The sequence below is a fragment of the Perissodus microlepis genome, chromosome 20 (genome assembly GCF_051167445.1).
Source record: "Perissodus microlepis isolate ML-2025 ecotype Zambia chromosome 20, ASM5116744v1, whole genome shotgun sequence".
NCBI classification, from domain to species: Eukaryota; Metazoa; Chordata; class Actinopteri; order Cichliformes; family Cichlidae; genus Perissodus; species Perissodus microlepis.
Window position 1 is genome coordinate 8,547,727 of NC_140480.1, and position 144,179 is coordinate 8,691,905.

The 144,179-nt window shown below is 40.8% G+C and overlaps 4 protein-coding genes, 1 long non-coding RNA gene and 1 pseudogene across 6 annotated transcripts; 2 read left to right on the forward strand and 4 right to left on the reverse strand.

Annotated features, from left to right (window-relative positions):
* Positions 1-14,699: 14,699 nt before the first annotated feature.
* Positions 14,700-26,528, reverse strand: dalrd3 (DALR anticodon binding domain containing 3). Its single transcript, XM_084916210.1, has 13 exons — positions 26,075-26,528; positions 24,008-24,315; positions 23,395-23,705; positions 22,684-22,742; positions 22,468-22,569; positions 22,321-22,385; positions 21,952-22,010; positions 21,782-21,864; positions 21,570-21,696; positions 20,459-20,517; positions 20,192-20,308; positions 20,042-20,110; positions 14,700-18,214 (listed from the first exon to the last, which is right to left on the reverse strand). Exons 1-13 carry the CDS (start codon positions 26,312-26,314, stop codon positions 18,095-18,097), a joined length of 1,719 nt encoding a protein of 572 aa, XP_084772336.1. The 5' UTR covers positions 26,315-26,528; the 3' UTR covers positions 14,700-18,094.
* On the forward strand, positions 26,248-34,850 carry LOC146364077 (uncharacterized; annotated as a pseudogene). The gene is made up of 4 exons (XR_014798873.1): positions 26,248-26,340; positions 30,094-30,225; positions 30,311-30,533; positions 31,620-34,850. The product of XR_014798873.1 is annotated as an uncharacterized LOC146364077 (transcript).
* Positions 34,851-39,325: 4,475 nt separating this feature from the next.
* On the reverse strand, positions 39,326-59,876 carry impdh2 (IMP (inosine 5'-monophosphate) dehydrogenase 2). Its single transcript, XM_084916211.1, has 14 exons — positions 59,403-59,876; positions 57,686-57,734; positions 54,160-54,261; positions 53,997-54,071; positions 53,520-53,726; positions 53,111-53,198; positions 50,687-50,886; positions 50,229-50,319; positions 49,843-49,938; positions 43,640-43,783; positions 41,554-41,698; positions 40,694-40,837; positions 39,955-40,038; positions 39,326-39,711 (listed from the first exon to the last, which is right to left on the reverse strand). Exons 1-14 carry the CDS (start codon positions 59,498-59,500, stop codon positions 39,690-39,692), a joined length of 1,545 nt encoding a protein of 514 aa, XP_084772337.1. The 5' UTR covers positions 59,501-59,876; the 3' UTR covers positions 39,326-39,689.
* On the forward strand, positions 39,998-56,667 carry LOC146364079 (uncharacterized). Its single transcript, XR_014798848.1, has 3 exons — positions 39,998-40,084; positions 52,851-52,915; positions 55,590-56,667. It is a non-coding gene; the product is annotated as an uncharacterized LOC146364079 (long non-coding RNA).
* Positions 59,877-63,340: 3,464 nt separating the features above from the next.
* On the reverse strand, positions 63,341-80,870 carry arih2 (ariadne homolog 2 (Drosophila)). The gene is made up of 15 exons (XM_084917326.1): positions 80,725-80,870; positions 74,008-74,552; positions 71,732-71,799; positions 71,173-71,245; positions 70,665-70,806; positions 69,257-69,378; positions 68,453-68,562; positions 67,759-67,876; positions 67,504-67,554; positions 67,160-67,181; positions 66,579-66,730; positions 66,108-66,251; positions 65,518-65,586; positions 65,226-65,342; positions 63,341-64,908 (listed from the first exon to the last, which is right to left on the reverse strand). Exons 2-15 carry the CDS (start codon positions 74,269-74,271, stop codon positions 64,837-64,839), a joined length of 1,524 nt encoding a protein of 507 aa, XP_084773452.1. The 5' UTR covers positions 74,272-74,552; positions 80,725-80,870; the 3' UTR covers positions 63,341-64,836.
* Positions 80,871-82,636: 1,766 nt separating this feature from the next.
* On the reverse strand, positions 82,637-93,360 carry xpc (xeroderma pigmentosum, complementation group C). Its single transcript, XM_084917884.1, has 14 exons — positions 93,053-93,360; positions 91,607-91,909; positions 91,391-91,487; positions 90,769-90,853; positions 90,525-90,679; positions 90,220-90,340; positions 90,028-90,117; positions 87,944-88,807; positions 87,490-87,650; positions 87,191-87,272; positions 85,573-85,704; positions 85,283-85,452; positions 84,609-84,702; positions 82,637-84,383 (listed from the first exon to the last, which is right to left on the reverse strand). The coding sequence occupies exons 1-14, from the start codon at positions 93,162-93,164 to the stop codon at positions 84,051-84,053; spliced, it is 2,799 nt and encodes a 932-aa protein (XP_084774010.1). The 5' UTR covers positions 93,165-93,360; the 3' UTR covers positions 82,637-84,050.
* Positions 93,361-144,179: the final 50,819 nt, after the last annotated feature.

A 144,179-nucleotide genomic window follows, 5' to 3' on the forward strand; every position in this document is an offset into this window, starting at 1 on the left:
AGGGAACCACACAATGATGGATAAGATGTGATTTGAATAGAAACTGTATTGAAAGTTGTAAAGTTTACAAACCCTGCCTGTCTAAAGCCGGCTTCCTACAGTGCACAAACGCACATTAAAGGGCTCAAAAATAAAATCAAAACCAAACATCCTCTTTAAGGAAATTCTCCAAAGAGTTTCAATTAAAGAGCTTCCGCTCCTGTTGCTCAGTCCACTTCTCTTTGGAAAGAGAAATTAGAGTTCCTTGTGTGTGTGTGTGTTTCTGTCCACTGGTTCTAACACTACCCGGGTAGATTTTTAAAGTGTTAGTCTTATCTGTGTCAAGGAATGTAGTTATAGTCCTGAGGTTCGCTGAAGATGGATCCCACGGCTGGCCACACCGTACTCTGGTCCGTCTACAGTCACTCTCTTGGGATTGGCTCGCCACTGAACCCACAGGGTTGTAGTTGATACTAGAAAGTAATATTAAATAAATTATAACAACATCTTATCAAGCTTAAACGTGCTGCTGTTGTTTAGCGCGACGATAAACAAACGAGACGGGACTTAGGACAGCAAAGCCGATCAGCTGATCATTGATCAGTTTCACGATTGAAGTAGCAACAGGAGATGGAGGGAGAGAGAATGAGAGAAGAAGAGGCAGCTGCAGCGTAAAGATACAGATTAACTCCAGCTTTGTGTCTTTTTGCTTTTTTTTTTTTTTTTGCTGAAGTTCGGGACAATTCGCGTTTCTTTACACCTAAATACGGAACTTTAAAGTTCGACCTCATCGGCTGTAATTGGTCCTGCCCAGAGTCGATCATGACCAACTGGCCAATCCACCACCTTTCATTGTTTATACCGTTACAAAAAAACAAAAAAACAAAGAAACGTCAGCCCATAAAAACGAAAAATCACCATTGGCCCACCGGGCAAATGCCCGGTATGCCCGATGGCCAGTCCAGCTATGGCTGGCACGTGTTTTAGGAAGGTGATTTGAGGAGGTGCAATGCTCATCTGAACACAGTTGCTGTGCAAGGCAACACCTGTGAGTGCATCTATGTTCACGAATCAGTGAAGGACAGATATCCTTGACATGGGTGATTTCTGTGTGTGTACATGTTTAGACATCTTTGTGACGACAGAAAATTAGCATGCTACTATTTTTTCGGGGACCAACAGTCACTTATGGGGACAAAATGCCCGTCCCCAGGAGTTTGAAAACATTTTGAGACCCAAAATGTGGTTTTGTGTCAGGGTTGTAATTAGGTTATGGTTAGGGTAAGCAGCTAGGGAAAGCATTATGCCAATTACATGTCCTGGCTGAGATATGAAAACAAGTGTGTGTGTGTGTGTGTGTGTGTGTGTGTGTGTGTGTGTGTGTGTGTGTGTGTGTGTGTGTATGTGTATGTGTGTGTGTCACAGAGATTTACCAATGATACAAATGTTAACATTGTTTAAATCATACGGGCTTAACCGATTACTTGTACTATCCTGCTGCTGATTTTTCTATATGGCCTACATACACGTAGCCAGCGGTCAGCTGTCCTATAAATAACTGCAGAAACTAGGTGACTGTAGAGAATCTGCGCGTGTTTTTTCCAGTAAAGAGCCCCGTGTGCCTCACTGCTTGCTATAAGTGGCTGAACATATGACAAAGTGTTTACAGTTTGATTCACACTTAAGAGACAGCTCTGTGTAAATGGCTGCATATGATCTGTGGCAGATGTAATCAGATCCCTGTGCCCCAGTCCAAAAGAGGAAATTACTCTATGCCCTCAATAAATCTTCAGACATTAGTTGGGCTGTAATAGAAGCCAGAGGAAGGTGTGTGGAGACAGTTTTACATGCGTCAATGATAACAGTGTCCATTAGACCTGAAACCTTTTGTTGATTGGTTGATTAGTGAAGCCAGAAATGATTTACACAGTAAAATACAGCAAACGGCGAGCAGCTCCATCTGCAGATTTGCTGTTTTTGTGTTGCGTGTACTGACAAACCATTTTAATCTGTTTTCCTGTGAAGAGGATTTCCAGGACTATCTGATGTTAAACTAAAAAAATATATCACCAGATAATAACAGTGTTTGTATGCTCAAGTGTGTGTGTGAGAGAAAAGAGGGCAGAAGTCCATTAAATAAAAGAAGGCGCGTTCAAGCCGAGTCCATGCTGAACCTGCCAGTCAAATTGTCAGGACATCAAATCTAGCACCAACTTGCCTCCACCCTGCTGTTAGAGTTGCTCTCCTGCTGTTCCTGAGTGATGTGGCCAAGATTTGAGGAAGTCCTGTCCTAACAAAACACAGTACACATTTACAAGAGGTCTCACTGACTCTGTGACTCCGGATCTTCATTTTTCATTCACCTGTCGAAATGATATCTACACCTGATTTGATTTTATTAGGTCACCACAAAGGAAATGGGTTTTTGCTGTTCTGTTGTTATTTATTACTCACACTATTTTCCCCTCTGGTTGCATCTAATAAGAAACGAGAAATGCCGTTTACATGGCAAGTTTGGGGAGAAATTGGGTTCACAGGCATGCGTGCACAAGGTTTCTGGATTGATTGTTTGTGTTCTGATCTCAGGAGTTAGTTTAAATAAATAAAAAATCGATTCTTTGTGGTTAATTGAACTGTAATTATTCAATAGAGCTGATAAAAATGCAAATGAACCAGGGATCTCTTCAACTTCCCTGTTGAAAATCTGGTTTAAACTTTAATGAGATTTTCTTGTACAATTCACTTTCACGGCATCGACAATAAATCTAAACAAGCTGTTGCTATGCTCACACTGGAGAAAACAGTGGTTGAGACCACACTGTGACCAAAATTATTGCAACTATGGGCAATGGTTTCTTCAAAGATGGGGTCTGGTGTCTGCGACGACTCACAGTTGCCACTTTTAAAAGGACTTTGATTTGTTAAGACAGTGATAGCAATATGTAATGGCAATAAGAGGGAAAGGGTCTGCTGTCTCTGTACAGTTCACTTGGGTCAAGTTGGCAATTACATGTAATCTGTTTGTGACAATATAGTGATTAACTGTGATAAACTGCTAATCTGTTGTCATCTCTATACACAGAAACGGATATTAACTACTGACAGTCCGAGTTCATGGCTTTGCAGCAGAAATGCAAAAATTCCACAACAAACTAACACCAAAGTAACGCAGGCACCCTCTGCTTGCTTTGTATAGCAATATAACCAAAGTTCAATACATGATCAGTGCAGACTGACTCTGACTGATTGCAACATGTCTGCACTTATAAATTAATGACATTATTTGTTAAACCTTTAATCAGTCAGTCCACAACGGCAATAAAAATTTCAGTGCAGCCGCTGATTATTTCTCAAGTTACAAAGAGGTTTCTGTTTGATTTTTATACTGACTAATGTGATACAATATTACTATTTTAACCAAAACTGCTATTTAAATTAAATTTTTTACCAAAAATTATTTTTAGCAAACTGAAACTGCACCATAGTACAGCCATAACCTTTAATTACTTAACCTTTGAATCTTTCGCACTCTCAATTAATCCAAATACCCTTAAACACTTCACCAATAACGATAATCATCTTACTCAGTATGTGTGTAAATAAAGTCTACTTTCTTACCTGGCTGGATCTTATTAATTAAGCTGGACACAGTGACTCTGTCCTATTGAGAGCAGTCTGAAAGTGGATACTGGAGTGAAGTCTGTGTGCATGTGTGTGAGTGTGTAGAAGCCTAGTGAGAACTGTTGTATCGAACTGTTTCAGGCCAGTTTCTGAAGCCTTCCATGCATTCACACACGCACACACAAAAACAAACTGCAGAGCACTTTAAGCTCGATGGGACTTCATTACATACTCGTGCACACCCCTCGACTCCCCACTGTTAGTTCCCAAATTGCTAAAGCTGGATATACTCTTTGATAGAGTTAGTGTGCGTGTTGTATGTGAGGGAATAGGAGCTGGAAAACCGTGTTCATTAGCATACATGCGTGCCAGTGAGCACGCGTTAGCTGGCAGGAAGCTTAGATGTTCAGTTCTAGAGACACATCATAATCAAAGGAACTGAAGAGACAAATTGAAGATGAGTTGGGACACTGGGAAAAAAATAGGCTAAATGCAATTTCATAGCTTAATGGCATGTAATTCTAGGCTAAATGGTATTTCAAAGTCAAGGACGTTCAATAAAAGTAGTGAATTTTTTAAAAAGTTGCCCCAAATTTCCCTGAAATGACCTCTTCTGTTTTTTGTTTTTTTCTGAGTCACTGATTTCAGTGATGCTTCTCCCTTGCTGTTTAGAATCAGACTTCATGTTTTCATGTGCCCAGCTTCTCTAAATGAGCTCCTTGGTGTGGAAAACAGATGTCCGTAGTTTTGCATCGGTACTTGGAAGCTTCTGCATCTGCGTGTGTGGAGTAAACTCAGTAGAAATATTAAAAGCATTACTTACAATCCAGACTGCTGTGTAGCTTACTGTGTTTTTCCTTTAGTGAGTTAGTTAGTCTGCTTCTTTCTGACTAACCGCAGATAAGGCTTGAAAAAAAAAAGGGGGGGGGGGGGGGGATGGGGAGGGCTGTTCAGGGTTGTTCATTCTGACAGACTGAGATACAAAGGAAAAACACAGCTTCTTATCTTGGAACAAGTCACAAACTCACTTTTTTTTCTTACCACACACAAAAATAATCGAAACAAATTCAAACCTGTAGTGTTACTGAGCAAAACCTTATTTACTCGTCTTAGCATAGCAGTCAAAAAATGCTATGCTGTTGGATTATCATTATAATCATTATAATCCAACAGCAGTGATAAGTAAAGCTCACTGAGCATGGATAAGCAAAGGTCAAAGGTGCAATCGTCTGAAATTTGTCCTGAAGCAAGACACTGAATCACCTGTAATCCCCATATAGATATTTTATCAGAACATCTGCTAAACTACCACAGAAAAGAAGAAAAAAAACCAATACATGTTCTTGGTGTGTCGTCATGTTTGTGTTTCCTCTTCGTTGGTAAAGAAATGTTTACTGAGGAAGATTCTCAGATGCTGGATTAGAGACTAAGATGGACAATGAATGCTACGTGACCAGTACTCTGACCTAATGTGTGTGTGTATGGGTGCATCCATGTTCGTGTATCTAAACTTTGATGGGTTCGCTTATCTGTCACAGAGAACAGGTCTGGGTACAGAGGGGAGATATTGAGCCATTAAGTGGAGATGAGAGACGAGGAAGAGGGGTAGAGCGAAAGGAAGGGAGGAAGGACAGGCGGGGAGATTGGGTCATAGACAGGTCGGGTCTGGTCTGACAGCTGGTTGTATCAACAGTTTATCAGATTAAATCTGACCATCTCCGCTGTGGGAGGGAGGGACCCAGTTAACTGATGCCCTAAACACACAGACACACACACAGACGCCATGGTCGACACATTTTACGCTTTATACTGTGAGCTGTCCAATTGTTTAAAAAAACAAAGAGAGAGATATTTATCACATGATAAAGAGCTGAAATTACAGAAGAAAATAAGTTCCTGTCCTAGTAAATTAACAGAGGAAAGTGTGTTGCAGTCGCTCCACTGATGGGGTAAATTGTGATAAATTAAAAGGTAAGAACTGCTCAGAATTTTGTGCAGAAGAAGCTAGACGCAGCGGCGACATTAAAACTCTTTGTTGTCTCCGTCCTGCGTGATGAGATTAGTGTAGCACGTAATATCATAGTGTCAGGATATTAAAGTAAGTAAAAACGCAGACAGGTCCACTCAGGTGTACTTTTAAAGTCAAGATAACCTACATTTTGAGCATGTGGTTCTCTCACTGGTTGATTGAACATCGATACACCAACTCAGCATCATTTATTCTGCACACACAACTCCATCTCCATACTAGCACTGATGTGTGCCCTGCATGTTGTGAAGGCTAAAAAGGAGACAAATCTGTCCTGTGCCAAGCATTTCCTATTGAGGATGGCAGCTATGGATGATGATGTCACACAGGTCAGACTCTAACCCAGTTAACAACTTTAGATGGCACAGCTGCTCTATAAACACCCCATTACACCACCACTCTCCTGGTGGTGTAATGGGGTGGGGGATATTTTCTTGGTGCACTTTGGGCCCACTTGTACATTCATTGAAACACCACAGCCTACCTGAATTTTGTTTGCTGATCACGTCCATCTGTTTATGCCCATGGTGGTTGCTTCCAGCAGGATAGCACACCGTGGCACAAAGCTCACACTAGTTTCTTGAACATGAAAATGTTCACTGTACTCAAATGGCCTCCACATTCACTGGATCTCAGCCCAATGGAGCACCTTTGGGATGTGGTGGAACAGGATATTCACATCATGGAAGTGTAGCCAACAAATCTGCAGCAGCTGTGTGATGTTATCAAGTCAAAATGGACCAAAAACTCAGAACAATGTTTTCCAGCAACTTGCTGAAGGCATTAAAAGAGGGTCCAACCCAGTGCTAGCAAGGTGTAGCCAAAATGTGAACGTAGGGTTCTTATAGTATCTTTACTCAAGTTATTTCAGTTCAGCTCAAATTAGCATTATTTAGATCGCACAAATGCACCAGAATCTCTCCAAAATCATTTTATGTGGTAATGCATAAAGACCCTCAGCGGTCTTCTACGACTTATCACTTGGAGAAACTTGGGTGAAAAAACGAAATTTTAATAGGAGCCAATCCAGCAGAATCAGCGAGCTGAGGTGAGGGCAGAAAAAGGAATTTAATTATCATCTATTCATATTTTTAAATGAATCTCTGAGAACATGTTGAATATCAGATATTTGCTTCAGTACAACAAATCGCTCAGTTAAAACTGTTTGAGAGATCTAATACCAAGAATCAGTTTTACATTGCAGGTATTTACTTATGCTACGCAACAGCTCCCAGCATTGTGAAATTAGGATGGATTGAGGTTATTTTGGGATTCTGTCTCAGCAAAAGCTGCACCTCTGTCTTGAGTTTTTATTACTGTTTCATGAATTCTCAGTTTAATTTGGTTCACTTTAAACCAAGAAGGTAAATGCTTCTTTCTGCTACACCTAACTTTTCTGCCCTTTTTTTCCCATTGACCTGTCCCGCTTACTTCTGCTGAACTAAGTTAAACAATTTGCACAAGCATGAGTTATTTCACCAGTTGATTAATTTTCACTTGTTATGTTTAATGAGAAATTAACAGGAATTGTAGAAAAGTCAGGCGACTACTCAAAATGCAACCTGTCCTCCTGCCTTCGTTGGATTCTGGTCTATATTTATGACTATCAAGCGGAAATTGCTTTTATGATGGAGTTCTGCTCCATATGATTGCTGGACATCAGAGCCAAATGGCCTCTCTGGAAAGCCCTCACTGTTTAAATCTGAGGGTCAGACCTTTTTCTTTTACCAAAGTAAAAGTAATATTTCTTTTTCCAAGCACTTTACTCTTATCTGTGTAAATATGACAGCACAGCTCTGTGGGGTATTCTGCAAATCTTATGAAGTGGATTTTTCCGTTGACCCTCTTTAAACCTATAATGAATGCATGACAGGCTATTCCTTTGCCTATTGATGCCTATAATGGAACAAACTACTGCAGAATAATTTCTCCCAAGGGCCAGTCATCGCTACCAGTGCTGGCACCCAGCCCCTGTCATGAGCCATAGCCCTAGGCAAGCAGCCACAGTTCATAGCAATTTGGTGTAGCCAGAATGCTAATTTGTATGATTTAATTTAATTCAATTCTCAATTTATTCAATTACTGAAGAACACAGTCCCTGCCTCTACAACCCTGTCTCCCCTCCTCCATTCTTGACATGACCCCCCACCCCTCCCCACAACAACCACCAATCTCATGCCTGTCGCTCACACCGCTGCTGCTGAACTTGACATGCACATTTGCGACTGTTTTGGAAATTGACTGGAGGGGCCGAGGTTCAGAAAACGCTCCACATGTTGAATCCTGTCGAGTGCTGAGTCTCTGCTGTGGAAAGATTTAGCCACACCAGCACCCACAGGGATCTCTACAGCTTCCCATCAGTCCCTCTGTCATCCTTCTACCAAATCAGTTTAAGTGCAGAGCTGTTTCCGCTGATTCTGTGTGTGCTAGGCCTCAAATTTGTCCTTTTGAAAGGGTTATTAGGGCATGCAGGAGGTCTGTGTGTTACGCAGCACTCCTCGAACTCAGTGCACCAGCGCTTTGCTGCCAGTCTGCAGCAAAATCAAAAACTGCACACATGACAGTACGTCAAATGTATAACAGTTAAATATTTAAAATAGGAACACATTCATACAGATTCATAACTGAGAGAGTTAATTAGGGTGATTATCTTTCTGACACAAATGATTATTTAGAGTGGGCACTTTTTACAATATGGCAGTCAATAATTAACATGTGCTGATCTCTCATCCACTGCCCTTCTGTTGTACTGAACTCATCACCTCACCGAATGTGCACTGCTTCATGGTTTAAATCCCAAAACAAAGGCAGAGTAAATACCTGAAAATCCGTGAGAACTACCCATCAATTTAAAGGTAACACTGCTCCTATAAAACAATCCAAAAGTACAAAAGATCAAGAACCAGTCATAATGTAAACCACTGTAAAAGTTAGGGAGTTCTTTTCACATTAATAATATTTGATGGATGGAAATATAAAAGTACAAGAAAAGAGTTTCATTCTCCTAAATCTTCATTTTGTTCATTTTCATGGTTTTATTCATTTTTGTCTTTGGCTCAAGGTGGAAACAAGAAAATTAGAAGCCATTTATCATGTGAGGTGTGTGGTCCGGCCAAACCCAGTAGCAGTTGACCACCTGCCTGACTGACTGCACCAAGCTACCCACAACCCCCCCTCCCATCTTTCTCTCTAAGCTTTCCTGCTGAGTCAATAAAGAACTCTTTGGCTTACAGAGGATGGAGGAGCTCAAAATAGAGCACCTTAGCTTCTACGCCAAAAAAGATATGAGCTGCGTTCAGTCTCGAGGAGTGCATTAAATCTGTCGACGTGAATGTGTCACGAGCCTTGACGAGGCGGACGGCACACCCAACTGCGTGTCTCCTCGTGGGAGCAGAGGGGAGATAAATCTGCTGCCTGTTGGCTGTTGGTTGAGATCAGAGTGCGTGCACTTTAGTACACGCAGTTCTTTCTTTTATCTTGTGTTTCACTTGCTGCCGTGTGCACAGTACTGGATACACATGCACGGGAAACGGAGGATGTAGTTAAAGCACTTACAGCAGCACGGTTTGATCTCGGGATGGGTTCTGAGAGGTCTGCAGCCAAATTTGCCTTGTGAAATCTGATTATTAAAGCCAGGCTCATCATGAGACGTCATTAACAAGTACTGGTCCTCTAGCCTTCTATATGGAGCGTAGAGAAGAAATGCGATATGCTAAACGCCACGGCAGCATTAAAAGTGAGGGGCAGAGCCCGGCGGTAGGGCCAGAGGGGAATTAGGATTGGACCACGGTCTCCCTCTGTTAATCTACCTGCTGGTTTTCTTCAATACTTCCATCCATTTTCTCTCTCTTTCGTTTTTCCTTCTTCCCAAACTTTTTCCAAACACTTCCCATCATGCCACCCGTCCTCTCTTCTTTCCCTCCTTTTTTGAAATTTGCTCCTGTGTGTATTTGATTATCCACCCACTTACACTTGCTCTCTCACTCTTCCCTTTTTTATCTTCTGCTTCCCTGCCAGCTTTTACATTCTGTCTTGCAACAGAGTTTCTCTCCCCATTTCCATGTTTCCCCCATGTCTTATTCTTATTTAATCCCTCACTCCCGTCACCCTCAGTCCATTTCCAGCTCGTGCATTACCTCTATCCCACCTTCTGTTTATCCCTCTTTTTTTCCCTCCCTCTTTCCCACCTCCAATCTTTTCCCTTCCTCTACCTCTTTATTCTCAGGGGCGTCCCTGACCCCATTCATTCATCTCTCTTCAAGACAGTGGATCCGCTTTCAGCGATTACGCTACATGCCCCACTCTCTCAACCCATCGCTGTGTTTTCCAACCACTTTTCACACACACACACACACACACACACACACACACACACGCACACACGCACACACAATTCCCATTCCCTTTCTCTCTACTTTCTCTTTTGTCTCGCTCCAACCTATTGCCCGAGGGGAGTGATTGACAAGCAAGCGGGGGTCTTGTAAAGGGGAGTTTCTGATTGGTGGCAAGGGAGATGAAAAGGATAAAGCCTCCTGGACCTACACTGCAAAAAACAAAAAAAGTATTAATTGTGACTCATCTTGTGCTCAGTATGAAGGTGTTCCAACAAGCTTCTCTGGCTCACTGGAGTTTTAGCTGTCTTCCCTGTGTTTGTTCAGGGAAGAACCATCCAAAATTTAGATGGAACCAAAAACCCAAAACGATAAAAAAAAATGAGGAAGGCCGGCAAAAGTAAATGTAATATTTAAATGGCTTGGCACTCTCACTCTTACCCAGCGAAGTGTGCGCCAAGCTTGAAAAGATTTGCAACCTGAGTTGCTGTTAGTCATTTTATGCTCTGTATGCCTCCCACCACTTGTTAAATTACACACATTTTAACGCAAGCAGCTCAATTCATGTTGTAGCAGGACTTTTGATTTATACCATCTTCAATGCAACTCGACTGAACTGTGATGCACTCCCATTTGTTAACACGGCCAACAAAAGGAGCTTAAAAAGGAGGGTTGTTTGTGCTCTTGTGACAGATGTAGCTAATTAAAACTAATGATGTAACAGAATAAGGAAATCACCCTAAAACTGGAGGGTTTGTGGGTATACAATAACAGATGTTGAAATCGGAAAGCCAGCAGTTTCTCCTGCCTCGAGAGCTGAGCGCAATAAAACGAACAATGCACATTCAGCTGCTTCTCTGGCTTTTCTTCCCACTACGCTAGAGACACCTCACAAAATGTGTAATTTATGATTTCTCAAAACGAATCAACAGTAGTCCTTTTGACACAAAAAATGTATATGAAGTACATGTTATGCATATTATGCAGTGAAACTATATTCTCTGTTAACACTGATGGAAGTGACCAACATCATCTTCTAGGTTTTTTTTGTGTGTGTATGTCTACCTTGGTTCAGTTAAAACTGTCTGAACATCGCCACCACCTGGTCAAAATGGTGTACGACAGTTTAATTACTTAATCTTCATAACTTAATGCCAGTTTGACCTATGTTGACTGTTAGGGGATATGGGGTGTGTGTGAGGTCGCGACCAAAAACAGAGTGTGCATGCAACATAAACATAGTTTATGGTATATCCATGTATGTATAAAACAAATTTAATGTCTTTAATGCATAATAAGAAATAACATAAGAAATAAAAGAAGAAAAATGCAGTTGAGTGCAGCCATCTTTAATAGAATCAGTGCATAAATATGCAACAAGAGCAAGCAAAGAGGTCTGGAAACAGCTGTGTTGTTGCACTTGCTAAGCACAGAACAGACCTCGGGAGCAGATGATTCTGCTGACGTCTTCATCATATGACTCATACAAGTGCAAATACACACAGCAGCCCTAAACATACTCCCTTTGAGACTTAAACCCACCTGTCCCCCACTGCATGAGCCAGAGAAGTGTGTGTGTGTATGTGTGTGTGTTGGTATATGCATGGATGCAACATAACAGGGAAAATAACAATTGAGCAAAACTATTAAATGTAGTTTAGTACACATTTTTGCATAACTGCAAAGCGTGCAGAATATAAGCATAAAAAAAGTTTTGTATCATTTCTATCATAGATCTATTGGATGGATCAGAAAATCCATTTTCATTTGAGCTGCAAGTCTTGCGGGCTTGAATCCCGATCAGGTTCACACTTTTGGAAATCAAACTCAATTCCAAGTCCTAAATCCACTTTTACTAAATCACACGAGGCTCGCTGAAGAAGTGTCGAATACACTGATAGCGTTTTGTGTTTAAACCAAATTCAACCTAAACTTGAATGTTCATTTTTACGCCTACATTGGAAAAGTTTCATGATTGTAAAATATTTTACACAGCTACATAGGACAAAATGTGTTGTAAGCATGTGGGATGCATGTTAAATGAAAACCAAAGCAGAGCACATCAAATGCTGAATGTGAAATCTTTCATATTCTCATTTTATTTTTGTGGCATCGATCAGTTAAAAAACAAATGATCTGACAGGACTGTCTCAGCCGCTGTGCTGAATCGCCTCCTCGGTTAAAAACAAGAGGTTTCAATTGCATGAATGGCAGCATATTCCTCAAAATCCTGAACATATTATTTGCCATTAACGGTGCCTTCACAGATGTCATATGAGTCAATCTGAGGTCTTTGTAATCAGCCCTGTAGAAAATCTATCTTCCTACATTCACTGGAAACCTGAGTGTGATCCTTACACATTAACAAAATACTTTCAAATTACCAAGAAGACCTTTAAAAAATCGCCCATGCTTTCACCCCATCATGTTTGCATTACTGTAATTCCCTCTACTCCTACAGGTCTCAGCCAAAGTCCATCTCCCTCCTTTGCCTCAAAAATCAGGAACCAGACTTTGATCAAAATCCACTGTGTAGTATTGGGAGGACTTCCACTGGTTACCATTTAGATAGCTAGTTAACTTTAATATATTTATTAACTTATTTTGAGGCTTACATCTTACACCTTATGAGCTGAGCCTCTGCCTGTGAGCAGTTCAGTTTTCTCACACTCAATCATAAGCTTACTCAAAAAATCTGTATGTCTGTTCTTAATGCGTAAAGATCCCAACTGCTCAGTATTAGCGTTCGGCCTTGTCTCGTACTTGTAGCAGTTTTCCTGGACTGTCTAAATTCACACTTTTCTGGGAATTTTCCCAGACAAGTGTAATACAGCGGCTACGTGCTTGCTGCTGACTGTGACTGAACTATGTCATCTATGACAGATAGCGCTGACAGCGGCTCATTACAGGAGTTTACAGACAGTAGGAAGCACATCATTAAATTGCTCCGTTGGCTCGCATTTATTGGCAGGCGCTCATCATTTATGGCTGCAAATATCACGCGTTTATAGCAACTTTTTTGTGGATGAGATCGTGTACTCTGTGAGGCTTTAAATGGCTCAGCACCTCAGAATGATAAACGCTGTGGCTTTTTGTGAAAGTCACTCAGTTGTTTTGTGTTGTGCCTCGACAGGAAGACGTATCGCCACTGCGTGGGCTTTGACCATCACTCGCTGTCCCTATACTGTCTTGGGAGTAATCGTGGAAAAAGCTGACAGTAACAGGAGGTAGAAGATATCTTGTCACTGGAAAAATCCATGAACCAAGTAAATGATTTTTACCTTTAAGAAACAGCGTTCTGCCTGTAAAGCTACTAATAAAAAGATGTGAATATAACCTCGATGCCCGAAAATCAGCTATAAAATGTAAAAAAAAAATGTGAATCCAGAATAATTTGCAGACCATTAATAATAATGATTCAACAAATTACTTGTTTAAGCCGGGAAATTTGTTGTTGTTTTTTTAAATCATTTTTTAAATCATTAACTCGAGTTTGATTCCAGCAATATGTTGCAAATAACACTGGGAACGAAACATATTTATAGCTTCTTTTAACAACATGTTAGCTTTCAACTCAATATCCAAAAGGTTGTAAACTGATGAAATTAATTTTAAGTTTATCTGATCATTCTAATTATTTCGTTAATCTGTTGTTAAGATGAGATGATCAGAAATCCTTTATGTGGTGGAATTTCTGTATTAATGCTCACTTATCTCCATGGAATTTCCCATAATTGACCGCATGGGCTCTTATCTAAGCTACACGCTAATTGCTGACCTTAGCCAATAGTGAAATTCTCCACTAATGGCATTATCATTAATGCGCTAAACCGATTTGTCTGTGCTCCCTCCATTAATTAAAACAAGACCAATTATCCAAGCCATCACCATCACTTCTTTTTACAGATATTTATTTTAATCATGCAGCTATTATATCTACTAACTCACATCCTCTTTGTTTCACTTTGAAAGCATGTTTAAAAAACAAAACAAAAATACAACTGATGCAGTCATTAATAATCTATTGCTCCCACACGTGTAAGCACCACAGCTTTTAAAGTCATGACTACATTTAACAGTGAGAAGGAAAACTAATAGCAAGAGTGTGCAGTGTGCATGCACATGTGTGTGAGTAGACAAACAAATGATTTTGGGTGAGGCATTTCCAGCCAAGCAACTGCACAGAAAATCGGATGTGACCTTCAAATTTCTTAATTCGAGTCCACATAGAGGCCATGTGATGGCCGCTCCTGCAGCCACTAGATAGTCCCTAACCCCGTGTAGTTATTTCAGTTTTCATACATATAGCCTGAGCTGGCGAAAGTACACGCACTCTTTACGTAAGTAGAAGCACAGATACTTGTCTTACAGATGGCGGCATGTTTTAGGTCATTGTCATGCTGGAAGACCCATCCGATCCGTAACCCATCTCCAGTGTTCTGGCTGTGGGAAGGAGGCTCTTGTCCAATGTTTGCCACATGGACACAGAACCAATCTGTGGGAGCCAAAATTCAAGCTGGGTGGGATCTAATACATCTTTTACTCAATGACATTTTTTTCCATGGATTTTTGGTTCATATTCTGTCTCTCTGCATTAAAAATGAAACTACCATAACAATTAGAGTCTGTTTATTTCTTTCAAACTCACACATCCATTGCACATTTCTCCAACTGCATCGTGTTTCATAAAGTCACAATCACACATCTGCATCTGTATAGAATTAAAAATGACTAAATGCTCCAGTTTTCAAACCAGTTTACTGAGCAAAACAAGGATGACAGAGTTGTGTGTCATTTACAGTACACAGGTATACAGCTATACATCGACAGTAGAGATATATAAGAAGGCGCGGGGTTAAAGTCGCAAGGTATCAACAAAGCACAGGGCCTTATAAAATATCAAGATGGTGTCTTATTTTTCCTGGAGCACTGCAGACTCAATAACTATTTCATAAAAGCAAATAAAACCATAAGTTTGGCTTGAGTCAGAGTTAACGAACGCTTTTCTTCTATAAATGAGGAAATAAATGATCAGCAAAAGGGAGAGGGGGTCTACACAAGGGAAAAAGACAAATTACACATGACACTAGCGGGGTTGTATCCTCAGTGAAGGATCACTGTTAGCAGCATACAGTGAAGTGTTCATATCTGTGCAGTGAGCAAGTTATTGTTGAATCCAAGGGCAGCGGGGAGCAGAGCACGAGAGGATTTATGTATAAAACATCAGTATCAGTATCACCATCTGTCAGACACTGAAGCTCGAGACAAACATACAGTGAGAGAGTCTGTCATGCTTATTTTTAAGTCTGCAGAAGGGGAAAAACACACACAAACTGCGGGTGCACAGATGTGTGTAGGCGAGATTTGGCAGTGTTATTTACATTCAGATGGACAAATACACTTACGGGGCAGAGGTGCAGAGATTTTCATTAGAGGGGAATTAGTAGGAGCTCGGCTGTAAATAATGCATGCAGCAAATGCAAAGCAAGGTCTCCAGATGGAATTTCACTTGGTATGATCAAAAGGTTCAACAGATGAAGTTAGTGTTTGACTGCATTCCTGACAATTCTGCAGTCATCTTTATAGCTGTCTGGTTTGCAGTCAACAAGGTTTCGTGTCAATTTTTTTATGGGGAAAAATAATGTGAAAGTCCTTGGACTATTTGTGTGACTACACTGTATAATATAGCCCTGAATAAAATAACAAACAGGGCCTATAAGGAGGGAGTCGGCATAAAAGACGGAGAACAGAATGAAGGATGGGTGACCGAGGTCAGGTGTTGGGGCCTGAGGCAGGAAACATGGCAGCAAGAGAAAAATAAAGCTAATGTAAGTCAGCATAGTTCTGTTTAGACATGGTTGCAGTGCAGTAGAGTGTAAGAGGAAAACATGACAGTCTCTCTGCAGATCCTCTGCTTTAATACTGTGGTAATTACAACAGCAGCTAACAGGCCAGCTACTAAAATAAAAACAACACATTGTAAACATCTCATTCCCTTTTCTAAAGAAAATAAACTAACAGAAAAAAGTTTGCTTTTTTTTAAATCATACATTTACAGGGTCAAACAACATTTCATGCAGTGAAAAGTAAATCTGTCAGATATTTGTGATCAATAACACTGGACTGTACTATCATAGAATTTAAAAAAAAAAAATGCTATGGCACATTTGTTGGTCACAAACAACAAAAACTGAACGATCAATGTTAGATCCTTATCATTTCACTTCCAAAATTTACAAATAGCATTTTTGGCATAAAAGTCATACATATTGTTATCATGCCATTTCATGCATGTCCTAAGATTGTGACACGATGCATTATGTTTGTCCATAACTGTCCGAAACAGCTGTTTCATAGTAACATCTGTGATTTGTCAAGCAGGATAATAATCATGTAAACACAGTGATTAAGACTCAGATGAAGAATATATATTCTGTACATTTCTCTCTATTTTTTATGACAATAAATATTTCTAACTGTTGATAAATACAAGGTGGTAGATTTCCATGAATGGGGACATTTAACATTTGGAGAAGACTCATAAAAGTTGTTTTTCTTCCTTTAGGGAGTGACTAAACAGTTACATGTGTTCTAAAGAGGATTTAACTGTTGTTGGTGACATTGAGTAGATGGGTAATAAGTAATAAGGCAAGTCTTAATACAGATCAGTTGAGACAAACACCTTAATTATAACTTGGCACCAAATATAAATTAAAGCTAGTTCAGATTTGGGGATTATTATGTGAAAAGGACAAATACATTTAATTTATGGTTAGCAGATTCAGAAGGGCATACCAGCTCTGCCAATCTAACCGATTTAGATCCTGACGCCTGCTGTGCTTAAGGGAAAGACATTTTCTCCATCATGTAGTAACAAAACCAAAATTAAAAGAAACATTCTGACATTATGGGAAAATGTGCTTACTTGCTTTCTCATTGAGAGTTAAAATAAACAACAAACAAACAAAAAAAAAAAACCCAAAAGACTGATATCACCAGTAGCTTACTCGTGTCTCCAGGCAACTGGAGGTTTCTAGGAAACCATCCAACCCCTTCCAAATACTGAGTTTAATGCCAAGTTTTTGTACTGAAACAAACAAGTTATAATGTTCCAATTAGCACACTTTAAAAAATCATAGGTGGACTTTGTTATTTTGATTTAGAGCCAGTCTCGCTCTTTTCTCACTCCTTGTGTTAAGATAATTAGCTAACTAACTAGCTGAGGAAAGCTAACTAGCTGTAGTAGCTTCCAATTTCTATACATCCAAAGGGTGCCAAGCAATATGTCTTGCGTAGCATATTATGTATATCATAGTGCAGTATACTATATACCTTAAGTACTTGTTTAGTGTAGTGTAGTGTGTATTGTAAAGTGAATTTAACTGGCTAAGTCTTAAATCAAAAACGGCAAGTTATGCATTTATGTTAAAGAACATGAACTGCTAGCAGCTATATTTTGCAATCTTCTGACCGCACATATATTGCCAAAATTTCTAATAGTAAAAATGACACTGTAACAGGCATATACTCCAAGAAACAGCAAACCGTGTCCATCAGAAGAAAAGCTGCCGCTGCTGGCTAGCTAGCAATTGGCATGCCATCACTGTGAATGACTGCTGGTTAGTGGCATCGCCCCTTTTTCTATGTACAGAAGACTGACACAACTGAAATGCTGACAGGTAATTATGCAGCACTTCTGTAGCTGTATTTGTAAGTGTGTGAAGAGATTCTAAGTACAAAAGCACACAGCTTGAGACAAGGAATAATTTCTCATCAGTCAGTAAGAAAGCAAATAAGCAGCAACCCAAATGTCAAAATATTTCTTTTACAGCAAACAAGCAGCTCAAATTGTCCAAGAAAATCTTTCAGCCCAGAAAAAAAAAACAGAACAGGGTCCACTTTATATATTGTAGTTACACTATTCATTGAAATAACCAGACAGTTAGAATATATCACAATACACTGACAGGGAAATGCAGAAGCGGGACAGTGGGCAAGTGAAATGTCATAATTTGTTTTAATATTGCCAAAAAAGGTGTCAGCTAGACACACACAATACACATGGATATGGTGTGTGCGTAGGGAAGGCAGGGAGGTAGAGCCAACAGTGAAGGGTGGGTGAATTATGTCGGGGCTATAGTTGCCTGATGGGGGGAAGGTTAAGGGTGTCCAGAGCGCTGTGGTAGAGCTCTCTCAATGCTCTCAGCAGATACAAACGACAAAACATTTGGTTGAAGAGATGAGGCAGTGGCTCCTGCAAGCAAGACAGACAAGAAGAAAGACTGAGAATATAGCAAGGGTATGTGAGGGAGTGAAAATACAGAGGAACAAAAATAACAATAAAACAACTGCTGGCTTCAAAATAAACTTCAGTTCTTTTCTGTCTGTTACAGATATGGTCAGAGGTGGCTCATCATGGGCATGAATATCATGGTAATTTCAGGCTTTCTTTGACGTGTTCTTTTTCCAGAGTGTAATGAATGCACAGCATAGATCTTTAATGACTTAAAAGAAAACAGGAACAAAATCCATAAGTTTGAATTTATCTTGGATTTTCTCTAATCCTCCACACAATTAGAGAAAATTAATTATTCCACCCTGGAAAAAGACCAGTTAAAAAAAAAATCATTAAAAGCCTCAAAGTATTAGGATGATCATGCATTAACGCAGTGGTTCCCGAAGTTTTTTTGCTAGGCCCCCCTTTGTTTTACAACAAACATTTTGCCTCAAACATTTAGTAAACAATTAAGCAAATACAAGTAATCTGCAATAAATTACAGGTATTAAGAAAATAAACTACTAACTCTTTTACGCTACGTCCACACCTACACGGGTATTTTTGAAAACGCAGCTGTTTCGTCCACACGTAAACGGCGTTTCGAATCACCGAAAATGGAGATTTTTTAAAACTCCTTTTTTGCGTTTCTGTGTGGACGAGGAATACAGAGTTCGTCACGCAACGTCAAAGGTATGTGGCTTTTTTCACGTCACGCTGTGCGCCATGTTATTGTTTACATGAGATGAATTGCAGAATGGCAGATAGAGACAAAATACTGTTAATCTGACTATCTTCAGGTTTTACACGCTTACATATACACACCCAGTTACTGTCCCTCCGTTTAGAAAGGCAGAGGCATCACGGTGGGATTATTTTACGTGTAGTTGTTTTCTTCCTGTGTAATAATATTCAACATTGCTATCAATACATTTTTCAAAAAATGCCTCTCTGTGCAAAATGGGTTTAAAAACATAAACAACTGTGGGATCCTGTTTGTCCGTGATTTGAACCGGGGGAACAAATTTTGGCAGGATCAGCCTGATATTATTTGTATCCAGCTGTAACTTTACTGTATACAGAGCTAACATCTCCAAAATGTCACCAGTAGTTAGTCATTACAACAAGGGTTTGTGAACTAAAAATCAAGAATGTGGGATACTGTTGTGATTTGAACAGCCCAGCGCTGCTCCCGACGAAGGGAAAACCAATTCTGCAGGGGAGACCTACCTCGGCACTTGTGCAGGTGAAACCAAAGGGAAGATATGCTTCACCATATTTTCTAGTCTTTGGCTTAGAATGAAGTTGGTTTGGAAACATATTCAGCTATTCAGCTTCATCTCCTGCTTTGCGTTTCTGTGGGCGCCCCGTGCTAGCAGTGTCCAAGCGTTTCGTCCCCCCCCCTTTTCATACTGCGCCCCCCGTGCCATGGCTCTGCGCCCCCCTAGGGGGCGGGCCCCACACTTTGGGAAGGTCTGCATTAACGAATGAGTCTATGCAATCTTCTGACCACAACTGTATGTAAATGTAGTGTATAAGAAGAAAGGGAACACACAAACACACAAGAAAAATCACATAAATGCATAAGCAAATAGATTTTGCAGCATTCACACATAATCAGAAAACCCTACTGTAAGCATATTTGCTGTGGTAAGATATAATTCAGAAAATGATTAAGTGTATGTATACAGACCGAGTACAAATATAAAATCTACTTCTTGTGGGACAATATGTATAATATAATCCAGTTAATTTGTACACACTCCCCTCTGTAAGTACACACATACTATATGAGTACATCCTTACCCCCAGCACGTGGACCCGGTTGTAGTAGGAGCTAAAGTCTTTACTGAGCGACACGAGAAATTTACAGATCTGAGGAACACAAACATGTGTATAAGTTATATAAACATCTGCAACAGCGGACGTATCCACCTTTTCTGTTATTGCTCTTACCTGTTCAGTTTTTATGTTCACTCTGGCTCCACCCCCTTCGCTATCCAGAGCCTGTCCCGATTGTTCAAGCAGCTCCGAGAATGGAATGAGGTAATTGAACAGGAGAAGCCATTCACCCTGTCAGTTAAAACACAGTCACATGGTAGCGCTGTAGGATTAACACTGCATTACTAAAATTTAGAAGTTACAGTTTCTAATATAATTAAAATTAAGAAAAATAATCAAATTGTAGAGAACAGCATATCGTAGGAGACACTAAAGTGGCACCTCTTCTTTCAGAGCAGAGAAGTCCAGCTGGGAGTCCTCTGGGATTTCTGGGTAAAGACCTGCAGATAAAGAGTCAGGAAAACTAAATGAAGAAACATTGTGATAGATTTTACATTACATGTTCAACATTATAGACATATTGATTGAACCCAAGAAACCAAGCAATAAGCCAAGTATCCCTTCATTTAGCTGTGGATGAAAGCTTTCATTCTTTTGGACCCTGCATATTAGGACTCTGCACTTATTTAGGTTTATTCTCATCTTTTAGAAATAACTCTCCCAGTCATCACAGGCATTTACTCTTCACAAGGATCAGTTTTAGGCCACATATAAAATTCCTTTTAAAATGATGGCACTCCAAATCATCCAATGTCAGCATCCCTATTCACTGCTAGTTTTTTTTTAACCTTTATTCAACCAGGAAGTGAAACTCTTGAGATGGGCCCAGAACCACTGTGTTGCCAAGGTGTCACCCCTTAGAACAGCTGACCCAGCTTCTTCTTCAGCAAAACACCTGAAAATCATCATTATTGTTCCCTTTTTTCAAACCACATCTTAACATGGAGTTCACCTGCAGAATAGAAACAATTCCGGAACAATTTGATCCAGCTCAAAGCTTAGCCCTACCTAAGCTTTGAGCTGGATTTTCCAGATTTATCAGATGACATCACTCATATCCTGGTTTCTCATGAATTTTAAGATCTGATTGACACACGTGTGTAAAGCACTTTTTTGTCTGACTTGCTTTTTTTTCTTTGCTATTTTTTTTTATGATTGTTTTTGTTCTGGCTTCTTAATATTCATAACAACATTTTGTGTTTTGCATGTCCTTGGATACCACCCTAAAGCAGCTAACCTTGCTTTCTTATAACTGTGACAGAAATAAAATGCTCCACATGCAACATTATCCACCCACTGAGCAATATCGATTTCTGATTTATTTATGTAACAAAACATCACAGTCCCGCTGAACTATAAATAAAGCTCGTTCTGGCTTTTAATAAGTCTCTCTTTCTCTTCAGACTGGGTGAGGTTAAAGGAAGACTGCAATCATTGGCCACAATGATCAGAGTTACGGGAACATTTATTTACAGAAAAGCACAGCTCTCACCTTTCTCCACTCCTCTCTCGTAGCTGTCGAACAGAGTGTGCAATCGGGCGCAGTTATACATCACAAACACTCCTCCTCTGGGCCCCTTGGTCGACACACCGCCTTCCCTCTTGACGTCCAGCGTCACCTAAACATACGGCTGTCAGTCAGTCTGACTTAGCGCATTAGAGCATGGCTGCTTGAAAGGAAACAGTGCTGTACTGATGACTCACAGGACTAGTGTGGACAGTTGACAGCAGCTCGAATCTGACTGTAGCAGAGGTCATGACCTTGATGATGTCATCCCACGTCTGACCTTCAAGAGGAGGAAGCACTTGTCTTCAGTTAATTCAGTTTACTTACAGTCTATATGCACAATGAGAATGCACATAAACACACACACCTTCTACTTGATCTCCATACTTCATCTCAGAGGCCTCTTTCATCTGACCTCTTCTCAACCTGGAGGAGAGAAGGAAGAATTAATACAGGGAACCGAGCTAAAAATACACCACAATTACACGCAGACGAAGAAAAGCATCAACAGCGCCCAACAGCGTCTTATTCATCACATCTGCAACGTTACGGTGCAGGGAAGATGATGGTAAGAGTGTTATTGGTGAAAACAAACACATCTGGTGGGGATCTGGGCAGGGCGTGCGGAGGAGTAACAGAAATGACATGAGTATGTCACAAAAAGGACGAGAGAGGACAAGAGATAAAACAAAAAAAAAGAGGCAGAAGCACAGACAGAGGAATTGATGTGTCTTACTGCAAGTACTGTGCAGCAGTCAGGTGTGAACCAGGAGTCTTCACAGGCCCACAAACAAGATGCCTCTGCAGAAACAGAAAGCAGAACAGGTAAAAATAGGAACCCTTCATCACTGCATAGTGTGTGTGTGTGTGTGTGTGCAGCTACCTGTGTGTGTTTGGCTCCGCTGGCTCTCCACAGCATTGCTATCTGCTGCTGGCGGAACTCATCTTGACAGGAAGTCACATGTAACGCTGTTACCATGGCTGCCTATGAAAGAGGCAGTGACAAAATTAAAATCAGTGCTTTGTCTGCCCGTTTTATTTTGTTTTTTTATTAATAATTTTATATTAAAAACAAAGACATGGAGTGTGTTTGTCTCACTGTGCAGTCAGCTGTGGATAGGTCCAGTTGTGCCAATTGGGAAACGCCGTCTCTGTTAACTAAAACAGGACAACAGTCTGTCAGCTGTTATTATACAATATGAAATATCTGTTATCTCATTCATCTTTTATCTAAGCTAAGCTGCATCAATGCAGTTTTATTACTTTGGGAACTAAGCTTGCTGGCTTTCTTGGAATAAGTAGGTACCCCTCAGACACACACACACACACACACACACACACACAAGAGAATGTTGGCTTAGCTTAACGTAAACATAAAACAGTCTTCTAAGCTCACTAATTAAACGGGAATGTTATAATTATAAGTGCCGCAAGTTATTCTTGGCCAGGTGAGAAGCTTGCTGGAGTCTCCTGGCAACCAATCTGGAAACATGAGGTTTGAGGAGGTCACTGGCTCAGCAAGAAGCAATTCTGGCACAAATCCTCAGATAAAAATAAAACAGAGCTTGATTTATTTGAGTGGACTGCAATTAGCTTCAGTAAAGAGAAAACTGCCAGTTTCATTTTTTTTTTTTTTTTTTGGACAAGCAGGAAGATGAGATATAGAGATTTCTAGACCTTGACACAAAAAGCAACAACTGATGAAAAATATTTGCCCTGGATTTGGATAAACTGATCATTCTTCATGATGAGGTGTAAATGAAGGCCTGTGGTAAGCAAGGGAACAATGGGGGAAAGCACTCAGACTCACCCGTGCAGGTGCCAAGGCTGGGGTCGTATCCCGGCAGCCCCTCCTCTTGAAAAACTTGCTTCAGGTTGATCCTGAGTGCTCCTTCGTTCTCTCCCTCCTCTGCTTTCCTCCCTCCCCCTCCGCTAGCTCTCCTGCCTCTCTCCATTTCCCTCTCTCTGTATTGAGACTTCTCTAACGAGTCCTGAATCTTCTCCTCCCGCTCTTCATTCGTCCAATTACCCGGGGCTGTCGGCCAATCGATTCCCAGAGCTCGGAGGAAACTGATGATGTCGCTGTCTTCAGGAAGTGTGGGGCAGAAGGACACGGCATATCTAAGACAGGGAAAGGGATTAATTAACAGTTGCATCCATTGATGGTTAATTGATTAGTCTATAGATTATCAAGAAGCCAATGGTAAAATCTTTCAAATGTCCACTAATGCAAAAAAGAGAAAAATCAGCTAATTGTCACATTTGGGAAGCAGAAAACAGTTAATTAAGGGAATTTTCCAGTGTTATGATGACTGTGTTATTAATTCATTTTGAATGAGAGAAAAATTAAAACCAAGAGGATTTTAAAAGCCCGACATTTCTGGCAAGGTTTTCAAGGTCCAGGTCCATTAAACCAGACTCACCCCTGTCTTCTCAGCAGTGCCCCCATGTGGTCAGCCAGAAGAACAGTCCTCAGCTGGCCTAAACTCATTGTGTCAGGACTGGGTGTGTTGGGCTTAGGGTGCAGTGCGGGGCAGTTGAGCACCACACAGCCCTGCCTCTGACTCAAGGGCTTCAGGTACTCTGCAGCTCCACCCGCCAGAACGGCCCTGAATGTGGCAGCCCGATCCACCCGTACCCTTAGACCTTCACCCATCACCTCCCCACCAGCCACAGGGAGAACCCCACTACCACGAAGGGACAGCACTCTGGACATCACTGCTGGAGGGACCTGGGAGGATGTAAAAATAGATATAGGATGTCACATACAAGCAATAAGAAAAGTATAATGTATGAAGGGCGTTTTTATTGTTTATTGTATTAATGGTTGTCTGATACATGATACAGTCATGCAGTTATAATCACACATTCCTCCCCTAGCATTAGCATTGTATTAAAGAATATTTGCAAAGAGGTTTGCAACTTGGGGGGTATTTTATGACTCTGACCTCTCATTTGAGTCTAATGTCATGCAATCCTTCTTCATTCAGCTTAGACAGATATCAAAAATCAATTAATTCAAAATCCTGCTGACAGGCACCAGTCCTTGCAATCATTCTTTGGCTACCTGTTAGCTTTAAAAATTAATTTTAACATTTTATTCCTGGACTTTAAACCCCTACATAGTCTGTCCCCTGCCTATATCTATGAGATGTTATTTTAAATGAGCATGGCTGCTGCCCACTAACAAAGCATGTTCTTGTTAGTAGTCTGTAAAGCTTGTTTAGTCACTAAAGATGATCGAGGCTTTGCAGTCCAGGTCTCACAACTTTGGATTTCCCTACCTGAGCATCTCATCCAGGCTAATTTTGTAACCTCTTTTAAATCTCTTAAAGCACATGTTTATCATCCGCTTTCTATAACTGCTAATGCGGAATCTTTTTCATTTTTAAGACCCAAATGTGTATAAATGTTTGTTTTTCCTTCTTTTTCCTTAATCTTTTGAATTTTTAATTGTTTTTAAATTCCCACTGTAGTCATGCTTAACTCCAACTTTTCATATTTGTTGCTTTTATTATTGCTAAGCACTTTGTAACATTGTTTTGAAAAGTGCTTCATGTTTTATTTGTTCTACACACATTTTTGCAAATAAAAAAAATGCACACCATTCTCAGTATGTCTCAGTGGAAAAAAAAACATTAGATAATGGAGTCTGCTTTAGAAATCAATGCCAGTGCATCTCTACACTGTAAACAAAACAAGTGAATTGTGGAACATAACACATGCACAAGGATACAAACAAATATGTACTAATCTGTTTCTTTTTTTTAATCTTTGCATTGTCATATTTTATGGCTGAAGAGAACAAGCTTTAAACGGGGTCTTTTTGTGCTCTATGTAACGCAAGTTGCAGCACAGCCAGCTTGGCCTTTCTGTCTATCTGACCTATATTGTATGTGTCAGTCATGGGTTAATAATTACTGCTGCAGGCTGTTAGTGCCTGGTCGATGATGATGTTGGAGCAAAGTCAGCAACCTGATCAATCCACGGTACCAGGCCCTCTTAGTATCATTCAGATGTACCTACTGTTTTGCGAATTTAGGTGTTATTTGTGACACCGTGTGGCATTCACGGGCAGTCGGAATCACCTGAGCACTTTAAAGCAGATAGTTCCGGTCCCTCGCTCCTATTGGTCGAGTCACGTTCGAAACAGCTGAAAACACCTTTATTCATTTTTAATATCACTGCATTACTGCGCGAAACGAACTAGCACTAACATAAACACACTAGCGCCGAGGAACTACACCGCTTAGCGGAAGAATAAAATGAAGAGTTGTTTATCGGAATTTCAATGTGTTTAAGCAGCGGTATTCCCGCTGTCTGGTGACAGCGTCCGGTTTGACTAGATTTAAGAAGCGTGTTCAGAAAGCGCATTGAGCGGCTTAGATACTATTTAGCGTTATGTTGAAATAACATAAAACAGCACACTCTGAGATTAGCATGGAGTCACACAGAGGCTAATATATCCAACAGGTATCAATCAAACCAACCTGTCCGTCCGCGTACAACGTGTTAAGCATCGTGGTCGGCGACAAGAAGTCCCTGTTTCGTAGATTTTTAGCGCTGCTCTCCTTAAACCAAAGCTTCTCCGGTTCAGGGAATACCCTGTCACCGTTTACACGGCTGGAACTGTGGACATCTTCACGCTTCCCCCGCAGCGCGGAGCTCAGAGCACGGACTGTAGGGGTGATGCGAAGGGGCGAGAGCTCCTCGATGTTCTCCATCATCATCACCACCACCACCACAGCACAAACAGGTGAGCTTTCTACCAGTCAGCTCATTCACCCTGTCTTCATATCTTGTGTCAAGGCGTCGTCCCGCTGCTCGCGTTGACACGGGCGAAGATGAGCCTGATTTTGGGTTACGCTAGCCGCACGGTTGCTCGCTGGTTGATGTCAGATGTTGCGCTGCATTGCCTGTTTTCTCTTTGCGGAACTAGTGAAATGTAATCTGTGTTTTCCTACGACATACATTCGCGTGTCGGACCGGCATGGCGCCATCCAGTGTTAGGTGAAATAACTGCAGTAGTTGTGCCCCAAAATTTGTGCATACTGCTCTCTGTACTGAGAATCTGGAATTTTGTTAGGGTTTGAGCTCGCCACCTCTGATCCAGTGAAGGAGAAGGGTCAATCATAAAGTGAGCCCACAACTCAAAAGTTGACCCTGGTCTTAGAAACCCAACATCATGAAATCCTTCCATCAGGGGTGAAGTTTAGTTAGATCATTTTCTTATTGCTTACTTTTTTTTGCTAATACAACCATAAATAGCTTTGTGTGTAGAAACTTAACATGCAGCAATTTTCACATTGGTCATCTAAGCAAATGTTTTTTTTTTAAAGATAATAAAGTTATGGGTAGCACAAAAGAAGGTCCTTACAGCAGTTCAAAGACATGCAGTTAGTGCGGTTAGGTGAACTGGTGATTCTAAATTAGCCGTAGGTGTAAATGTGAGTATGAATGGTTGTCAACCTAGCAGAGCAGTTTTTCAGTTATTAAATACAAAGCTGAGTGCAGAGAGAACCACAAACAAGTAGCAGCTGAAGACAGCTGCAGCAAAAGCCTGGCAGAATATCTCAAAGGAAAAAACACAGCATTCGGTGATGTTCGTGGGTTCCAGGCATCAGGCAGTTACTGACTGCAAAGGAATTCCATCCAAGTATTAAAAAAGTAACCCTTATATTTAAAAGTTTGTAATTTTGCCCAAGTAATGTTTGATCATTTTGATAGGTGTATAGAGGCAAAATTATCAAAAATTGTCTCTGTCAAACAAATTATGGACCTAAAGACATGGAGATCCCATTATCTCTATCATTTAAAGAGACGAACTGCAGAAAATGTGTCATTGTCCCATTAATGACACGCTGCATTTCGAGCAAAGAAAAGGAAAACAACAATGATGAAGCTAGTGTCAGTGACGGTCACCTAGCTTGGAGAAAAGTCCTCCTGCAACTGCACACAGGTGCTGGAGGACATCCATCTGCAGAGGTCAATGGACCATAACAGGAAAATGCCTTATAATGTCAGCTCACAACCATGACTGAAATAATCAGTTGATGAAACTACAAGAAAAAATCATGAAATCTTGGATTGCTACCTAGTTCCCTGCACTTTCTGCCTCGTCAGACCACCGACTGTCTGACAGCTGTCAAGTGCCTCTGTCCACATTTCTTCTTATTATAAACTACTAAGGTGATATTCAATGACATGAAAATGTTTTTGTCATGGAGGAGAAAGATTAATGCATATTTTTTACATTTTGTTTTAGCACTGAAACATATTTAACTCTCAGTAAGGTGTTTTATAGGCTAGAAATAAGTCGGTGTAACAAAGGAACTTTAATTGTCTGAGCTGCTGTTGAGGCAGATAATGCACTGCACATTACGCTTGGAAATTTGATTTCACTCCAGAAATGACAGACAAAATGGATTTAGTAAATGTGAGCAACAAACAGGACTTCATGTTTGACATGGCTTAACACCTCTCGTGTGAACATGCAGCAGTCTTCGGTTCACAGGAAAGAGATGAGTCAGTATAGCGCTGACGTCTGGATGTCCTGATGGTGTGCAGTTAGACGTGCAAAGTCTCAGTTCAGTGTTTGGCTAGCACTCGGCTGCATTAATCACACTGAACTGAAATAAGGTTTAAAAAAAAAAGTGTCTTTACTTCTGTTTATCCCGGCTCCCTTAAGTGCTGCTGGTCAGATAAATATGGCAAACACTTTATAGTTCTTGATGTTCTAAAGCTACAGCAGCAGCAGAGAGCTTCGACACTCTCATCTGATATAGACAACTCTAACATTTAAAGTTTGTTCAAACAAAAGAAGACTTTTTAAATGTAAAGTAGGGAAATGAGCCTATCTTCTATTAACCTCTGGCTACATTAGCCGTAGGCTCAGGGACAAAGACTGCCCTCTGTAGGACGAGTATAGCTAAGAAAAAACTACTGACTTGAATCACACACTCGGTTAGTTTAACCCTCACTGTCACTCATAACTGACCGAGAGCTCATAACTAATCTGAGAAATGAAGGGATCATTTCAGGAAAAGACTCTGTTCCCTTATCCTGAAGATTTGTTCTTTTGAAGGAATGATTTGGAACCGGGCAGTGCAGAGCGACTGCAGCAGCTGTGCTGTAATACTGCTCCCTTGATTTTATTTATTTATTTTTTTTGGGGGGGGGGGGGGTCAAGTTTTCTGGTTCTGCATTTGCATGATGTCCAAGCCTGTTGTCCTATATTTACTTTTTTGCCTTGGGGCAGTACCTGATCTGTTAGCCGATTGGTTCACAAAGGTCCATCTACAGTACAGTGGATTACACAATGCAACCCTTCACTTTATCACGAAACTGTTTTAGCCCAAACATTGCTGTAACATAAGACTTGCCTTAAAAGCACATTAAATAACATGCCTAAACTTAAAATGCAAATATTTACACCAAGTAGGTGTGCCATGTGTTACCATACACCTGCAGACAGACCTGCTCTGATTGGATGATACATTTGCTCATCATTGTTAGGTTTTATTGAGCCTTTCCAGTGTTGTTTAGCCAGAGAGTTAGACTTTGACTTCTTTCATTCAGAGTCAGAGTACAATCAGAATACATATAATAAACAATATGTGATACTGGGATGTCCTTTGCTTAGCAACATAAAATCCATTAGGAGAGGTTGTTATAGTTAAATAAAAGTAAATTAAACTAGATGTGAAGAAATATTTTAGTTTGTGTGTTGTTGTGTGTAATATTTTTTTAAATGACTTTTGAGAGCAATTAAAACTAACTGGAGCAATTTTGTGCACTACAATAATTAAATAAAGTAAAGCTGTGAAGAAAATATCCCTAGGTTTAGTATAAAAAGAAAGTATTAAAACTTGAGTCATGAGGTGTTGAAAGACTGTTGGAGACTCTGAATGTCTACAATACTATCACAAAATTTGAGTGAACTACTTTCCAAAAGTTGTTTTTATTATAATACCTGTACTAACTTTACTAACTCTAGCCTCTGACACATGCCCTCCATACAATAATAATTAGACTTAAACCAAGAGTGAAACTAATTAAACCGAAACTAAAACAAACCTTTTTTTAACGATAAAAACAAACATGAAATAAGGAAGCACCCTCTGGAAACTAAATATAAATTAAAGAACAATAATAGAATCCAATAAATACGAATAAGACTACAAATCTGTGATAACTTTGCTAGAAGGTGAGATTTGTAAATGACTATTTGTTTTCGCAGTATTTTAGCTGTTTATCGGAGTTTTTTAGTGTGTTTACTAGGGTTGAGAGTGACTGGCGTGACGTGATGACGGTATCAGGAGTTTAAAAGGGGGGGTGGGAGACAAATTCTCCTCTTTTTGCACGTCGTCTTCCGGCGGAGCTGTATGACGCAAGGAGTGCAAAGATTAAATAAATAAATAAATAAATAAATAAATACATCTTTTAAAACGGTGTTTGTGTGATTTTTTTTTTTGTTTTGTTTTTTTGTTTGTTTTTGTTTTTTTGTAAGTTGAGACGTGTTGTTGGGGTAATTGAACGCAACCCCAGGATGCACAACTGGCAGGAGAACGAAATCCGAAGACTGCTGAGGATCCGCAACTTGATCGCGGGCACGGCGAGAACTCCGCGGTTTACCGGCGGATAAACAGCTGCTGGCGGAGAGGGTCGTCCGCGGGTCACTGTACCACGAGCAGAAGACCCGCTGCGGGACCGAGCGCGTCGTCTAGCTGATACGTAGACAGCGACGTGATCTTCGAAATGCCCAGGCGGGGAACCCGGTGAAGCGCCATCCCCAGCACCTACACCCGCCACGCCCACCTCCGCACCGAAGTGCAGTCAGGGACGAAGTGGACGACAGAGAGCTCAACAAGCACCTGGGCCCAGCGGAGGTGGATGACGACGAGGACCAGTACAGCCCACCAGAACACGTGCACACAATCAGCCCCGTGAGTTTGATTCTGTTGTAGGGCAAGTTTGCAGGGGCGGTGCTAGATGCTATCAATCAAGCGCTGGTATCAGTATCAGATCGATTCTAGTGCAACAGGGTCAATACTTAGTTTCTGTCCTCGAAGTTCAGTACTTCTAAACCGAATTGTTAATTTTTATTTTTTAAGAATGGAAAAAAAACTTTAAACTGCACTAAAAAATGTCTGAACCATTCTGTTGAATGTCTTTATTTGTAGCCTTCAGCACACTGAAACAACAAGCTTGTTTGACGTTTGAACTTCTATGGAGACCAGTACATTTAGATTCCAGTAAAAATCACTAAAATAGTATAGAGTGTGAATTGGTCATGAGGTGCAGATATCACATAGACTGGTTTAAACACACTACTGCACAGGAGGTTTTGGTCCATTTACACTTTACTCTGTTTATATTCTCTATACAGGTCTGGCTCCACAGAATAGCTCAAGCCTTTTACAGCAGGTAGTGAGGTCTGTGGGAGCTACATCATTTTTTCTGTGGACATTGAAAACCTACAACAAAGCCCAAGCATTCATGGCTATTCGTCAGTTTTCAAATTATCAGCAAAGACCATGCAGCGGTGTTTATTATTATCCCATATACTTTTGATGTTGGGGTTTAGTGGAAAGGACTTTCTGAAATTGATCAGCATGCCCTTGGATGTTCTCAGTATTTAGGTGTAGGTGGGCTTCATTGTTGAACACAAATTTTCACTGATGAAGTCAGACCAGCATGTTTGTAAGAATAAAACAGTTGGATCCACTCTGTCAGATAAGCTAGTTTTTAAAAGAATGCCATCAGATTCCTGCACGCATTTAAACTGACCTCTGGCCAGTATTTGGGTCTCCAGTTCTTTATCTAATCTGTAGGAAATCTGCATAAGGATCAGTATCACTTATTCAATATTCTGTCCTTATCAGGAGGCTCTTTTATTGCTGGAGTTTGTTCTATTCACCAGAGTAGATTTGAAGGGACGACTGTTAGACCAGTGGCCATAGTTTCACTTTGAGCAGACAGATAAAAGGGTGTCACTGTCTTCTAATTGCATGCTGCAATGTCTTTGTTTTACAGCACACGCAATTCCATCAGAGAGAAGGAAAACGCCGGTGATGGAGGAAGTCTCCACATCAGTGTTGGCGACGGACACCCAGATCAGAGAGATGGACGCCTGTTTGCAGAGGTTAAAGTAGCATGAGAGGGAAATGAAGAACAGTCTCATGAGCCAGTTCATAACCATGAATGAAAGAATAGGACGTGACACCTTTGGCTCCTTCAGGCTGCTGTCAGAGTGCTGTGTGTTTTCTTTTCTTTTCAGTTTCCCTGACCGCTCTCACCTTCTGTGTAGCTGTGTGTAACTCAGATTTTCATCTTGTCTACAAATGACTGTAAGCAAGAAAGAAAATGCAGTAGGCATGTTTGGCTTTTCTGAAAAATTCTTTTCTATAGAAATGCGGGTGGTTTGATCTACATTCCTCTTCACTATCAGTGCTTTTGAAACTTTTAAGCTTCACCATCATGCTTCTGGGATCTGAGTTGTGTGAGTCTGAAAATCTGCATTTGGTGGATTAATACCTGCAGCGTGAACATAAAATAGAAGATAGCTGAGTTAGTCTAGTGTCTGACACGCGGGTGGGTGTATTCCTCCACCATCCAGGCCGGACATGTTTGAGTGAACACTGAAATGTAACACAAAGTAGGAGTGCGCTCAGCTCCAGATCTTAACATGCATCGCGTGCCCGGTCTTGACAAATATGAAAACAAACAGAATACAGGCACCAGATGAGAAACATTCATTTTACTTACCAAATATTGAAAGCATATTTTGGCTGAGACATCATCAAGATAGTCTGATGTATAATAAGATGAAATAATATTTTAGAATATAGTATAATAATTGTATAGAAATATGAGGTGAGGTCCAATCCCCAATCAACAAAGAGGACACACCGGCACGATAGAGAGCAGGCTAACCACCCAGATGAGAAAACTGCCATGAAAGAACAAAACAAAAAACATCACGTCATCATCCACAGTTAAATACTACAATAAGTTATAGCAGAATAAAAATCTAATAGACTTGTATGAAGCTTTATCCCAATATGTTTGTCTTTATTTTGAACCGACCAAAACAGAATCACTTATGAAGCCAAATATGTGCTCTGCTTGTTGAAAGGTTTCACCCTCTTTTACAGGGTCGGTGATGGCAGGTGTGGACTCAACACGGAACCTGCTGCTCAGTCATTTCCTGCGATCTTGTGGAACTGTTGAATTACAGGTACTCCTCTGTAGGTGATGCTGTTTGGTGTAATTGAGGGCAGTTTTTTCCTCACTCTTATAGATTAAGCAGGCTTGAAAAGGCAGATAATTGTATTGATTACATGGTTTATGTTTATGTTTACATTTATTTGATTGTTGTAAGATGTTATATCTGCAGGGTCTTGTAAAGTTTTATTTTGCCTGCTGACATGTTTAATGTCATTTATCTTTACTTCTTTCATGATGATTTCCTCACGGCCACCTTTGCCTGCTGTCTTGTTCTTTGTGGAGCTGAGTGTCGTCTTTGATGATTGGTGTTTTGGACCTCACCTAGTTTATGTAATCCGCAACTATTGCATCTTGCCAATGAAGGCTCCAAGCCCAGACACATGGGCCTTACCCAACAATGGATATTAAGAAGAACACGTATACATATTGTGTGCTGGTTTGTGGAAACAGTGGGCCACACTCATTTGTAAAAGCAGAACAAATCGCAGCTGCTGCTTTGTGATGTGTTTGGAGGAAATGGTAAAAGCTTGTAATGTGATTTGACATTTACAGGACAACATGGGTTGTCACGAGCTTTCTGAGAAAGCATTGTTGTCATACATAAACCAGGTAGTAGTACCAAGAGGACGAGAAAAACCACTGTTATTTACTGTACATATGTACCACTGAAACCGTCGGTGGTAGAGCGCATCATAAGCAACGTGCCACAATGGGCACTGCAAGAAAAATGCACAATAACTGTCAGGTTAAAGTTTGAGGTTTATTAGAAATACCTGTTTAGCAATACAATTAGTTTTTTAAAAAAAACAACAACTACACACATTTTAAATATTGAAAGTAAAAAATCATTTTCAGCTGCCTCCTCAGTTGCTGTTTCAGGTGTCATTCTTGGCTGACACGAAATTCCCGGTTGCGTTTCCTGCTCACAGCAATCCGGGAGAAAACGTGTCATTGAGGAAAAACACCTCTGCATCAGTCAGTCGCGAACCACTTTTGCAGACCGGCGACAGAGTGTTACATGACCTTACAGGCGTTAGTTTCACTTTCTTCACTGATTCAACAGAAACAAAACCACAGGTCTGCCCTGCGTGGGTCGTGATGGTGAACAGCGAGACAGTAGCTGTTATCAAAAATGGGTTTTCTCAGTGACTCAGCTGGGTATTTTTACCCCAGATGCTTTTATAGCGTTCTTTACTGCCACTGGTGTTTTACTTTTACTGTTTAAACATGGTTTTTGTTCTTCGTGTGAGAGTTTTGAACTGACATGACATGAATTCTGTTTTAAAAACATTTCAAGGTGACCTGCAGTGTTGAAGCGTAATGTCTGATGTGTGGAAGGAAGGAGGATGCCCCACCGGGCTGATGGGTTGGGGGATGTCTTGTGCGCCGTGGGATGGAAACGGACCCCATAACCAGCTGGGGCTCAGAATCACAGCTGCATTATGGGTTCCGTTACAATCCCACCCACAAACAAAGGGTTTCAGCAGGGCTGACCTCAGGTCAACATGGCTAAAATAAAAAAGGGAAAAAAAGAACAAGTTAGAAACAGAAAGTAGGTGAATTTACATGATATGTTTGAGAGCAGTGATCAAACTCACTTAGACAACCTGAAACGGAAAAACACGAGTGAGCTTTTCGATGCATTACATCATGTTTGTTTTGCACTGACAAATGAGTAAGGCGCTTTTTAGTGATTTGAAATTGAGAATTGTGGCTTGTTTCCATTGTGGGGCTGCGCGAGCAGCTGAGGGTTTAGATGATTCAGTGGCAGCCGCAACACTAACTTCCTCTGGCTCGTTTTGTTCTGGTTTTTGGGCGCTGATACAACCTGATCTCAACAGACCTGCAGTGGTTCACAGTGGATCTGAATGGAAATTGTGTAACCTCCACCATGATGTACTTTAAGTTATTTGGCTGAAATGTGAACAATTTAAAGAAAAAAAAAAAGATGTATTTCATCAATGAACAAGTGAAAACCCACTTTGTGATACATTTCTTTTCTTTTTTTCTTTTTTTGATAAAGTTTGATCATTTTCAGCCATTTATTCCGACTCTCTAACTGCTGGTTTATGCTTCTGCAGAAGCAGACATTTAAGCCTATAAGGCGATCAGAGTCCAGTGTTCTTTATGCTGTAACATAAAAACAACCATTAAAATCACCCAGCCACTCAGGTCTAACTCGGTGATTTAAAAGTCCCACACAGATTCAGACCGATGCAAGGAGATTTAGTTTATCACTCCAAACACGACACACCTCCCAGCCACACAGCAGCTTGGCTCATTACAGTAGCTTAAAAAAGATTACAGGCTCACCATTAAATTTGTAATAAAATGGACAAAGATGTTAGCGAGAGTTATGGGATACAAACTGCTTTTTACAGAAAACTCTTACTAACCAAAACGGGTTTCTGGAACTGATAATAGATGCTTTTGTAAAGTCTTCTGTTCTTTTAAGTTGGATAATTTACTGTGTTGCTGTCTGATTGAACGCTCTTAAACCAGAGTGCGTCTTAAAGAAATACTCCCCTTAAAGGTTTGGTCTGCTTGAGGGGGAAAGGTAGCAGAACAACTGAGGCAGGAGTCAGAAGAGGAAAAAGTAGTTTTTGTTTTGACCCAAATAAAGCATATATGTTAAAAAAACAACGTGAGGTTCAGCTTGTCAGCTTTAAATCCATATATCCAGATATTGAAAATAGACCCATCACTTACTGTAACTACAGTCATAAATAGGACTATATAGGTATTCTAGCTTGAAAAACCAGTTTTGTGTTATCAGTTGTCAGAAAGAAAAAGAAAGCAAACAACAGAGGGGGCGCGGGAGGTCAGTCTGACAAGGAAGAGCTGATAGAAACGATAAAAAGGAAGAAGAGAGCCGACGAGAAAACTTTAAGGAAGAGATTTCCATCGTGGGACTCTTCCTGTGAAGCCTGAAATATGCCTCACAGCCTCGCTCTGCCCTGTAATTAACAGCTAATCCAGGAAAACAAAAGACGAAGTCACTGAAAGAAAGATGCCTCGCAAAGGAGACAAAACAGCAGCAGCTCAAAGATACTTTCAGTTTGTCTTGTCGGCTTAAACCCCTGATTTAAACCTGACGACTTTGTAGCTCTTCTACAGTGTGTGGGAGAATTAAACAAACCCATCCGTTACAATCAATTTAAAAAAACAGTGTGTGGGAGGAATGTGAGGAAAGAGTTAAAGTTAAACTGAATAAGGAGAGAGAGAGAGAGAGAGGTGGAGCCATTCAGAAGCCAAGCAAGAGAATGAAAGCAAAGTGAGTGTACACAAGGAGCTGTCAGACACACGGCTCATCATTAGATTCAGTGTTGCTGAAATTTAAAAAGCTTTTACTTAAATGTCGAGCGGCTCACCTGCGCGTCTGAGCGCTGCGTCGTCCTCTGCAGTCCCGTCTGCCAACAGCTCTGGGACTCCAAACTTCCTCTTTAAATACTCCACAGATTCATTTCACTTTCACTTCTCCTGAGGGCAAAACTCCTCCTTTCCTTCCTTTATCCACTCCCACTGCCCCAACTCGCCTCTCGCCCTCCGCACAGAGACGGCAGCTGGTTTTCTTTATTTAAAATGCATTCTAGGCAAACAAAAACACCCACAATTGGTGTAAAAGTTCACTTTTATGTGCCTTTTCTGTTTAAAATTGTTGTACAATAAGCACAACTTCAGTGTATTTAAACTTTAACTGATTCAAATGCTTTCATTTATCATGAAACAGCCATATGTTTTACACATTGTTTTATTGTCTGTAGTACATATAAGTGACACACGATCAGTTTTTATGACTTAAATACATTCATTTTCATTTTCATTCTCCTGTAGTGACTGTAAATTAACATATTTTTATATTTTATAAAGGATCAGATTATTCAGATTAAAAAATACAAGTTTAAGTGCATGTAGGTTTTAGTTTGAGGTGCTGATGTAATTTTTAAAAAGTCAGATTCATATCTTTCAAACAAATTAACTTTATTTTCAGTGAAAACACTTCTATGGTGCTTAAAAAAATAAAACTGGAAAAATCTGGATTATCCAGGACCAGAAGATATTCTACTTTTTTCCCTTTTTTTAATGCTGTGAGCCTACACAAGAAACGTTATTCTCCTTCACTTTGTTTTGGTGGATGGTTAAAACTTAAACCTACTCAGTCCTGTTTGGGTTAACAAATAGGGCATAAGAGTGTCGTAAATAAGTAAAGGTGCACTTTTAATTTAATCTCATGAACTGTTGTTGTAGATCAGGTTTTAACACCACACACAGATAATCAAACATCATTTGTAAAATAATTATTGGACTCAAATTTTATACAATAAAACAACATCTGATTGAAATTATACTCAATTGTTTCCACTGCAAGAGAATGCAGAGTGTATTATATTATATATCATTTTCACACTGAAAGTAGGGTAAGGAAATGAATCAGTCACTTTGGAAAAAAAACGTCATAATTAGAATCTGAAACACAATATATGAGAGATACAGTTCTTTACGTGACTCATTTCCTTACCTTACTTAAATGATATATAGTTTAACCAATATGTAACCATTAATCATGTCAACTGTATACCCATTTGTTTATTCCAAAGACTACATAAAATGCATTATTAGTTTTCTAATGTTTTCTACAGCTATGAGTAGCTGTAGTAATGACTTAATACTCATAATAGTAGTGACAACAAAGGTGGTGTTAATTGTAACCATTAAAATGGGCTAAAATCAGTTAATTTGGAAAGTTTAATATTGCATTCTAATATTGTAACCATTGTTTTATCTGTGTATGTTTTGGGTATGTCTCACAGTGTCGGTAGAATGCTGCTGAATAGGATGTAACATGAACATACAAATAAGCTTAACCCTTTCAAACGTGTTCTCATCTGAAGGTTTCTTGTAACCAGAATGAGCCTTTGTACCCGACGATGGTCACTCAGCATTAAAGGAGGCATTGTGGGAGTTGTATCGCCTATTTTTACAATTTTTTTGGAACAAATGAAAACCTTAAACAAAAAAAAAAACAGCCTCTGCCATGACCACTGCACCCTTACCAGAAGTAGTAGAAGTCACAGAAGTGACTAAGTACAAATGGTTGCTTTATTTCACAGATCGGGGTTCGGTTTCACATGTAAAACCTTCATCTATCCATTGTGCTAATTGAGGCATGTAAACTGACTCTTTCCTGTGTGTTAATTACAAACGTCTGCGTGCGACATGATGGATGAACCGAGGGCAGGTGTGACCAACAGAGTGTGACCGGACAACTCCCATCAGACAGTCTGCGTTTCAGCCTGGAAAGTCCGGGAGATTCAGAGGAATACCTGATGCTCTCTGGAGACCTCCAGCAGATAGGAAGATGTGGAGGTAGGCGGAGAAAGGGTGGTGGCTTTCTATGTGATGGTGGAAACCACTGTCCTCGAAGCAAGATTGGACTGAGTGGCAACAAACTGAGCTTCTCTGGAAACTCTAGGTGGGCAGATCCATCCAAATGTTAATACTGTACCCGCACAGATGGAAGAGAGTATCGATCTGATACTAAGTTCACTGAATTGTGTTAAACTATTTTATTACAAGGATTTAGTGGTCATTAAAATGTGTTCAGAATTTGCAAATTGAGGATTTCTTAAAAATTATGACACACTGCTCTCCCCTAAATAAGCTGCGTTTACAGGTCAAAGTATCAGTACCTGTGTTTATATCGGCAATACTGGCCCTGTATTTGATAGGTATCAGATTGATACCAGAATTTGCAGAATCTGGTATCAGATTGATACCAGAATTTGCAGAATCTGGTATCAGATTGATACCAGAATTTGCAGAATCTGGTATCAGATTGATACCAGAATTTGCAGAATCACACAGGACTACTGGAAACCAAAATAAATGTCATGATGCTTTCGTGTGTGTTCTCCTTAACTTTACAGCATGTACAGATTGATTAATATTCTCTGTCCCGATGCAAACTGCAAAGAATTACTTTGAAAGGCTTTTAACTGTTTGATACATTAAGTTTTGAAGTTGGATGTTTAGTTCCAGTTCTTCAGTGCAACCTACTCAGGTCAGCTAAGTATATAAATGTACAAATTTTAAACAATTCTTCAAATCAGATTTAAAAAGAATATTTCGTATAGACCCCTATGACCTCTTTATCAAACATAAAATTAGAAATTAATCTAAAACAAGCCTGTTTTTAAGGTCTGACTTAAATGGAGTAAATTGAGTGGACGATGATATAAAGTGTGTAGAAACTGGCACACAGATGGCCGTCAGCTCTCGCTACTAACGAAGTTGAAATGAATGGGTCGGCTTCACTGCTTCCCTACATTAGATGAACAGAAACTAAATGGTCGGTTTAGAACAGACAGTTTCTCATCTACAAGCTGCAGCACATCCTTTTCTTTTCTCTTCCCTCAGGTAACATGAGAACATGCAGGGCACAAGTTACTAGATAAGGATTCTTTAAAGTTTTAGCAAAGTTGTTCAATTAAACAAAAACAGACCACAGCCACTTATGAAAAACACATGCTTTATTACTGGACATTTTTCATCTTGAAATGGACACAGCAGGGTTCAAATACTTTGAAACAACATGAAAAGCACTGGATATTTTCATGACACAATCACCCGTGCACTTATTGAAATGCTTTAATTCCGTCCTTCACATTTAAAACAGACGATGCATAGATGACACCGGCAGGAAGACTAATGGATCACTGGAAGAGTGGAGTTTGAGAGAGGTTGATCTTTACAGACTACTCTAATGAGAAGTGTAGTTGTGTGTGTGCGTCAAATACAGCTATCAGATGATCTGGCAAGTAGTGTTTTTGCATAATGTCTGTTGGAAGGATTCTTCATCAGAAGACAAGCTTCTCCTTAAAAGAGACGTTTCTCGTAACTGTGGGAGAAAGAGTATGAGAAGAAAAGATCACACGACTTATCCACGATACTCCCTGAGGTTTCCTGTTAAGACAGACACAGCAGTAGCCTGATTACAGGCGCTAAAGAGGAAGTTTAACTGAAGGCTTGTGTGGTTGTGGTAAGACATGAAACTAGGAAATTTGAAGACCATGAAATATGAAACTAAGCAAAACAGAGTGGATTTGTACTGAGGAAAACCCATGTCTGTGTGCGTGTGTACCTGTGCAAGCTGTGGACTCCGCCTTCTTTCTGAGCTGATGTTGTTCTCTTTTCAAATTTCAGGTCTCCAGAGTACATCATGGCTCTGGAGAAGGAAAAAAGAAAACAGCTGTTAGATGACAGCAGAAATGGTAAGAAATTAAGTACAATATAAAACTTACGGAAATAAGAATAAAGCTGGACATCAAATTTCTGTGAAATACAAGTTAATGGTCAAGCTATAGAACTTGTAATACACCTGACTGTACTTGGTTAGCCACATCACACTAATGTGATTTACAAAATGTGTCAAGTACATCAGATTCAAACTTCATAATGAATTCCTTTTTTCCTATAACTGTGAATGTATTTGTCAAAAACATTTCTGCAAAAAAAAAAAAAAAAAAAGCTACAAAGATTTTTGTTGGGCACCAGTTTGGTCCCCAATCTTCCCCCACACAGCTGCACTATCTGATAAAAGCAACCAAAAAAAAAGAAGTTCAAAAACCTTCTTTCTGTATGATGTACAAATTACAGCAGTGTATTTAGACAGTAAAATTCATACTACAGGGAAAGCCCAGACAGCCATTATAATTGATTGATCGATCATGATTTGTGCTTCAAATATCACTGGACATTTAATCACTTGTTTTATTGGCTTGCTTCTGAGTATTTAAACATTCATTTTTCTTCTCGGGTGGCTGTTTGAGTGCTCTCGGAGTGCAGCGTTAACTCTGACAGATCCGTATTTGTGTTTTTACCTGAGTTGGGTTAGGCTTTTGGCTCCGATGTCCTGGCAGGAGTGCTGAATGCCAGCGAGCAGGTAAGGAACAAACTTGTGGATGGAGCCTTTGTCCTGCACAGCTCCGGAAACACCCTGAGCGACTTTAATCTTATCGTTCTCACTGGGAGGGGAGAGGAGGGAGAAAGGAGTGAGTAGTGTGGAGAGAACCCCTTGTTAGGCAACCTACTGCTCACTGATAGCATATCAACTTCAACAGCCTGTTTAGACCAGTTTGTTCAGTGAACATCTTTGCAAGCTTGTTAGAGGTTGTCTATTACAGCGGTCCCCAACCTTTTTTGCGCCACGGACCGGTTTATGCCCGACAATATTTTCACGGACCGGCCTTTAAGGTGTCGCGGATAAATACAACAAAATAAAAGTAGTACCGGTACCGAAAAAAAGATTTATTCATAACACACGTGAAAAGACCCAGGAAAACTGAGTTAACGATAAAAACAATAACAAAATAACGCTGAAAACCGATAAAAACCCTGAAAACCATACATTTCACACCTGAGCCTCTACTCTCGCGGCCCGGTACCAAACGACTCACGGACCGGTACCGGTCCGAGGCCCGGGGGTTGGGGACCGCTGGTCTATTAGATTATTAAAAAAAAAAAAAAAAAAAACTTAAAGTAAAATGCCAGCGCCATACTTTTCTAGCAGGCTCATCATTCTTTACCACCACATAGCAGTACAACAGCTGTGTTCTGCAAACCACTGAAAATGAAATGAGGAAGTGTTGTCTGCTGGGGAAAACTGGCAAAGAAAGGCCCAACAACGTGACAGGCAGACTGGCTGTGTAAGGTGGACAGCCCCTTGTTATATTACTGATACCTGAAGTATCTGGTCTGGGAGCCCAGGTTTTTGTCCATGGCGTCCAGGGAGCCCATGCCACGGTATTTCTTCAGCCTGATGCCATCAGAGAAGAAATATTCACCAGGAGCTTCACTAGTAGCAGCCAGCAGAGAACCCATCATCACTGGACACACAGAAAAAGAAAGTTACTGAAACATTTAACTCTATCATATATATAAAAAAAAAAGTCAAAGATAAAACTGTGCTGAGATTACAACAATGAGGTGATTGATTTTTTAAATTTGGTCTTTCCACAGTCAGACTTTACCTTCTCACTAACTGTAGGGTGCAGTTATTATTAGAGATGGACCGATCCAATATTACGTATTGGTCCGTTACTGACCTAAATTACTGGATCGGATATCGGAGAGAAATAAAAAACGTAATCCGATCCGAAGTATCACAAAATCACCTCACAAAACGCGCTACTTGGCGTAACCCAGCTCGGCGCATCGGAGCAGTATGTGTCACGTGACAGAACGGCTGTTGTCTGCGAGACCTGTTGGAACATTTGGAGCCTCGCTACATGCTTCCTAACCGCGGCATTTCATCTCTGCGAAAACTATCCCAGAGAAGTAAAGCAAGTGTGTAAGTTCATCCCTAAATGTTTGCATAGTATTTCCGCGTTAAGCTTAACAACTGATATATTGAGCCACAGCTGGACAGGCCATCGGAGTTCCATACTGAGGTGAAAAGGAAGCGATTTGTCCCGTACTTCAGCTACAATTAAAAAATCAACACTACTTCTCTCATTCACTTCCCCTCCCTCTCCTGTTATTACTTCAAGCATGAAAATGATCAATGGTCAGCTGATCGGCTTTTCTGCCACAAGTCCACTCTTTCTTGTTTGTTTATCGCCCACTTTGTGCTAGAAAGAGGAGACCAGCGGATAAACAACAGCAGCACGTTTAAGCGTGATAAGCTGCTGTTAGAATGTATTTAATATTACTTTCTAGTATCAGCTGAGGTTTTGGTGGAGCCACGGCTGTAAAAGCTGCTGGTCATGATATCGGTTTGGATATGTGGTGAGAGGGAAACATGAAGATGGAACTAGGAGATGTTCTTACTAAATCATCAGAGCTGAACAGGTGATGGAGAAACAGGTTTACCTTTTAGGTGACATGAATGAGTTGAAGGGAAGTTATGAACCGTTTCTGAGAGACAAATAACACCAGGATCCTTTCCTACGTAGCTGACGGCTGGTAACTGTGCAGGGGCGGGTCTAGCAAAGTTTTGTCGGGGGCCAGGGGCACAAAGAAATATTTTTCTTTATGTCATTTAAAAACTTTGAATAAATAATTATCTGAATCTTACAGCAAAAGTGGTCATCTGATTAAATGTATAGAAATCCATTATTGTATATAGTAACTAGTAAGTCTAATATACATCCTGGTAAGCTATAGTACTTTTTCCTTTGGGAAGGTACCATCTGTGCAGTCTGCAATTCTGTTGAAGAAAGATGTTGAATCTATTTAATTATTGTAGAAAAATAAGTGATTTCTGTGCATTTGTTTTACACTTGCATTAAATTAAAGTTGATTACATCGATTAAGGGCAGGGGGTGGTTCTCTAATATTTTTGCTGGGAGTTGGCAACCCTATTAGTTAGGTAGGTAAGTACTCTTTAAAATACCAGAATAGGGAGGATGGTGTAGGTTTAAATTTATTAGATTGATCAGTGTTGCTGAACTATAAAATGTTTTGGGTGCAGTGTATTTTTTGCATACAGGTATAACAGAATAGCTTCAGGCTCTTGTTTTTTTTTGTTTTTTTTTTTAAACTTGAGTATGAACTTATACAAAATGCAGCAAGATATTTATAAAAAACAGTTTTATTGATTACAAAATATGCTATATCGGATTCATATCGGTATCGGCAGATATCCAAATTTATGATATCCGGTATCGGACATTAAAAAGTGGTATCGTGCCATCTCTAGTTATTATGTTGCATCTTAAAATTCTTTAATCAGTTCTTCAGTAATAAAACAAGAAGATAAAAATCAAGTTTTTCTTTCTCGTTCGACATGGCTTCAATGCATGTTCACCTGATGATCAAATCCATACCTGTGGATGCTCCAAGTGCTAGGGCCTTTGCGGTGTGGCCAACGGTCTGGATGCCGCCGTCAGCGATGACCGGAACGCCAAAACGCCTGGCATACTCTGAAACCTTATAGACAGCTGTGGCTTGGGGTCTGCCACATGCCAGCACTGACGAGAAGAGAGGAGGAAAAAACAGATGAAGGTGGATTAAACAGGTACAACTGAGAAAGGTGCCCTGTAAAGAACCTCCACCTACTGTAAATACACAACTGGAGCCAGATGCACCAACTTGTCTTGACTAAGCTTGATCCTGAGGTTTCAGCTAATATGAGCTTTTTAAAAATCTTATGCAGCTTGAAACCACCAAACCAAGCACAACTCAGCTATCCACATTAATGTATTGTGAGTAAACCTAGCAGTATGCGCCATCTTGCTAATGTGTCCTTTAGCAGCAAGCTCAGGCTGATAAAACCTTATGAAAAGTAATTTTGTCATTAAAATAAAAACAAAAATTGAATTCAATTCAATCTGTAAACAATGCAGGGGATTGCTTCAGTCGGTTATTTAAAAACGCAGAATGTTGTCTTCAGTGACAGAGGCTGTGTGATGATGGCCAACATTTTTACTTTACACCTGCTCTTCACTTGTTGTATGCAAACTAGCTTTAAGCTTAAGTGGTTTAAGTTGCTTAAAAATCAGCCGATAACACCACGCTATGACAGATTTAGCTAAAGAACTGGCCTCAGTTTGGAAGATTCAGCTTTTCCATCATTTAGCCATTGTTCTTTCATATGTCTGACAGTTTGAGTAGGCAAGAGGAAAGAAATCTCCACTGACTAATAATAGGACAAACTGTTCAACGTTTAGAAAAAAGAAACGAAGTGAATGAGCAGACAAACTGGGAACATGTCTGTTATGTTTGTTAAATGTGAAAATGAGGAAGTTAAATTTGTCACATCAGCAGAGAAATACCACACTGCTCTAAGAATCAAACTCTCATAATACACGCTGCCTGTAGCTGCAGAGGACTCTTCAGTGGATTTCAAAGCCATTTTTCAAAAGATCAACTACTCTAATATTAAGCAACAGAAGTAAAGTGCCAAAACACAAATATCCCAACATCCCAATTCCTTTTAGTAAACCGCTGAACTCGTCATTTCCTTCCAACTCAGGACTGCAAGGTACTTACCAGCACTAATGATTCCAGTGTTTCCCCACACAGACTTTAGTTGGGTGGGCCAGCAAGGTATATTTACTGCCAACCAGGTTTTGGCTGTTCAATCTTTCCGGGTTGCCGTTTTTGCAGCCCTCGATATCAATCAGCTGCATCCCTCTACAGAGGATCTCGGACTCTATCTTGGACTGCAGCTGGTGAAGAGAGTGCTTCTGCTGCAAGCTGGAGAACCACCAAAACCACAGCCTCCAGCAGGTGAACAACTAGAAAAACTGCCAAGCTCACCAAGGCTGCGGAGCGGAAGGACTCGTGTCCCCAGCTTAAGACCAAGACGAGTCAAAATCTAGTGCTCAATAAAGTGGCAGTTCTTTAATCTGATTATGTGGGGAAATACTGGATCCCTATTTATTTTCTACTCTGCTTCTATTCAGTGAAAAAACCAAAAACGTTTCAGAGGGAACTGTTATCATATGCAATGGCCGTACTCTAAAACAGTGAAGCTCAATAGGTTCAAGCTACAAATCTTTACTATTCTACTCTGTTTTTACTCATGAAAAGCAGGGTCAAAGCAGAAATGAGCCCACAAAGCAGGTGAGTGCAGATTAATTTTCAGCCAAAAACAGTGGCAGTGACTTCTTTAACATCTTTCCCCACATTGTAGACAAAGGTGATTAATTCTTATCATTTATATCCTTAAGCAAAGTCTGTCCCAACCAGCCCACAAACATGACCACAAGTGCTGAACAGAGACACCCTGTGGTAGCTAGTCACACCATCTAGTAATCCTCTGCTTTTGATTTTGTTCCAATGTTAGGAATGTGTGTTAGACATGGATGAGACGCCTAACACAATAAGCAGTGGCCTTTGAACCCAGCCACTATCTCACCAATAGTATCTTTACATTTGTGTCTCGATCTGATGGCTGCAAACAGAAATCAAAAGGTCAGGAAAGTGGGTGGAAGAAGAGCAACATTCACTCAGCATGATCGACAAATTAGTGTGGACACACGAACAAACAAAAACCCCAAAACCCCAAAGGCCAACATCTAAAACCGTACTACACCTACAGATGCAAAGCTGAACCCCAATTAATGCAGCAGGCTGTGGGGGGGAAAGGACACTGATGATGGAGCCAAACCGAGCCTAGTGCACACCAGCAGGGGAACTTACTGGAGTATCCCGTAACAGTGGTTGGGGTTTTGGGGCTGTGGAGTTTTATAGCTGGTGGTACACTGAGGGGAGCTGGCACACGTGCGCGCACACACTCACGCACACACACACGCGCGCACACACACACACCAGGATGAGAAGTAGGGGAGAGAACAGGAAGCAGACAGAAAGGAAGGCAGAAGGTAAGAAGATGGCAAAATGAAGATGATAGCAAAACAGAATACAAGCAAAAGGAACAAGAAATGCCTAATGATATCACAAGAATCATAGTCAACATAGAGACAAGTGCAGTCAGAAACAAGGAGCAGAGAGAGCCTCACTACACCAGACAAACAAAACTCAGAAAAGTGACAGACTGATTCAGTTTCAACATTTAAACTGAGTTTAAACAAAAAGCTTTCCTCATTTCCAAAAGGCAAACAGTCAGGATTAGAGCTGCAGCTAGTAATTATTTTATATTCTCCATATTCTATCAATCATTCAACCAATTAATCAAATAATCAGATAAGTACTTGTCTCATTAACAAAAATATTTTGTAATTATTTATTTACAAAAATAAATCATTAGAAACATAGCAATATGTATGTATGTATGTATGTATGTTTAACCTGTGTGTAAGCCTCTATAGGAGCATGTGCTGTGTGCAATGAAGAAACACGAGCATATAAAAATTCTCAGATCTTCTGAGGCCCTGGGCTTTGATACTTTTTCTGCTGCAGAAAGCAGACCTTCAGATGAGTGACGTTAATAATAATAACAACAACAACAACTTATAATTCAGTGTCCAAGCTAACAATGCCAGGTCAGTGGCTGAGAGTTTTAGTGGCTTGTATATTCTTAGTGGCCTATATATATTAAGAAAAAGCTGTCATTTGTATTCATAAATATTGGTACAATTTAAGTCATAATTTACATTTTATATTAATCTAAATCTGCAGTATAACGTCACTTTAGTCTTGAAATAAATACGCTCTAGTACACCCCATACCCCCCTTTAGACGCACCCCTGTTGTTGCAGGTATTGCTGCCATATAAAGTAGGACAGCTGCTGTCAGCCTTCCGCAAGCTGCCTTATTAACATACCAGGTTCAGTCAGTCTGCACACATACGCTTTTTAACTTCTGTAGCTTTACTGTAGATTTTCATTGTAGCACCGCTGTTTGTTTTACACAAAGTTTGCATTTCTTTACATTGGAGTTTGCTGATCAGCTCGTACGTTTTTGTTTTGTTTTTTTAAATACCAATTATAGAATTTTCTTATCTAATCTAGTTTGACATATCAGGCCTAACAAAAACAAGCGATATAAAAAGGTATAAATCAATACAGTTCAAGCCAATAACATTGTGAAGCTTTTGTGGAAACCAAACTAAACAGCTTATCCAAACTAATCCCCAACCCAAAGTCTAACCTAATATTAAAAAAAATAAAAATAAAATAAAAATGTGATACTCAAAATTAGCCAGGTGCAAATGTTTTCAAGGAATTAAAATAAATGATAAAAGGCTGCTGCATCTATAAAACCTCACTAGCATACCCTCTGAGTCTGAATTGGATCTTTCAGCCAAAGTGATGTAGCTGGAGGGTGAAGAGCTTTCGAGGAACGCTAAATTCTACGATGTGCCAACAAAAAGTCCAGTATGATTGAAGTGTAAGGCAGACGAGTTAAATCACAGAGAGGTAATACATCTGCCGCACAGGTCGAGGTTGTCAGAATATACTTTAGATTGTATTTGTCAAAATCAAGACTATCTACAGGGTGGGCCATTTATATGGATACACCGTGATAAAATGGGAATGTTAGGTGATATTAAAGTCCTGTTTGTAGCACATTAGTATATGTGAGGGGGCAAACTCCTCAAGATGGGTGGTGACCATGGTGGCCATTTAGAAGTCGGCCATCATGGATACAATTTTTTTTTTTCCCCCCAATAGGAAGAGGGCCATGTGACACCCACCCTGTATTTACTGTCTTAAACCAAGTAAGGAAGAGTCTTGCACATGAGGATGAGGTATGAATACTATCAATTACTTTTTCCAAGTAATCTTCCCCAAATTTAAGACCCAGTTCCTTTTCTCAACTGGAAGTGATCTTTTTGGTTGAGTAATTGCCCAGTGCAGTAATGAAAGTATATATTCATGAGATAAGAGCCTTACTGTGAGACTTCAACTCATATAAGTCCTCCCACAAATGCTTGGGGGGCTAACATGGAAACTCTGGGGAAGCAGAGGATGCAGTGTGTCTTATTTGAAAACAGCTGAATAAATATGAGGGCAAATTGTACAAAGGACATATCACTAAAAACTGAGAAAATTGTTGTCTTTCCAAAAAAAAAAAAATATATATATATATATATATATATATATATATATATATATATATATAAAGAAAACATTGACTCCTTTTCTTGTACATATATAAAAGGAAGAGGGGGGGTTGATTATTACAGATTGGGGTCAGAGCAGAGGCAGAGACAAATTTAAGGTGGCACTGGAATTGATACCAAATTTAAAAAAATATATATATTTTTTTTTCCCCACAGAGGCAATTACAACAGGGTTATCACAACAAGGGATTAAACTTTGCAGCTTGCAGAGCTTGATATGCACTCCTAAATACTTAAAGCCAGAAAAAGTTAGACGGAAAGGTAGCTCCGTTTTGTCTAAGCTCCTGTGTATCAAGGTTTATGGGAGAAAGAGACAAAATTTTAAAGTGATTCCATAATAGCAGATAGGTGAGTCGTTGGATTTGTAACATAATAATAATAATAATAAATCATCTGCATATATAGCAATCCTGTGCACTATGCCACTACAAGTCACCCCTTGGAACAAAGAAGTTCTGAGAGGTGGCTGAGAGAGGCTCTACTGCTAAAGCAAAAAGTAAAGGTGAGAGTGGGAAAGCCTGACGTGTACCAAGTTTTAAGTAAAAGAATCTCAGTATTAGTACAAAACTGATGCTAATGGGGTGATGCTGGTACTCTTCACCAAATCAATAAAAAAGGAGTGTATGAAAAGCAGGCTAGATTTAGTATCATGATTAAAGAAATAAATGAAAAATAAAACAAATGCAAAAAGCAAAACAAAAACTGAGGAGTACCTCTCACCCCCACCCACTAGGCCCCATTCCCCCCCAAAAAAGTGACCGCAGTATATCCACCAACAACTTCAACTTCCTAACCCAAACTCCTGCTACACAGTAATAGCAGCTCCACAGAACCATAACTTAAGTACTAAATAGATGTCCGAGTGTAAATAAAACATCTCAATGAACATTAGTTTAAAACCATAATCATGTACCGCAGGCTACATTGTGTAACTTAGAGGACAAGTTCACAAAGGATGACTTAAAGTCCACTAGCACTGCAGCTTTATGCCCAATTTGAGTAATCAATGCAGAAACCATAATGATTGATCATTATTTTCTATAATAAAATAAGGCTGCAGCATAAATGTTTCACAGCCTATGATGTACAAAGATGATCAAACATCAGATAGTAGAAAGGGTCAGAACTGTCAACAACAGTTACCCCTGAATGCAACAAAATGTCAACAAACTAAGCAACTGGAAATGCTCACGTTTCCATCAGGAATCTCATAAAGTACACAAAAATACAGAATTAATTGTCCTTCAATACGATATACTACACAGGGTGAAAGTTTAGGTTTCCATTCTTGGTTTGGTCCATGCTTTAGGATTCATCAAGCAAAGCAGACTTTAAGTATTGTTTTTTGCTGCAGAAGAACTTTACTGCTGCCATTTTGTAGCAGAAGCTGCTACACCATACAGATCAAAGGCTTCAGACTGGTTGAGAGCCGTTTTATAAAAGAAAGCAGGAAGTGCTGTGCCTGTTGTCTGTACAGTTTTGCCTTCAGTCACTCACCTTCCTGCGTGATGCAGATGGAGCCGCTGCCCATCCCCACTCTCAGTGCATCCACGCCTGCATCAATCAGATTCTTGGCCTGAGCTGCAGTCACGACTGCCACAGACCGCGTGAGACACAGAGGAGAAAAAAAACAGTAATTTTCACCACAAGCAACAGATCAATGAGCATCGATTACAATCAAAGACATGTGTTCAACACTCAAGCCCACTGGCTGTGAACAAATGCAGGATGTGTCGCTCCCCCTTTGCACAATATGCCTTTATCATAGACCATTCTGACAAGTGCATACATAGAAAACAGCATCCATTCTATAGTGATTAAAGAAAACACCTTCTCTGAATATTTTACATATGAAAATATTAGTGTGTGTAAAGTGAAGTTACCATTGCCACCGATGACCTGCAGGTTGGGGTACTTTTCTTTAATATATTTGATCATATTGATCTGGAAGATCGAGTTGCCCTGAGATGAGTCCTGGAGGTAGAGAGATGAAACATAACATGATCTTCCCATTCAAAGACATGAAGACTCACCCAGATTGAAGATAACCCCTTAACAACAAAAAACAGTGTATTCTAAACAATAACTGGCAGGTCTACTCTGTCCTTCATCCAAGCGACTGCATTTTCTTTTCTGATTCCATGGTTATGCACACTGTTTCATTAAGTGGTTTTAGTTAAATATTTGTCAGGGGACCAAGGCAGCTCTCTTACCTGCATAACAAAACCAAAAATTGGTCCCAGTTTAAGCCCCTTCCCCAGTTTCAACACAACTTAATTTACCCCCAAACTTTGCACTAGAAACATTCCACGCCTTTAAAAAGCACATTAGAAGTCCTTACTAGTACAACCGCATCCACTCCGCTCTGCACCAACAGGTCCAGTCGGTACTTGTCGTCATCGTGTGTGCCGATGGCTGCACCACACAGCAGCTGTTTCCGAGAATCTTTGGAAGCTAAGGGGAAGTCTCTGTTCTTCTTCAAGTCTGTGCGAGCGATGATGGACACCAGGGACCCCTCTTCATTCACTATGGGCAATTTACCTGCAGGAGGAACCAAAGGCATGAAAGCATGCTCATGCTGTGCACTTAGAAGCAGCTTACCCTGTTCCTTGGTACATTTTTCCCCATCATAGGGCTTCGTGATAATAGCCAAAATTATGATTCCGATTATTCCCAGATTTTTGTGCCAAAAACTTTTATTGCACTGTAATGTAAACAGAGCACTGCTTTAACATCAACACAACAGTGTTGTGCTACATTCCAGCTAATGTACAAATCATTACAGAAAAATAAAACTGATCCTCATCAACTAAAGTCATGGCATCTCTTGGAAGAAAAATAAATCATTTTAAAAACTTTACACACAAAAAATAGAATACTGCTGTCACTTTTACACTGCATTATATTCCTATTAAAATCTTTGCAAAACAATAAGATGTTTATCCATCTCACCTAAAGACATCTCCACAAAGCAAAATAGTCTCATTCTATTCACTGTACCAGCATGACATATGTGAATAAAATTTAGCAAAGAGAGCCCAACAGATACAAGATTTAAGAGCAATAACAATATTTCTATTCTATATGTGGCGGTTTAAAAATCCAACATTGGCTGATTTTGTTTTTCCCCTTTCAGACACATGAAACTGATTCCCATAACAATTATGTGTAGTTATGATCATAGTTTATCCTTACTGAGAGAATGACAAAGCAGTTTAACAATGGTCTTGTTTTACTGTCACTACAAGTCATGGGTTACTCATTTACACTCTGCAAAATTCTGCTTAGATCAGCTTGTTCTTAGGTGCCCCCAACAGGGACGTTACAAAGTGCCCTCTGGTGGACAAACAGTGCAACATTAACATGGCGGAAAGTTGTTTTTAAGTTTTTCCAATTTCATCTATCAGCCAGCTGATATATCAGTGGAGCTCTAGCAGAACACAGTGGCTGTGAGATCCCATTTGTTCCCCCTTCCACAGTTTGTTTACAGTGCAGATCTATCCCACATTGAGAAAATAATTGCATGAGAGGATAACATATCTTTTGTCCCCTACACTGACTAGACAATGCAGATTGGTGATTTCAGTGTGTCTTTGTAACCCAGATAGATGTGCTGATGGACTCCTCAGGTTCACCCTTTATGGATGTCTGCACTGACAGTGGATAACGTGAATCATCCAGTGTTAGCTTAGACATTGCATTTTCCCCCCCTCTGCCTTCATGAAGTCATTTTACCACAGTTAGTAGAGCAGGGTGATATGACCAAAATTATTTATCACAATATACATTTGAAAATTTGCGATAACGATATAACTGACAATATAATTGACACTAGACAAAATACTTTACAACTCCACAACTTTATTGTTGCAGAAAAAAAAAACACAAATCAAAAAAATCAAAAATCAAAAGGATTGATTTTAAGTGTGCCGTATTTTCAAAAAAAAAAAAAAAAAAAAAAAAAAAAAAAAAAAAAAAAAAAAAACACACCACGGTAATAACGACAGCCCGCTAGCATGCTCTACCAAAAATAGTGCTTTGTTGTGCATCTGACGGATGAAAGCCAAACCAGTTCCACACCACTGAAGTTGCAGCATTTTTACAAACCAATTCTGGTTCATCTGTTTCATTCAACGATCCGCTTTCGCCCTTCTCATTCTCCGTCGCCGCCATGCTTTTTCCGCTGTGTGCATATGAAATCAAAGGCACTGCGCATGCGCGTTTTACCCATATTCTATCGCGATATTTCATTTTCTTATCGTTGCCCAACATTACACCAGTATTACCGTGAACGGTATGATATTGCCCAGCCCTAACAGTTAGTGAAGTGTTTTCAGGTGGTTGAAGAAGTTAGTTTGTTGCTTTGCAGATCACACTAAATCCAAAGTATTTCCAAACAATGGATGAAGATCTGTTTGGAATAACAACCTCTTTGCCTTTTGCTGTGCCAAACTTTTGCTATTTGTTTTGACTGTTTGATATCTGTTGTTTATCTGTCTTTGTAGTGTCACTCATTCAGAGTACATCCAGGAAACTTCAAGCTGTAGAATGCAGGAAACAGCGGTGACTGGTATGTGCTGGCACACCGTCAGGTAGTGATTTAGGGACTGCTTTGTGTTCAACCAGCAGGGCACACATTCACATTAACAGAGAATCATGTTCCCGCAATTGTGGAAAGCCAAAATTATGATCAAGGACAAAATCTGATCAACTGGCCCGACTTAATCATCATATTATCAGGTCTTACATGAAACAACCTACACACCTTTCTTACTCCTCTGGAGGATTTCATTGGCTTCTTTCAGAGTCACCCCAGCGGGGGCAACGACCAGATCCTCTCGCTTTGTCATCACCTGTGAGAAAAATATTACAAAGGTTTCTAAGAAAGTGACTCTAGAGCATTTTGAGATGTAAAATTTCAAGATCAAGAAAAAAAATATCTTGCAGATATATTTGTAGCTGTGTATGCTTTAAGTGCCATGTGTTTGCCACTCTGTCAGCATGATTATGAAAATTAAATGGAAATTGGAGAATGGGTTCCTCTGCTCGTTCCACTTTAATGTACTTAGAGTGCAACAATGCAAAAAAAAAAAAAAAAAAACATTAAAGACTCGGAAGTGTCACAACATCATGAAAATGTTGGTTCATCAAGGCCAATTTATTTGCATGCCCACCTCACTCAGTGGAAGGTCGTGGTCCTCCACCTTCAGAAAATCGATGTCTCTGGATGAGATGATGCCCACCAACTTGCCGCCCATTTTGCCGTTATCTGTGACAGGGATGCCACAGAACCCATGGCGTGCCTTGGCCTGGAAGACATCCCTTACTCGCTCGTTGGGGCTCATCACCACAGGATCTGTGATGAAGCCCTGCTCATATCGCTGGAGAAGGAAGGGAAGGAAGGAAATGAGGAGGGGAAAAAACAGGATGGGGATGTGGAAAAATAAAGAGGGAGCAAAAAAAAAAAAAAAAAAAAAAAAAAAAGGAGTGGTTTAGGGAACATAAAGGAATCACTGCCTATACTCTATAAGCTGGGAAGCAGACAAATACACTGCTCTACACATGCACACAAAAAAGACACATGAGTTAAGAAAGATGAAAATAAACATGCATAAAAAAGACGAGAGACAGACTGAACACAGAATCACTACCTTGACTTTGCGAACTTCATTAGCCTGGAACTCTGGAGTGCAGTTGTGGTGAATGAAGCCTATACCGCCTGTTAGCTGCAAGAAGAGATAACACATGCGTGTGTGCCTGAGGATGGCCAGATGTGATGGCAGAACAATAAATGCCTTTGGTTGTTATACTCACTGCCATAGCGATGGCCATGTTGGCTTCAGTGACAGTGTCCATAGGAGAGGAGACGAAGGGGGTCTTCATGGTGATTTGTTTGGTGAGCGCTGATGTCAGGTCCTACATACACAGAAACACTCAGTTTAACCTTTCAAGCCTCACATAGTGGGATAAGCAGAGGTGGAAATATTTAACCAGTTTCAGTTTAATGGCTGTGGCATTACAACATCACATTTTTTTGGACATTAAAACACTTGACACTATGTATCAGTTTGTTACAACATACCAGCACAAAACATATCATGTGTGTCTCTGTGTGTGTTCAGATTAGGGCTGCCACAAACGATTATTTTGATAGTCGACTAGTCACCGATTATTTTTGCGATTAGTCGACTAATCAGATCATGCATCCATTGGACGTAAAACGTACAGCTTATTGCACCAGCAGCATCTGCTCTTACATAACTATCATTAGCTTACAGCTTTAAGTGTTTACGTTATGTGCTAACTAAAAATAAAGACAAGATGATAGTTTATTAAATTTAAATCAAATTTGCAGATTGTTTCAGTGGAGTTTAATAAACTCAGCCGTCTGCTCCTTGCTATCTAAAATATAGCAGGACACTGGAGTATATTCTTGAGCATCTCACATTTCTGATAATCAGCTGTCTGCTTGATGTTTATTCAGCTGTGTAAAAACTGTAACTTTAATCTCAGCCAAACCGATTTACTCAGGAACAAATAAAATACTGGAAAAAAAAAAGCCAAACAATAACATTTTTAAGTTATCTAAGTGACTTATATATCATGTTTAACCTGAGTAGTGAAAGACGGCGGTGGGTTTGAAAACGATTTGCCGAGTCCGGTGTTCTCACGGCTCTAGTGAGCCTTGCCCCCGGCTAGCTATCGAGCTAGTGGGTAACAGACGTCTCCGAAAACGTCGGAGCGCTTTTGAAAATATGTGGTGCCTTGATAAACTGAGCAGATATTTGAGGTTTACACAGCTACATTCTCGCCTGAAAATATGTTAAACGTTTATTTTGTGACCCAGAAAGAATAATAAGAGTAATATTAAAACTAACTAGCTGCCGCTATTGTTGGAAACTGAGCTGCGCTATGAATTCTGGGACAAAGCTACTTCTTCTTCTTCTTCTTCTTCGAGGTTTAACGGCAGCTGGCATCCTTGTACATGCAGTGCTGCCATCTTCTGTTTCAGTCCGTTATTACACTCTTAAATCCTACTACTTATTCCTGCGTCTTTTGTGATCTTACAAAGCTTCAAACGACGCGTCGAGTATTAAATCAGTCGTCGACGATTTTGATAGTCGACGTAATCGTGACTAGTCGACTAATCGTGGCAGCCCTAGTTCAGATAGTTAAATATTTGAAGCGAAGAAAGGCAACTAAACAGATTTATGAATGGCACTGACATTTCTTTCAACTTACAGGACAATCATGTCGTCTGAGGTGTTTTGCCGCCATCTGACTGTTTTCGAGCTGAGAGAAGTACTTCTACTTACAGCTATGCTTCAATAGTATATGTCAGTAGGACACAACATACTGTTTTTAATCCGAGTGACTGTGGAGTAAATTTAACATGTTCTCATGATGACATACAATATTTTTTTTAATCTTCTGATACAAACTATTTTTGACAAAGTGGACTAAATGCTCAGTTTCAATTAAAAGCCACATGAGAAATGCAAGTGACTTTTATCCTTTTTGAAATACATTGTACATTACTTACTTTTATTTTAATAGACATTTGTGCAAAACTCTTGAATTATGCCCAAAAACCTGTTTTGTGGGGTCATGTTGACCTTAGGCCTCCAAACTCTAACAGTCCTAGTAAATGCTTGCTCAGTGAAATGCAAGAGCAATGCATCAGTCACCCTAAAACTAAAAGAACATAAGGAATGCTTATACAGCATATGTCAACATGCTGAGCCACCTAAAATCACCATAGAAGAAATTCCTTCGTTACAACAGTCCAGTCCAAACATGAACACACCAAAACTAGCTGAAAAAAGAAAAGAAAAAAAGAAAATAGTTCAGAGTTACTGTTTAAATGTGCATTGTAAAAAGGATGCATATTAACCAAGTTACACATATATTTGGTCAGACTGTTGCTTTCTATGTCAATAACAAAAGGAAACTGCAGCTCTGACACAAATGTGGTTATGATGTTGCATGAACTAAGTCTAAGATGAACAAGACAGACTCCAAGAGCGCAAACCTCCACCAAGGCAGCTCAGTCTCTAGCCAGTATTTACTTTGGGACTAGTATTGTGTTTTCTATGTATTTATTTTTCTCCTTTGTTCTTTTTCAACATACTGGAGTGTGTAGTACAGTAAAAACAAGTGCAAAGTGCATGCTTTTTGTTTTTGCACTGTTGAAACCCATTTTAATATACTTCACCTAATTTTGAGAATAATTGTGTTTTTATGTGGCTATAGTACATCTGTAACATTCATTGTACTGTTTGGTAAAACTGTTTAATAATAAAGAGCAAATTAAAAGCTTTAGATCACGAGTTTTTGCTTAAGAAAAATGTATTCAGAAATGCTGCACATGTATTCTAATTGTTTTGTATTAAAACAGTTATAACCTGTTATTGTACTCTACAAAAAATGAATCACTGTACTCAAAAATATCCCATGTCGACAAAATGTTGCCTGTCATTTTATGTAGCTCTAGACCTTCAGATCAATCTATTGACCTTGAAGGAGAAGTCAAAGGACAAAGGTGACATAATTTAAATCTTTATAATGTACTTTCTATATGTTAAGAATACACACCACACTTGTAAGAATCATAGTTTCTAAGTTATAAGGCTTTTTGTCAATTTTCAACCAACAAATCATTAAGACAATGACTAAGCTAATAACATGACCCCACTCTACACCTCTGCTAAGAACTCATTCAATACTTCTACAAGTTATTGTGTTTACAGAGAGAAGGACAAAAAGTAGAAGTAATAAGATAAAAAGAAGTAGAAGTAACTTAACCACCTTAGAGAAATGGTCATTTCAATCAAACACACTATCAGATTTCCTGCCCCCCCCCCCCCAGACGCCTTTAACCTTGTGAGCCACGGTGCTGTATGGGTTTATGCTGGTGCAGCCTTTGGTGACATTTCTCAGAGCACAACATTCAAGAGCAATAAACACAGGAGTTTCTCTGCTACAACCTTACTTGGTCTGGTATGACCAGCAGCTCATGAAGGCTAAAGTTAGTAAACATTAGATAGGTGTGCCCCCACCTCGGTTTGCCAGTTTTGTAGTTAGTTGGTATCCCCTGAGCGTCACAGTGACAGCATTTAGAAAAAGTTACGGTTCTCTTTAAAGTGAAAACAAACTGTGCAATTTATGGAAGCACTGTGAGATGACATTAGAGATGGGAGGCACACAGCTCATAATCCTCACTCTCACCTCATATGCTCCCATCCTGAACATTATCCAGCTTGGATTAGTATAATACTACAACATCGGCTTTAACCAGATTTTGCATGTTGGCAATTATTCGTCTGTCGACTCAACTCACCACTTGATCAGCAGTGAAGTCAATGTAGCCTGGCAGAATCAGGAAGTCACTGGGGGAGAAACAAAAACAGTTAAGGTAAAAGAAAGCTTAGATCTTTTCAGCCTACAGTTCTGAAGCTTCCTTTGAGATGTCAAACACTTTAACCCCCGATGTCTGACTAAACTGGCTTCACTCCAAGAGTTAAAAGGAATAATACACTAATTGTAATTGTAAGTATTTTTTGTAAATAGTGAACATGACAGGTTAAATATTGAGCAGGTGATTTTTAAGCTCAGAAATAGTTATGGCATTTGAGAAAAGAACACATCTTATGCAACTGCAAACTGGACATAACATGAATTTCTTGGACGGGGATCGTCAGTGAGTGTCATGTTCACAAGACTGCAGAGCATACATGGAGCAGAGTAGAGGCAAAGAGGCCCAGAAACAGACTAAGCGTATGAAAGCATGTTCATCCATGCGACCTGAGAAAATGTGTGTCATTAAGCCACTGCACTTTATTATGCATGAACAGCATTTAAAATCGATTAAACCTGGGGTTCCAGTGGGTCAAAGGATTCGCTGATACAGCTTTATTTTCTTACCCATTTAGAAAAAAATAAGAAGAAACACTAAAACACAGTTTGTTTGCTTTCCTTTTATTTTGTTTGTATTATATAACAGTTTTGAAATCTTTAATTGCTTAAAAATTGTTTTAATTCATCATTGGATTTTGGATTGCTTGGTTACTGGTTGGTTGTCAGAAATAATTACATTCAGATTTTTTTGGGGGGGAACAGAAAAAGCTGAAAAGTTTCAGAGTCATCTTGTGGATGATTTGATAATCAGTGAATCAGATTCTTAGTTTTCCCTGCTGAGTAAAAAGCAATTTCATTAAAGAATAAACTGTTTTGTTGTGCAGAGGACTACCGGGCCCACGTTCTAAATATAGCCAGGGTCCACAGGGTCCAGCTTAACAACACAGGACTGCATGAGCCAGAGCCTAAATTTAGGGCAAGTGTGTGCACCGAAGGACTGTTCACCCCTCTAATTTCCAATAGGCTTCAACTCAGATTGGTCCAGTATTATTAGCTTAGAAGGGCACCAGTGATCCTTTGACGCACAATGCCCGATTTATAAAGTGAAAACAATTAAAATTTATAGAGACTTTCAAAACCTCACTGAACAATTTTGCTGGGATTTCCCTGCTAATACATACAGCTGCACAGTTACACAGAGGCAGTGGATTCACCGTGAAACGTTCAATCCTGCGTACAAGGCAGATTTTCAAAAGGCGCGAAATTTAAACAGCGAGTTCATATTTAAATGCCACTAGACTTGCTTGAAAACAAAACAAACAAAAATAAAACCATCAACAACGCAAAACACGGGCACACAAAAACAAATTCTTGTTCTTGAATCTGATTGCATTCTGGGAAATGTAGGATCCTCTCTTTTTTGAGGGGGCGCTATCCCCGTTGAGCTAAAAGTAAGCCCTAGCAATAATGCACCTATTACACGATAATAAATGCAACAATAAAGTAACACCCTGGTTTGCGCTTCATAATATTAGTAGAATGTCTTGAGGAACATGAACCACTTACGTACAAACTTAGCTAGCCCAGTCCGACTTTGGCAACACGTCTAATACAGGGAGGTACACACAAAGCCATACAAAAGGATTGGCGTTAACTTGGCCTGCTTACCAGGGATACAGGTATAGAGATAAGGTCCTTACTTGTATGTGAGTCCGTCTCCTCCGTTGAACAGCTGCTGTCCCGTCAGCCCGTCATCGGGGACGTAACCGGTTTGCCCGCTGATCAGGTAGTCCGCCATGCTGTCCAAACAGCCTTCACCAGTCCTCTTATCAGCCTTCGACTGTAAATAAATCACCCTAACAAGCTGCCGAGGTGCGCATACAGAAACACAAAAACACTCTCTCAAGCCGCACCGGCTCAGACACCGACAACTTTCCTCTTTCGCGCCGCGAGCTGCTCTCCTCCTCGTTCAGTTACCCTTCAGTGCGCCCTCTTAGCAGTCTGAGCATGTGCTAATGAAAAGAAGAGGCCCAGAAAACGGCACCGTGAGAGATATTCACTGCTTTTTCGAGCCTCTTCAACCTCAACAGACAAGTGCTCATGTTCTCTCTGCAGCTAACTCCAGCACGTGCATCACTCCCGTCTGACAGCGTTTCCGACACTGCCGTCACATCCGGAAGACCCGCCCCCTCATATATATTATTTCATTGCTGTAGAATTTAATGAAGCTCCTCTTCAGTACTCATACAAAGTTGTATTTACTCTCATACGGGTGACTTGTAGACCCTTTGAAGATAACACACAGATTTCTGACATTTTTAGGGCTCCAATGCTGCTTAAATCCAGCTGCACTGATTTCTGTTGTGTTTCTAGTTTGTTGCCTACAGGGTACACTGGGAGATAAAACATAGTATGGCAAGGTTATCCCAACAGAAAATAATAATTTCAATTCATATTATTTAAATGTAACGATGTCTAACAAGGCTGGAGTTTACAAGTTAACGAGTGACACATTAAATGCGATAGCGTCTTTCCCAACCTTTTTTCCCCCCAAAGGTGTTCAAACCAAAAGAGTCCCCAGGTATTCTGAGCACCTTTTAAAAGTTCCAAGTGGCAACAAGAGTTGCTAAGGAGGGAAGGACATGTTTAAATAAATGCTTAGACTACAAGTTGTAACCTATGGTGGTTACATATTTTAAATTATTAGAATAGTAACAAAATGTATTATTTAATCTGGTAAGTTTATTCGTCAAGTTGACAGCTCATACAACGAGCTTGCTGGTCAGTTAGTAGTCTATAAATGACTGGGGTTTTAAAATTAACTTGATCTCCAAATCTTCTTATCTTACTGTAAGCTGCACTGGTACAGTGGACAAAATTGATGAATTTCATAAAGCTAAATGAATCTCAGCTAATCTGAGCTCAATCATCAGCCCCACACACTGCTGTAAAGTGAAAAATGTGCCTGCTCCAAGTAAACACTTGAGGGTGCCCTCTTCCTCCTATACAAGCTATGTTACTGTGTAAATATGAAACCAGGACACATGCAAGGTCAAGCAGAGCAGTGGGGCAGTGGATACCATCTTTGCCCACTACTACACTTATCTATTTTAGGCTGTAGCAGACGCTGTGGGCCTTGCACTTAACAAGGTGCCAATCTGATAATGTCAGAGTAGGGTTTCTGCACTGTCAACAATGCAGTGCCCGAAAAATTACAGTGATTGTGAATATATCATTTTAATCCTGTTTATATGCATATTTATTAACAAAACGTGTATGTCTTCATTGAAAGACTCTTTCAAAACATTTTAATTGTCAAGTTTTATGTATCAGGACAAAAATAAAATCGTTAAGAGTTAAATACAACTTCAGCAGTGTGTGAAAGAGTGCATGCTAGGATTCAGTAGCTCATAGAAGCTTTGGCAGCCATAAACTTGAAGCATTCATTGTCTTTATGGGTTTATTACTCTCTCACACATTGTTGTGGAGGAATTTTGGCCTACTTTTTTTTACAGAGTTGATTCAGTTCATTGAGGGTTGGTAGCATTAGTTTATGCATAGCTCTCTGTAGGTCCAGCTACAGCAGTGCAGTCATGAGGTTTCAGATGAGGCACCTTGATTATTTTGTCAGTCAGTCTGTTGTAGATTAGCTGCTGTGCTTGTGATCAGTCATGTTACAAGATCCTGCTACAGTCTCAGCTGAAGCTTTTGTTTAGCAGCATTATTTGTTTTTGTGTTAATGGACTGAATGTTTGCTGCACTCTGTATTCTCACTGATGTGTGTCTAACCTCACATCCTACACTAGAATACTTTGGTATACAGAGGAGGCAATTGTTGACTCAATGACTGCAAGGTGTCCATGTCCTGGGGACTCCAAACTCCTACTTACCTTCTGAATTTTCCTAATAATTAGAAGATTAGTTTACCTGAGGTTGCGTTTATCAATTTTTTTTAATATACCAATACAGAAAACCTTTGAACCTTAAAAAGGTTTTTGTTGTTTTTTTGTTTTATTACCGGTATGACTGTGTTGGAAACAAAATAATGACACACTGCAGGTGTAGGAATGACCTCTGGTAAATGGACTTGTTCTTATATAGCGCTTTTCTACTCTCTGAGAGCACTCAAAGTGCTTCATACAACACGCCTCATGCACCCGTTCATCAGCATTTTTTTGTATGCCTAAGTGCCTTCTATCTAACATTCTCACACACATTAATACTCTGACGGATGCATCAGAGAGCAACTTAGGGTTAGGATCTTGCCCAAGATATTTGATATGAAGACTGGAGCAGCTAGGGATTGAACCACCATTAGTCGATCAAAACTTCCTGTTAGCAGATGATCCTCTACCTTCAGAGTTACAGCCATCCCCTGCTGTGTACGAGACTCCACTAATTCACATTGATAGCACAGTGTGCGGGAAAAAAACATTTAGATCTTAAGTCCTATATAGATCAATCATGTCACTGAAATCACTGGCAGGTGAGGTAACATTACCTGGTTGCTGTGTCACCCCAGGGTGACATATAATAGGCAGCAAGTGACCAGGAGGTTCCTACTGTTTTGGAAGCAGGTACTAAAACGTTCCAGGCCCACAGGAGTGCTACTGTAACACAAATAACCTTGATGATAGCTATGAGGTAAAAAGGTCACTGGATTGGATTCATCGAACTGTTGACACGTACCCCACACATCAACATTGTGGCTGACCACAAACAAGTCTTGCTTGCAGTGTACACCCTGATGGCAGTTGCCTTCTTCCAGTAAGACACCATGTGCTGGCAGTGTCTATAAAAACAAAGTGTATTTATCCATTTCAGATGTTTTATTTGTTTGTTTTTAGAAAGCAGAGTGCACCTTCTTGTTAAGGATGGATCATTAACTCAATCATATTTTCTCCTTTATCCATCCATCCATCTTCTTCCGCTTTATCTGGGGCCGGGTCACGGGGGCAGCAGCCTAAGCAGAGAAGCCCAGACCTCCCTCTCCCCAGCCACCTCCTCCAGCTTATCCGGGGGAACACCAAGGCGTTCCCAGGCCAGCCAAGAGATATAATCTCTCCAGCGAGTCCTGGGTCTGCCCCGGGGCCTCCTCCCGGTGGGACATGCCCGGAACACCTCACCCAGGAGGTGCCCAGGAGGCATCCTTGTCAGATGCCCGAACCACCTCAGCTGGCTCCTTTTCGATGTGGAGGAGCAGCAGCTCTACTCTAAGCCCCTCCCGGATGGCCAAACTTCTCACCCTATCTCTAAGGGAGAGGCCAGCCACCCTTCGGAGGAAGCTCATTTCCGCCGCTTGTATCCGTGATCTCGTTCTTTCGGTCACTACCCACAGCTCGTGGCCATAGGTGAGGGTAGGGACGTAGATCGACCGGTAAATTGAGAGCCTTGCTTTTACACTCAGCTCCCTCTTCACCACGACGGACCGGTGCAGCGTCCGCATCAGCGCCGCATCACTCTCCTTTCATTTAGTAAAAAACTAAAATAATTAAAATTCCTTAAAATAAAAAAACAACAACAAAACAAAACAACTGAATAAATGTGGAAAAAACAATGACTTGATTTTTTGTCCTTTAAACCTTTAAGTGAAATTCTGTGTGAAGTGGTGTTTGTAATTAACACACAAGAGACAGGATCCGGTTTAAAAACTCTCTCAGTAACTCTATTTCTGTATTAATGTACAACCGTTGAAAATTACAGCTTTTTTTTTGGTATTTTCTTTTTTTTTCAATTTTTTTTTAAAACAATCTATCTATGAAGAGCCATTTTCCAGAAGAAAAGTGAACAATGTCAGCAGGGAAAGGAAAAAGAGAAAACGAGGGAAAAATAAAGTATAGGGGGGGATGATGGAAAAGAAAGAGGAGAGCATGAGATGGGACGAGGAGAAAAATTAACAGTTTGTTTTCTGCAGCGGAGTGTTTGAGCGAGCGTGAGTGTGTGGGCATGTGCATGCCATGTCAGTGGGAGGTGCTGTAGTGTGTGTAAATGGCAGAGATTACACTCACAGCTTCATAACAACTTCATGATCTGATCAGCGGAGGTGCTAATGCTAGATTTGCAATAGAAAGGGATCATGCCGGCTTGGCTCTAGATTAGCTGAGCACAACTGAGCGACAGCTTCAGAATGTGGAGACCAGAACGGGACTGATTCGGTAGTTTTACTTCGGCCATAATGACTCTTTGCTGGCAGCGGTTGCTGGAGCAAAAGACAAAACAGTGGAGGGAAGGTGTGTTTACTATAAAACACTAGTGACTGAATCTAAAGAAGTGAATGTTCAAACAAGTGTTTGTTAAAGAAATGAAACCTTCCCTCCAGCATGATGCAGGTTCTTGCATCATATGAGAGGGCTGTGGCACCCATCATTGAAGATATCACTCTCCAACAGTGAGAAGATGATGCACTACAAACCCCAACAACAGAACTTCTACACTCAGTGTTTTCTTCCCCCAAAAAAATATCTGGAGAGGAAACTAAATTTCAGCTTTGCATGTGCAACTACCATCACGTGGAATCTAGCCATTATGGTCGGTGTAACACCGCCCCATCTGCACCTTCTGCTTAAAGAAAAAAATAAATAAAAGAAACAAAATCCTCTTCCCAGCTTTTCCTCATCTCTATCAGAACACAAGCTTCTCCATTCATGGCAGTTTGACTAGAGATTATGCCACAAAAGGTCACCAGCAATTTTTTGCAAAAAGCATCTCTGCTCTCTTTTCATAAGGCTTCACTCTGCTTTCAGGTGCTGGTGCCAGTGTCTCGATGTTTACTGACAAATAAAAAGCAAAGCAGCTGACAGAAGACCTCTGAGCTTTGACCTACACGATCAGATCTGAAATGCTGAAATCAGTGTAACCGCGGTAAATGTGATGCTTTGAGGCAAAAACCTGTAAACGGGGCGGGGATGATGAAGAGGTACGGCTGGTACAATCGTGCCACTCTGTGGCCCTGCAGCCTTATGGGAGTGGGGGGGAGGGAAAGATGGAAGCAAACAAGTGAGTGCAGTGAAGCAAAAGGAGGGGGTAAAGTATGACTGCACCGAGGCGTGGTCATGGAAGGAAGTAAAGGTTAGGAGGCAGGGAAAGAAGAAAGTAAAGAGGGAGATGCTGGTGCTTTGCAGTCGCGATGGAGCTTCAGGTGTCATGGAAATCCTTCAGCAGCGTGCGTCGCCTCTGCTCAGCAATGTGCATCTGATTTTCCAGATCCTGCAAAAAAAAGAAAAAAGAAATCACTCACTATTATTTAAAAAAACAATACTTTTCTGTCAATACAAATCATATGAAACACTGAAATCCAAAACTCATCAATGAACTGAACCATCAAATGGATCTCAGTAGGATCACTTATTCCCTTGTGTCTGAGATCCACTGTTTATCAAATTAATGAGCTATGGACTTGCCTAAAACAAAAAGTCACCTATTTTTACTTGGAAATCAACTCAACAACAAATAAATACTCCACCATGCTTCATGTGCTGTCATTACTTGGATGTAATGAAACCAGCAACAGTATACTCTCTCACCCCTCTGTCACTGGCGCTGAGCTCCCCCTCGCCTCCTCTCTCGTAGCTGTCGGCTCGCTCGACCTTCCACGACAAGTTTTCTATCTCTGCTTCCAGCTGGGCCTGCTGGTACTCAAACTACAGAGGACACATGGAGGAACACAAACATCAGCTCACCCAAAGAGAAATCTGACTGAAGTCACAATTACATTTGTTGAACAGATACAAAGTCAGTGGTAGGACAGTAAAAGGTAAAAGGAAGACACTGAAATCACAGCTGATATTATATCATTTATTGAAGCTTGTTTCTCACCAGTTTCTTGCGCGGGCCCGACTCCATGTAATAGGCGTAAGGGTAGGTATACTGCAGTGTGTAGCGACACTAGGAACAAGACAACATGCAATCACAACACTGCACAGGCTTACTTGAGTTATTTTACTTTGCACACAAAAACTCAAATTTGTAAAAACTTGATTTAAAATTTTTTTAAGCATCACAAAGTTAAACTTTATCACCATCTGTATATACTCAACCCAAGCATCACATATGTTACATGTGAGGCATTTTCATAGACATGTTACAAAGCAGATTTTCACTTTGAAATCCTTTAAAAGCAGAAAGGAACCAGTTGATCAGTGCAGTGTTAAAAGTGTATTTGCACATTTACACTGATATGCTGGGAGACCACGTGCTCAGTGTGTTTGTGAATTCTAGTTAATCAAAGATGTTGAGTTATTTGCAGCTCAAACTTAATTGTAACTGTGATTCAGCCCAAAGGAAATAAATAAATAGATCATGGTTGATATTTTTTGTTGTTTTTTTTTCCTATGTGCATCTGCTTCCCCATTTCTGCATTTCCACCTCTGTAACTCACTACCCATGCATGCATGCAGCCACAGTACCTTTGCCAGTAGCTTTGCAGCGTTATGCAGGTACTGCCAGTCGATCCAGGTTCCCAGATTGTTCATTACTCTCTCCTGGATCTTCTCCTGAATCCTCTGGTATGTCTGAGCTTCCAACTGCAGAGATTTGTTGTGATTCTCCCACTGGTGGGAAAAAAAAAATTAAATATTAGTTTGTTTCTAGCAGTACGGCACTTTATATGGGGTGCAGAATCTTTTAATTTCCAATGTACCACAAAGCTTTTATACAACGTTAAGCTCCCTCTTGTCTAAAAATGTAGGTTTGTTGACAGTGTAAGAAGCTGTCAATCCAGTAAAGCTTCAGAGAAAATGAAATTTAAAAAAAAAAATAAAAAATTGACAAACAAAATACCAAAAAAAAAAAAAAGGTTTGTATCAGAGTTTTTGGAAAAAGGACATAAAAAGTCAGGTTTGTTTAACCTGGAGCCTTTCTACGGAAAAACAGCTTACCCTCTCAAAGTAGAAGAGATATTTCTTGAGGGCCTCTCTGGCCTGAGCCTGCTGGCTCTGGTTGACTATATCAGGATTTTCTTTGTAGCGACTGCACTCGTAGTATTCACTGCCATGGGTCTTCCAGTCTCCAAGACACATCCAGCAGAAGTCTTCCACAGGAGGAAAAACAAAACAGATTTATGGACTCTCCACAGCACATGTTGACTTCACAGTACACACAAGTATACCAAAAAAAGAGAGAGAAAAAAAAAGCCATAATTATAACTTCAGTTCTTATTTCTAGTAGTCTAAAGAGGATGATAGAGTGGTGGATAATATATTGTTATGTCAATGAATGACACAGAGATTGATTTAACCACATTTTTGTGTAACTGATAATTGGAGTAGCTCAGAAGAAGCCGTGTCTGCTAGTCCGCCAAACCGCAGCTTCTAACGTTTTGTTTTCAAGAACATAGTAGCAAGCCGTGACTGGAAATTTCTTGGAAATGCAATCATTATCCCAGATGGATGCAAATTGCTCCACAGAATCCTCCTCTGAATCATAGAAGAGGTGTGACATTTTGAGACAGCCAACTTACCGTGTTTGCACTTGGAGCATTGCTGAAACAAAGAAAGAAGAAAAAAAAAAGGAGGAAGTCAAATTAGTGAACCAGAAACCTGAAAACACAATAATTTAAGATTCACTAGGACCGTGAATCAAAGCCATTCGGCAGATCACACAAGACTAATGAACACAATGCTGTCACACATACAGCTTAGAGACTTTAATAAATGAAAAGCAAACACAAATAAGTAACATCTTTCTGGAATGATTCACTCAAGTGGCAAATGATTAGAGCTGAGGACAGCAGCTCTCAGAATGTGAATGTATTTTTAGTGTTTCCTGTGTTCTGGGAAAGTGTGAATTTCAGCTCTGACTCACCATGTGATTGCACCCTCCATTCTTCTCAATGCAGATATTGCACTTAGGACACTAGAAGACAAACAGAGCTCTTAACTTCCTACTCCGAGCTGAAAATCTGCAGTGTTTATACAAATTACATTTTCAAACTGTGCAAGATTTGTGACCAACGGAGAGTTCAAAACGAAAGTAGGCGTGCGGGCGCACAAGTGTGTGCGAGCAACAGCAGTTACAGTACATGCGCATATCAGTGTGTTTACATGCAGATGTTCTTACATCTTTAGTGTGGGCGCTGATGTAGTTTGCAGTCTCTGAGTCGTCTGCACATTTGGTCAGCCATTTCCTAATTGTTGCACAGTCTGTGGGTGCATGATACATCTGACGGCATTTGAAACTGAGGAAAAGATAACAAACAAAGACAGTGATAAGCTTCACTGATTACAGTGACATAAAAAACAGACCGAAGTTGAAACTGAGTAAAGTTCTCAGGATAAAATATTCCACCATATAAAGTCTGAACAAGTAACAGATTCTGCAAATAATTCACCCCATAGCTTCTGGATTCATAAAATAAAGATTCTAATAATAATTAAAAAAAAAAAAAGTCACATAAGGGGAAAAACTGCAGAGGATAATTTTTAGTTAAACATCTGTATGTGAAACAATGATCCAATTTACTAATTCATGAAAGGTGTTTCAGAGTTTCAGTGAAATCTGTGAGAAAATAAAGAGAAAATAATAGTAATCTGTGTCTTATTTTTATTTTTAGCAGCATGTTATTCTACTAACTTAGCAGGATTTATAGCCAGCACAAAAAAAATAAAATAAAATCAAAAAATCAAAAACAACAACACCCCCCTCCCAAACAAACTAATAACAGTATAGTAATGAGACTTTTAATTAGACAGCAAAACAAATGAATAATCTACTTTGTGTGAAATTGTTACTGTAACTTCAATGTGTCACTTACCAGAAGACTTCACTGCAGCGGCTACACTGCACTCTACGTGCCCGTGGCTCCTGCACTTTGATGACCATGGGACAGTCTGCACCTGGACACAGCTGCAATTGGAAGTGACTCTGCAGAAAGCACAAAGAGACAATTAATGAATTCACCTCCAATGTAGGCACAAGTATCTGACATAAGACAACCTTGGTAATTAATTTCAACTGATGATGTATTTCTTTATCATCTGAGGCAGCGGTCCCCAACCTTTTTTGCGCCACGGACCGGTTTATGCCCGACAATATTTTCACGGACCGGCCTTTAAGCTGTCGCGGATAAATACAACAAAATAAAACTAGTACCGGTACCGAAAAAAAGAAGATTTATTCATAACACACGTGAAAAGACCAAGGAAAGCAGAGTTAACGATAAAAACGATAACAAAATAACGCTGAAAACCGATAAAAACCCTGAAAACCATACATTTCACACCTGAGCCTCAACTCTCGCGGCCCGGTACCAAACGACTCACGGACCGGTACCGGTCCGAGGCCCGGGGGTTGGGGACCGCTGATCTGAGGGAATGATTGCTGGAAATGACTGTCTGATTGAGATATAAGAATTGGCATTAACAAAGATACCTAGCTGGTGAGACAGACATATATACAGGAAAGAAGTCAGATTTCACGCTGTGTGTGGAACATTCACTGATTCAAAGCAAACACAAATAGGCCAACTCAGTTCTCACTGCCTCTCCAGATGCTTCTCATTCACTATACATGCAGACTTTGACACAGTATCTGAGCAAACACAGAGACTGTCACAGACCTCGACATAGTCTCTGAAGAGGTAGCGTCTGTATTTGTCCTTGAGCTCCTCTCCTGGCAGCAGTGGCAGGACAAAGTCTTCTGGCATCTGCAGGGAACAGTCCTGAGCCATACACGAGATACCTGAACACACAAACACGTGCACATTTATTACAGTCCTAAATCACAGACAGTGAGACAAATAAGATGTAGACAGTGACTTCTAAGACCTCTGTGTGCTTAATAGTACAAATAAACCCACCTTTTAAATTTAATTACAGCCATCCAAAAGTTCCACTGCAGCCATGTTTGGCCTAAGTGGGCTGGTTTCTTGTGTTACACTGACCTACAACTAGACTGGGGTCATCTGTCACCACAGACCCTTACTTAGTGCAGCTGATATAGAGACACTTATCAGACTGAGGAGGACTTGGTTACATGGACTGACTTTATCAGAGAGACTGTTAAAGGCAGTACAGGGACGTGCACGCAAACATCCTCACACATCTCACTGCTAAAGCATTTGCACTCCCACACACATGCAGCTACAGGGAGCCTGGTAAACTATGCACTTTATCACACATAAAATGTACAAGAGCTGAACCCAAATATTGGACTACTCTGATCATTTGGATCTCAGCTTAGGTGTCTGACCTCTCTCTCAGTCACAGGAGTGATCGTCAGGCTTCACTTCATCTAGTTGTTGCTAACATAGGTTTGTAACTAGATTTACCAACTTTTTGTCAGAGTGTAAGGTGTTCCTCTCGTCCTGCGGCTACACTGGTTTCTCTTTTTCGTCTGCTGAGTGAGTAACAGTGAGGAGCAGCAGTAACCGCTCATGGAAAAGAAAGGTATCTGGCACAGGTCTACAGTATAATGCTCAAAAAACTTAGAAACGATCAATGTACACACCCACACACCCATCTGCCATCCTGCTGACACAAGCACACTCTTTCACAGACACACACTGATAAATGAGGCTTCTGCAGGAGCATGTCTGCCTGTTTAACTCCACACCAGATGGAAATCATCAAAAGGTCACATTACACCACCTTTATCTTCCAAGTCCAAAGACATTCTTTAATTTTCCACACATGCAGAGGCACAAATAAATATGGACATCCGGGATGTGCAGTGTTTTCTGTTAGTAAACATGGTATTGCTGGGTGGCTGATGTAGCGCAAATTAAACACCACTCTGCAAACTACGCTGGTTTGGCAGTAAAGCAAAGCAGATCAGAGGCTGAAACTGTGATGAAACCCTTAGTGAACAAATACACATACCAGCGCATAAATATACAAAGTGCAGACATACAGATTCTTGAACAGACGTTTGGGAGCTCTGATCAAACAAACTGTGACTCACTCCCACTCTAATAACCGCTCTGATGACTAGAGAGATGCTTACAAACACGCTTGCTGTGTACTCACCCACTCCCGTGCCATCTTTGACCAGTACGGTGCAGTGCTGCTCCCAGCATGCTTTACAGAAGGAGTGCTGGCAGGGCAGTGCCAGCAGAGAGTCTCTCCGTACGACCTGTAGACACACACCACACTGGAGGGACTGAGGGGCCTGAAAGAGAAATTGAGATTATCAGCCTGATGAACCAGAGAGCTTGTTGGTAAGCTCAAAGTTTCTGACAAGAGCAGTCAAAGGTCATTTTTATTAATATAGTGCGTTTAAAACAACAAATACACATTAAAAGACAATAAAGAAAATAAAAATACAATAAACTTCTTAGCTCAATGGTAAGTAGAAGTTATTTTTTAAATAAAGATTTAATGAAGACAAATTTCATGTATTAATATAAAGCCAGAGTACTCTGATCAGCTGTGTTAGTACAAGTGGATTATCTGGTGCATTAGAATCACAGTTACTTTGATGCAGATATGAGTACAGAGTTGAATCAGTGACAACAAATGATTATACCCCACTCACAGTGACTGATTTGCACGTGCTGCTGGGCTGGACCAGAGCGTCTGACAAGAGCAGAGACGAGTTGGACTTATATCTGTGGAAAGCAGAGGTCAAATGAGGAACTCAACAGCACAAACAAGCACATTAAAGTTGATCAACAAAGAAGTGGATGTTAAATGTCTGAAGAGATATCAAGTCGAATGTGTTACTAAGTATCAATGAGTACTAAAAGTAACTGTAATTTAAGTTTATTAACTTTTTTGATACAGTCTGCCATAAGTTGTTAAAAAAATGATGGGCTTAAAAAAAACAACTACAAACAAATAAACAAACAAACAAAAAAAAACATCTAGTCTGTGCAGTTTAAACAACACAAAATGAAAAAGAAAAGAGTGTCAGAGTGAACTAAAAATGTGTGTGTGGGGGGGGCAGTTGCAGAGTGATATTACACAGGAAGATGATGAGATAAAAACAGTGAAGAAGAGAAAGTGCAAGGGCAGAAAATAAATTTGAGAAATGGATGTGAAGAAAAGATAGTGTAAAAGAAATTCTGCAAAGATGAGAAGCAGTGGAGACATACCTGTCCAATATCTGTGAAACCTGCCAGTGGAAATGCACTAGGATCAGTTTTGCTACTGATGGTACAACCTGTGGGAGAAAGAAGGGACGCAGAGATGTTGAGATGTTGCTTCGATGATGTCCAATTCTAAGAAATAAAAGATTGCTTAAAAGATTGGTGTGTGACTTCCTTTGTTGAAAGACTGCTACTCGAGCTCTGTGTGTAATTCTACAAATGACTCAGATCCAAGTTTGGCTGATGGTCAAAACACTGCATTATAGTCCTGACCTACAAAGGTTTCCTCCTTAGTAAGACCTCTGCTACACAACAAGCGACTTAGTGACAAAACAAAAAAGTAGACAGTTCGTTCAAAGTAGTGAATGTCGAAATTTGATGAACTGAGCTTACGATAAAAGAAATGTCATTACAATTTTATAATAAAGAAAAGACACTCCAAGTCTTCTTAAATGTAACACTGTCTTTGTGTTTTAAACTCTTAAAGTACCCCTTAGGACTTATTCCAGCAAAGGCACTGAGACATACTTGTTTATTTTACCTAGTGCCATCAAGAAAAACACATGCCTCAGCTCTGCCAACAGGGGACTGCAGTTGTGCTGTGCAGCTGTCAAATTTGACTGTGTGGAACTGTGAGCAAAGTAACATGTTGATGGAAAACAACCTGTCGACTTAGCAATGTTACCCAAAACAGGTGACCTGAAGGGATAAAGATTTTTTTTTTTTTTTAAATCTTTTACAGATTTAAAAAGATTTACAGCCCAGACCAAAAGTTTCACTCTGTTCTTTAAAGCATCCCACTGACAAGTATCACAGTTTGTAAATGTTTTCACTTCTTGTTTAGGGAATTTCTGCCTGTTTTTGACTGCAAACACCTTCTGAAAGATTCTTGCACTTTTCAGGTCTCTCCACTGATTTTTGATCTGCAACCCTGCCCCTTTTAGACTTCGAAGTACTTTTACAACAAGAGCAGTTGAAGCCATTGTCTTTTTTTTTTTTTTTTAAACACATACTAATAATTGCTTCAAGAATTTATTGAAATACGACTGAAGTAAATCCACTGCCTCTAGTTGCAACACACGCCCAAATCCATCCCTGCACTTAACAGCAGGGGAGATGTTTTCAATTAGTCCTACTTTTTCCTACAATCAAACCTTCACTCACTGTCAAAATGTTTTACTTTACATTCCATCAGTTCAAAAGACTGGTATTGGTGATTTATTTATTTTTTATGTTTACCTGGAACCTTCTGACAGCAAGTTTTGTGATCTAGACTTTCAAAAAGGTCTTTTGCAGTTAACCTCCTAGTACCTGGCGTCCACATATGTGGACATCACATTTTGGGTTATTTAGACCAAAATACTAAATTTTGCTCTACAAAAGCCTGACATCCACTTACGAGAACATTATACTGCCACTGTTCTATCGAAATTTAAAGTGAATGTCCTTATATGTGGATCTAATTTTTCTCAAGAACAAAAATCATGTTAAAAAAAAAAAGATCTGATAAGTCTTTGTTTTTACATTCATCAGGCCCCAATCAGCCCAAATAGCAAAAAGAAATTAAAAACGCATGCCATGAAAGATTTCGGCTGAAAACTACATCTTAATGACATTAGGAGCAGAGTAAATGGCCCCTAAAAAACGCTGTGCCATCTATTTTCACACATGAACATGTGAAACATTGTTTCTAAGGTGTGTTTTCCCACAGGTAACACATACCACAAGCTAGTCTGCATCAGCTGAATTCTAACTACTGGAAACACTGCTTTTTTCTTTTTTTTCTTCTTTTGTTTTTAAAGCCAAGGGGGCTGCATGAGTAAAGCATGCATGAGGAAGGATGCAAGACCGCATGCCTTCCTTGACTCTTCTGCAACATTTCCTGTTTCTCTCTTATCCACCTTTCCAATAGATTCTGCTCCAATTGAAAAATAAATAAATAATAATTTGCTTCATTTGATAAATTTACCCAACTGCAATTTTGTTGGTGATCCATGATAACGTTGTACCTGCGATTTACTGTTTCTTATGAAACTTTGTAAACAAGAAAGAAAGAATTAGTTTTGTAATATTTTCAATAACATGACATATGAGGCATGACAAATGAGGGTGACCCATACTGAATTATCTAACTTGGGGGGGGGGGGGGGGGGGGGCGCACAAAAAAAACCCCCAAAAAAAACCAAAAAAAAAAAAACCACACTTGCACCCTGCTTTTGCCTTTCAGATTTTGATTTCACACACTAAACCAATGTTTTTGAGAAGAGTGCAGCTCCACTCACCTTCAGTGCGGCAGCCACAGTGTTAACCTCCTCCATCAGCACCCGCTGGCTCTCTTTGTAGGTCAGACAGGTGAACTGGTACTCCTCTGGATCAAAGGAGTCGGCGCCTTGTTGCTCCACGTCACTGGCCACTCCGTCGTAGTATCCTGCAATATCACCCGGATCCTCCTCTTCTCCTCCATCATCCTCATCCTCCTCTTCTGAGTTCACCCCGAAGTCTTCCTCGTTGCTATCCGACGCCTGGCTATTCATGTCCACAGACATCCAGTCGACTGATTTGATAACCCGGACAGGTAGACTACCCGCCTACCTGTCGGATCCTACTCGTCCAATGAGCTAAAATGGCTTGACTGATGCGCCACCCCCTCGTTTCTCCCTGCCCTCTTTCCACTTTCTCGTGCCACTTCACTCTACGAGACACCGTGCCTTCCCGTCTGCCTGAAGCGCATACACAGCGCGTTCAGCAGCAGCGGAAGAAGCAAAAGAAGTCACACTCCCCGTCACTCATTTGGAAAGTTTGTTTGGATAATCTGAGGAGAAAAAGACTGGAGAAAAGGGGAATGGGGAAAAAGAGAGTTGAATAAGGAAAATGGGGGAAAAAAGAGTTAGAAAAACAAGTGGATAACATTTCCTGATGATCATTGTTTTTTGGAATTATAGACAATTTATTTATTTATTTTAAGAATGAGCAATTCTAGCTTCTTAATCCAAAACAAGCCGTTTGTCCACACCTGCCCTCTCCCTTCAAGTTTAATTTACAAACACCATTTGTGTACATGAAAGACAATAAATACATAAGTAAATCTAGAGACGATGCCTGCATTATCACATGGTAAAATACAGTGACACAACATATGCACTAAGCCACTCAATGTTGACTTTCTTATTTTGGTGAGAGTCTCTAATGCCATTTTCTCCATTTCAATAAAGTAAACACGTACAATGAAGTGAGCACTAGGGCTGGGCCATCTCATACCTTTCACGGTAATGCCGGTATAATGTTGGGCAACGATAAGAAAATGAAATATCGCGATAGAATATGGGTAAAACGCGCATGTGCAGTGCCTTTGATTTCATACGCACATGGCGGAAAAAGCATGCTGGCGACGGAGAATGAGAAGAGCGAAAGCAGATCGTTGAATGAAAAGGATGAACCAAAATTGGTTTGTAAAACTGCTGCAACTTCAGTGGTGTGGAACTGGTTTGGATTTCATCCGTCAGATACACAACAAAGCACATTTTTGGTAGAGCATGCAAGCGGGCCGTCGTTATTACCGAACCTATTTTATGTGGCACACGGCACTCAAAAATCTGTCAAAAAATGTTTTAGTACGACTTTGCTAAACTACAAAGCCGCACCGCTTGATGCGTCGTCGGAGCATTACGGCTACCGTAGTCAGGAGGCTCGCGGAGTACTATGTACTTCAACATAATATTACCGCATTGTGTGTGTGTGTATAGACTCTTTTTAAGTTTTGTGGATATTATACATTAGGGGTGGGTTTTTATTATCGATTAAAATCGATTCTAGCTTGGATAACGTGATATTGATTCATTAAAATCCTGACTCGATTTTTTAAATATAAATTTATTTTGCCCTCAGGTTAAACCTCACAAAATTTCAACAACCACCAAACAGCTAAAACAGTAAATGAGAGCAGGTACACGGACTCTGCACAAAGATGTAAACACAAAGCGCGGACCCGCCGACGGATCAGAATCAGTGAGATGTCGCCTTTCTCACCCGACGGCACGGACACGGTCGGGGCTAAAAGCCGACAGCTCACAGATTCTGATGTTTCGGCGGGTCCGCGCTTTGTGTTTACTTCCTTATTACGCTAGATTCTGAAGCTGCAGGTTTGATCTCTCTCCAAACAATATTGACTGAACCAGCAGCAAAAGAAGATCCAAACTACGCTTCACATAAACATCGTCATGAATTCCCTCTTACTTTTCCTGTTTTGCTTCCACCACGATAAAAATCACACTTCATTCAGAGCTCGTTGTCTCTCTCTCAGTGTACTTCAAGAACAGTTTCACATCTAAAAATCTGTTTTCTGCATTATTCGCTTGCTTATTACGCACAAGTCATTGTTTACAACGCTGTCGGACGCTGTTTTTTCCCTTTTACTTACAAGAAAGCCTCATTTCTTCTGTTCAATAGGCCTGCTGAACAAATGTAAACTTTTTAAAATTATGCAAAATTGCAAAACGCTTAGCTGCGTCTCAAATAAAACCTCTATAACTTTGCTCTGCTTCACTTCAGCAGCATCAGGTAATGTTCATATGTTGATTAATGGTTTTCTTTCATTTTGATTTACTGCAGAATATTTTTAAGGTCATCTGCTATAAAATCCCAGGCCAGGAAAATCTTCACGTTTTTCTGTGTTTTATCCTCAGTTACTTTGACACAAAGGCATCTGCTGTGATGCTCACACCTTTGATAAAGTCTCACAAGTGTCAGCTTTCTTTTTATAGACAAAAAAATATGGAAATGTACTGATGTGTGATCAGAATTATAATATTTCTGACTGTCTGAGTCAAAATTTCCCCGATTCAAATCGATTCGGGACCTTGTGAATTGGAATCGAATCGATTGTAGAAATCAGTGACGATACCCAGCCCTATTATACATGGTTATGCTCAGGATATGTCGGCCAATTTCCACTGGAAATGCCTTTTGGTTAAACTGTCAGTGAGGAATTTGCATTTTCACTGTTAAATTTTTATATAGCTTTAATGCACATAAAAAAAAAACAGCTGCTTGTTTATGTGAAAATACATTGATGGGGTTTTTTCTTTGCACTAATAAAGTTGTGGAGTTGTAAAGTATTTTGTCTCGCATCAATTATATTATCAGTTATATCGTTATTTTCAAATATATATTGTAATAAAATTTTTACCCATATTGCCCTGCCCTAGTGAGCACATAAATAATCTATAGTACTGTGCAAAAGCATTCAGCCACCCATCATTTCTTTATTTTTTCATTTGAAGGAGCCGGACTTTCTTGTAATTGTTTAAAGTGCTCTCGAGCAATAGTTCTCCAGGTTTTCTGAAGATCTTTCAAAGAATGTTTTGTGGGGGTTTTTTGGCTGCTTTTTCACTTATTTTCAACCCAGTCCTTGTGCTTGACTATTTCCAGAAGATTTTTCTGTTTGTTTGTTAAGCTTCTTAACACTGACCTACAAATCATTCAAGCATTAAAGAAGGCGCCTAACTCAGGATATGAACCAGTGTTGTGTCTATACATAACAGAGAACTTGGCAAAAACTAATTGTAAATTGTACCTGCATGCACTTTGATACTAGCACCCTGTCACAAAAACACATAATTTGTTTCCTCTTATAAAAAAATGCTAAAGATAACAGAGTTTGTCAGGCATAAAAATAATATTTTGCCCCAACTAGGTGATTCCCAAAATGCTATAACCCAAAAACCTGGCATAGACTGGCAAAAACATGAGGAAATTAAACAATTCGAGGACCAAAGAACAAGTGGCAGGCCTAAAAAACTATTAATGGCAGATGAAAAGTATTTGATACACAGCGGAACACTGTCAGTCATGGACCAGCCTCCCCAGAGCCCGAACCTCAACATTACTGAAACAGTGGGATCATCTTGACAAGAGAACAAAATGAAAGGCATCCAAGATCCAAAGGAGAGCTTTGAATGTCTTCAAGGAGCCTGGAGAACTATTCCTGAAGACTACTCTAAGAAATTACAACAAAGCATGGCTAAGAGAGTTCAGACTGTGTTGACAAATAAACTTGATTTTTGCAGACTACTGTAAATAAATCCCTTCTATTTTTTTTATTACTACATAATTCTGTAAACAAATTACATACTTCAAAGCTAAATTAAACAAACAAACAAAACATGTATTGACAGATAAACAAAGATAAAAATAAAATTAAAAAAGCCTGAGTAATAAACTCTAGTTGGGAAAAGAAAAAGAAAAAGAAAAAGGGAGGAACCATAAAATAATAGAAATCATATTTGAAGACATAAAAGCTTATAAGCTGCAGATAAGGTTGAACAGGGCTTTCACAGCTGTCAAACATCTACTACCATGATATCTTTTCTAGGAATCTCTGAGTAATACCTTGGAACATTGGCTCACAAGGTCAAAATGTACTTAAAAGAATGGCAGCAAATACAATATAATGATCAGTTATCATCCTCAATGTGGTAGAAAGCAAATGTCCCATAATCTCTAGAAAATTGTGTTCTGATAAAAGGGAAAAAATAAAAAATAAAACACAGATTAAAATGTTTCCCCAACAAACCAATTGATTTAAAATGATTGTTACTAAATAAACAAAAGACAAAAAAAAAAAATTTAAAAAAAAATGCCTGTGCCAAAGTTTAATGACAAGCTGAAGTAAACTGGAATGAACTAATGAACCACATAACCTAATCACATGTCTTCTTCCTTGGGGAACGCAGATGGATGAGATAGAGATACTGGGTCAAATGAATTTGACCACCATTACTTTTGACCGTTAACAATACTGACTTTCCTAGAGTGTTGTGAACTGCATCAAACTGGCTGTCTTTGTGAGATGTGATTAAATACACTTTAACTGGAAGGTAGATGGTGGATTTTAGTATTAATCTGTCTCCGTTATGTGTGGATGAAATGTTGACTTCGTGATTAAAGTCATTCCGAACAGAGGACCTGGTGGTTCGCACACTGAGGAGAGCCTAAAATGACTTTTTGTGAAAATTTCTCAATAACACACTTAAATTGAGTCATACCTCACAACAAGTCAGGAAGACCAATTGCTAGTTCCCAAATTTGGTTCATTTACAAGAAAATGTGGTCTAATGAGAAAATTAAATCTTGTTATAGCTGACAAGCTAGAAAACAAAAAAAAGGAAGATGATGTTAAGATGAACGGCTGTGACTGGATTAAATCCATGGTCCCTAACTTCAAGGGTTCATAGTTCAGTTACACTTACATGACTCAGCTTCTCACATCTTTCCCAAGGAGGAACCTTCCTGATGTTTCTTTTAATGCTGAAATACTTTTGCATCATATTATTCTACTGAACATTGGAAAGATCCCATTAAACCCAGACAATCACAAGCACATAACAGTATAGCCGTGGCGTACAACTGGATTCAACATATCAGAAAACCGGGTTGTTGTTTTGTTTTTTTTACCCAGACTAGCTCGACTGATATCATACAGATATTATTCGATTTACAAATCTAATTATCTGATATTTATACATACACACACAATATTTTTGTTTTACCTTTCAGACACCTGAAATAGATTTCATTAGCATCTGTTCAGTGTAGCTATGCGTTTACTCTCTGTTCAGCTCTGCTGAACATCATCAGCTGTTTATGTTAGTGTTTCCAAAAATGTGTGTTGCCAACAGTGAAGTTAACAAGTCCCTTCGGGTGGTCAAAGTATGCAACGATAACACTCATAACAGAGGCAAAAGGTGTTTCACCAGTCTCTTCTTTACTTTTTACATTTTCATTTATGAGTCATAAATATGCAAGCGTGTTTGCACCACTGGGCCAGGCACAGCTAAGCCATCATTTCAGGTCATATCAGAATTTCGAGTTCTGATATGAACTGATATGAACAACTACAAATTTTGAGACAATGCCCCAAAGTTTCATTATCAGTGCTGGAAACAAGCTTCCATATTATAAACACCAATACGCATAGGTAACTCCTACCTAATTCTAGCCACTAATATTGGACCTCCAGTATATCGGCTGGGGTCTAACACAGACAGATGCTTTATATAAACTGCATTTCCTTTCTAAAACCAACGGTGCACAGAACTTTACGTTTTTTTAAAAATATGGGCGAGAAGCTTGCGGTTTTTTTTGTTTTTTTTTACTTCTGGAGAAAACGTGTGTCTTCGCCGTGTAATACAAAGTAATCCCCCCACTTCTGAACGGAAAATACACTGAGGATAACTAAAACAGTGACAGCACAAAGGCCCCCCTAGTAGGCTTATTTCGACATGTGATTTGATCAACAGACACGGGATCAAAGACGACTGCTGGCACCGGTGTTCAAAATGTGACTTTGTAAATATCCACTGGACAGAAAACAAGGTTAGCCGGGAAAGCCTGCCAGTCGGCCCCGGCAGACAGACGAACGCTCGCATTCCACCCGATCCAGGATAAAAATAGGCAGCAAACTGGGTGACACACATCTTGCTAGGCTAATGTATTACAGCGACTCAGCACAGGTTTGATAACAGGTCTTGTGGGAGGATGAGGGTAGCGGGGAGTCGAGATTAAATTACGCAAATAAGCACCCGGTCGTGCCTGGACTCAAAGCGCCTCTGAAGTTAAATCCACACAACAGCTGGCTAACTTACCGTTAGCCGGATTAGCTCCCTGGCTAGCGTACTGGTATTTCTGTTGAGCAGAGGAAGTCACGCAATTGCAAATCCACGACTCGGACGAGTTACGACTGTTGAACACCTTCATAACACACTTGCAAAAGTTTTCAAGGAACACTTTTAATGTGTTCCCCAACAAGAATTGACAACATAAGAGCTAGCCAGGTAGCCACCCCTCCTCCTCATTCCCCTCCCGCTGTGCCTCCGCCTCTCATCCACTCTAGTCCGGGGATCGAGATGTAAACAAGGGCCTCTGGAGAAGCTCGGGAGCAAAGAGGCACATTTACACAACCGCTGCGTGAATTTCCACTGTTTAAAGTCGGTGGGGTTTACCTCTTAGTGCAGAGTCAAGTCAGCCCGCGGTGACAACCAGAGGCGAGTTTGGAGTAAGGAAATCCTAAGAGCGATTTACACGCTTTTGCTTGGCTGGTAGGCGGAAGATAGACCGTTACAGGGGTACTTAACAGTGACGTCACGTCCGCGTTTCTCTCGCAGCCTTGCGCTCTCTCTCTCTGTAAAGAAAGATGCAGCACTTCTTGTTTTGTCCGGTAGTATTCAAGCACCAAAGATCTGCTTTGTTTTGTTCCAAACATGCATCTGGTTAAATGCATGTTTTGATCAATATAAATTTCCTCGGATGTTTGACCTTCACTATGCAGAGAGATTGATTTATTGATTTCATGCTGAAAAGAGGATTAATTCTAAATTCAAATTTCTCAGGATACTGTAGCCTATGTCCACTGTATACAGTCGATGGTTTACACACATAGAAAATTCTCTCCCGGCATATTGCTCTTATAACGTGACACCTAAATCCCATCCAGGTTATAAAGATTGCATAAGTAACTGTATAGTCTGGGACTGTGTTTCCGTATGCCCGTTCAGTAATCTAAAAAATAGTTACTTTTGGAAACTTCATGTTTAACAAACGCTGACAAGATTAAAGCTCTCACACAGTGCAACATATTTACCTTCGTAATTGAGCCAGGTTAACAGAAAACTGGCAACTGCTCTTGTTATCAACCAGAGTACTTGTGATATTTCTCAGTATTTATTAAAAATCTGATTCATGTATAATGCAAGTTATCATTTGTTGCAGCTAGAAATTGCCTCTGTTAGCTATACAGCACAATCCTGTTTTAGATTAATGCACGATCAATAATAATCTAATTAAATATTTTCCCACACGGAGAACTTATTTTTTTTTATTATTAGTGGTACTCTGGCGATGATATACGGGTTGCTTTTATCTATGTAACTGTAAGAAGGCTTTTACTTGCACCCGAGTACTTTAGGATTCGAATACTTCCTCCACTGCTGTTAGCAAATGGGTTTTCAATTGAGTATCGTTGTGTTAAACGTGTTTCTAGTTTTACGCCCTTCTACAGCCCCTACTGGCCGTGCAGCGGCAGTGTAGGAGTGTGTATATATATATATATTTATATGTGTGTGCATATGCATGCTGTTTATCCTGATCCTCGAATGTCACTTTATGAAATTCGATCGTTTCATGCCAGTAACTGATAGTCTTTGGTATCAAATGCATCCTGGCATCATAAAGCTGCATTTCTAAATTGCTCCTGCTTTTGTTTCCATTCCTCCTAAAGCTGTAACTGCAGGCAGTCTAATGCAGCTCTTCAGCTAGACTGAAACATTAGACTTACAGTTCTTCTGCTATGAAAGTATAGGAGTGATGGCTTGATAAACTATGCATTATCCTCTGCTGTGCTTCTCAGCAGTGCCTGAGAGAAGTCGAGGGCTAAGCCCCAGAGGGAAATGGTATGGTAATAGGGTGGAATTGCTGAGGAGGAAGATGGATCTTCTAATGGAGCTGATGTTCAGTCAGCTGTTACTGCTGCAACATGACACATTTTACCTCTGCAGCTTACACTGATGTTGTCTTTACTTTTAAAGAATGCCTTGCAGTCTACCTAAAAACCTCGTAAACAATCATTACCTTTTCATAAGAAAATTAGAAAAATCCAAATTTGAGAGAAAAGCAAGCCAAAGTCAGGCCCTCTTCTGGCAGTCCTTTTGTAGGTAAACACAGGCAGTTCACAGTGATCAAGACTCTGTGCCTAAATACAATTGAACCTTCAAGAACATAATTAATATGGCATTAGTAACACCTGTGTTTACTCACCATTTCAAGGTGGTTAATGGGGCAATCTTGATGATCTTTAAAAGTGTCCAATTAATAAGTATAGATAGCAAAATCTAAAAGAAATCTACAGCATTTTTTTATTTCAATATATTTAAACATTTATTACAAAAATAAATTTCATACAAGAACAATTGGCAACTTTTAAATGGTTTGAAGACATGTAGTACGGAAAATCTTCCAACAATTACAAAACAATGTTTTTTCATCAATTTGTCATTGTTATGTTATTATCTCACAATTTACAGTCAGGCATCTCAAAATTTCTATTTACCAACTCAAATTTAGACTAAAATATGATCCTAAAATTTAAATGTGAAATTTTGACTTATGGATTGTATTTTCTTTGTCTTTTTTTCAGTGTTGGAAACAATAATATACAGCCAAAAGTTATTAAATGGTGCCTAATATGTAAAAGAAATGAGTGTAAAAGAAATACTGAATGCAAACAATGACAAAGAGAAGAGGAGATATAAGCAAACCTCCTGCTAAACAGGCAAAGAGGACATGAAGCACTAAAGATAAATCAAAAATGAAATAACAGTTTTAGTGATTTTCAAGTTATACACTCATTAAAAACTGTCATATAGTCTGCATATACTTTGTTAGATGAGAGTCTATATCCATAGATCAACTTAAATGTGCACAGTGGTTGGTTCCTTACAATGGCTCTGTCAGATCTTTACCCAACATGAGTATTAAAAAAAAAATCAGCTGACAAAAGTAAATCAGTGGAATGACTTTCTTTTTAAAAAAAACAAAACATTTACATTGAGCCAGTAACAGAAGCTATGCTCTTATTTGGTCAGACCTGCAGGTTGGGGAAAAAACTGCTGACATGAATGTGATAAAACAGCAGCAGCTGACAGGAGCACAGATGCTGTGTGCTTATTTTTACCATTCATTATAATTTGTAGTGTTAGCACAGGAGGTATTGTGTTTAATTGCCACGCAAGTTATCCATTCATGTCAGCATAAGCTCTAAATGCCAACATTAATGTGCCTAGCAGGTTCAAACCTGTCTGTACTGGTCAAAGTTTGAAGCACTGAATATTTAAACCTGATATCAGTGCCTAATACTCACCTAATACACATGAAGATGTAAGGACACTTCCACAGTCTCCATGACAACCTATACTGTTGCTGTACATATGCATGTTTTTTTAACTGTCATTTTGTATGTTTTTTTACTGTCATTTTGTATGTCCATGAAGTTCTCACATAAAAATCTTACAATACAGTGTACACCAAAATGGAGCTATGAACAGTGATGCTTTATGTCATCACCTTCTCCTCGCTTCCCGTATTTCCTTTCCTTTCCTTCCAGCGTTACTTCCAAAGGTTCCAGGGTATTTCAGTGACCCATGCAGCATCCTGCTTTTGAAGTGATGTGAACATCTTCCAAACTAAATGTTGCAAGAAGTCAGTGAAAGTGCTTCTTTAACAGCATAATGGCATCAATCTTTGCTTTACAAAAACATGAAGGTGGTCTCCAACATCACACTTTCTCAAAGGGGAATAAATGTTGCTCTTGACCTTTCTTCTCTCGTTTTGTTACTTTCTTCTTCTTCAGTCCGCTGGCATTTCCACCATCCTCCTCTGCTTGTCTGTTCTGAGGCCAGGACATTGCTAGAGTCTCGGATGCCGTCTTAGCTCCCAGACTTTCACCCTCAGCAGCCTCCTCATCTGAGGAAAACCCTTCGGCGTCACCTCCATGAGCAAGGCTCCCCAATCCCTGGTTCTTCTTGTTGTAACGCTTTTTAAGCCTTTCTCTGATCAGGAGTCCTTTCACCAGCAGAGTCCAGTTGGAGATGGCCCTCTTCTCTTTTTTCTAGATGTTGCAAGAAAAGAAAAAAAATTAAGCCTGTCACGTACAGGTTTCTACTTGAAAGTAATAGCTGATACTTTGTGTTAAAGTTCCCACCTAAACTACATAATCTGGTAATCTTACAGGGTTGTAATCAATAATTGTCAAATTAGTGATATGAAAGAAAACACACACACACACACACACACACACACACACACACACACACACACACACACACACACACACCTCTTTCTCCTTCTGTTTCTGAAGCTCTTGTTCTTCCACCCATGCAGCTCTGAGGACCTCCTCGTGCTCCTCACACGCAATGTAGCCGTCAGTACTGAAACACACACAGGTGAGCAAATATCCCCTTAGCTTTGACATGTTTGTAACAAGTGCATTTATTTCATTTCTTTCTTTAGGAGTAAAAACATCCTGATTTTGATATTTTTATTTTAAACACTGAAATGATTCCATGCAAATGCTCACAGAGAGGGATTTTACCCAAAGCCAACTAATGAGATGAAAATAAGCTCACTGGAAACAATACAGATAAATTTGAAAAGCAACTAATTAAGTTTTCAAAAAAAACAACAACAACAAAAAAACCCCCACAGTTGTGATTGAAATTTGAAGATACTGTTATCAGTATCTGCCTTCACAACTAAAACTGAGTGAGTGTAAGTAGAAAACAAACACAAACTGATTTTTAGGAAAATATCCAGATTTAATGAGTCTGTCTAGGAATCGATAATGATGTGCACGGGTCAAAAAATGCATATGAGTTTGTTTGAAAGTCCCTCAATATTGTGAAATTCTAAAGCTCGGTGCAGTTGTTCATCCTGAGATTCTCCCGATGACTGTATCCATCAGCTTAATTGTGTTTACGCCCCACCGAAGGCTCCTCAGAGTCATCTTACACAGCGTGCGAGTATCCTCCATGGAAGTCGAAACCTGTGACTGCAGGCGCTGCGTCAATGTTCAGTTTCCTGGCCACGCGGTGCAGGTTGGGCAACCTGATATGAACACAGCCCACCGGCAACATACAGGGTTTAAACAGGTAGACATTACCGTAGTCATTACGTGGGACCTGAGGAAAACATACAAAAACACAATAACACTGACACTTTATCCTGTTGGTTCTTATGTTGCTCATAAAACTTTGTTTCGCTTAATCTTCGGGCTCAATCCCACACACACATATACATACCTTCCCATCCACGGCTATCGGCGGCTGGTACTCTTCAGTTTGCCATTCTCCAAACAGAGCCAGGTCATTCTCATCCTTCAGCTCAGACGTCATCCTGGCCTTACGGGAACGATTAGAGAAGCCCTTCACCATCTAAAAAGGAAAAGACGTGTTTATATTGTGAGTTCATAAAGTCACCAAAGCATTTCATGTTTCCACATTATCTGTGTGTCTATTCAGTATGCAGCAGCCTCAGTCTGTTATGATTCCTCCTTCCTGTCATCTTGACGATGCCGTTGATCCAATTGATCCAATTAAGCCGAACTAGGATTTAATAGCATCAGTGCTACAAGAAGAATTCAATACATCTGCACTCAGCAGAACATCAATAACAGGAAAGGAAAGGTTTGCAAGATTTTACACCTTATATCATTTCATAATTACATCAGTCATTCTTCAAGACAAATATATCTCTAGCAATAACAGTTTATTCATGGGGTCAGGTTTAAGATCTGGGAGCAATATTGGTAGCATTCCATCAATTCCATATTATTAGTCCTTGTCCATGTATGCTTTATTCCTGTTGCCCACTTCTCATCAGTATGTCCTGGTTCCTGAATGCCTGATGTGGACCTTGTTAAGCTGGGCAATGTCTGAGTCGGTATGGCTTTAGCTCTATATCTCTCGCTCATGTTCTGAAGTAGGCTTGGGCGGGCCTAGCTAGGGGCCCTTACTGCATGCATGCCCTTATCGAGATTTGAACCCCTGGCTTATTGTCAGACCCACAATCTGGGATAAACCATGGAGCATCGGCTAATAGATCACGAAGATGGCCCCTGAGATGAGCTGCTACAAGAACACCTCAGGCAGCTGAAGACAGACGGTGATGAGGAAAAGGAAGAGTAACGAGCACGGCCCATCGACAGATGGGAGGCACATCCAAGTGATTGGGACAGTGTACTGGAACATCTGTACCACATACACAACCAAAGGTGTGTGAGAATAACAGGGATAAAGTCCAGTGGGGGTTTGAGTTCCAGTTTGACAAGCAGCTAGTGGTAAACCAACCTGACATAGTGGTGATTGACAAGAAGCAGAAGACCACAGTTGTGACACATGTGGCAATCCCAGCAGGCAGGAACATCAAGAACAAGGGGCATGGGAAAACACAGAAGTACCAGGAGCTGAAAGAACAGCTGGAGCAGATGTGGAAGGTAAAGTCCAAAGTGGTTCAAGTTGTAGCAGGAACATTAAGAGCTGTAATCCTTAAACTGGAGAAGTGGTTCCAGCAGATCTCTGGCATAACATCAGAGGTTTCTATCTAAAAGAGTGCAGGTCATAGGAAGAGCTAAGATACGGAGAACCCTCAAACTCCCATATTTATGAATACCTATCCGTCTCTATTGAATACTCAGTGCAGGCTTGATCACAGGGCTGGTTCATTTAGAAAAACTGTGTTTTCATTACCAGGATAAACTCTCCTCCTCAGTCATGAAACATGCTAATGAACACTGCTCAGCTACAACTGCCTTCAGGTCAGAGTGTGACTGAGTTAAAAACAAACTGATGTAACAGAGAAACTAACCACAAAATTTCTCCTTTTGAGGAAGGGAAGAGAAGAAAACAAAAAAGAGCTTGCCTTGTATGGCTCCTCCCCTAACCGGACAGTCCTTGCTTCTTTCAGCCACGTGTCTCTGGAGTGCAGGGTGTGCACACAGTCCCTAGAGATGGATAAAGATTTAAACAGGACATGAATGACGACAGTTCTTCTTTTCCCTCTCACACTGAAATCCCAGTTTTCCCTTGCTTTTTGGTTTAGCGGTAAGACATAACTAACTAGGTTAACACAGACTGCACAGTATAAAAAGCATTATGTGCGATGGATTTCGAGGTATACTTGAACTAAAATGCATCTGTGATGAAAGTTTAATTAGTTACCGAGAGTATACTGGCTCCCCTCTGCAGTATCCCAGCACAGTGGCTGTAGGAGGATAGATGGCCTCATATTTTAGCAGGTGTCTCTTTAAGGCATACAGCGGGTGGTTCTTATACTCCGCTACAGACACTGGCAGGGGTTTGTTCAGAAGAGTTTTCTGGAGCTGGGAGAGGAGAGCAAAGAAAGAAATTGAAGTAGGTCAAGACATTGTTTCCTTTCATGCCATTCTTGCATTGTTAACGATGGGAGTAGCTGATGGGCCACAGCAATTTCTTGACTAGGAGGAAAGACTTCAATGTTAAAAATAGAGTAAAATCACGTGTACATTGAACATTTCCTGCTAATCCATATGATGCATACAGGACATGTGATGTGGCCACTGGTTTTGGTAAGAAGAATTGTGCAGAACAGTAAAAAAATAAAATAAAATAGAGAAAAAAAAAAAATCGGAGTCACCTCCTTGTCTTCCTTTATGTCTTTCTCGTCCTCGGGTCCCAAGAATGGCTCAAGCGTTTCCTCCCACCAGTCGTCATCCACCCGCCTCTTCCTGGATGATGTCATCCAAGACGGGTCATACTTCTTTCCCAGGTCTTTCACAAACCCGTCCCCGTCCACGGACACCACATATGTCACCGGTGTGGTTGCATTCCGGTAGCAGAGTTGAGGAACTCCAACACCGTGATCCACATCTACGCAAACCCAGGAAGCTGTTTTCTCCAGATACACCTCTAACCACTCGTCTGCACCTGGGCCTTCTCTCTTTGCCCCACTCCTCCTTTTTGTTCCATTGCTCGTTGTTCCTTCTCCTCCTTCTTCCTCATCTTCTTCCAAGTCTCCATCCTCCTCATCTTTTACCTGTTTTTTACCTCCACTGCTTCTTCTCTTTGGAGCTGCAGTATTTCTGCTGTGTGTGCCCTTGGCCTTCCCTTTCCCTTTATTCCCCTTTTCAGATTTAACCCCACTCTCTGAATCCTCACTGTCATCCTCACTGGTGGCTTGAAACTCATCTTCGTCACTAAGCCCTCCATCCTCCTCCCCTTCGCTGTTGCTCTCCTCCTTGTAGCTGACCTTTGAGGCGACACTGCGGCGTTTTGAGTTCTTTGGTCTCTGCCCCCCTGATACTACAACTTTCTTCTCTTCCTCCTCATCCTTTTCTTTCTTCTTTGCTTTCTTTCCTCCTACGTCTCCTTTGATCGTTCTCCCTCCTGCTGGTCTCTTGGTGCCAGGAGAAATCTTTGGCTCAGGGGAGTTTGTCTTGGATGATTCCTTGCTTGTGTTGCTCTTTTCTGGGGCACCAGCAGATGTTCTAGCCCCTTTGGCCTGCAGAAATGAGAGATTTCCAACATGTTTGTAAGAACAGAACAACCTTAAAATCAAATGGCAGACACCACTGCATATGCAATACTGCAATGAGTTGAAATACTGCATATAGAGGCATATGTAAGTGTGATAAAATTGGTGGCTGTATCTTTTTAATAAGAACCTGACAACACAGCTTAGGCTGTACCTTTTGTATTTTCACTTATATTACAGTTTATTCATTTTTTACAGGTTAAAGTATTAGGTAAAGTGCAAAAGTATTTGCTCGTCTGCCTTCACATGCATATGAACTTGAGTAAAATCCCATATGATGTTTTTTCCACTCTTTCCAGCTACAACAGCTTCAGCTCTTCTGGGAAGGTTTTCCACAAGGTTTAGGAGTGTTTATGGAAATTTTTGACCATTTTTTCAGAAGTACATCTGTGAGGTCAGACACTGATGTTGGACGAGAACGCCTGGCTCATAATCTCCGCTCTTACTCATCTCAAAGGTTTTCTTTTGGGTTGAGGTCAGGACTCGGTGCAGGCCAGTTCCTCCACACCAAACTTGCTCATCCATGTCTTTGCTGACCTTGCTTTGCACTTATGCATTTCCATTGTTCTAGAGTCCAGTGGTGGCGTGCTTTACACCACTGCACCCGACACTTTGCATTGTACTTGGTGATATAAGGCTTGTATGAAACCGCTTGGCCGTGGAAACTCCTTCACTGAAGCTCTCTACACAGTGTTCTTGAGCTAATCTGAAGGCCACATGAAGTTTGGAGGTCTGTAGTGACTGCAACCACCCACCCAGCTCTGTGATTTTATGTGGCTTACCACTTCACAGGCGAGTTCATAGCTGGGATTAACAATCGCCTGTTGAATATTTAGTAGCAAGTACATTTCATGACTGGACTTGTTGCACAGTTGGCATCATATCACAGCACCACACTGGAATTCACTGAGCTCCTGAGAGCGACCCATTCTTCCACAAATGTTTATACAAGCAGTCTGCATGCCTAGGTGCTTGATTTTATACACCTGTGGCCATGGGAGAGACTGGAACACCTGAATTCAATGATTTGGATGTGTGAGTGAATATTTTTGGCAAAATGGTTTATTTTTTAATAGAAGGCTTTAAAAAATGTGTTCTATACATTAAACTGCAGCAGTTATCCAAACATGACTGTTGTAATTATACCGCAGTGTCTTCTTAAAGGAAAAACAACAAACTGTCAGTACCTTGGCTGATGGGGATTTGAAAGGAATCGGCTGCAAAGAAAGGACCAATCGGCAGAAGAGCTGCAGAGAGCGTAGGACCAAGAGAAACAGCTGCAGGAAACACAGGTGCATAATTATTTATTTTTCATTTGTACGTCGAACCAGGGGCACTGTTTTATAGAAAATGGACCGGTTTCATGCCAAACTACTAACGTGAGTCATCTCCTCGTGGTTTCTGGCTGAGAGGCTTGCCAGTCGCCTCTCGAGGAGCCTCTGGGGGTCCGGACGCTCTTCACAGGGAAGACTGGAGTTGAGGGTAAATGTTGCTCTAAACCTGGGAAAGAAGAGAGCCGGATGGATGGAAATGGAATCATAAGATATGGCGATAATTATAGAAGGCTACCAGTGACCGATGGCTTCTGAATAGTAGCTCTATTGTCCCTATTGCACAAATTTCTTAGTTTTACACATTCTAGCATTAAAATAGTTTCAGGAACTTCACATTTATAAGTACATACCATTTAAGCAGCCCAGAGAGGTAGTTTTGGTCAATGTGCTTAGCTACCATGGTAAAGTGGGCAGGCAGCAGCGACAGAGTGACGGCCAGCAGGTCTGGTTTACTGCACAACCTGTTGCGGAACATGCCGCTGGCAATCAGGCACATGAGGTGGACCTAAGAGACCAATCAAAGGTTCGGAACGTCAGGGATGAGCTAGAGAAGCACCATGAAAGGAAAGGTAGAACTAAACAGCGTGTTTTCACCTTGTGGGTGTCTATCAGCAGGTCCTTCTTATATCGGTTCACCATTCGCCTCAGATACATCTCAAATTCCGCCTGCTTTTTTTGCCTGGCCAATCAGAAATCATGATTATTGGGTTAAAACAAATATACCATTAACTGCACACCCATAGATAATGCATTTTCCACAAACTAATCACATAAACACACAATTACAGGTCCCTCTCCTGACACCTGTGGAGAAAAATCATACTAATGTACATTTGAATGAAACTCCATGACCCAAAAATGTTTTCCTGAATATAATGAGAGGATCGGGAGTTTGGAGACATCAGCTAACAATGTCTGGAGCTACATTCAGATTGTTTTGATATAAACAAAATCAAACTAAACTCAGAGCATGAACACAATGAAACTTTATTTAAATTATGCTAGTGATTCCTGAGTTTTAATAATGAGGTTGATTTATTTTGATTGACTTTTGGATGTCTTCCTGTGTTAATTTCATTTTACAGATTAACACCTCAACTGTTTAAGAAATAATATCACAAAAAAGTCTGTTTTGCAACTCTTTTTTAAAGAGCTATTTTATTTTCAAAAGTTTAGAATTTTATGTTGAGCATGTGCATATTCTATATTCACTTACCTCTTTCTGACTTCTGGGGTCTCGATCTCAATCTCCACAGGCTCAGAGGGCAGGACGGGTTCTAGAGGCTCGAGTGGACCCAGCGGCTCAGCTAGCTCTGATTAACACACACACACTATTCATTTCCTTTGTTTTCCATTACTCCCTGCTTAGCATAGGAATAAAAAACAAAACAAAACACTGTGTTATTACAAATGTTACGGATTTTACACTTACCTTCCACTTCTTCCCAATCATCCTCATCTTCCTCCTCACTGTCCTCCCCTTCTTCTTCTTCTTCTTTCTCTGGTTTCTTGGTGTTCACCTTAAGCAGCTGTGGTGGGGAGGTCACCATATCAAAGTCATCTTCGCTATCATTTTCCTCCATAATGGGTGACTCAAAGTATTTGCTGGTATTGACAGCAGAGCTGGTGTCAGATTGGGAAGACAACTTATTTCCTGCTGCTCGCTTTGAGGGCGCACGGGGCTTAGGGATGACCTTCCTCTCTATCTTTTCCTCTTTATCTTTGATGTCCTCACCTGGTAAAACAGATTGAAAGATGTTTTGAAGCCTCTGTGCTTGACTGAGAATAAAGGAAAACACGTCAATACAAAACAGAAGTACAACCACCCTAAAAATGTATTATATTGCAAGCCAATTTTCTGAATGAAGATGTTTTTTCTTTCTTTTTTTTGATACAGAAAATTGACAAAAGTGTCTTAAATGTCTGGAGAATCATTTTTGTGCCACTGTAGGAAGTGCAACAGCATTGTTTATCTGAATGAAAACCACAGTTTATGAATGATTTGCCGCAAAGCATGAAGGGAAGTGCTGATACTGGCCTATGAGTAAATAAGATGGATGACCTAAATGCCTCTAACACTGAAGAATAAAGAAATCCATATAAATTTTTGATTCTTTAATCCAACGGAGGAAAAATCAACAATAAAATTGAAAAAAATTACAGAAAAATTATTGGTTATTTTAAACCAGATGCCTATATTAGCCTAAAATCTGAAAATTGGTTTATCACTACTATATACAGCACAGAGATAATGCTCCTGTTCAAATACACGTCAGAGATCACGTCTGAGAAGCTGCAGACAAACCAGCAAGATTAAGAAGTTAACACACACACTTACACCATCTATGCACAAAATATGGTTGGTGTTTTGGTATGTGGAGCACAGATGTGCATCCGGGCCAGCAGATCCACTTCAGCAACCATGCACATCCTTAAGCAGTGCACCTGGATGCTCATACAGTGCCTTTATGGTTATGGCCATAGTAGCTCGATATTATGCATTGTCTCCAATAAACCGAAGCTTTGCATTGATGTGTGACATAAATTATATTTTTGTCACGTTATAACTGCACAAAAACTGCTTCTCAGAGCAGTCAGAGGGAATGGATGACAGAGGATGTGTTTTACATTTCAATTATTTTATAATATTGTGAAGCAGTATTTTTCATTTACTACAGCTGATGCTGATGTTAGTCATCTGCGTGAAACTCTTCCTCAGATGAACGTGTGTAAGTTTATTCATGAACCCAGGCTCACTGTGCACAGACCGCTTAGCTAACCTCCCCTGTACTTCAGTTAATTTCCTAACTATTGGGGGCTAGAGGTTCCATTTATTTAATGACAGACACACATTTTAGGCAACTCCGACTTTTCATACCAGCATCTTTCTTCTTCGCTCTTGTTTTTGCCCCGCAGCTCTTCGCTTTCAGCACCTGCTTCAGTTTCTTTGTGTCGCCCCCCGTGTTTGCGCACTCTCTCCTCCTCCCCATGCTAGCTGCCGTCAGTGGAAGAACTTTCTTTGAATAATAATATCCAGAGCTAGACGAGCAGTAGTCCTTCAGAGCTCCACATGCTGTTGTATAAGGGCGAGGAAACAGCAGTTACCCAACACTGCCATTCAGGAGTTTTCATAACACAAAAAACTGCACCCGGCTGTTTTGGAGGCCGGACCTTGACGTCATATCCGTTCTCCTGTCTTCTTCTTCTTCTTCTTCTTCTTCACTAAATAGATCCAATTCAGCTCCCTATAATTACAAGTTAACACCAGGATATTTATAAGTAGGCTGACACCAACATTTGTTTATAAATGGCTTTATGGTCTTATACATATATATAATGTGGTGTTTCAGGGAGGTGTAATACCACTTTTGGGCACTAAGGGGTGGTGTTGTGCTTTCCATAAGGTTTTCAACCTCGACAAAGGTCAGCTCCACATGCTCCTGGTAGTTAGGTTTCATATTCATACTCGTTTTTAACGGCCAGCGATCTCTTTTAGGTTATATAATGACGCATTTAGCCAGAAGCATGTTCAGTGTGTTCAACAGTAGAAAAACTACAGTAGAGACACAGTATCAGAAGAACCTCTAGCTACTGTACATGTTTGATGTAATTTAGTGGTAGCTAAGCATGTTTGAAAGGGCTGATGTTCAGTGTTATCAAAGAGGCTGTAACTGAGCATGCGGTGTCATCAGTGGACGTCAGTGGTTGTGCTGAGAATGAGAGTGAGAGGTTGAAAAATGAAAAACACTGTTATCCACTGTGTAATGCAAACCACCCTGAGCTCCACTCAATAAAAGCAGCCAAATATGATTCATGAGAACTTTTTAAATGGTCTTCCCTTGATAAATTGATTTTTTTTTTCATCACAGACCCCAGTGTGCCTGGAAGCATGTGTTGAGACGAAGCAACAACCGGAAAGAAAACAGAAAAAAGTCAGTCACGAATTTGGATTGGACTTTAATACATTGCTGAACAGATTCTGCATGATCACCAGGGACAGGAGACCATTAACAGGCCCGTTCAGCTGTCTGTCAAAATCACCTTGTTTGCAAAGAAAAAACAATCCTTGGCAGAAAGGTAGAGAAATAAGAAGCAGAAAACCTGGTGTCATGTCATGTGAAGCAGAAGTAAACTGTGCTATTCTAGGTATTGTGAACAGGGATTTCCTCACAGTTATTTTCTAAAACTTTACACAAGCAGATATCAGTGGTTTTTTTGGGAGTTTTTTTTTTTGTCATCTGTGTGTCAACTGTGTCACTGCCTTGCACCGAGCGTGATGCTGTTTTTTGGGGGGATTTTTAATCCCACTGGAGCCCCGGAAAGACTTAAGTGGATAAACGACGATGCCTGAGCGCATTCTTCATCTTGTTATTTTGCGCCGGGGTCTGCGTGACTTCCCTGAAACAAGTTCTGCCTCTTGATTCTGAATCAATTTGGCTCATTTCAGTTCAATTTAATTTTCATTTAGCCCTGTTGTGATCTGTATCGATCCCATTGAGGTTCTGTGGCAGATGTGTGTGTGTTTCACTTCAGAGAGCCATCTGTCAGCTGATACAGTCAGACAGCTTCAGACTGACTCACTGCAGTATGAGCCTCCTGAAACCAGGGGGCCCTTTCCATAGGTACTGCATACACCATACATATGCATACATACTGCATGCATACGCATAAATGAATGCGTGTTTATGTGTGGTGCGCGTGTGCGTCCATACTTCTGTTAGAGGCTTTGCCTTGACCATCATGTGGATGTGTGCATGCATATGTGAGCATGCAGGCTAGGCTAAGAGTGTGCTTATACATATAGTCGTTAGCATGTGGATGGGTGAGGTGACATGGCAGGAGTCCATGGTCGTGTGCGCTTTGCTCCCAGCGCAGTGCATGGCTTCCATCCCTATATGAACCATAAGTACAGTCAGATAGGAATAAAAAGCCATACAATGCACGGGGCATTGAGAAGACTGAGTTCTATGAACAAGGACACACACTCACAAACACGCATGGAGTCGGATGATAGATGGAAAGAGATTCAATTGAAACCCCCTTGAGCGAGAAAAACTCGAAAAAGGATAAGAGCAGGTGAAGGACACAGAAACCAAGAGAGAAAAACAAGCTTATAGGAGATGACTCTGCACGGCACTCCAGGTATGCTGAAGATCACACCGAGACTAATCAGAAAACAGCCTGCAAGTCAGATGGTGAGTACATGAAGCCTCGTCAAAGGCAAGTGGTGGTGAGGTGTGGCAACAGGTCTGACATCCACAATGCAAGGACACGGGCTATTTTATTCCCACGGTGTTGTCTCCACGGCAGCTGGATCTGTATTGATGATGATCAGAGCGAGCTGTCCCAGTGTATGGTGTACAAGATTTTTATAACAATAGTAGTAGTAGTAGTAAACGCCATGTTCGAAAGCAAAGACCTTGTTTTTGGATTCTGAGTTTGCTTTACCTTACTCTGTATGTATCCGTCACAAGGACATCCGTTTCACCCCTTAAAGCTTTCCCAAAGGCAATTCATGTGAATTTGCAACACAAGTACAGGAAAGTGTTTGAAAATTCTTACAATGCATGTTCATTTGAATTTTTTTCTTTGATTAAATGAGGCAGTTACCTTCTTGTTAACTTATATAGGTTTAAAAACATAAAAATCGACATTGTCTGCTAATAGATTTTGGTCGTTTGGTCTTACGTAATTGGAGCATACGTTCTCCATATGATCTCTCTTCACACGCTCTAATCTGTGCTGCTTCTTACATGTGGATTTTTTTTTTGAGTAAGTTATAAAGGGGGCAGATTTTTCTCCAGTGATCACCTGTTGTCCGCTTGGACACTTTTGGTTTTAAAGGAGCTTGGTACTTTTTAAGTCTACTTAACACAATGTATTACTTGATAGTTTTTGAATCCCCCACTTTTTCTACCACATATGGCCATTTCTGGATTATCCCCATAAACAAATGTCTGCTAGCACATGTAAGACTGAGATCTGTCTCAGTAACAGACATATTTCTACAGTGGAGTTTATGTTTTAATGCTGAAATATCTGCTGTCTGATATATCCTCCTAAGCCCCAGGAAGGATTTAGCAAAAGGATTGAGAATTTGGCAAGAAACTGTATTAAAATTAGAATCCCTCCTTCTCCCTCTTAAAAAAATTCCTACAAGTCTGGAGTAGGTATGTTATTATTGATTTCTAAAGAAATAAAGCCCCAGAAACCATTCCTCTCGTGCCTTAAGAGGCTTCGCAACTTCAAGGAGCGGATATGAAATAAATCCAATTACCGAGCTGTCAATCAGGCCGCTAATTAGTACGACTCCAGCACACTAAGTGGTATCAAAGCTGGAAACTCAAAATAGAGGCGACAAGAGGGAGAGACACACACAGAAACACAAATTCACAAAACAAGCAATTCTTAGCTGAAAACATAACTACCGCAAATAAACCCCACATCTCAGACGCTTTCTCATACAACCTCCAGACAAGCTGCTGCTATTTCTGGATCGCCACAGACGAGCAACAGCAGCTTGAGGGAGGAGGAGGAGGAGGAGAAAGGGGAAGGTGGGGGGGATAGAAGAAGATGAAGAAGCGAGCATCCGTGCATCCGAGCCGGGACCTTGCAGGTTCTTCTTCTGACTCAGTACCCGCGTTCCCTGTGTCCTCTCGGGCTGCTGCTGCTGCTGTGGCGTCTTGTGAGCTGTGATTCGAACAAACAGTGTCCGGCTTCAAACAGGTGGGCTCCGGGGTCGCGCTTGGGCTTCTCTTCGAGGGCCTGAAGAATTGTCCAAAAGAATAGTTGTTCCCTGCTCCCGTCCTCTCGTCCTCAAAGAGATAGGGTCAGTGATGCTGCCGCTGCCACCGGTGGATATGTGGAGTTTGACCGCCCCTTTACGCATCTGTGCGTATTTTCATTCAGCGGCAGAGGCAAACAGACGGAGAGAGAGCAGGGAGAGAGAGAGTGAGAGAGAAGGGAGGGAGGGAGGTGTGGTGGAAAAGGACAGTAGTAGGAGGAGGGGGTGAGGTAACAAAAGCCCACAAGTGAGGAGGAGCTAACAAAAAAAAGAGGGATTGTGGGGGGAAAGCGAGGAGGAGGCATCATCATACCTGAACAGGAGACCTCCCTCTGTTTATGTGTGTGTGTGCGCATGTCTGTGTGTGTGAGTGTGTCTGTCTGCAACAGAGAGGGTGCGAGGGAGGGGAGGCTTATGTCGCCTCAGTGACGCGCAGTGTTAATAAAAGCCAGGCAGAGGGGCTGAATAGGGCTCTTTTCTGTCTCATTCAAATACTGCCAGAAAGCACTTTCATTCTGCTGATAAAGTAGAGTGTGTGTGTGTGTGTGTGTGTGTGTGTGTGTGTGTGTGTGTGTGTGTGTGCGTGTGTGTGTGCTGGAGCAAGAGAATGTGTGAATATCTGGGTTTGCATCTCCGTGTGTTTGCCCTCTCTCTCTCCCTCTACCTCTTTCACTGCCATTTACACTGCGAACAGCCAGACAAACAGACAGATGAGTGTACAGCCCAACTGACGCCTGATAAACACAAGCCCCCCAAAGTCAGACTTCACATGGAAGATATCTATCTATCTATCTATCTATCTATCTATCTATCTATCTATCTATCTATCTATCTATCTATCTATATATAAATAAAATGAAAGTACAAAGGTACAAAGGACAATCAAAGCTATAGCAAACTGTAAGGCAAAAGATGAGGGAAGAGACACATTACTGAGCAGACAGGGAGAGACCAATCAGCAAAGGAGGAGTCCTTGGCACCTGCTTTCCTGAAATTAAGTGGGAAGCGAAAGGGAAGAAAATTAGTATGTCTACAGACGAGACACATTTAGAAAATAAAAAACAAAAAAAAACAGGGCAATAAAGGTCAAGAAGAAACGAAAAAGAAAGAAAAAAGAACTGGGGGAACACTGTGCGGGGATAAAATAGAAATACTTGCTCTCGACCTCTTCCCTCCTCCTCCTCCTGTTCTCAGGGACTCGGCTGGAGTCGCATTCCAACGCGTCGCTCTCAATCCCTGTTACTCCCGGCAACACAGTTCCTTGATCTGGTCCCACGTCGTGCCGGGCAGAGGAGGAGGAGGAAGAGGGAGTAGGACGTGAAGGTGGGTGCCTCAGAGAGGGAGGGTAAGACAGGATGGATGAGAAAATGAGTGTACGCAATGGGAGGAAGAAAAGGAGGAAGATGAAGAAAGACACAAGAGAAAAGCAAAGAGAGGAGAAGGTAAAGGAAGAAAAGAAGGAGAAGAGGGAAACAAATGAAGGGGCTGGGGGTGTTAGGGATAGTCACAGATGAGGGAAAAGGTGTGAGGAAGCAAAAGAGGTGGCAGAGGATATGAGAAGAGGACAGAAGAAAAAAAGAAGTAGAGATAAGATCAAAAATTAAAGGGAAATGGGAGCTGGTGAGAGGAGTCAGTCGGACAGGTGAGAAAAAATAGGGGCAAGTAAAAAAGAAACATTACCACCCTCCCCATGGCATTCCTTCCTAATTCTGAAATTAAAAAGGACAATCACTGTTAAGGCTCATTTGCTCCTCTTGAGGCCATTAAAGTCAGATGGGTTTGCTCTGGGCTGCCTGCTTTATTAAGGTTCAATAAACTCGTGTTAAGGAGAAGCGAAAAGTGGAGACAAGGGTAGAGTAATAAAGAAGACGGAGCGGTGACACGAGCGCACATGGCTGACGTAACATCTGGAAAGTTGTGGCGTTAGTTTTAAAATGCTTGCACCAGCAGACAGGTGGAATCCTGCCCCATCAAAATCACACGTAAAGTTCACACGGTTAAAGGCAGCTCTAATCCGTTTATTTTTTAAACTTTTTTGGACACTGTCTGGCAGAATATTGTGCTTTGGTTGAATACCCAAGACGAAAAGATGTCTTAATCGCTTTTTAAACCACTTTGAAAATGTTTTGAAGCACATAGATCACAGCACAGCTGCCTGACAGCTAAAAGCGTGCTAATATATACAGTATCATTTAATAAACGAGCTCTAGAATAGGGTTTGTGGCCACTGGACGGCAGTGGAAATAAGCTGTGCGTGCAACACTGACAGTTAATCACTTTTTTAAAATGCGGACTCGTTGCAAACAGTTGCTGGTTGCACATCCGGCAGATGGGGAGGAACATCGTCTTTCATCCATCTCATTTACCAGGAAGGCTGGTCTAAAAATGGGAACGCTGCAGTGCAGTTTGGCAACACCGCAAACTAAATCCACAAAAACATGACCTAAACCAAAACAAAACAACAAGCTGAAAGACACTAAAAGTTCCACAGAGCTAAAGGGGCAGTATTTAGCCCCGTTGGACACAAGCAGTCGAATCTTTAAAGACTATTCTTATTTAATTGTGTTTTGTTTTTGGACACATTTCCAGTTAATTTTTGTAGTTTACTGGCTCCAGGAGGTCAGAGTTCAGATGTGTGATGTCATCAGTAAGCGCAGAAAAAACAAACAGTGTCTGAGACGTGAGGAAGCGATGTTTTGCTGATGATACGCTATGCTGCCTGTAAACTCCAAACTGAACTGAGGAGAATAAAGTTGCCAAAAAAAGGAGAATGGAGTCATGTCTCTCTGAGGGTGCAACATAATCTTGGTGTTTCCGCCCGGTTTGGAGTTTATACCGCAAAGAAGGACGAGCTACATGTGACTAGCCTCGCTCACTACCCCCCACCTGAACTCGTACGGCAGTGCCATCCCTTCCAGAAAAGGCAGTGAAGGTAAAAGTTTTTCGTCATGTCTAAAGTACAGCAGATGTCTCCTGATTGGGAGCAACTTCTTGAGGAGATAGAGGAAAAGTTACTTACACTGCTAGCACCGGATTTGAATGAGATTTGTGCTTCCCTCAGTTTAGCCGTGGATGAAAGTGAAAAAGACTTACCTCGTAAACTGAGGTGGCGTATTCTCCAGTACCTAGAGGGAGAGGATGTTACTGCACGAGAAGATGAAGGAATGTCTCTGTTGTTGGAATTAGATGACAAAATTAATGAAGTGAAGCAAAAGAGATGCGAAAGTAATGCCCCGTTGCCTCAACAAGTGGTACAAGAGCACCACCCTGTGGCTGAAAATGTGATAGCACCCAGTAATTCAGACGAGCAGAGAGAAAGTGTTTCTCATCTGAATGCTACACGAGTCACCCCTGTCGCCACTCAAAGTGTCCCTTTTGTACACCCACTGTACCGACGGGATCTGAAAATAATGGGACAAATTGGAGAACCAAACCAAAAGGACAAATTAACATACACTAGCTTGGAAAGACAAATCCAGAGGGCATTGAAGAGGGGATATGATGAAGGAGACATTGTTGAAGGCATCATTCAAGCTATAACCCCAGGAACAAAACTGAAAAGCTACCTTGAGAGTAGAGTAGATTTGACTTTGCAAGCTCTCAGGCAAATATTACGGACTCATTACATTGAGAAAGATGCCACAGAGTTGTATCACTCGCTCACACGTGCTGTACAGGAGCCAAAAGAAACTCCAATCCAGTTTTTGATGCGAGCAATGGATTTGAGACAACAACTTGTTCTTGCTTCAGAGAGAGTTAAGTCTGGTTTAAAGTACAGTTCGGAGCTCATCCAAAATCAGTTTCTCCAGACAGTACTCACTGGCCTCCATGATGACACCATCCGAGCTGATGTGAAGCTATACCTGCAAAATCCTAAAATCACAGATGAGGTTCTTCTGGAAAAAATGACTGCGGCATACAGTCTGGAAATGGAAAGAAAGAATAAGCTGTCAGCTGCATCAAGAGCAAAGATGATCAAAGTTGCAGCAGTAAGTGGGGAAGATCAAGAGGTGGAGAAAGAAAGCAGTATGCACACATCAGACAGTAAGAACAAGCAAGGTGGAGCGGTCAAACGAGACACATTAATGGATAAAGTTGATCAAGGCAACAAGGCTATATGTGAGGCTCTGCAGAACCTCACCACTCACATTGCCAGCCTCCAGCAGACCGTTAAGCCTCAGCACATGAGAATGGCTGAACCACCTGACCGGAAATACCAATCACAGCCTAGGAGCACAAACGTTAGACAGTGCCAGCAGTGTCAATCATCCAATACAGGAAACAAATGTGACCACTGTTACAAATGTGGCAGTACGGAACACTGGGCAGCAGGTTGTCGTAGGAAAAAGTGCTCAGCTAATTCAAGTAAGATCGAAATCATACTTAACCCTGAAGGGGAGAAGCACCAAACCGACCCATTCAGCCTCAAAGCACCCCTCACTGGTAAACAACAACAAATGGCGAAGCTGGTAGGCAAAAGATGCCAGGTCCGTGGCTTCTTAGGAGGTGTGGACACCACAATATTGTGGGACACCGGCTCACAAGTATTGATAGTGGGGACGAACTGGAGAAAGAAACACCTGCCTGATGCTGAAATGAGGTCAGTGGAAGAGCTGCTCGAAGAGGGAGCTTTAGAACTCTCAGCTGCTAATGGGACCAGTATTCCATATGAAGGATGGATAGAGACTGAGTTCAGCCTGTCCAAAAATGCTGTGGCTGGGATGACCAACAGGCCCGTCCAAGTTCCAATCCTAGTCGCCAGTGGTGACATTGAATGCCCCATCATTGGCTTTAATGTGATAGAAGAATTAGCTTTGAGAAATGACACCAGCAAAGACTGTATCCCCCCAGGGCATATGCTGGACAGATTGTGCTCAGCATTTGAGGTGGGGCGCAAAACTGGAAGAGCTGTCCTGTCTGTCCTAAAGAAACAAACGCCTGACAGCCATCCCCACATAGCCCGAGTAGGAAGGCGACCTGTGACCATCCCGAAGCGTAACATGATGACAGTGCAATGTGGTTGGCTAAATAAGAGTGTGTTGAGTGGGTCACATGCAGTGTTGGAGCCGAACTGTGAGACACCATGGCCAGCAGGCCTAGTTGTTAGAGAACAGCTAATTCAGCTCCCCTCAGAAGGTGATGCTAAAGTTGCAGTGACTGTGGAAAACATGACTGACCATGATATCACCCTCTGTGGTCGCACTACACTGGGGTGGCTGCACAATGTTGATGCTATCTACATGCCACATGTAAAATGTATGGAGGGGGAGCTTTCTAAGACATCAGACGGAAGTACTTCCTTACCCACAGTGCAGTCCAGCCAGACAACAAAAACTAAGCCCTGGGACCCACCAGTGGATTTGAGCCATCTGACAAGTGACCAACAGCAGCAGGTAAAACAGATGCTGAGGGAGGAATGCAATGTTTTTGCAAAAGATGACTGGGAGACGGGATGCATTAAAGATCTAGAGCTGGAGATACAGCTAAAAGACAAAGTGCCTGTGCAAAAGACATATAATGCAATCCCCAGACACCTTTATCAGGAGGTAAAAGCACACATACAAGACTTACTCAATCGGGGCTGGATCCAAAAATCTTGTTCTTCATATTCTTCGCCTGTGGTATGTGTCAGGAAGAAAGATGGTGGCCTTCGCTTGTGTGTAGACTATAGGCTCCTGAATGCAAAGACACTGCCCGACAGACATCCCATCCCGAGAATACAGGAGATCCTGGAAAACCTTGGGGGCAACTCCTGGTTCACAGTATTGGACCAGGGAAAGGCTTATCACCAGGGTTTCATGAGTGAGAACAGCAGACCCTGTACCGCATTTATAACACCATGGGGACTCTATGAGTGGGTTAGGGTCCCATTCGGCCTTACTAATGCCCCAGCAGCATTCCAGCGCTACATGGAGGGATGCCTGGGAGACCTCAGGGATGAAATGTGTGTCCCATATTTGGATGATGTACTCGTCTTTAGCTCAAGCTTCGAACAACACATCCAAAATGTGAGGAGAGTGCTACAGCGACAAAGAGAATGTGGTATCAAATTAAGGCCACAGAAGTGTGACTTTTTCAAACGTGAAGTCTGCTATGTGGGGCGAGTGGTTTCAGCAGAGGGATACAAGATGAACCCCAAAGAAGTTGAAGCAGTGCAAGCACTGAAACAGGAGAAACCATCGACCGTGAGAGAGGTGAGAAAGTTGATGGGTTTCCTTAGCTACTACAGACCCTACATACAGGACTTCTCAAGGACAGCCAAACCCCTCTATGAACTCTTAGCAAAGCCTAAGTCTGAACACAAGCAGCGTGGAAAGAGTAAGGAGTGCCACCGCAAATCTGCCCAGCTGCCACCATCCCATCCAATCCAGTGGATGACAGTTCACCAAGAGACATTGGACAAAATAGTAAACCAGCTGACAAACCCACCAATCATGGCATATCCAGATCTAGAGAAGCCATTTGTTCTTCATGTAGATGCCTCTGAGGATGGTTTGGGTGCAGTCTTGTACCAGCGTCAAGGGACTGCCCTGAGAGTCATAGGCTATGGATCACGGACACTGACAGCTGCAGAAAAAAACTACAAGCTACATTCAGGCAAGCTGGAATTCCTGGCACTGAAATGGGCCATAACAGAACGCTTTCGTGATTATCTGTTTCATGTGCCTCATTTTACTGTGTACAGTGACAATAACCCGCTGACATACGTCATGAAGTCAGCGAAACTTAATGCAGCTGGACACCGCTGGGTGGCGGAGTTGGCAGATTATCGGTTCAATCTTAAGTACAGGCCAGGGGCAGCGAATTGAGATGCAGATTTCTTATCAAGAAGAGGAAAGCCCATTGAAGACATCATGCAGTAATGCACAGAGGAATGTCAGCAAGATGCCATTGAATGTATTGGGAAAGCCCTAGAGAGAGAGAAAACAGGAGAAATGAACTGGATCTCAGCTGTCACCTGTAATGTCAACGCGTTGCCAGAGGGATGCATCGTCTCAGAATCAATTCAGCCGTTTGCAGTTGACGACATCAGAGACGCCCAGGATGCAGACATAGCCATAAACCGAGTTTTGTCCCTGAAAAGAACACACACCTACCTGAAGCATAAAGAAAAGATGGCGGAGAGTGAGGCAGTTAGGTACCTTCTTCGGCAGTGGCCCCATTTGCAGATTGATGGAGATGGCATTCTGAGGCGTGAGACCACCAGGAGAAAACAGTTAGTTGTTCCTGACTCATTAAAGCCCATGGTCTATAAACATCTACATGAGGAGATGGGACATTTAGGAGCAGATAGGATGGTTGCTCTCGCCAGGGAGCGCTTCTTCTGGCCTAAAATGAGGCAGGAAATGGAGCACTATGTCACTCAGGTGTGTCGCTGCATAAAGAAGAAGAAGCCTAACAGAATAACCAGAACACCAATTCAGAGCATTGAAACCTCTGCACCGTTTGAGATGATATCCATTGACTATCTGCATTTGGACAAGTGCAAAGGAGGTGAAGAATACATACTCGTAGTTGTGGATCATTTCACCAAATATGCCCAGGCATATGCGACAAGGGACAAGTCTGGGAAGACTGCAGCAAGAAAGCTCTTTGATGACTTTATTATGCGCTTTGGTTTCCCATCCAAAATACACCATGACCAGGGGAAAGAATTTGAGAACAATCTTTTCCGCAAGCTTCAAGGCTACTGCGGTATCAGCCATCCTCGTACCTCCCCGTACCACCCACAGGCCAATCCTGCAGAGCGCTTCAATAGGACACTCCTAGGTATGCTCCGGACACTTGATGAATCTCAGAAGTCAAGATGGAAAGACCATTTGAACAAAGTAGTTCATGCCTACAACTCGACTGTGCACGAAGCAACAGGATTTTCTCCATTCTTCCTTCTCTTTGGCCGTGAACCAACCTTGCCTATCGACCTGCTCTTCCCAAAAAGAGAAGAAGAGAAGAGTCAGTCACACAGTGGCTATGCAGAGAAATGGAGAGGAGTTATGCAAGAGGCATATACAATTGTGAGGCAGAACATGAGAAAGAGTGCAAGAAGGGGACAGAAAAACTACAATCAACGTGCATGGAGCTCTGTGCTTCAGCCAGGTGACCATGTCTTGGTGAGAAATCTCACACCCAGAGGAGGTCCTGGGAAACTGCGCAGCTATTGGGAGGATATGATTCATGTCATCACCGAAAGGAAAGGTCCTGATAGTCCAGTGTATGTGGTTGAGCCATTGCAGGGGACAGGAAGAAGACGAGTGTTACACCGTAACCTAATGTTGCCGTGTCCTTACCTGGTTGACGAGTCTGGGGTGTGCGAAAGCAGCCTGAAAGAGAAAAGCCGTGGAAACAAACAGAGACAGTCGGCAAGAAGACATCATCAGACCAAGCCCGATACTGACCAAACAGACACAGGCAGTTCTAGTGAAGACGACTGTCACATGTGGACAGCACTCAGATATGCCGATCTACCCCTCAACCCAGAAGCAGAGGATTTCTGCCCCCGGAGTGAAGCACTCGGAGAGAAGTCTGAGCCTGCTTTCAGAGCAGAGGGGCATCCTGAAGAGGAACAGGTGGAGGAGAGACACAGTTTGGAGGAGGAGGTTGAAGCTCCAGCTGTTGGACCCGAGAGGGAGCAGAGCGATGCTGAGACATGGAGGCACAAGCCAAAGAGAATGAGACAGCCCCGGCGTGTCTACACATATGAAAAACTAGGCCAGCCAACCGTCCAGCAATGGAGCACGTGCCCTGTCAGTGTGAACAGCCCTTCAAGTGCCATCCATCATTCCTCTGTCCCACCATCATTCATGTATCCTTTACAGTATGAATAGATATAACAGAAAAACACAGAGTCAACTTCACAAGAGAGTTTAATCTAAGCGTAACATTACAGTTGCAGTTCATGTTGATGTAGTATTGACACATGTTGCAGTTAAAAGAGAAACAGGTACTCTGAGCATTATTACTATAATAAATAGAGGGAAGGTTAATCATTCTAGCGTCAAAGAGTTAAGACAGTAGTGGGTACAATATGGGTTTAATGAACTCATGGTTTTGAAATGTGTAATCACATGATGTTGGGGTGTAAATGGTATTTTCCTTGTCCCTCTGCGAAGATTCGGCGGGCCCACCAATGCTTCGAGGGATAACGCACCCTTCAGTACAAAAAGACTATGAACATTTAGTTTTGTATTGTGACCATGAGAGACTTGTCCTGAGATACTAACAGATGGTATAGCCTCTCACCCAGTAATGTGTAATATGTGTGGAAATACTTGTTTGCTCACTCATCTTTGGTTAAATGTTCTATTTTTGGCAAATTGTCAAAGATTAGAAAGAAAATGTGTGGCAACATTTTTCTTTTGTGGGGGAGGGTGTTGCGCTCTGAAAGTAGTTTAAGAAAACTTAAATTTTTCTGAATTGTTGGGAAAATCTTTAAAGACTATTCTTATTTAATTGTGTTTTGTTTTTGGACACATTTCCAGTTAATTTTTGTAGTTTACTGGCTCCAGGAGGTCAGAGTTCAGATGTGTGATGTCATCAGTAAGCGCAGAAAAAACAAACAGTGTCTGAGACGTGAGGAAGCGATGTTTTGCTGATGATACGCTATGCTGCCTGTAAACTCCAAACTGAACTGAGGAGAATAAAGTTGCAAAAAAAAGGAGAATGGAGTCATGTCTCTCTGAGGGTGCAACATAAGCAGCAAGGGCTTGCTCGTAGGGGTCTATGGGTTGGCTTGCCACGCGTCACAGAGAGTTAGTCTTTTTTTCTGTCCAAAGACTGCCAACAATCCTTTAAGCAGGGCAGAAGAAGCAAGCAGGAAAATCACCTGCCGATGAAAATGTGAAGATTGGCGGTACGTTTGACCTGCTGTGCCCCAAACACGAAACATATAGGTCTCTTAAAAATAGCATTACATGGAAGTAAGTTTGCTTTAATGGTTAATAATCTGGCACAAAGACATGACAACATGAAAATGTCCCCAAAGATGTGCCCTGATTACATGTTAAGCAGGAATCAAAAGCAACTAATCTCATGCATTCAGGTAGACCAGTTGTTTTTGGTGGAAGTAAATACGAGATTGTGTGAAAGTGTCCATGTGCAGTGAAACACTCTGCACATAAGTAGACGTGAACCATAATGAGACCAATTTTGGGCTGCACAATGGCCACAATGGGCAAGACTATTCAGCAGTAATGGCTGCTGCGTGATTCTTCCGAGGATCCTAAAATAGTAAACCATCTATCCAACACACCAGGAAGGGTTATAGCAAACAGGATTATTGCAAATGGTATTATTGATCCACGTGCGTGGGAGTGAGTGTGTGTTTGGGGGGGGGGGGGGGGGCAGAATGGATTATACAAGGGGTGGACTAAGGTTAAAGGGCAACTCATCTGGCTTTTCACTCATTTATCTTTATCGTGATTACGCCACAAACAGTGACGGGTATTCAGGCATTTGCTAGAAATCGTTTCTTTTCTCAGCTTAAAAGCCTTAAAAACAGAGCAGAGAAAATACAAAAGAGTAAATCCTCAGAGAAAAAGGAGCAGAGTAAAAAAAAAAAAACCCGGGGAAGCAGGTGTGACAGGAGAATCAGATTCCTCCTGTTGACGACAACCAGTCAGCTCCAAATGTCAAATGATGTCACTATCCAGTTCTCATTTTAAACCTCAAACACTTGCATTGGTTCGTGCATCTTAAGGAGCCGTGTAAATACCAACGTTATCTCAAATAAAATGATAACTTCAGACATATGCAGACCTGAATTGGTGAGCACGCTTTTTAAACTTCACAGCTGCTCGGAAATATTCATGCATACTTCACCAAGAGTGTATTCTGCATCACTGAAAGGCCACAGACAGACTTCTCTCTCATTTTGACCATCTTTTCAGAGCAGTAATGGACACCTTAAAGTGGCCTCTGCTTGGATTCATCACAACAAATAGCTCAGTCGCCCCTTCATAGATCAAGTGCAAATTGAAGAAACCGTCAGAGATAAGAGATGAGGGACTATAACAGTCCACTGATATTCAGGGGAGTCCATTATGATCATTTGTAGCATCAAACAGGCAGTTTGTAGTGATAACATTTACCGTTTTGCTACGGGCTATTCACAGCATCACTAATTTAAGCTTTCACAGCTGAAGTCCTGAGGCCTGTAGTTCAGGATACCCCAGGTATCTTTTTGTTGTCTGGCTTCACTAAGCCTAATAACTGCAATGCCTCTTGGCAGTAGATATCAACTCTATGAGTCAACTCAGGTTTTCTGAAATAACTAAGAGGGAATTTATGTGAAAAAGGGCTATGTTTGCTGCATGTGACCAATCACAAACGTGCACGTCTAGCTTTAGAGCAGCATATGTCACAAATGAAATGCATAATCCAGGCCCAAAGCAAAGAAAAAAAGGTAGGAAAAAAGTCAGGAAGTAAAGCTGTCAAAAACTGCTCCGTCACTAAGATACAAGTACATGTGAATATAATTACAGCTGTGTTTCCATTAAATTCCTGTGCTTGGATGTGTTCTGATGTCACAGTTTTTCTGAAGTAGTTTTAATTTCATTCATCTTGCTGCATGCATGGTAGTGTTAGCAGGTAGAGAACAAGTATACAATACTGTGCAAAGGTCTTGACCCCTCCCTCATGTGCAAATATATATAAGACAAAAACAGAGTTTGTTCAATTCTAACAAGTTTTACAGTCTATAATTGGTCAACTGAAGGGCTAGATGCTTCTCTCAGGACCTGCCACTTCTTCTTTGTCCTCAAATATTTTGAAGACACACTGCACACCACACTGAGATATCCCATATGGAAAAGATATATATAAATCTTATAAAGTTTGTATCTGTCTTGTGTGAAACTTGTATGAAAAGTATACAAGAGTGAAAACAGATATAAGATCCCTTGAAAAATTATATAATGAAACTTGTATGTTTTGGATACTTACTAAAACAATATATGAAAGTAATGAGAAAGTGGCCACTTTCATGAGTAAATCATGTAAGCCTTATATGATTTACTCATGAAAGTGGCCACTTTCATGAGTAATCACATATAAGTTTTTACTATTTCTTTTCCATATGGGATTGCTCTTTATGAATCACTTTTTTGGTGCAAAATATAATTCTATGCTTGTTAAACTGCATTATGTTTGGCCTTTTTAAAATAGATTCAACAAAAGAAATGAGGAAAAAATTCTACATTTTGTAACAGGCTGTTAGTAACAAAGTGCCTGAAGACACAATTTAAAACTGATTGAGCTGCCTCTTATGTGTACACAAACCATTAGTTCGTGCCTTTAGTTAGTTGTTTTTTATGCCTGAATAATTCATAGGACATTGTTGAGTACCTTAGTGTACAAAATGGTGTGAATGGATGAAAAGAACTGGACTGGACATTTTCAGTCCAGTATAAGGAAAAGCAGCCAATGTTGAAAAAAATTATTTGAAAGACCTTCATAAAGTCTGGCGAACTGTTGCTGAAGAAGAAAAGAGGGGTCACTCACGATTTTTGCAAAGAACTCTAAAAGCACAATTTTAACCATTAGGTAAGCATCATCTTATGGTATCAACAGAAACTTTTAGCAGTTGACAAAGAAAAAGAGTCTCCTCCATCTCTCATTTTTAGACGGTAAAGAAAAGTCAAAGTATTTAAACAGCCTCAAATTTTTCCTTTGTAGTCGAGGCATCTAGTGTCCTTTGTGTGCGTGTGTTGTGTGAGTTTCTGGGCATTATTTTGTCATAGAAACCAAGACGGAGCAGCCTTTCCACTAACAGACTGGGTTGTTAGCAACACCAGCACATAGGTCTGACTGGGGGACGGAAATAAAACAGAAACAAGAAAATCCCAGGAAGTAGGTCACAGATACACATCACAACACAAGCTGCCTAAATCTAAAGGAGACACATGAAAATTCTGGGGTTTAGCAGCAGTGCTAACACGAGGATGCTCAAGTGAAACTGAGGATGATGCAGGACTTGGTCACTAACCAAAGTACTACCAACAAATCATAATGCTGATCAATTATATTACTGAATCAAAAGATGATTTTACATCTGCTTAAAATTTACCGAGACATTCCACTCAAAACTAAAAACCACTCACGTATGTGATGGTCAGCAACTCAACCACTTCATGGCTGATTTGCTGTCATTTCCAATTGCTTCCACTTTGTTATAATACCACTAACAGTTGACTTTGGCATATTTAGAAGTGAAGAAAATGGTGGCATCCTATCATGGCACCACTCTGGAGTTCACTGAGCTCCTGAGAGTGACTCATTCTTTTTGCATGCCTAGTTGCTCGATTTGATACACCTGAGGCCACGGAAGTAATTGGAACTCCAGAATTCAAAGATTTGGATAGACGAGTGAATATTTTTGCTAATATAATGTATATTGCATGTATATGTCTCTAAACAAAACTTGGACACACACATCCATGAAGGAAACATAAAACATAAAAAACAACTATACTAGCCTGAGGGCTGTGTTTCATTGTTAATATGCATTTGCAGATGATGCGACAAGCAGCAACAAAACATAGCTGGGCTCTACAGCTGTGATCAAACACAAAGCCATCAATTGGGGAATTTCAGAGTTTCAGTTTCTCAGCGTCTGCAAAGGAAAACACCCTCTTGTCTTACCAGAGTTGAACAATAATATTTTATGGTGTATAGATTTTTCTCGGTAAGTAGTCCTGCAAAAGTCTTCCTAGCGAGAGTCTGCTCACCTCATTAGAAGGATGTATTTTGAAGACGCTAACTAAGATGGTGTTATTTTAACCTTCCCCTCAATGCCCTTATCTAACAGGTGAGGTTATGAACTGAGAATAAACACCTTTAGGTGGTGAGGCTGCGTGCTTTCATATATTACTTTCACATCTACTGTTGCAAAAGATCATTAGTGGAAGAGCAGAATAATGCAAAGAAAAAAACAGTGAAGAAAAAATAAAAGGATGCATCCTTTGATCACAGCTTTAGGCTTTTGATCCTTTGGAGAGAGAAAAAAAAGAACTTGGAGAATTAGGTTTTAACATTCCTCACAAACTCTGGGTGCTTCTGCGTGACTGCGTGCTCTGTAATTATACACAAAACATTAGTGGGGTAAAAGAAGGTAAGGCGGAGAGGAGGAGAAGTGAGAAAAGACTGAAATAGGTAATAGAGGGGGGGGAACAGGACAGAAAATGAATAGTGCAAGGCAGAATTGAACACAACAGAAGAGAATAAACTGCAATAGAAAAACATGAAATATGAATAGGCCCTTGATGATATTCCCACTCTATCTGCCTGTCAGTGGGACTTCATTGATATTCAGGGGAGAGCTCCCCTTCTAGCAGCACATATCAAAAGGCAGTGTTATGATCAATAAACATGCCATGGGAATCAAAGCTTTTTTCTTTGATAGCATTGGTCATTTGCCCAGAAACTGTTTGGAAGTGGGAGCCGGCTTTGAAGGCAGTGGGGTATGAGTCATTGGTTACATTTACAAGAGAGCAGAAAATCAGATTTTTAACCTTTTGTGGGTCAGCTGAGCCGGTGATCCTCTCGTCGCTGTCTCAACAGCAGAGAATCAGATGCCAGGAAGTCTCATCTCTGCTTACACAGCCTTGAAAAGAACAGCTGTAAAAAAAGAAAGTTGGGATTGACTGTAAAAAATGTCCATAAACAGCTTCTACCCTTCGGCGTTTTGATTGATAATACTGCAGTAATAACAAATTGTGTGACATTTCTAAGTTAACCTGTGGGTTTAGGATTGATTGAATGTTTGGAACTGCATGAAAATTATGTATATAAAATCTGTGAGGAAATACTGCACAGTGGAACCATTTCCCGAACTTGTGCTGTGTCATTCCCAGGAAAAAAAAAATCATTTTTTGAAACGTTTTATCAGGTTTTGGGGGTCCAAAGACTCATGAAATTAATCTCACTGACACGTAACATCACATTTTTGATTAAAGAAAGATATTGGGTTAAATGCTCAGTACGGCAAGAAAATCAACTTCCACAGACTTCCAAATGTCCTTGAGACATCACTCTGAACATGTAGCCTGTCTCGTTTTCTGTAACCCAGCGGCATCGCTCTAGGGGTGGCAATATCTGTCTGTCAGTCCACCAATGTGATTCTGACTGAAATAGCTAATGAATCCTGGATGGATGTCCTGAATGATCTAGATCTGCAATAAGATAACGGTTAGTTGTAACAACAAAGAGTGATGGGAATTTATGTGCAGCTCAGTAAAGCCACTACAGTCAGTGCAAAACTGTTATTTCCTTGCATATACGAAAAGCTAAAGACAGCGAGCAGAAGAAAGACCCTCCCTGGAGAACACACAGGGCATCAGTGACAACAGATATGACACGATTACATCAAATAAATAAGAGGAGTGGGGGTGAAAGTGGGTTGCAAAGGGCCTTGCAGCTGGGGTGTAACTGTAATAAGGCTTCAGCAGTTTCTAGATTAAATTTCTTTTTCAAATCCATGAGCATCTGCATGGACTTTGAATGTAAGTAGTTCATGTGGATTTCTGTTAAATGTGAATTTCAGTTTACTGAAAACTGCTGACACATCCAAAGATCCAAGATTCAGAACAAATTTTTGGTTTCCACTGATTAATCGCCATATAATGACAGACAGATTGGACACAATTACCACCTTGACCTCGTTCAGACTGGTAACAGACTTTGCTCTATCCAGTTTATAAGTTGATCCAGTTTTAGAGTTGGTTTGAAGGTGACATCTGACTGTGGGTAGTCGCAGACCTATCAAATGGAACAAGATCAAAAGTTCACTACACACGGTCGCAATAACTTTGGTTATGTAGTGGCCTCCGAGCACTCTTTTCTGTAATCTTACTGTGGTATAAAAGCATAAAGGAACCTTTTGTAGCACATTTAATGACATTCCACCTTAGCAAACCAAGAGCTGACCATGAAACGGAGATCAAGGCACTAAATTACTCTCAGTGCAACTTGACAATGCTTTGTTATGCTGTTCAAGCTGCTATTATCAAGACTTTCACGCACAAAGCCAACCTGAACCTGGAGTTAGAAGAGCCAAAATCTCTCCACAGAAGAATGTGCATTAACACATTTGCTAGACATAAAAGTTTGAGATTCATTGAAATGCTTTACATCAAAATTTGGGTTCTTAGCAGCCTACTGTTTTCTTTGATTGATGCCCAAGTCTGAGCACATTTCAGTTTGAGTGCCTTTGAGTGTCTAGCTTCACTTCAAGCTGAGTAATTTTAAATTTAACTCTGACAAGCCTGTAGAAGTTGGAGGCAGTCCTGAAAATATCGAAGATTTATAATCGGGAAAAACTCTGCGGCCTCAGAGCGTGCAAAGAGAGGTCAAAACATTTACTGAGGTGGTATTCTGAGCACTTTTAGTTTATACAAAACTTCAATCATCCCCGAGGACGTCGAGTTAGAAAAGAAATGGGGCTTCCTGCAGGTTGTTTAGTATCAGTGCCGGTCTACGTGTCTGTGTGTTGGCATCAGATTGTGATTCTGAGAGTGTAATGAAATTAATTAAAACAAATGACTACCTCCAAAGTAGATCAGCACCTGTGCTTTGAGAAATTGTTGTCAGCGATGTGGTTAATACCTGATTTCTAGTTAATGAGCTAAAAGATGCAAAACCACAGGAATCACCCTGCATTACACCTACTCCATTTCCTGTCATTAACATAGACCAGGCCACAATATCAGGAAACGGAGCAAACTACTGCAGACATCCATCTCTCCAAAGAGTTTCGCCATCTTTTCCTCAAAGGATTCTCAGAGATTCGCACATCAGATCTGATCAATAATTAAACAGTAAATGTTTCTTTTCAGTTACGCTCGTAGTTCATCATCTCATCCTTATGATCAGTTAAAGCTCAAAGTAAGTAAATAAGTAAGTCTATGGATTACTCACATTGAGTCTGTACTGTATACACTTCCTAACTCAGCTTTGTAGTCTCCTTGTACTTCTCTGCTTCTTTCATGCACAACTTTCACTCAAACAAGAAAAATCAAAGATCAAAACTACTTTTTTTTTTTATAAAAACACTCTGCTCAGCCTTATTAAAGATCTCTTATTAAAGTCGGCTTCTGAAGAGGCGATCAGTCCCACAGTCTGCCCGCTGCTCATCACACTTCTATTACCACCGCAGCCAAATGTTGCTACAATTACTATCGCTGTCATGGCTAACACAAGTGGCACAATCCTGGTGATTAGAGTCAGGTTTTCACACACTCTCATGGAAATGCAGATACACACACACAGTTGGTAGCAGTACTTGGCTTAGCGGACGCTCCATCGATGTGCTCCACTCAGCCACCTGCTGCCGTCTCCGTACCTTCGTTTCAGGCTGGAAGATAACAGTGCCGGAGACATTAGACATTAGTCATTAATTGAGCTTAATCGTCTCATTGTTAAATTGTCTGAAACCAACCTAATGATTATGCCAAGCTCAAGAGCACTAAACACCTGGCTGCTATAAACCTGAAGCCAAGAGTTTCTTAATCTAAGGGAGGGGACTAGAAATGGGTCACAGGCTCTCCTCTGCCTGGTCCATGTGTGGTGAGAGCAGGTAACTTTTAATGAGCCAGCGACAAGGCTGAAGTTGAATTTGCAGTTTAAAACTTTACAAACACATATTCATAGTTAATGGAAGGTTAGTGAGAGTGTGCTACGGTCCTCAAATTTGATACAGATGACACTTGTGCAAAGTTCTGGTCATTTAAACCCAGTTGAGATTTACAACTTGAGCTCAACTTGGCTAAAATCAGAATTAGGAGTAGGATTAATGAAACTATAAAACTGCTGTAATTTTCCTCACAGCCACAGTAACACAAAGACATATGACCATGTGTGCCTGGAGCAAAACTCCAATTACTACAGCTGTGACATTGTTGCTTGGCAGGACAGTGACAGATGTCACAGATGAGAGTGTGCACATACATTAATGCATGTATTCCCCGTGTCAGCCGGACGGCCATTGATTCTGCAAGCTGAAATGCGACCAGTGATAGTAGATTGGATGAACGGCCATGTGGATGGAGTGAGGGGGGCAATGCGAGGAGGGATGCATGTGACTGAGTGATGGTGGGGAGGGTTATGGAGGGTTATTGGGTGGACGACTGCCCACCCTTTGTGCTCCAAATCCGGGGGAATCTGCTAGCCATTGTGGCTCTCTGCTTGTTCACCAGCCAGAAAGCTGAGAGCGGGGATTTCAGCTCCACAGAGCCGATGACTAGCAGGCTTTTTTTTTTTTTTTTAAATCATCCTCTGTGGGTTTCTCACTTGCTCTTTTATCCTCTCTGCCCTTCTTTTTCTTTCTTTTTTTAACTGTCTGCCTGCTTTGTTCTGGATACAGTGCATAGTCAGCCCCAGCCAGCTAAAGTATAATCTGTGAGTGACTGAGGTTAGTGATCTGGGTTTTTCAGTGTGATTTAGGTTTTTGGTGTATTATTTGGTGATAGTTTATACCAGGCAGTATAGTGCCATGTTTTTACATCTGCCCCAGTTTAACCAGCAACGCAGAAACAGCCTGTGTGCATTTAGACCAGGCTATTTTTATTGAGTAAAAAATCCAGGCTCATCCTCTTAGTACCTGCACAGCATTCTTCTCCCCAAAATTCAGCATGGAGAAGCCTCTAAAACACTGTGAGTGTCAGATGTAAGGCGTGTCGCAGCTCAAAACAATATAAATAAAGTTCTTCAGGGTGATCATATAGAAGAATACAGGCCTTCTCTAAGAATATATATTATACATATATAAATTAATTTCTAAATTCCAATTTTTATATCTCCTTAACAATATTTGAAAGCTCTGATCTTTATTTTAAAATGTCGGGGAGGGTCACAAGCTATTGCACTCGTAATGAGCCAGTTGATGGTCTGCATGACAGTCTGATATGGGAGTTGCCAGCAGCAGAAAATCACTACAGAGTGTGGTAGAGGCGGCAGAGAGCATCATTACCAAGAGCTTTCCTGCCATTAAGAATCTCCACCTCCAGCAGAGCCTGTGTAAGCCCTCCACCTGACACCTGACTGCTGCCACAACTGTTAGATTTGTCATGTACAATAATGTCACACACATCCCCCTTACCCCATCTATACTGTAAATTCAAGAATATCTATTTATTAATCCCTTATCTTTATATTTCTTAGAGGATGTTTATGAATGCCCCACGTCTGTATAAATAGGAGGGTTACATCAGGGAGGGCATCTGGTGTAAATCTGTGCCAAATCAAACATGCAGATCAATCTGCTGGAGTGACCACTTGGGAAATAAAGGAGCAGCCAGAATTACCTTCTAGTTTTTAAATAACTTACCCATCTGGATTTGCTTCAGTCTACACAGCCTGTTGCTGGAACTTTGGAGCAATATGTTTTGCTTCCGAGGCAAAGAAGTGCTTTAGTTTTGGTGTGTTTTAGGACTCCACATTCTCAAATCATCCACATCCTGGTTCCAAAAACATACCTGGCAGTGCCCACAATGGGTAGGAGTATCGAAAATGAGGAGTTAAAAACCGGAAGATGATGGCAAAGTGGCTACATCCATCTTTTGTATACAGTCTGTGGCTACATCCATCTATAAATTGTTTTCTTTGTAAAAAAAAAAAAAAAGCTAACCATAAATAACAGGTCAGATCCGACATGAAACAGTCTTTAATTCGCCTGGAGTAGGCATCATGTGCCCTCCCCCCTTCCTGCCTGCTCTGTGCAGGCAGCACCCTCACATCACCATTCAGAGTACTTTAAGAAGTCAGGAGCAGGTGAAGGAGACTACCACTGCGTGCTACACGTCATACAACCTGATTTTCCACACACTTTCTATAACTCGTGTTTAAATAACTCAAGAAAAGCAAAAATAATTTCATTATTTATCAGTCTAGATTGTACCCACTGATTTATCAAATCACTCTCAGGGATTGACAACAGCCAGTTGTGCAACTGCCTAATGCATCAGAAGCACATCTATATAAGCATACATACACTTTAGTCAATTGAGTAAATAATTATGCTAAAATTAGAAAAAGAATTGCGCTCAAGTCGAAAACAAGCAGATGACAAGTCTATCGTTTAGGTTCACTTCAAGTGGAGTTTAAGTTTAACACTTAAAAGCTTGTAGCTTGTGCAAAGATAATAGAGTTTGTGCAGTCAGAGGTCAAAATATTTACTCATGTGGGATTCAAAGCATTTCTGGCTCTGCATGACAGACATGTGGGGAATAATCAGTTGCTAGTAATCGAGGAAAGCATCTCCGGGGGCAACGAGTTAGAAAACAAATGGGGCTTCTCGGTGGTTTTGTCACATCGGTGCAGATGTGCGTGCTTGCGCGTGCGGGTTTGGTTCCAGTCTCGTGCTGGGCTGTCGCGACGCTCTGCTCCATTTCCTGCCTTGCTGCTCTGCGGCCTTTCACCGGCCCAGAGAAGGGGGGATGCGGACGTGAAGGGAGGTGCGATGGATGCCCATTCTCCCTAAAAAAGTAAAAGAGACGTAAAAGTGAAGCGGTGGTTCACCATGATGAGGAGAGGGAGGGGCTGAATTACTGCCGTAATTGTGGAGATTAAGGTTCATGAGTGCAGTCTTTAGGTGAGAGGCAGAGGCAGTTTAAGTTTAAGTGAGCCCAGCAAGACTGAAGGAGGGAGGTAAGGACAAAAGGAGAGAAGGTGCAGAGAGAGATTAGAAATCACTTTAGCAAATTTATGTGACTGTGGGATTAGAGCAGTTCTCCAGTTTTAATGACCAAATATGTACAATAAGACCATATATAGTATAGGGAGAGTGGGTGTTAGCAAGTGATAACATAGCTTGTTTAAAGCAGACATGCAAAACAAAGTAGGAAATAAAAGTGTGAATATAACGCAGCAGAGAAAAGCAGCAAAGTAACAACATGAATTATCTATAAGATGTCAAAAGCATGAAAATAGTGAAGTTAATACAAATAAGGAGTGAAAAGCCAACAAGTTAGAGAGACAGAATCGATGAAATTCAATGAACAGGAAAGCAAACAGGCTGAACAAAAAAGTCTCAAACAGTGAATCTCAAAGTGAGTGTGGTAGGAATGAATTTAAAGAAAGACACTGTGAAGCAGCACGAGACGCAGAAGGAAAAAAAAATCAAGTGTAGCAGAGAGATGAGCATGCCGCTGAGGAGAGGGAGACAACAAGTGGCGATACATTACACATGGAGCTTTCAACGGGAAACCGAAGGAGCCTACGCAGCGCAGTGTAAAGAAAAAAAAGGTTAAAAATTGGAGGCATGAAAGACGCAAAGCTGAATGCGTGCATGTATGTGTGCATGTATGAGTGCATGTGTGTGTGTGAGATCCTGCATGAGCCGTGTGGAGTGTCGGCTGCATGGCTGAGCAATTTTTGTCCAGTTGACTGGTTGTGTGAGTGTGTACGGCAGGGGGTCCCAGGGAGAGCTTTGATCATTACCGAGTGTGACAGAAGTGTTCTGACAGAGAGGTAACCCCCCAACCCATCACACACACACACACGCACTACCAGTAACAGCATCACCATGACCACCACTAATGTTACTCCTATACATGGGCAGAGATGCTGCGGTGAACCTAAACTGAGTTTATCACCCTTTTCGCTGATTGTTAATCCTGCTCTTTGAAAATGCACTCAGCTAATAAAGTATAAGCTTTTTCATTAGAACTAAAATCATTAAAGAAATGTACTAATTTTCTTTGATCTGTCTGCACAGTCAAGTGTGACAATGGCTTTGCTTTTATAGACGAAAACATTTTAACACATACTGCTTACAAACTATGAGCGGCGAGATGTGACCATAAAGTTAACCTCAGAAATGTCAAACAACTTACCTGATTGGGAAAATAAGCCTTTAAAGGCAGTCTCCTTGGCCAATCCTGCAAACTTCCAGCACAGCTGCTGTTTCTAGATTGGACAGTGAGCCCCATTTTTTTCCTGTTAGACTTTCAACTTTGGTTTATCCAAACTGCAGCCCCTCATAATTAATTTTATTATAAATTATGCCCAATGAACTTTTTCAAATTTTGGCTTAAAGGAAAGGGCAGTCATCCTAATGATGGAGTCATTTTCACTTCTTCTCTAATTACCAACAGCCCACTAAATTAGTTTTCAGCCTTATCTAGTGCACTAATTTTGTATCCATCATCCCTGTTAAACAGAAAAACCCCTGTATGTGGGGCCAAGCAACATCAGCAACACTGGGGTGTAGTGCTATGGCCACACTATGTAATGCCGTAGGGCCTAAAGGGACTTTTGCTAATAGTGGGTCACTAATAAACACAGGATTGCCTTCTTCCACTTATCCAGATCAGGGTCATAGGGGGAAACTGCAGCCTATCCCAGCTGCTACAGAGCGAGGCTTCTGTCCAATAAAAAAAAACTATTAATCAAATTCATGTGTGCTCTCTCTCTTTTTTTGGAATATAAAACACACTCAGCATAAAAACAGGCAGGTGGAGAGAGGGTCTGTGAGCATAACTCTATTTTTTTCTGTTATATAATTTCAGCGTGATATCCATATTTCATGCTTATACATCATTACAGTTATTATCTCTGTTAATATACTTTGTCAGATGTAATTCACAAACACACACACATGCATGAGGCTGGACAGTAACGTACCCATGTTGCACACACTTGTACAACAATACGCTATGTAAAAAGCAAGATGCCCAGACTTCTCTCTTTCTAGCCACCTCCTCCAGCTCTTCTGGTTCTACCTGAGGGACTCCACCCAGTTGGACATGCCTGAAACACCCCATAGGTGTCTAGGAGGCAACCTAGTCAGATTCACCAAATTCGCTCTACTAGCCTCTTTTTAAGTGTGGAAGAGTAATAACTCTACTCTGAGTCCTTCCCAGATGACTGAGCTCTCTAACCAGTCTCTAAAGACGAGTCCAGACACTTAAAAGGAAGCTCATTTCAGATCTTATTTGGGTAGGAACATAAATTGATCAGTAAATCGAAAGGCTTGCTTTCATACTCAGCTACAGCATCTGCAGTTCTGCAGACATCGCACGTATTGACACGTCCTTTGCTGAGAACCTTGGCCTCGTACTTGGAGGTGCTAATTCTCATCCCAGTTGTTTCACACTCAGCTGCAAACCGCCCCATTGCATGCTGGAGGTCATCGCTTGATGAACCCAGTAAAACACAACTGATGTGTAACATGTACATTCGGATGGCACCACCAAAATCTTCATCTCTAATCACACCTATCACCACTCTGGCTTAACTGACCTTTCTTTCAACAGCTCAGAAACCCTACTCACCGCATATACAGTTTCTCACACACATATACAAGCAGATATACACATGCACATAGCTCTGCACTCTTTAATTGTACTGTAAAGAAAGGCAGAGATAGGAACTCGAGACCTAAACGAGCTCCGCATCTTGGCTGCACCTAGGTAACTGATTATGAACTTAATCAGTAATAACCTGAGTTATTGTTAGCAGTACATGCCAAGTTCTCGCTTCAGTTGGATGAGGATCGAATAGTCCTCAACAACAGACCCTATCTCCCATATTCTAAAAAAAAACTTCCAACAAGGGATGTCTGGTCAGGAAAACTCTCATGCATCCTCAACAGCTGGTCTAGTGTTCCACAACCAAACAAGATGAAGACGTTATTCTATTGGATCTGATGTCTGACTAATGGAGAGAATTTCCTCTCCAGTACTCCGGTGTAGACTTTCCCTGTGAAGGTGGAACACATCCTCCTGTCCTAAAAAGGTGGTCACCCCAACATTAACACAATATTGCAGAGGTACATCATCCGGGACAGCCTCACAACAATTAAAGCCTTAAGTGACTCAGGGGCACCCCATCCACCCCACACCAGAGCCCTGGCTATTGAAGTTTTTTTTTAACTACCTGCAGTGAGCTCAGCCATAGTTATGGATAAGTCCTCCCACTAGTCTTCAGACTCTGCTTCCTCCACAGAGGATGTGTCAGTGGGGTTCAGGAGACCCTCGAAGAATTCCTTCCGCTGCCTGACGTTATCCTCAGCTGAGGTCAGTAGCACTCCATCCCTACTGTATACAGCATGAGCAAGGGTGGTTCTCCCGATTCACTTCACTGCTGTCTGAAATTCTTGCTTCATGGCCTCATGGAACTCCTCCCTTTGCTTCGACTACTGCAAAAGTAGTACAAGCTGTAGCTTGTATAACTCAGAAACATTGTTAAAATAAAAATGAAAATCAAAGTGATGGCACAATTCAGTTTAAAGTTAAGAAAATCTTAAACGAGTTAAAAAATGTTCCCGCACTGCCTGAAGTGCCAGAATAATCATTCGCACAGTGTTGTTTACAGCTTGCTATACAGTAACAGTGTTTACTGTATTAATTCTCATAGTTCAATAAAACTGCCCTCCGAAAAGGATCAAAAGTGACGATAAAGAGGATCAAATCATCAGACTCTGTGAAAATCCCAGCCCACACATGCTTTCACTCCAATAATAGAACATTAATTTCCCAATTTATTTTGTTTCTAGTTGCCAGCCTGCCAGTCCTTCAGGTGTTTTCATTGAGGTTCAGGTTTCTTAGACACTCTGTGAACTGGTAATTAGTTTCTCCTGGCGTTCAGTCCCATAGCTTCTGTGTGTGTGTGTGTGTGTGTGTGCACGCGCATGTGTGTGTGTGTGTGAGTCACATCCAGACAGAAATCAATTTCAGGCGGAGATCTATCAGCTTTTGTAGCCAGCGATCCAATCATCAAATAATGCATCTGATATCACGCTGTCGAGGTGGTCTGTTCAGGGAATGATTCACTCTCTCTCCCTCTCTTTTTCTTTTCTCCTTCTCTCTTGTTCACTTTCTCATTCCCTATCTCGCTGTCCAATTCTTGTCTCCGTCACCCACACACCTGCACTATCTCACACAATCTGTCTCTTTCTCTCTCTTACACACAGCAAGATGGATAGTGTTTGGAAAAATGACTTCACCTGTGTATTATCAGGGGAAAAGCCCTCCCTCAGATTCTTTTACGCTGTTAGATATCATCAGCCTGAAATGTTTACAGCATGCCAAAAGATATTTTCACATCAGGTGTTGTGATTCATTTTTCCCCCCTCCCTCCTAAACTTGATTTGTCTAACTGTAATTCACTTAGCAATTTTCTACATTTCACAAAAAGCAGTGACAATGCTGCTTGTTGCCAACAGGTTGAAATCGCGGTGATATTACAGAGGAAAAGCAAAAGCAAGTATGGCTTGCAGAAGTGGTTGTAATAAATGTTGGTGCTGGACTAAAACAGCTAACGATAGCACTAATAGCTCTGTCCAGTATTCCTATCTATAAGAATAAGGTTGTGCTCAGTTAGTCACTGAGGTCAAACGATCAGAAATGCTTTTATTTCTCAATGTATACGTTTTAAACAGTCATCGTAATTTCTCTTTTTTATCAGCCATAGTAGACATGTCCAACTGGGACAATCTCTTAACCCACACATGGTTGCTGGAGTCTATCCCAGCTATCACAGGGTGAGAAGCACCATACAATCTTAGCAGTTGCAGGTTTAACCATTCATGCTCACATTCACACCACATCAGTTTAGAACCACAATATAACCTATTATGTCAGCATTGAGGGCAGGCTGGGGGGTTTGTACCATTTTCTCTCCAGGAAGCTTTGGGAGGTTCCTTCCGGTGGAGCTACCTTCCTGGGCTCTCTGTTCCCTGCATCTGGAAGTAATAATTCATTAGAGACCTCCATATTTAAGGACCGGTTGTGGCTGTGATTTTCTGCCAAACTGTTATACCTACCTTCATGAATTTATGATCCACCTGCTCAATCACCAGAAGAACTCTCCTGTTTCTCTTTTTTCACTTTCCCACTCTCAACTGGCCCTGCTTCCTGCACCTTCCACATTGCTCCCCACCTCTGTGAGACTCAATATGCTCTGGACCCAAACCACTATGCTCTTTACCCTGCTCCAGAACCCAGCCTGCCCACAGACCTACCTCCTCTCTTCCTCCACTCTGGGAGCCACAAATCCTCCCAGACCCCCAGCATCCGACTCCACTCCCTTCACTATACTGCACCTCTTGAAAAAATAAAATAGCTCCAACAGAAAGACTCAAACAGGGTGATGTGGCATGGAAAGCTTCCAAAGGTTGCATGAAAACTGAGTAAATTAAAATAATTTACTGCAGTTCTAACTGTAAAAAAATCATCAGTAGAAAAAACACAACTCTGCTAAAGGTTCTTAAGATTAACACAAATCTATATAAAGCAGGGAGAACATCTGTAAATCATTTTTATCTTTCAATAAGGGGATGGGAAAGTCTCACATTAGGATGCGCTAGTTACTGTTTTCTATTGAATACATTTTTAGAAATTGTGACCTGAATATTATTTTGCTGAATGTCTTTAACCGAATGACTTTCTGTCTTTTTCTTTCGTTTCTTTCCTCGCCTCAGCTCTCACACCAAAAGAAACCAATGATCATTTTATGACAGTTAAAAATAGAATAATGGTGCACACAGACTGCAACGTGATTGGAGAATAATGTGCTCAATTATTTGTGTGTGTGTTTTAAAATACATGAACACAAAAAGTGGGTAAGACATCTTTTCTGAGAGTGTATCTTTCAAAGGTCTCTAGAAAATATCAGTGGGTACTTCTAGTGTAGGGTGGTTATCCTTCAACTAGAGGGTATTAACTGTTAAACATTATGGTGTTAAGGTTAGGACAGTGTGCTTGATTCCAGGTAAGTGTATTTAATAGTTGTTAACCTCTTAGACTAAGCAATTCCCATGCTGTGTTCTGTAGAGCTTTCTCACACCTCTCCTACCAGTCGGTACAAAGACTGTACTCCAAATGCAAAAGAAAAAACTGAGATGCACTGACTGTAAACAATATTTGACCAAGAATTAGTAGAATTAATCAAATCAGGCCCTAAAAAATCACAAAATTATAGTATTTTGTGATTTAGTGCAGTGGACCATCACTTTACACAAAATACCACATTATTACTAAACAGATTAGCATAACATTTCCCACAGGTAGCTATTGCCTAAAGAAGATGAATCATAGTGACTTTGTTGATCCCATGACTTTATAACACAGGCAGCCTTAATTTTCAGTATTTTAGCATCTGAGAAAAGATTAGATGCCCTGAAAATTCCACTGGTATCTATTTTGTGATTAAGACAAATACACTATTCCTTTATCTCAGCATTAGTGTATGAAATTAACCCCTTAAAGCTCTTGAGCCTCTTCTTTCTTTCTTTTTTTAAATTATTTTTTTTGTATTTGTATTGTATTTGCTATATCTGGCTTCTTTTTTTTTTTTTTTCTTTTTTGCAATTTATAGCTTAATAATGTATCGTACAATCCATTAAAAATTATTTATTTATGGGTGATGAGCTCATGTATCAAATGTGATACACTTATGCGGGGGGAGGGGGGTTAACAAAGCAAATATGAAAAAAAGACGTTTGCATTTCATGCCTGTTAAATGATAAGCAGAAATCTGAATATATTCAGATGCAGATCAATTGAACATTTTTTGTAAAACCAAACCTGAGAGCTGACATTAAACATTCCCCACACCACATCTACTTAAATAAATACAACACACAAAAACACACACACTCATATACAGCATTACCACTCTATGATACACTTTCAGTGTACTTCAGACACTAGCATTCCTCTGAGTGTTAACAGGTTTTCTTCCACTTGAATGTGCATGCTTCATGGCTGTGTGTGTGTGTCTCTAACTCAGGCTGAATGGGACTACACGTGCAGACTGGCATCATGTGTGCATTTTTATGTAAATGCATGGTGTGTGTGTTTACCATCTGTATTCAATGCAGTGTTTGTAGCAAATGTGTATGTGCGTGTACATGTGTGGCTGTTTTGAGGGTTAAACATTGATGTCATAATGCATTGAGACAGATAGCCTTTCCCACTGTGATGTCGTCATGGTTACCACATGAAGACAAATGCTGTAAATATCTCTATTTACCATCAGTTCAGCACACACACACACACACACACACACACACACACACACACACACACACACACACACGTGGACAAATGTTGATGTATGCAGCCACACGCCCAACCCCCCCTTCCTCACTCTCACATTTTGCTAGTGTCACACGCGAAACATGTAACAGCACATATAAACGCATAAAGGACTTTGGCACATACACAAATTCACCGTTCGCTTCAGCAGCCATCCCAATACACTCTGTCCTACGATACACAATAATCTTTGGATCCCAGTGAATGATTATTCACTCATTTCTACACATCACTCCTTCTCTCGCTTCATTTCCCTCCTCACTGGGAGACCAGCCTGTCAGACAGAGAGAGACAGAAATGATGGAACACAGTTCATGCTCAGACGACTGAATGTATAAGCGAATGAAGCGAATGACGTGCAACAGCTAAACAATGGGGAAAATGGCCCGATCTCCTCTTTCATATATTCAATTGCAAAGCATCAAAAAGTGTGCATCAGAGCCAAACCACTCTACCACACCTCTGCTAGAAAAACCTCGGGTCTGCATGCTGGTTTGTTTGTTGTTGTTGTTTTTTCACATATGCCTGAATTCACAATTAAGTAGTTCTCACTTTTGCATTTGTTTTGATCATGGTGAGTCATGGATATTACTTATTAAACAGGCAAACGCAAGGTGCTGCTGCACATCAACCTAATGGCTCCTGTATGAAGATGATTGGTTAAATAAAATGAACATAAAAGCAGGTTAATCAAGCAAGCATCCTGCTTGATCACAGAGGATGCGAGAGGAGATGCAATGTTTTCATCTTGCTGTAACATTTTTTTCATTGCATGCATTAAATTCTATTTTTTTTCCTTGAGCCTCCTCTGCTGTGGCTGTAATGGTTGTTTTTATCTTAGGCTGGTCTCTCGCTGGATCGAGTTGTTGTGTTTGAAAAACGGAAGGACAACAGAGTTGGAAATAGACTGCTGGCGTTTCAGTGCTTGCGACTATACAATGGCAGCAGGTCACTTTTGGGTATTTCAGTTCATTTTCAAATTTTTCTAAGTTTATTTACATTCTTCGATCCATGTAGGGATTTTTACAAGGTTTATACATAGTTATGTGGCAGTCTGACATTTCATATAGGACGTGAACTGGTTTAGACGGGAATGGTTTAGATATTTGAGACAAACTGGGAATCTGCTTCTTCTGTGTAATTTTTTTGTCACATTATTCAGCTTGGATGAAAGGTGTGAAGCAGTTGTTTCAAATATATTTTCCAGAAAACATCAGCTTTGGGGTGTAAAAATGACTCGCTATAGTGGTAAATTTAACTGGTGTGGTGTGTTAGTCACAGAACGAGAGCTCAGAGCATCAAGCCTTTCTATCTAGCAGTGAATGCAAAAATAAATCCCAAACAAATGCCCGGGTATAGAGTTGCCATCCTACATACAATTGTTATTAACTGCCCTTCTCATAACTGTATAGTTGCTCAGCAAAATGTGTCACTCTCTGCATCCAATATATATCTGAGCAACGATAAAGAAATACAACACAGAGGAGCTCAATTTTGATGTGATTTATATCCTTTAAAGCCAAATTTAAAGTCAAATTTCATGAAAATGGAGAGTTTACTCACCCATCTGATGAATTTGTTTAAAAAATGAATTCATTTAAATTTCCATATATGACTTTTAATTTCTATCCTATTTGCAACATCTCGCTTTTTTATTGCTTAAAAACATGTTGTGCAATTTATTAACATATTTCAGGCAGAACATCAACATCACACTGATGATGTAGAAGTCTTAAAAGCTCACAAAAACAGTATCCATCAAATATGATACACTATGCATAAAGGGGATATTTGGCACTATGAGTTCATCCCTTTCATGTGCATACGTGGAAAGGCAGAAGCAGGGAGAGAACCAGCGAGACTCCCAATAACATCACAGAACAGGCATCAGTGACAACTGACATGACATTAATTAAGTCTGACAAAGGATGTAAAGGAGGAACTGGGCTGGAGGTGGTTTGCAAAGCGGCTTGATGTAAAGCAACTCTAACTCAAATATTGTGCCCTGCAGTATGTGAGGATGGGCAAGTGGATTCAAAGCAGGGTATCAACTGAGCTATCAGCGCTGGTAGAGACAGACTGATCTGCTGGGATTGTGGCTAAGCTTGACTTTGTGGATCCATATCCGAGCTAATGTTCTGACGTTGGATGACTGTTAGCTGGCATTTTTTTCTTGACGTCTAGCCACAGTCAAAAATACCACGACGTACCTAGACGTCAATTCAATGTGCATCTCGAGCATCGCCTGAACATCTCTGTTAGACTTTCTAGCAAGAGAAAGTTTGTGTTCAAGGATTGCTTTTTACTATTCACTGAAGGATTGCAATAAAAGGAATCTAAAACCTTCTTGATAGAGAAAATAAAAAGCAAAACAAGCTTGCACTTCAAAAGTAACTGAAACTCACATTCTCGTGATTTGATGCTTTTGAGGGCATTCCTCAACCCTATTGAGTTGGGTTTAAGAGAGAAGAGAGGCACCGTGTTCACCTAGCAGCAAATGACACAGAATTTAAATGCATATAAAATTAAATAGCATAAAAGTGCATGTATACATATTAAACTTATGCACCCAATCCTTGTTTTGTAAAGTCACTAAAGGTGTGTGCACCCTGAAAAAAGAAGAGTTAAAGATCCGACCACAAATGTATACATAACGACCGCCTGCTAACCCAATTAGTTATTTTTTTTTAAAGAACAATGACAGACTCATTAGGTTCCTTCATTGCAATAATCTAGTTGATATTCTGCAAGGGAGCAAAGCCAATGCTTGTCCATCTACGAGTCACTTTTTGCTGCTTTGCCATTACCAGGAAGTGATGTCAGGGTCAACCATGTTTGCTGCGATGTTGCCCCTTTGCTATTCAGGCTAATCCACTCAAACCAAAGGTTCATTATGTCCCATGCTTAACACTGTTAAAGCATTTTTAACAACTTCTATACTTACCACATGCAAAAACTTTGATGCATATTAGTCCTCACTGATTTAAGGGGTGACTCATATGTGGCACTTTCCCAGTTCCATTTTAAAATCTGAGACAATCTGCTGGGTGTCACGCTGTAACTGGTAAGCACCAAGGAAAACAAAGCAGGAGAAAGCAGTGATACACCCACTAATTTTATGCAAAACAAGTTAAATGAAAGCGAGACATGTGGCACCATAGTTTTGCTTGAAAACACTTTAAAAAATGTCAAATAGCAAACTTTCTCTACAGAAAACTGTAGTTATCGGCTACAGTAACTACATTTTCCTCCTCCGTGTAGAGTACAATCAAAGGCTCATACAGAGAATTGACATCTGCATATTTAAGAAACCTGCAGCTTTATCAAGCATCATAATTCTCAGCTCATTCTTTTTAGCTGTTTTGGTTTATTGTGACAAATTAATCAACCAATAACCAAAAAGTTGTTGATATGAAACAAAATTAGACATTTTCATTACACTTCTCTTAACTACTGCTTTGAACGTGGAAATGCGTTTTTGTAACTGCAGGGGGTAAAAAGAAAAAGAGGCCTATAAAAGAATAATGGCACCAAAAAGCATCACCCTTGGACCGAGACAGTTGTTATGCTTCACTATCACCGTGAGGTTAAAAAACATTTTCCAAGTCATATATTATCTCCACTTTAAGTTTTGTTTTCTTGCTTCTAGAAGTAATATGTGACAGCGCCTTTTAATAGGACACAAACAATCAAAAAAACACTGCTGTTATCTTTTAAAGCTCAAAGCATCCTTGACTGTCCTCGACAGCGACGAGACAGATTTTTTTCCATCCTGCTTTTCTCTTTGATTTTTCACTGTCCTTGCCTTTAGTTTGGTGAGATGGTCACATAAGAAGCTCAGTGTGATTGTGAATGCAAATGCCGGTGCTCTATAAACACTATTTATTTTGTGCTTTTGTGTGTGTGTACGTGCGCGCGTGTGCAATCAACAAAAATCTCATGTGTATATATATGCACAGATCATTACATTTACTCACACGGCAGGCGCGGCATAGGAGAAGAATAGAGAAAAGAATTAGACCTTGAGTCAGAGAGAGAATAAGAAAGAATAAAAAGATGAATTTTGAAGGTGGATTTGATTCCCTCAGACAACTCCAAGGAGACTGACACAGGTGGAATATGAATGAGCAACTGTGTGTAAAGGTGTGCGCACGTAAGTGTGTGCGAGGAGCGGGGAGGCAAGCAGAGCCAGTGGTGGTAGAGAGACTCAGAGAGTGAAAGGAGGAGACGCTGAGAGAGAAACGTCAGTGAGTAAGAGAGCGAGGAGAAAAAGAACATGGTGAGGGGGGGAAAAAAGAGGACGAAGAGGTAAAGAGCCTGAAAGGAAAAAAACATCCTGATGGAAGCCGGGAGAGACTGCTAAGCTAATCACAGAAGACAATAAGGAAATGATAGATAAGAAGTAAAGAAAGAGTGACATTAAAGAGAAGGGAGAATTAGGAGAAAGAATTAGACGCTAAAAAAATAGACGGAATGATTAATACACCTCAAAACAACTTATTAAATAGCAATGATGTTCTCCAACAGTGCTGGTTGTTTGGGCAGAAATCCTAAAAATAGATTGACCATAAACGGCCTTTGTAGCCTTTCTTTCACACTGGTTATGTTAAGAAGTCAAGTTTCTGTCATCTCTGAATAGAAATGTAAAATGTAAAACGGCATAATGGAGATCAAATCTGATATAATTGCATCAGATGAAGAGGATGAGCCACAGCTAAATGGAGCGGATGAAAGCAAAACCGGTCGCTTAATGGAGAAACGATGAGGGAGAAAAGGGAGAGGATGGTGAAAGGCGAGGAAAACACGAGGAGGGTCAAAAAAGAAGAGAAACGTGTGGGAAGGTGACAAGAGGACAAAACAGAAAGACGGTGTGAGAAAAGGCAGCCAGATGAGCACAAGAACAGGAGGTAGATAGAGAGAGAGAGGGAGTGAAATACTAGGCAGACAATCAGGAATCAGGCGAGACTGACAGATCGACGGGAGGGAAGATGGTCTGGGGATAAAACCGGTCTCAGAGATCATTTGACGGGAGATCAAAAAAGTAGGTGATGAGGAGCGAAACGGCGCAGATGAACAGACGGGGAAGATGAATGCAGGCGAGAAGTAAAGATGATGAGATAAAAGAAAGACGGGATGGGGGGGGGGCAGCGATGGAAGACTTAAGTACCTGTGGTGTCACTTTTGTTCGTGCATGACGCCACCTCTCTGCAATAATATGATTGGAGACAGAGCAGGCTGATTCAAATCCCCAGATTTCACCTGTACTATATATAGCTGCACGATGTTTTGTTTTTAACAGCATTTCAGCTTCATTAAAGGCTCAGCTATGCCGTGCAGGACACAAAGTGAGATGCGCAAGAAAGCTTACACTACTCAGGACTGAGCGGAGGCAAAATTTTTCACCCTATATAACAAATTTATGGGCCATAAATCTGCGATAAAACTTTAAACAACTCAGTCGAAATCTTCTCAGAGACAGACAACCATCCTTGCTCACATCCTCACTCTTGCGGCCAGTTCAGGGTCGCCAATTAAATTAAACTAACGTTTTGTGTCTTTGGGCTGTGTGAGGAAGCCAGAGTGCCTGGAGGGAGCCCATGCAGGCACAGGGAGAACATCCGTTTCAACCGACAGGACATTTTTTGTGTGAAGTTTGGATTACCATATCAAATGTTTGGAGGCAGAGCATCTGCATTCTGGGTACTACAGAGTAAGACTTGGCAAAACTGAAGAGAAAGAATCAAGCAGCTACCACAGAGAGTATGGCTGAGGCACCTCACTCAATCTACAACACGGCTGTTCAATTAAAATTTAAGGAGGTCTAGTTAGAGAAAATGTCCTAAAAGAAAGGTCTGGAATGTCCTTGTGCAGGCTGGAGCCCATCATAGCTGTCATAGGGTGAGAGAGACATAGTACACCCTGGACAGGACTGTCGAAGCAGTAACACAGAGACAGAAAACCATTTGCATTCACAATTACGGTTAATTTAAAATCACCAATTAAACTAAACCTCATTCATGTGTATGGACTGTGGCAGGAAACCGGAGAACCCACACAGACATGGGCAAACTCCACAGAAAGGCCCACGCGGAGAGGGCGGTGCAGCCTCAGGATTCAAACCCAGAACCTTACTGTGAGGTGACAGTGCTAAACACTGCATCACAGCAGCAACCTTCTTAACTACATATCACGTGTACGCCTCTTTTCTCTCTGCCTTTTCCCTGACTTCTTTGAAGCCCTACATCTCGACTGCTTGCTGAGTCTTCTGTTTTCACACGTGCTCTGAAAAAATGATTTGATTGGCAAAGTACAGTCACATGGGATGAATTACAACGCGATGTGTGTTTCCTGTGGTCTGGGTCCGGATCCAGACCATGATCTGATGACTGAGGATCTACAGCAGGGATGTTTGCTTAAATGGAATAGATACGAATAAATACAATTGGAAGTAACATTTTGGCACAATGATTACAAAATGTGACAAATATCTGCTGTTACTGCCTATTTTGTCATAAATCTAATGTTTATTTGGTCCTGTAGATACTGGATAACAATGAGTTTTACACTATTTAGCGTTCCATACTCTTTAACATATAGTAACTTGACTTAGGAATGCATGTACTCTTTGCATAATGTTGATTTTTAGGAGAAGAAAAAAATGTAACAAAGTAAGTCAGCTGGAATTACATATGCTGCGTTGACATGGCAGTGGCCGAGTCTTTGACACATTCCTTTCACACCATCGTGAAGGTGTGAAGAATATGCCAATACCAGCAGATATCAACACGTGTTTGCAAAAGCTGAAAAGCCCAGGCAAAATGGATATTCATATTTATTAGGGAGCATAAATCCTCTGTGGTTCATATCTGGCTTCTGTTAATGGCAGCATTTTATACAAAAATAAACAACAGGAAGTTTAGTGCTGATTAGTTTGTCTGCCTTTAGAGGAAAAAAGGGTTTCCTGCTATAAAATGTACAATTTGAGATTTTTCCGGATTTTCTTCGATCCAGAGGTTTTTCTTTTTTATGTGGTGTTTTATAGGAGGCAAGTTTTCTGACCCGGAGGCCTGCAAAATCCATTCAGTATCCTTAATAAGATTTCAAAGATCCATGGTCATCAATCTTAAAATGAGCCTGCCTTTATAAATTTTAGAAAAATTGACTTTTTGAAAGTGCAGCGAACAGCAGGTGAAGAGAGAAGGTGTTCACCTCTGCAGACACACAAAGGAGTGGTTCATCACTCTTCTTGCAGATTAAATTTAGAGGACAGCTGAGGAAAGACTTCTCTTACTTCCCATTTATTTAACATTTGCTGAGGACGATTTCTGCTGATAACTATATGATTATGAGCCACTCCTGACAGTCTGGCCTGTCTGCGCAGTAACAGACCTCCAGGACATCCTGTCTGTAGGTACTGAGTGAAGGTCACATATTACAACCCACAAAACTCGGCTCAGTCACGTTAATGTGTTGAAGCCAGGAAGTAGTGACTCAAGAAGTGGTGACAGCTGTGTGGGCGGAAGAGCTGTGTACGAGCTCAGGCAAAATAGTAACATAAATCCCCCAAATGCCCTTTAGCAGCGTGCCTGATATTTGCCGCTGACATCGAGTTAATGTTTACAGTGTTGTTTGCCTGTCAGTTATAAGGACATCTCAAAAACTTGTTTATAGATTACTGCTGGGAACTCTGGGAATGTGCCGCACAACAGTTTGTTAAGATGAAGGAATAGTTGAAGGGATTTTGTTGAGTTTTCTCATTATCTCACGAACAGCTGGACTACACAAAAATGAGCCTGTTCCTGAATAATAAAAATAATTAAAGCTGCAAGCAGCGTTATGAGGGCCCTCGCACCCCCGGCGCGTCGAGCCACACCCAAGACCTACAACCAGCACGTCCGATCTGATGTCACATTGATGGAATTCATGCATTTAACCACCAGCTAACATTTCATCTCATTCAATCATGATTATAGTCGTCCCACTAGGTGGCGCTCTAACCATTACTGACAAATGGCATGACAAACATTTCCGAGCTCGAGTCTCATTGCGCCTGGGAGAGATTGAACATTGTGTTTTTGAGTGACAGCAGATTATTGCTTTTTGGCGAGTGATTGAAACTTCACGTGCCGCCATGACCACCCCGTTTCCCTGAACGTAAAAAGCTTCGCAATTTAACATCACAAAGGTCTTTAGATTCCATGCACTGGAGATCGTGTCAATCTGATGAAATCCTTTGGAGGAGTTCGTCAAAGTACGGTGCCTGAAAAGAGGGGAAAATGTCGTCAAAATTACACATTAATTTTAAAATGGCTGACTTCCTGTTGGATTTGGGATATTGCTCCAAGAGACTTTTTTGTACATCTTCATATCTTCTATAAGCTTACCAGGTTTCAGACTCATAGATAAAACACAGAGCAGGGGCTGATGTTTTGAAATTTTGTAGGGGGCGCTATTCAATGAAAATAATCACATAACAAGAAAGCCTTCATCACATTGGAGGTGTGGGCCAAATTTCAAGACATTTTAAACTTTCCAAGCCCCTCACAAGCTACTTCATCTTTCACGGTGAAGATTATATCCATAGGTCTCGGTCACTGGGGCCTAGAGACCAGTTGGTGAGTGCCTGGCAACCAGCAGTCACGGCAGAAAAATGAGCTTTCCCAAATCAATGTCAAGCAGTTTTTAGTGGTTGTTGGCAGCTGTTAAATCAGTTATTAAAGCCCCAATCACACAGGCCTCGAGACGGGTCTGTGAGCTGCTAGTAACCACCAGTCACTAGGGAAAAATGTCTTTCCCACCTGGTTGGCAAGCGGATGCAGTAGGTTGTTTGCTGTCTCTTGCTGAAGGTGGTTGCAAAGATGAGGATAAAGCAGCACCAAAATCTTCCATGAGATGATGCTCATGCTTTGGTTGCTCATAGTTGTAAGACCCAGCTAGTCTACAAACACTTGCTAAGTGGTGGAGAAACTGTTTAAACTGCAAATAGAGACTGGTCGCCTCTGAAGTAAAAGCCCCATAGTTTGAATCGCACTGCTTTCAGTGGTAAAGGCTTTTACTTCAAAGGTAAATGTTTTTCATTTTTGGTTTGTGTTGCATGTTTTCAACATTCAGATGACTCTGTGGTTAGCTAGTGAGTGTTTGCACGCAACTTGGCATCTTCCATGCAAACTACCGCCGCACCCGGCAACACCCTCCTTAAGACTTTTACCTAGCGACAGTCAGCAACTGTCTTCAACCCGCAGGGTAGTATACATTTTTCCCTGGTGACCAAGGGTTTCCAGGGTTACACCTGTGTGCTATAACGCTTTGTGGCTCCTGCTATGTTTGGATCACTCCCAGTGGATTTCCGATCCTTTCCTTCAACTTGAGCTACATTTTTAGGGACGACAACAAAGTCACGAGACAATGAGCAACGTTTATGTTAGTGTGGACAAAAAAACAGAAACCCTTTCTATGTTGTCAATGTGCTTTGATAGTGTGCACAGTAGCATGTGCCATAGTTGTTATTTGTGCAAGATACCTTTCCTCAGATATCTGAAGATTGCGTTACTTGGGGGGAGGTGGTATTAAAATATGTAACCCAGCCTTTAATGCTGTCCTCTTATTATTCAGTCAGTTTAGCCCACTCTGTAGAGAAAATTGATTGTGCAGTCTACTGCAGCCGGTGCCGCTACTTGCAAGCCATGACTTTTTAAAAAAATCTTTCTTTGGTATTTTTTTTTACACTTCTTCTACTTTGCGATGAACTCCAAAGTGGTTCAGTTTCCCATTCAAGCCAACTTTTAAGCCAATCAGCTTATTGTACGTGAAGGATTCTCTGTAACCTCCACACTGTTTGAATGCCTATAATCCTTCAGCATAGCCAAAGAGCAACAGGACCAGAAAAAAAATACATAAGCATGAATTCGACTTATTCTGGAGAAAAAACTTGTCATGTAAAGCCCAGTAAATGTCTCACAAAAAAATAAAAACCTGATGAGCATGCTCCTGATCAGTTTGTGCCTCCTCCACATTGCAACAGTACACGCATTTCACTGCCTGTATCAAGAACTGCAGCTGCAAAACAGAACAGCCTGCTCACATTAATTGTCATTAAGAAGCTGTAATCTAAATGCCGTCTATGATCGGTAGCGGCGAAATGTGTTGACTCACATAAAGTGACAAAGCAGTGTTCTTAATGAAAAAGGAAGCTGCACTCATGTCAGTCTCTTTCCTTAAAGGGAGTCCCTTTGTTTCCTTTATAGCAAAGAACCGCAGACCAGCCACACAGATTAACATCAAGGTGTTGTTGTGGCTTAAAAATGTCACCTCCAGCTGTTATCTAATGCTGCCCTTTGGCGCTGCCAATGCACAGAACCCACTTTAAATTTGAACAAACTATGCAGACCACTTCCACTCATTAAAGTTTGCCAGTTTTTTCGATAACAGTGAGAAACCTGGTGGTGTGGGTGGGACTAAGATAGATCATCGTTCCCTGTAATGACAAAACACAGCACCTATTTCCGCTGTGCATTTTTAGCAATTTACCTTTTGCTAGGTGGATGAATTAATTTTAGCTGGAAGTCGGATCCCTGAAAACAAACTATTATAGTCTCAGAGTGAACTGAGCACACAAGACTCAAAGAAAAAAAGTGAAGGGACACAGATAGGAAGCAGAATGGAAGAGAGACAGGGGAAGGGGAGAAGAAAGGAGGAGAAGTGAGGGAAAGTGAGTGCTGCACAGTGTTAAAGAGCACACCTGGTTTGTGTTTTGGTGATCGACTCGTATGATTGGTGTGTGGGAACAGAAAAAAAATGAGGATGGAGAGCGCGGTGGGGTGGGGGTGTAGGGACCGAGGGTGGAGGGGGGGAAGCAAGAGAGGAGGGCGAGTAAAGGGAGTAACGGTCGTCTCCATGGTGAAGTACTGGTCACCATGGTTACCCACAGAGCCCGGGTCAGCGGCTCCAGGAATGTGCATGCTGTTTGCACACACACACACACACACACACACACACACACACACACACACACACACACACACACACACACCATTATTTTCTCCCCTTATGTCTTCTGTGTGACTTATATGTTTGCGTGTGTTCGTGAGTGTGTGTGTGTGTGATGACGGATGAGTCCTGTTGTCAGAGTCACAGAGGGGTGTGAATGTCTACACTTCAGGGGGTAGGAAAGGAGGTGTGTGTTTCAGTGTGTGCTAAAATGAGACAGGGGCGCCGAGTGTGTGTGATATTTTATCTGTTTAGCTTCCTGTTGGGGATACTGATACATGTTTGCATCCTATGTGTTGCCGTGCGTGTGGTTTGTTTGTGTAGGTGTGTGTGGCTGGGTCAGATAAGTTCATAGCAAGGAGGGGTGATGAGACTTCTTTGACTCAACTGATGCTGCCACATGCAGATTCCTGGCTATGTGTGTGTGTGTGTGTGTGTGTGTGTGTGTGTGTGTGTGTGTGTAACACAGCAAGGAGCGTGAGTTAACCAACGTGCACTGGTGGGCTGCCATTTCTGTATCAAAAAACATCCCCATCTTCTTCCAAGCAGAGGTTTAGCACACACAGAAACGCACACGGACACACACACACACACACACACACACACACACACACACACACACACACACACACACACACACACAAATGTTTCCGCCTCCAGACACGCTCACCCGAGCACAAAATCAGAAGTTCAAGCAAGAAATTCACTCACTATTTTCCCAGCGTCCTTCCACTACATTTAGGCAATGCACGTGGTTACCATGACACGCAGGCATGCCACAAACATGCTCTTACATGCTTTAATGTATTTAGATGCATGGGGCTGTTTCTGTGTCTCCTACTGGAACCAGTCTGCCACCAGTTTTAGGAAAACTAAAATATCTTCCAGCAGACTGAGTATTTGTACCTTGCTTACAATATTTTAATGTGAGCTTGCTTGGGTTTCAGATCAAATCTTTTGATTTTCCACATTTCCACACTTCCAATTTTTTGTTTTAGAAAATGCTGCTTTTACTTCTTTTACATATAGCATGAATGATACTTTTAGGATTCATTACACAGAGACTTTCAAAAATGCTGAGTTTTAGTTTGAAAACTGCAGGATTGTGTTTAAATTCGGAGACGCAGAAACTGAGACTTTCATGCACAGTGATGTATCAGCCTTTTGTGATTTTTCTATTTCGTTATGAAGTTATTCCCTTCCCATTGGCTTTCTTTTCTCAGTTCTCCTATACATTAATATATATTGCTGCTTTTTCTTTGTGACAACCTTGAACTCCTTTGTGTTACTGTCTTGGTGTTTGCCATTGTACTTTTTGTAGTACTGTTGCAAGCAACATCTTCCTCTTTGTTATGGCACATTCATGTATCTGTTTACCAGCATGTCAGCGGCCTATAGATGGAGATTATTTCTGAAAATGTGCTAAAACACTTGTCTCTTGCAATGACAACAATCTTGCGAAATTGTTTTCAACTTGGATGTGACATTAGGTAAGAACATGGCCTTTCCTCTAACACTCAGGCTAAACCATTTTAATGATCTGTAAGACTAAATTTACCATCCATGCAGCTGTTTTGTTTTGTAAGTAAGGTTTATTTATAAGGTGCTATTCAGAGACATACAGCTTAGTAGCTGTACAAGCAAAATAACAAAAGCTAGGAATAATTTCAATGAAATATCTGTATTTGTACTGATTGTGTCCTAAAAGCCTGAGCAAGTTATCTGTGGCTAGAAGTTCTATACACATTGCATTAATTTAGTTTTGTTTAAAAGCAGCAACATTAATATGTATCAACCTTTTGTACAAATAAATAACACACAATATAACAGACAAAACCGAGTTAAAACACTAAATAAAAATAGAATTAAAAAAAATAATTGTTTATCCTCCTGAAAACTGAAGAAAAAAAAAGGATTTTTTCAGTTTAACTTCTTTTTCCACTACAGAGGACACAATGAATAGGCTGCGTCCCAGGAGGATATAATAGTAATTGTATAATTAGCTAGCCAAGAGCTAACAATTTTAGACCATTAGTCTTAGTTTTATATGACTGTCATGGTGGCAAATTAGCAGCAGTTGAATATTTTTGTAATTTCCAGTCATTGCATTGAATGTTTAGCATGCATTGAGAATTAATTGCTCAGCTTAAGCATGTATGATAAAGGTTTATCAGTTGAGTGGTCAATGGACAATAGGACCGCTGGTGGAGACCCAGGGGAATCAATCAAATGATTGCAGTGTGATGTCTTTCATGGGAACATCACTGGAACCACATTTTCTGGACAGCAGTGTCCATTAAGAAATTTTTTTGAATTGAGCATTGAAAGGAAATATTTCTTTATAAAAAGTTTTGTATTTCCATAATCTGTTTCTGTGGCCTGAATATAACCTGCTAGCTGTGGAGTTTTCTCCGTCACTGCTGTTGCTGATTGAATTCTGTCTGAATTCAGTTTGAATGAATCAGCACACTGTGTGGATTTCTCCAGCTCCACAGAGGTCACACAGAGTTGACTTTGGATAACAAACGGATGACACTTCTGCTTCACTTGCTGGATGGCCAGTGGAATATTTTAACTAACTACTGCTTCAGCTCTGCTGCCATGACGACAAATACAGGAAATCTTTCTTTCCTCGTGTGAGAATGCTTGCATTTATATGAGATTTTCACTTATTAACCTCCTTTAAACATTCCGTCTTTCCACTCTACTTCAGTGAAGCTATTTTGTTTTAGGTCCTAACTTTCAGAATGAGTACATTGCATCTTTAGCAGTTTTTAAACAATGTAAGGGCAGTCATGTACTGTTAAAATTCACCATATGAAGGTAAAAAGCTGCATGATGTAGGTCTGAAAAGAAACAATGATAAGCAGTAGGACGTAGTAAGCATGCGAAAATGTTACAAAGACATCCACCCAGCTGAAGAGTGCCTGATGAGCACTTTACTGCCTCACAGAGGAGACTGTCCCTTTAATAAATGATCTTGCTATGTTCTGTCCATGCACTGAAAACTAACAAGTTTCATGACCTGGGGGGAAAGCAGACCTATTGAAAACGCTCTTTAAAAGGTCATACATTTACAGACATCAGCAGAGGGAGTGGGGCAGGTTCCCTAGTTCTGCGATAGTCTTATGTGGGTCTGAGGTATTTTGAAGGTCACTGACAATGCACAGCATGCCTCGTTGAGCCAGCCAGAGTAGTACGAGTTCTCAACCCGCTACCCTTTACCACTCTGACAGAAGATTCAGGAGGGATTTCAACTCCAGTAAGTGTTGCATTGTTCAGGCACTTTCACCCCCATTTTCACACATCAAAACCTCAGATTTATTTGAGCACTAAAATGTTTCAAAAGAAACCAAAGATAGAAAAGAAATGTGTTCCCAGTGAACAATTTAACTCCCGTTGCTTGTTTGAGGAAGAGCTAAGATTTTTTTTCTGTTCCTGTATCTTTTCCACTTTATGTGTAGTAATAACTCTGGCTTCAATTTTGCCATTTTATTATTCAATTCATATGTTAGCTTTTCACTGTGTAAAGTCCTATAGGCAGGTACCACATTGCAGAAAGGCACAAAAAACAAGAAATTGTGCAGAAAAAATAGGTGGACTTAGATTCTTTAAATTACATTTAAGCCCATAATTATTCATACCCCTGGCAAATTTTGACTTAAAGTTACTCTTATTCAATCAGCAAGTTGTTTTTTTTTACTGGAAATGACATAAGTGCCATAGGTGTCTCCCAAAAGATAATAAGATGATGTACGAGAGGCATTATTGTCATAATGGGCATTATTCACATTTGAGCAAAAAGTGTCACATCCAGAATTATTCATACCCTTCACAAACTGTCACAATCTCTGGGAAAATCCAAAGTTCTATATCATTCCAAATAGTCCAAGCTTTTCTAAAGCATCCTAATTACCCTGATTAATTGGGAACAGCTGTTTTGATCAACTCAACAGGTGAAAAACAGCAGCTCTCTGCAGTTGGTTTGTGGACAGTCATGGCTAAGACAAAGGCGCTCAGTGAGGTCCTGTGGCTGCTCACAAGACAGGAAAGGCCCTATATAAATGTTTTCAAGTTCCAGTGGCTACAGTGCAAAGTATTATTCAAAAATACAAGATGTTCTGCACTGTGGAAAATCTCAGAGGATGTGGTCGAAAGCCAAAAGTGACACCTGTGCTGGCCAGGAGGATAGTGAGAGAGGTGAAAAAGAATCCAAGGATCACCACCAAGGCCATCCTGGTGAATCCAGACAGTCCAATGGACACTGCACACTGCTGGGTTCCACGGATGCAGACCAAGGAGGACGCCACTTCTCCAGATAAGGCACATAAAAGCTCGCTTGGCCTTTGCAAATGCTCATCTGGACAAAGAAGAAGACTTCTGGTCTTCTGTGTTATGGTCAGATTTGAATTGTTTGGTCACAATGACGTTTCCTTCATTTGGCGTTTAAAAAAAAAAGGAGAAGCCTTCAACCCAAAGAACACCATCCCCACTGTCAAACACGGTGGCGGGAACCTAATGCTGTGGGGGTGTTTTTCAGCCAATGGATCAGGGAACCTAATCACAGTAAATGGCACCATGAAAAAAGAGCAATACATGAAGATTCTCAACACCAACATCAGGCAGTCTGCAGAGAAACTTGGCCTTGTGCACCAGTGGACATTTCAGCACGACAATGAGCCAAAACACACAGCAAAAGTGGTGAAGAAATGGTTAGCAGACAAAAACATTAACATTTTGCAGTGGCCCAGCCAGAGTCCTGACTTGAATCCAATTCAGAATCTGTGGAGGGAGCTAAAAATCAGGGTGATGGCAAGAAGATCCTCCAACCTGAAAGATTTGGAGCTCATTGCTAAAGATGAATGGGCAAAAATGCCCGTGGAGACATGCAAAAAGCTCCTCTCCAATTATAGGAAGCATTTGATTGCTGTAATAGCCAATAGAGGCTTTTCTATTGATTATGGAGAAGGGTATGAATATCTCTGGACATGACACTTTTTGCTCAAATGTACATAAAAGCTGAGAAATGTTTTTTTTTTTCCACAATGATGCCTCTTGTACATCTTTTGGGAGATGCCTGTGTCATGTCTGGTCAGAAAAAAACTTGCTGGTTGAATAAAAATAACTTTGAGTCAAAATTTTCACTTGAATTCTTAGATCTGTTATTGTTTTATACTTACTTACTTTATAGTTATATTTGACAAAATAGTTTGATCAGTTGAAAGTCAGTAAGTCCCATGAGCTACCTCAATTAATGTTGACCACAGCTCCATTAAAACATCTGAATCCTTGATTGGAAAGTTAGTGTAACTTCAGATGAGAACAGAATTTGTTCGGGTTTTTATGGAAATATTCACGGTGTACAAAAAAGAAACGTTTGATTTCAAAAGGCTATATTTTTCTAAAGTAGAAGGTTGTGGTAAATTTTAAAATACTTGACTGAATATAGGTTTTACATACAAAACGTACAATTTTCACAAGGTCTCGTTGTGTCCTCCTCTGGATGCATGGCGTATGTACGTACCATAGTCAAAGTCATCCCATACTTCTGTGAGTATTTCTGGAGTCACTGCAGCCGCGGCTCTTGTTATGCTACCTAGTGGCAACCAAGTGAAACTCAGAAATGAGCTCTTTCTAAATGGCTGCAGAATTAAAGCACTTTGAAATCAGATTATTCTTTTTGACACACCCTATATTTCACATTTACCTGAAATTGCTCAATCCTATTTCTGTTTATGTATTAAATGCATTATTAGGTAAGCTGACAGCAATGCACATGGCACGCTTTACCTCGCTGATTATCATTTCAAACAGTAAAACTGCATCTAATTAGTTACTGTGCAGATTTACAGCACAGGGTTGCTGCTACAGAAGGTTTTTTTTTTTTTTTTTTAAACAGCTTGTCTTGATCTTGACCTTGGCCCAGCTGTGACACGCGACTCTGTGGCCCTGCGAATGACCTTTAACCTTTTTGACATCATTCATTATAAGACTCTACCCGTTGTGCGTTTTGTGAAAGGCCTTTGAAAAGGATCTGAATGGACCTCCTACTTCACCTTTATTGTCGCTCTATTCAGTCTTGATGTGGGCTCTCAATGGTGCATCGGGCGCCATCTGTGAATACAGTAGCTCACGCTGCATGATAGACACTGGAAAGCGTTAAATACATCAACGTGGACAACAACAGTATTCCCGAAGAAGCTTCGGTGAGGGTACAATGCCACTTGAGGCCCCTTCAATTAAATCTCAGACAAGAAACTGAAATATAGTGTCTCTTGTGGCGCCAAGATGGCCCCTCTGTCAGTATTTTTTTGTTCGTGTGTGCGTGTGGGGGGGTCACATTGCCTGCCTTTAATGACAGATTGTATAAAGCATTCAACAAAATTCTTTAATACCACAGAAAAGTCAGGAATTTACGTAGCATTTCATCGATGGCCGTTACCTGTTCTGAAAGAAAGAAAGAAAAAATGTCATGATTAGTTTCAGTCGATCAAAAGTTTTAATGCTTACGCCGCTCGAGGTGTCACCTTCATCTGGATTGTTTGCCTTCATGGGGGAGACGCTTTTAGCTGTATGCACAGTGGTACAAAAGAGCAAAATGGCCGTGTTAATTTAGTCTATTTATTCTCACGGTGTTTGGCTGAGCTGATGATGACAACGCTGAGTGCCCAGAGTTAGCTCTTTTCTGTTTCTGTCACACTTGGTTTGCCTTTGTTTTGACTGTAAAAAGCTGGTACAGAGTGATATATTTGATCAATGAGATTGCTTTACTTCAGCGTGTCTCACCTTTCTAAAAAAATTATACTTCAGACGAAAGAGTGTGTATTTTGATCTTTTTTTCCCCCTGTGCAGCAGCCTGCTGTGTTTGAGGTAAACAACATTCCAGTCCATTTTCAGCCCTGGGAGGAGGGCATGAACCATTAGCTTCCAGAAGCCAGCCTGTTCCCTACTGTCTGTTGTCCTGAGAGGAGAGAGCTGGCTGGCAGGCAGGCAGGCAGGATAGCTGGCTTCCTGGTTCATTGGCTGGATGGCTGGCTGTTACACTCTGATGGGCAAAGATGCCAAAAAAGTGGGCATGAAAAAGCCTGCAGGGGCTTGAGAATAACAGATGATACAAAACAGATACAAAAAAAGAAAGAGAGAGAGAGAGAGACTACTAATTTAGATGCAATTGGGAGTTTTAGGTTTTGTGTGAAATTTAAAGCTGCATACATAAACAAGACAGAGTGAAGAGTGTCTTCAGGAAGCAATGACTCATGAATCTGAGCTCCACAAATCAACCCAAGATGCAAAGACGGTCTGAAAGCTATGATATATGCTTTGAAAATAGCAGTGTCATTTGTATCTGCGCCTTAATGAAAACAAGATTGCGCTGTATTACAAGGCCATTTTGTTTTCTTTTCGTCACACATCACTTGTCCTTGGCTGCATTAATGTAGAGTCTCATAAATTGCACTTTTTAAAGAACTGGCAGAAGAAGCTTAAGATTTCAAGGTAATGCGTTAGAGAGAGGTGGGGATGAGCTGAATTTAAGCAGGCAAAGCAAGCGTGATTTTCGAGCCCGTTTATCACAGATCCGAACATTTCATCTTGGTTTTAATTCCAATCAGAATCTTTTTCTATATGTTTTGACATTCAGCTCTACTGTTTGTTTCCCTGCTAACACAGTCACACTTTGTGAGTCGGTGATCTAATTTTTTTGGTCTCTTATTTGGAGGAATCGTGCCAGAGCACCTCTGATATTTCCAATACAACTGCAAGAGCCATTTCAGCTAAAGTACCGGGAGAATTACACCGTAGCGGAAGCACAGAGACCAATTAGCCCCTTGACCACACACAACAAACACACACTTCTGGAGTCAGCCAGGTCTGATGCAGCGTCCTCTCCGGACCCAGCTAGGTTTGGCTGCAGACACGCAGTATTTTGCTCCTTACTGTCTCCATTGTGTTGTCCCAGCCAGCTGGCACAGAGACGCAAGTTACCGAGCAACATGCGGGCCATAACTCGGGAGCTAAAATGGCTGCAGTGTAATGCTATAAAGGCCAAAGTGTGGGTAAATGAGTGCCACTCTGTATTCTGGCATGAAACTGCTCTGTTTGTAATTACAGAATTGTGGGACTTTGTGCGCTCTGGTCTAACCAGTAAAGAGCAACAAAGCATTTGAACACTGCCAAAGTCCCAGGCAGACGTTTGCTGCTTGTGC

Coding starts and splice junctions, on each gene's coding strand:
- arih2 (XM_084917326.1), bottom strand. CDS start 74,271: ATGTCTGTGGACATGAATAGCCAGGCGTCGGATAGCAACGAGGAAGAC. Junction 65,587..66,107: donor CTGCAAAGCTACTGGCAAAG/GTACTGTGGCTG, acceptor TCTTGTTCCTAG/TGTCGCTACACACTGCAGTA. Junction 64,909..65,225: donor TCAGCGCCAGTGACAGAGGG/GTGAGAGAGTAT, acceptor TTTTTTTTGCAG/GATCTGGAAAATCAGATGCA.
- dalrd3 (XM_084916210.1), bottom strand. CDS start 26,314: ATGATGATGGAGAACATCGAGGAGCTCTCGCCCCTTCGCATCACCCCT. Junction 21,697..21,781: donor CAACTGTCCACACTAGTCCT/GTGAGTCATCAG, acceptor CCGTATGTTTAG/GTGACGCTGGACGTCAAGAG. Junction 20,518..21,569: donor CGAGAGAGGAGTGGAGAAAG/GTGAGAGCTGTG, acceptor CTTTATCTGCAG/GTCTTTACCCAGAAATCCCA.
- xpc (XM_084917884.1), bottom strand. CDS start 93,164: ATGGGGAGGAGGAGAGAGTGCGCAAACACGGGGGGCGACACAAAGAAA. Junction 90,341..90,524: donor CTCTCTGGGCTGCTTAAATG/GTATGTACTTAT, acceptor CTTCTTTCCCAG/GTTTAGAGCAACATTTACCC. Junction 84,703..85,282: donor GGAGGATACTCGCACGCTGT/GTAAGATGACTC, acceptor TGTGTGTTTCAG/TACTGACGGCTACATTGCGT.
- impdh2 (XM_084916211.1), bottom strand. CDS start 59,500: ATGGCGGACTACCTGATCAGCGGGCAAACCGGTTACGTCCCCGATGAC. Junction 53,727..53,996: donor ATGAAGTTCGCAAAGTCAAG/GTAGTGATTCTG, acceptor TTCCTTCTCCAG/CGATATGAGCAGGGCTTCAT. Junction 39,712..39,954: donor GGAGTCCACAGCTTGCACAG/GTACACACGCAC, acceptor TTTCTCCCACAG/TTACGAGAAACGTCTCTTTT.